This window comes from Gopherus flavomarginatus, chromosome 2, assembly GCF_025201925.1.
Source record: "Gopherus flavomarginatus isolate rGopFla2 chromosome 2, rGopFla2.mat.asm, whole genome shotgun sequence".
Classification (NCBI taxonomy): domain Eukaryota; kingdom Metazoa; phylum Chordata; order Testudines; family Testudinidae; genus Gopherus; species Gopherus flavomarginatus.
The window spans coordinates 234046171-234190349 of record NC_066618.1 but is presented as its reverse complement, the minus strand read 5'-3'; the positions used below and the strand labels follow the sequence as shown (position 1 = coordinate 234190349).

Below are 144179 nucleotides of genomic sequence, written 5' to 3'. Positions count from 1 at the left end.
TCCGTGAATCTAAAACAATGGGATTCTCCCTTCTCCCCTCCCTCCCTGTTAAGTACAGACTCAATTCCCTTGAGCCTCAATAAGGAGAAAAAAATCAGACAGGTCTTAAAAGCAAAACTTTTCATAAAAAGAAAGAAAAAAGTAAAAGGTCTATTTCTGCAATTTAGATAGTAAAAAGTTACAGGGTCTGTCAGCTTATGGAAACTAAAAAGAAGCCTCTTCCCAGCAAATACAATTTAAAATACTTCCAGCAAACTACACAATTGCAAATAAAGGAAAAGAAATAAAAAGACTATACCGCCTTTCTACCTTTATACTTACAAAATGGGAATAGAAGATTAGAGAGCCTGTAGGTACGTGTGGTCACGCTCAGAGTCCAAAGAGAACAAAGCAAAACCCAAAAACACACACAAAGGCTTCCCTCCACCGAGATTTAAAAGTATCTTGTCTCCTGATTGGTCCTCTGGTCAGGTGTTGCAGGTCACTGTTTGTTAACCCTTTACAGGTGAAAGAGACATTAACCCTTAGCTATCTGTTTATGACAACAGTCAAAAAGGGGATTTCCCCCAAATGATTTTTAACTGCACACCACTTTATAGGCTGTTACAGTTAGAACATAGCCTCAGCACAGAAACACATAACATATACAACCTCCTCACCATAATCCTTAATAAATGACATGATTTGGGATAATCTATGTCTGGACATTGGCTAAATACACATGATAGTGAGGAGAGGATGCAAGGATCCTTCCTCGCTTCCCCTGATGCAGGGAACAGGCAAACTTCAACACATGGGCTCTTATGAGTGCAAGGACTGCTGCCAGTCTAGGAATACTCTCTATCTCAAAGGGATGGCAGTGAACCTACTCCTACTCTCTTCTATCGGCCAGACACAGAGTGGAGTGTGTGCAACACCCTCTTAAGGGGTAGGTCAATTTGGGAAAGTCTTTGAAGGTACAACCTGGCCCTCTATTATTTGCACACAAAGCCACTTGTCAGCAAATATGAAATATAGGGCTGCAGTGAGGTTTCATATGATTAAAAATCCATAATTTTTACAAAATTACACTACAGTATTGTTATCATAGACTAGGAAGTTCCATCAAGTAGTTTGACTGACATCTGTTACTTCTTAAAATGAAGAGAGTATATTTTGTGATACACTTGGAGAAACAGAGATCAAACTTACAAGTAGATTAAGGAGCCCAGTCTGACAGCCAGAAGATAACAGATGGAGAGCATATAGAAGCCCAATTTTTAAGAAATGCCCTGTTGACTATAAATCAGCCATGAGAAGAATCCTTGATTCATTGATGTGTTCGCTAAATTTCTGGACTAGATACTAGTACAGCTTCCTAAAGAGAATATGTTTACAGCACTGTCCTCTGCCAACCAGTTCTTAATGAAATAAATTACACCAGCCTTCACATATATCAAGCCAAATCTCAACAAGTGTGTGTGTGTGTGTGTGTGTGTGTGTGTGTGTGTGTGTGTGTGTGTGTTGCGCGCTCGTCAACTGCACACAGTATTTTACCCATGTAGACAGTAAAGTATAAGGTCATCTGAATATGAACATGCCAGTATATTGTGCTCATGAAACTTTCTGTAACTGGAGCAATTGATTAGAACACTGACACACCTAAATAAGGAACTGACGTTAACCCCATGCTAGACCTAAACCATTCCAGGCAGTCTGTTTTGAATTTTCTAATGTGAACTACTGTTCTAATGAGTTAATTCATTTAATATCAATTTCCTTCTGTCAGCTGTTTTTGAAAAATAAAATGGTATATTGTTGTCTAAGCCTTGTCCATTCCTTCCAAATCTTGATTTAGACATTGCTATGGATGGTTTAGGAAATGCCACTGAAGATTATCTGAAGCATTTCTATAGCAGAGATTGACCTACTGCAGTAGGATGATTAACACTTACATCAAGAAGGAGCACAAAATATGAAAGGATTATTAATTTCATTCTTGGTCTTACACATGGTATTTTAAAACTCTTGTCTTCCCTTCATGAGAAGATTTCAAAATACAAACTATAACCCCAGAAGATTTATTACAAAATCTATTTTAATGCATAAACAGAATTCACTAAACTAAAATTATGCTAACACAAAATAAATTTGACATTTGCCAACAGCACATTTAAATTAGCTTTTTCAGCTGCTATCCTTGTTTGCCTATGAAGCGGAGCTGTTTGAATTATTCATTGGAGAAAATTTATATGAGGATTTTTGGGTATTTTTCCACAAGTAAATTAATCACAAATTGTATTTTTCATTATTGACCTGCTGTTATAAATGATCTAATAGTATGCAGCAAGTAATATTTCTGACTCATTTTTCCATCAATCATCAAATAATGTGATTTTTAAAATTTATTTATTTTATGACCAATTTCATCACTGTTGCTCTCTCAAAACTTTCAGAACCTTCTGTGAGTCTGAAATAGGATTTAATTGTTTCAGTCTGAGACCAGCTCCTAGTGTAATGATAGCCACATTGCACATGCCATCATGACAATTAGCACCCAATTTGGTAGTTTCAGCATTAGGAATGAGAATGGAGTAGTACTTAGATACTGTAATGGTTTATCATGGTAAAGAATCATAAAGAGTTACTTTATTTTAACATTGAACAAGAAACTCTGTTAGAATACAGAAAACAATATTATCTATAAAACTAACCATTCACTCACATTCTCCCTCTCTGCTTCACTGTACAGCATCTGCTTAAAACCTTGTCCATGCCCCTTCTGCCTAGCTTCTGAATACAATTTTAAAGAAACAATACACATTCTTGTACTTGCTGTGGTGATAGGCACTAGGGCCGGCCCACAACATTTTGGCACCTGAGGTGGGGAGCTCAAATGACATCCCCATATCCCTTTGCTTGGGCTAAAACTTTTTGAAAGGTCTCAATTTCTGCCTTCTTCCTGTTCTACTCCTCTCATGGTACTGCTCTGCTACTTACCCCAATAAAGGAGAACTAACAACTTAAAATGCCTTGTTCAACAATTTTAAGCAACACTTACGTTTCAAACGCCTCAACTGCAAATGTAACTTTTTTTGTCTGCATAGTTAACACTGGCATTTTTATCTTTTTGAATAATGAAAGTGGTGCTTTCCATGCCTTCTTGGTTGGAAAGATTTGAACTGCTTCCTGAAGGTCCACAGTCTGGGTCAGCTCATGCTCTGTTGAGATGATTGCAAGGCTGACCAGCCTCTCCTGTGTCATTGTGGAGCATAGATTTTGTTTTTATTAACTTCAGCTTGGAGAAGCTGCGTTCTCCACTGGCAACTATTACAGGAAGTGTTAGAAGTATGCACAGAGCAACAAAAGCATTTGGAAAGAGGGTAGTCATCTCATTTGTATACATATATTCCTGAACAGCCTTTGGAGTTCATCCTGCTGAAATGCATCTTGGAAGAGCTTTCAGTTCATCAGCTAACTCACTCACATCAATATCACTCATGTCATCATGTGTCAACACTGTCTCTAGTGCACTGCATTGCTGGTGTAGGTCTTCTTCAGGTATAGTGAGGAGTTTTGGAATATCATACAACATCCCAAATATACTGCTGTGTTCTTTGAGCTGCATGAAACGTTCTTGAACTAACTGTATTGCAAGGTCTAGCACCTGGTTAAAGAATTCAACTTTGAATTGTTGTTTGGGTTCTCTTATGGAATTATCCCATGCCTCGTTATCAGATTGTCTTCTTCTTTGGTGACTCTTGTATACTTGAATGGATGGGAAAATAGCTTTAGAGTGAAGTTCCTCTGCCAACTTCTGTGCACTCTCCAGAACTTTTTGAAATCCCTCATCTGACTGGTAAGACTGTGGGTATGACTTTGCTTTGTCCAGTTGCTCCATTGCTTCAGATATATCAAGGTCAACACCTTGGAGTCTCTTGCTTACAACATTTATTTCAAATAGTATGCCATGCCACAACACTAAGCCACACAGAAAATTGAAGCTATGTATGTTTCTGGTGATTCCATTTCTCTCTGCCACTGTTCTCCCATGAACGGTTCCTGTCACAGCATTATCCTCCATAATGGCCCTTATGGCATCATCTATCTTCCCAATTTGGTGTTTGATAGGCTTTATTGCCTCCACTCGACTTTTCCATCATGTGGCACTCAGTGGCTTCAGTGTCAGAGAGGATGTTCCCAGATGTTGCTTCAAAATTTGCCATTGATGAGTTGATGCAAAGAAAAATACACAGATGCTTTGAATTACATTAAAAAATTCACCAGTCTCACTAGAAACTGATGCTGCATCACTGAACACCAAGTTCAATGAATGAGAACTGCATGGGACAAAAAAAGCTGGAGGATTTAACTCTCGGATCTGTGTCTGCACTCCTCTCTTCTTTCCTCTCATGTTGGCACCATTGTCGTAGCCCTGACCTCTCTTGTCAGCTATCGCAATTCCTGTATCTTCCAGCTTTTTATGAAGCACATTTGTCATACAAGCTCCTGTAGTATCATCAATGTAATATAGAAAATGCTCTCTGACAGTCACCTTTGCAGGGACATTTTCATTAGGTTCTGTTGTTACAAAACGCACCATTAAAGTCATTTGTTTCATATGGCTGATGTCAGGTGTGCAGTCCAGAATAACAGAGTAATATTTTGCTGACTTCAGATCTGCCACAATTTTCTGTTTGACTTTTGTTGCCAGTAACTGTATGATCTCATTTTGAATTGTTTTTCCAAGGTAGTGGTATGCGTACATTTCTTGGGTGGTGACTCTTCTTAGATACTCTTGGAGTACAGCATCAAACTCAGCCACCAACTCCACAATTTTAAGGAAGTTTCCATTGTTTGGCACATACAACTGATTTGAAGTGCCACACAGTGCTAGCTTCTGGGTAGCAAAAATTCTCACAATGGCAATGAGCCTTTTCAGAACATTTTGCCATTAAAGAGACTCTGATGCAATCTTCTCTTGATGCTGATCATCTATAGTGGCTCTTTCCACCTATGGAATGCTCTCTGGTGATTTGCTGCCTTCTCATGGCATGCCAGATTTCTAGCCAGATTTTTCCAGTCCTTTGTTCCTGTAGAATCCACTGTGGCTGGAACATTAAACTGGAAGAGTTTGCAACAAAAACAGTATGCAGCATTCTGGGCTTTTGAGAACATAAGCCATGGCCTCTCCACTTTGTCAACATTGGGGATTTCATGCCAGTAATGTGTTGGTTGGAAACTTCTATTTTCATTGTCTTTGGGGAACATGAAGTTTTTCACTTGCTGTGGCCCATGCAGTACAAGAAAGTCCCTCAGGCTACTGCTCAAGTGGGTCCAGAGTCCTGGATCATCTAGACTTAAGGAACTAAACTCAGCAGCAGCTGTTTCTTGCACCTCCATCACACTCTTCTCTGATCTACACTTTTCTTCAGGAATGTGCATCCATTTGAGATGGAGATATGTATGCTGCAGTAGCTGCTAAGTCACTTGCACTCTGACTAACTGGAAGATCAGGCATCTCCTCACCACTCACATCCTCACTGGGGCTGGAAGGCTAACCATGAATGTTTGCGTCTATGTATCTCAGGAGAGCTCCTTCCTGCTTAGATAGAAAAGTTTCCTTTGCTTTCTTTTTTTTTCTGAACGCTGCCCCAGAGGGGCGTTTCCTTCTTTCACTCATGACTGTTGTTCTGTGCCAGCTACAGTAGCTCTCAACACTCAATTGAAGGGGACAAATAAGCAGGCTGGTAGCAGGGCCTGAGTGAGGGAAAATATCAGCATCTTAAAGGCCTAACTGGGTCCTACTACTTCAGCTGACTGCCTGTTCTTCTCAAGTGGGTTCAGGGAAGCATCAGGAAACAGGAAGCTCCCTGAGAAGCTGGTGTTAATCAATCCAGGCTCCTGTGGGTGCTAGAGAGGTACATAAGAGGCTCCTCCTCCTCTCTCTCCCTGCAGCTCCTGCTGCTTTCTGTTATTCCCCCTCACCTTTTCTCCTGCCTGCCTGTTATCTCTTGTGCCTCCTTTCTCCACCATCTCTGTGCATATAGAGCAGAAAGAATACATATGCACCAGCAGCAGACACAATGTTCTACACTCTGGATCCTAGTGGCAGCCCCACGGTCTGGCACCTGAGACGGTCACCTCAGTTTGCCTCATGGTAAGGCCAGCCCTGATAGGCCCTATATTTAGTGATTCATTCTTTAGATTTAGAAAACACATTAACAAGAGGCACCTCTGACTCATACTTAAAAATACAATAAATCAACGTGAGAAACAGCAACCCCATCATATATAGAATTCTGAGTAATCAGCGGCACATCCCTTCCCTCTTCCCCCCACCCTCCAAATTCCCTATTTTTCTTTAAACGTCACCCCCAAGACCTTACACAGTGATTGAAATCCTGCTCATTATCATGCCCATAACTAATTCCTGAAGCTGTCTAGACATTTTTGACTCCTGGCCTGCTGGTTGTGTTACTGGTCCTTGTCCTCTGGGCTGGCTTCTCATCACACTGGGCCCAGTGTTGCTCTCACAATCTCCTGTAACTCTTGGACCTTACCTGTATCCATTTAATCCCTCATTTCCAACCACAATTAGATCATCACTAAATATCTCTGCTACTCAAGTTCTCTAGGTCTCACCTGAGGGGCCCTGTGTTAATTTAGCTCTGCTGATCTGCCTGGAGACTTACACTAACTACTCATTTAGTAGAGCCCAAATTCTCACAGGCTGTCCCTGGGCTGCAGACTGCTGGGATCTGTGGGAATAAAGTGCATATAAATAGAAAAAGAAGCCTTAAATATTTAGTCTTTCAGCACTTCATTTTCCTGTGACTTTCAAATACTTGTCAGTTGCACACTGGAGAAGTTAACAAGCACTTTCTCCCATAAGAAATGGATTTAATGTGCAGATTTTATTAGTCTCTCTCTTTGGGAGAAATTCCCCTCTGTGCAAAGGTTCCAAATAAAGCTACTGTGCTACTTAAGTCCCACGTCAGCCTTATTTTAAGGCTTTGGGTGTAATTCTGGTCCCTCCTGTGTCCAAGCTTTGCTCAGCATAGTAGATGGTGGTAGGGTGAGGCCATCAGGGAGACGGTTATGGCTCCCTGATTCTCACTGGCTGGCTGCAGATAGAGCCAGCTCCAGGCACTAGCGAAGGAAGCAGGTGCTTGGAGCAGCCAATACAAAGGGGTGGCACTCCATCCGGTATCAGGGCAGCACGTCCAGGTCTTCGGTGGGAATTTGACGGTGGGTCCCTCATTCCCTCTCTTCCTCTTTGAGCTGCCACCGAAGTGCCGCCGAAGCAGAAGAGAGGGCATGAAGGACCTGCCACCGAACTGCTGCCAAAGAATGGAGCGGCGTGGCTGAGCTGCTGCTAAAGAGCTGCAAATTGACTTTTCTTCTTCTTCTTCTTCTTCTTCTTCCACTTGGGAAGAAATGCTGGAGCCGGCCCTGGCTGCAGCATGATTGTGAGCAACCTAGGGCAGAATGGCATAATGTCCCTAGGCTTCCCCTACCCCTGACACACTATTTCCCTCCACTGGTTTGCCACCTCTGCTGGAAGTAGGGGCACAGCTGGAGCAGGAGCCTGTCCTATGTCAGAAGGCACATCCTCTCTGCCAGAGGAATTCTCTGCTTGCATTTATGGCCAGAATCTTAACATGTGGCACTGCCTGAGTACAATCTTAAGTAGGACTTTTCTCACAGGCGTGAATGTTATGGTTAAGAGAGCTTTCATTTCCATGTCTCCTAAGCATGAGAAGGTGAATGTCAATAACCCTCCTTGAGGTGCTGGTGACTACTGAATGGCCTACATGTTTGTCTTGGGGGTGCTACATCTTCATGATCATTTTTTGGTGTTTGTGGGCAGCTTGTGTTTGTCTTGCTGCTGTTAAGATGCAGCTGTGCATCTGCTAGCTAGTGCAGTGTAAAATGAGATTGTGTTCAGTTTGTAGTAATAATCTTTGTTCATTTAAGATTTGTGAGAAAAATACAATTTGTGTTTTACTTATTTTACACTCTGTTTCTTAGAACTTGAGGCAACTTTGGCTGCAAACTCATGGAGCCAAATTCTTTGCTGGTGCAAATCAAATTGGGGCTTCACTATTGAAATCAGTGGAGCTGCACCGGTTTACAGCAGCAGAGAATTTGGCCCGTAGGTCTACAAAGAGGGAGACGAAAGCTCTGCAATACGATGCTCTCACAACGAACACTCATTTTTTTTCATTTTCTAAAGATAGGGAGTATTTTTCTTTAATAAAAGTTCTGGCTGCATTTTTTACTATGGAGAATGTGGACCACAAATAGAAAAATTAAAAAAATAAATTATAATAATTTTCAATCACTGCACCTGTGTAGCCTTCATTTTCAATGAAACATATAGCCCAAACTCAATATCAGATAATGTTTCATTATCCTCAAACCACTGTTGATATAATAGCTTCTATTTTAGGTTACTAGTATAGAGAAGAACAATGTGGCCCATTTAAAAACTCTCTCAGGGGAGAATATTAGCAAGCCATTTATCATTCCTGTTTAATTTTGTTGATAAGACCTGTCTGATAGAAGCATTTCTTTGTTGCAAAACTAATAGCAGTGTAGGATGTATTTGATGGCTGTACATGCATTCTGCAGTAGTACTGAGAAATAGATTTTTTTGTTTGTTGTCCATTCAATTTGGATGGATAAAGAAAATGAAGAAAATTCACTTTTGAATATATCAGGACATGGAGGCAACGTTAGAAAACAACAGGGGTACATGAGACAAAATATTGCTTATATTCTCTGTAAATAGGTAGCTCCCAAATTACAGTTATGCATTTAATTGTATCTTGCTGCTGGTATTTGTCATTCATTTCTATTAGAAGGAATTCCTGTACAAACCTGCATGAGGACACAATAATTTCAATGGGCCTGATTCTCTGCTCAGGATTCCTTGGTGGGAGGAAAAGAGGAGACAGAGGTGGTCATGAGGGAATGACAAACAGTAGCAAGCAAAAACAAAAATAAAAAAAAACTATAGTGATAGTGGATGTTTTCCTTAATGTATTTTTAATATCTGATACAATAAATTATGGTCTGAAGTAAATATTTCTATGTTTTACAATATTTTTCTAGTATTTATATTCACCTGACTACAATAACTGAAAACAAGAATGAAAGAAAACAGGCTAAGATCAGATGTGGAAAAGGGAAAGGCTCATACAGTAAGAAACATGTATTAAATGTTGTCATTCTCCAGTGCTTCAGTTTTGCTCAGGTCCCTATAGTATGATGAATGAGGTAATATGACAACTGGTCTGGAGATGAAGAACAATATTTTTTTAAGTGTGCTGTTGTGATATTGATAAATATGAAACTTCTTATAAAACCTTATATCTTTGATTTATTAACTATTTTTGAAATTACTTCAATGAAGAAATGAGGTTAATGTAGGCAATTGATTCTGTTAGATCCTAACTTTATGTCTGTTTTTGGAGGACTGTTTCCATCATGTATTTCTGATAACAAGAGTCTTCATCACCCCTTACTCACTCTGAGAAGTCCCATTGAAATCAATTAACAAAGGCTCTGTGGGGAAGGGAAAGCATCCTCAGGGATGGCCTTCTGTTCTGCATGCTTCTTAGCACCCCCTTCTCATGGCAGTGTAAATTCCTAAGGAACCCACTATCCCTGACTTACTCTGCATCCCTGTGACTGTGTAGTATCCCTTTCATCCACCCCAGCTTGCTGTCACCTGAGTAGCAGAGGCCTACATTCTTAGATTTGACATGGAAGGGATTCTGCAGGTACAGGAGACCATGTAACAGAGCTTCTCTATTACCTTTTGTGTTATTTGACTTGTGTCCATGCCAGTTTGCTTCACCCACTTTAAGGAAAGGGAGAATTAGACTTATGATTTTTATCTTTGTAACACAGTGAAAAACATAGATTTCTTCATAACTGCTTCATTGAAAGTATTAGGGAACATGGACACAGAAGCAATCACAGAAGCACTTTCCTTATGTTTAGTGTGGGGCACGGCAATGCATAATCATGCCATTAATATCGGATGTCTCCAATGATGTTAGCACTAATGGTGATAACCTTGTGGGCACTAACCTTGTGCAGTTCCCAAGTTTCACAGTATCTAAGGGTCCTACCACATCCCAGCATCCCATCATTCTGGCCTTGAGTTCTACTTCTGATCCACAGACATACTCATGCTTACTCAGGTACCTATGGATGCTATGGAATCTCCATCATTGGAGCTTTTCAAGAACAGGTTAGACATACACCTGTCAGGAATGGTCTAGTTATAGCTTTGAGTGTAGAGGAATGGATTAGATGACCCATTGATGTCCCTTTGAGTCGTACACTTCTATGATTTAAAATCATGTTCCGCCTCTTGAAGTCTGATGTATTAAGTCATAACAAATCATAAGCAAGTACTTTGTCTATCTCTGAAACAAGCAGTTATTCCCTAGACAGCAGGATTTCACAATTCCTTTCACTCCTCTGTGCTTAGTCCTTTTTGGCCTACACAGTGTGATACGGCTGTGAAAAAAGGCAAATGTTATCCATGTGAGGCATTTCCAGTAGCGATAGAGAAGTATTAATCCCATTGTACAAGGCACTGGAAGACCTAATTTTAAATTCTATGTGTAATTGTGGACACTCATGTTTGAAAAAAGATTAATTCAGACTAGAACAGGTGCAGAGAAGAGCTACTAGGATGCTCAGGGGAATGGAGGGCCTATTTTATGAGAGGAGACTGGAAGAGTTTGGCTTAGCAGAAAGAATCCTCGGAGGGGATATGATTGCTCTCTATTAATCCTAGGGAGGGTGAAATGCTATTTAAGCGAAAGCACTGTGTTGGCACAAGAATAAATGGGTATAAACTGGCCATGAACAAATTTAGACTGGATCTTAGAGGAAGGTTTCTAACCATCAGAGGCTCTGGAACAGCCTCCCAATAGGAGTTGTGGGGGCAAACAATTTAATTACTTTTGTGAGAGAGCTGGACAAATTTATGAGTGTGAATGTAGAGTGGGGTTGCTTGTGATGGTAGGGGGCAGGGCTCAGCAACATCCGAGCTCACTTCTGGTTTATATCTTATGTTCCTAAAAAGTTCATGCCTCAGGGTTTCAGATAGCCTAAAACCTAGGGTTTTCTTCCCCCAATTTATTCTGCATATTTTTAATCTCCTTCCTCTGAAGCATCAAGGATGGCTATAGCTGGAGATAGGATATTGTGGGGTCATGGGCCAGGGCTGTGAGGTGGCATTGAATATTCTCTTTCTCTCTTTCAGATGCGTGGCTGGCTAGTTCTTGATCACATGCTCAGGGTCTAACTGGTTGGCGTATGTGGCATCCCTGCCACTGCTGTGCTTCAGGTACTGAAGCACCTTGGTTCTTCCTATTTGCTACCCATAGCACATAATAGTCTAGTTTCCTGTGGGCTGTAATTCTTTGATCTAATTTTGGTTGTTGGGTTTATTGTGTGGGTGCTGGGTGATGTTGGTGGCCTGTGATACACAGGAGGTCAGACTGGATGATATGGTGATCACTTCAGGCCTTAAACTCTATGACACAGCCCAGGGCTCTACCCCCTTGATGCAGGATTGTTCACTTGCCTCATCCAGGAGGCACAACCAAAGGTATAAGGGTGCTCTCCTCTCCTTAGGTCTCTGGCCATCCTCAGGCTGAATTCTTTGTGAGCTCCACAGGCCTTCTATTCTCCCTAAGCCCAATACAGTCCTTTCCAGGTTACTACACCTGAACAGCCTCTCATCACTACCTGCTCCTTACTTCCTTCACTGTGCCCATGTAAGCCAATGGAAAGCTCCCTCTCATTTAAATGGTGCAGGATCAGGGCCTGTGTGAGCTTTCAGACTCTCTTGGTGCTATCTGTGGGCTGCCAACATGTGACCCTTAGTCTCCTCACTGAACTGCAGGTCAGATCCGAAACCTTATCCCCTAATGGGCCCAGCTTACCCTGTGACACACAGGATAGGCAGAATGTGTATCTGTAGCTGAGTTCAGAAGAGGTAATGTCAGTGAAGAAAAGGAAGCCTAGATGTGAAGCAGGGATAGGATTAACATGTTATAAGGAATTTGATACTTGTGATGTGGGTTTCATATTTTTCTGTGCAAGATTCTGGCTAAGCTATCACTTTCAATCATCAGCTGAGACCAGTGGCATAAGGAAACTGGAGGAGACGGAGACAATAGGCAATAATAATTTTCAAATGTCTGATATCTGGAGCATCTGAAATTTCATTTGGACACCTCAGGGTACACTTAGGGAGAATGATTTGAGGTGTGACATGAACTTCTGTAACCTCCTAATGTAATGTAATATATCAAGTGAGAAGTCAACTATAGCTTTCAAAAGGAAACTAGTTGATAACATTTTGACAGAAAACAAATGTGAAAAGAAAAGATTTCAGTTAGTTTCTTGGCTGGTTATTTGAGAGGAAGGTTACTTGCAAAAAGCATTTACCACAGGGTAGATTAGTTTCCAGCAGTGTAGTGCTGTCATCTCTCTAACTTCATTAATGCTTCACTGAACTGCTCTAGAGCCATTAGACTGGCCCATGTCACATGTGTTCTGGCTATGAATGCTTTCTTTGTCTCCACTGTTAGAGTGAAAAATGAAAGAGGCTGGAGTGGAACTGATTTTGCAGGCTGAGAATCTGTGTGAGTGTGAATAGAAAGACCCTCCCTCAATCTAGCATCTATTGATTTTTTTTTCCTGTTTAGAAACAGCTGAAAATATAAGGAATAATCAGGTGTGTGGGGTGTGTGTTTAAACTGCTTTGAGAACCAATAGGAAGCAAAGCTAGTAGAGAGGCCCTGGGGAATACTCCAACAAGTGTTGCATATTTTTAAGAGTAAAAAATGAAGATATTTATGATATCTACACACTGATTTCTGAGAATTATTTATAAGAGAGACATTTTGATGGAAGATAAAATAACTTGATGAATAATAAGAAAGAACATTTATAAAATACATGCATATTTTTCCATATATCTCTATACTATATACAAAAAAGCTACACTGATAGAATGTTATTAAGGTTGCAAAATCAACACTCAGTGGTTAGAAAATACCAGAGTTAAAGTTTCCTGTGCCATGCAGTGTTGTCACAGTATGCAGATAGCTTCAAACAATAGCTCTAAAAGGCACTAATCTCCATTCATTTCAATGGAATGTTAACTCTGGAAGCTAATAATGACATCAACAGTGTCCACAAGTTAACTATTTCATTGCTGATTAATTTAGTAGCAATATCCAGCTACTCTGAGAGAGTGGTGGGCATGGGCTAGTGCTACCATCAACCCTCGGAAAAGGCATTTCAGTTGTGAGGAGTGGTTTGGGAAAAGGCACTGACATCAAAGCCATCAAATTCAACTTTTTTTATTTTTGAACAGTGAAAAAATCCTGAAACCTGTTTTAACATCATTTACAGCCAGACTGTGCCCTGCTCTTATGAGTCTATGCAAGGGAGAAAGTAAAGCCCTTCCTCTACTCCATATGTGGCTGTGTGGGAGCTACCAGATCTCAGGTCTGACCCCATGAGAAACAGCAGGTCTGCTTGCCAAGCAGCAAGTTGATGGGAAGGGGCACATAGTAGGCAAAGTGTTGGCTCCCGCTACTTCTCCCTACATATGAGTGGGGCAGAGCATGCTATCCCTGGTAAAGAGCAGACACATAATCTCATCAGTAGAAAAGTGCTTTTTTAGTTGGAATTTGCCATTTCATGCAGTGCATCATTTAAAAAGTGATGCTACAGTGATTTTGTGGGCTTTTAAATAAGGTGCATTTTTTAATGTTTGCAGTGTCTTGGGTTTAATACATTGGGCGTTATCTGACAGATTTCATTTCCCCCATTATGTTGAAAAAAAAGTAACAATATAGTTACACAACAAGCTGCTTCAGATACTCTGTCAGCAACAATCTACATATAAAAGAATGTGCATTTTTATATAGATATATATATACACACATAGACACATTTATTTAGTAATCTGTAACTTAGTGAAGTTGCACGTCAGCTCTCATTGCCACAGGCTAACAGTCTCTAACAAAGCTCAGCATCAAAACCAACCACTAATAAACAAAGGGAAACTCAGAGAAGAGAAAGCTGGTCTTAGCTACTGAGACGTGTTACTCTCAGAGGCTTTGCAGATTCTTATGGTTCACTAACCATGCCCAAATTAGAGATTAGTACGCAATTTTATTGTGAAATTTACTCTACTTACTGCAATGTATTGCAGCACATTACATCAACCTAAGGCCTAAAGGATGGTTGCACACCTGAAAATATATAGATGCATTTTCCCCTCCCTCTGAACCTTCGAAGATCTGATCCTAAAAGGTACCTATCACCCTCATTGAAATCAAAGGGAAGAGAGAAACTCAGCAACAATCTTCCCTTTTTGGTGATTTGAAACTGCTGTTTCCTGGTGGGTCATAAGATACTGATGCTGAAATGTGTCCTTGGCTGACTGCACTTCACTTAGGTCCAGTGGGGTTTGGGTGAAAAATTCTGCATTTGGTGTGTGGGTGGAATCTTTTATTTAATTTATTTATTTATATATAAATGGCAGCTGTTTGCAGCTGCTCTGAGTTTTGAAATGCTAGGAGTAGTCTCTTTGCAATTCCGAAAGCACACAAGTATATATGGGTGGAAGATCTGAGTTTTTAAAGCTTTGATATCACAGGACAAAACTCTTTAGTGATTCTTTTTACGGCAGATTTGATTTTAAGATAGAGATTAACATCTTCTTGTTGCATGGTATTGTGTTCCTGTTTGGTAAAAAAGCTGTCACAGTTGTCATAAGTTTTCTCATGCTTTAAAAACAGTTATGATTAGTCATGAGTTATAGTATAAAGGGAGGCATTGTAGTCCATTGAAAAGGGCACTGGACCAGAACTTGATAGACTTGCATTCTATCCCTCTCTACTTTGTCACATGTCACTTGTCTCAGTTTCCCCATCTGCAAAATGAAACATCTGTAAATTCATGCTGACTCAACATTACCATTCTCAGTTCTCTCTTGCCACCTGTCAGTGAAAACCTCCTTAAGGGAATTCAGCAGCCAGTGGCTGGCAGTGCAGCCCCTTCTAGCCAGGTTTTGCATAGAAGAGTAGGTTTATTTATTAATTTATTTCTCTTAATGTATTTACATTACAACAAAAATGTTGAAGAAAAGTGCTAAGTGCTTTTTATATAGGCAAAAGCCCTGATCATACAGATCAGAATGAAACCAGCAGCTTCTCAAAATATGACCAACTACAAATAAAAACTAAGCCCTGTCAGGAGCCAATGTGCAGCTGAGCCAGTCTCTGGGCAGCCTGATTGAATGCAGCTGATCCTGAAAGAAGCTGTCTGATTGACTGCACCACCAGATTGGTTGCAGGAGTCACCAGGCTGATACCTAAGCTCAGTAGCAGCAGCCACAACAGTCCAGTGGCCTACAAAGATGAGTTGTGTGAAACATGCAAAGCTAAAGAAACAGCTGGGCATCAGCTATGGCAATGCAGGGTTAATTAGAAAGGAAGAAAGATTCTTTATGTAGAATGGAGATGCCTCAAGGTGAAAGAATATAGTCTGCCAGGATTGGTAAAAGTATTGGGGAAAACGTGGGTAGCATGAAAAAAAGCACTCCTGAGGTTTTCTTAAGAGTACTGAACAGAGTAAGAAGATGTTGATTTTTGAATATGTTAAAGCTGCGGTAAGGTGGTAGTCATAGCCTCACATGCTGAGGCTGCTGCACCATAAAACATCAGGAAAAGAAAGAACAAGAAAGTCAAGCGATTGCTCAATGAAGTCCTAGCTCGCAGCTGTGCTTTGTTCTGTGTCTAGCCCTGCTCCATTCCCAGCCTGTAACCAACTTCTTTCTGACTCCTGGCTCATACCCTTGGCTCTGCCTTCTGACTATGACTCCAGTTAACCCTTGCGCTTAGGCTTTGGCTTCTGGCTCCTGGCTCTGACCCGTGGCTTTACTCCTGCCCTCCAGTCTGGATCCAGCAGTAACTGGTAGGCCAGGTTTTTGCTCCAAGCATTAGGCAAGACTGCCCATGACCTAGTTGCTGGTAGTTTGAACAGCCCAAGAAATTAAATGTAAATGGGTAGGGGGCCGGACTGCCCTTCAGATGATTCCATAAGAGTGGCTATGCTCCTGCCAGACATTGTGGGAATCCTGCAGAGTCTACAGGCCCTGATTATGGCCGTGTGGACACAAACTACAGTCCTGCAGCCCTATCTTCCAGACTGTATCTGCCCCTCCAGCTTCTAGGGAACCGGAGATTCCAGTGTTAGGTAAGTTTGACAGGAACCATAACAAGTTCTGCAGTTTCATGAACCAGTGCCAGCTACTGTTCATGAAATATCCCCATCCATTCTCCAGATGTTAACTGGAGAGGCCCTGGCCAAAGGAGGCCAGAGAACTGGGCCAAAAGAAATCTGATGAGGTTCAGCAACGACAAATGCAGAGTCCTGCACTCAGGATGGAAGAATCCCATGCACTGCTACAGACTAGGGACCGAATGGCTTGGCAGCAGTTCTGCAGAAAAGGACCTAGGGGTTACAGTGGACAAGAAGCTGGATATGAGTCAACAGTGTGCCCTTGTTGCCAAGAAGGCTAACGGCATTTTGGGCTGTATAAATAGGGGCATTGCCAGCAGATCAAGGGACGTGATCATTCCCCTCTATTCAACATTAGTTAGGCCTCATCTGGAGTATTGTGTCCAATTTTGGGCCCCACACTATAAGAAGGATGTGGAAAAATTGGAAAGAGTCCAGCGGAGGGCAACAAAAATGATTAGGAGGCTGGAGCACATGACTTATGAGGAGAGGCTGAGGGAACTGGGATTGTTTAGTCTGCAGAAGAGAAGAATGAGGGGGCTGCTTTCAGGTAGCTGCTTTCAACTACCTGAAAGGGGGTTCCAAAGAGGATGAATCTAGACTGTTCTCAGTGGTACCAGATGACAGAACAAGGAGTAATGGACTCAAGTTGCAGTGGGGGAGGTTTAGGTTGGATATTAGGAAAAAACTTTTTCATTAGAAGGGTGGTGAAGCACTGGAATGGGTTACCTAGGGAGGTGGTGGAATCTCCTTCCTTAGAAGGTTATAAGGTCAGGCTTGACAAAGCCCTGGCTGGGATGATTTAGTTGGGTATTGTCCTACTTTGAGCAGGGGATTGGCCTCCTGAGGTCCCTTCCAACCCTGATATTCTATGATTCTTCCCTTCCAGGAGACTTCTAGTCCCCACCTCCTGCTGGAGAAGTTCAAAGTGTTTGTTCAAGCCATGGTGATTGTATTTCATTACATTGGTCTACAATTTTTGAGAAGTCGTCTGCTTCAGAGATAAAATGTGATATTTATTATGTATTTTGATGTGCTGAATTCAAATATGACAATTAAAACAACAGATTGGCTACTATTTCTAAGATATTTAAGTTTTTACATTTTATGTATGTCTATGTATATTGTGTAGATAGTTGAGTTTTAATCATAATTGTAAACCGAGGTCTTTTCATGTGTTTATGGTTGCTTTACATGATAATATTTCACCTGTCCTGTTTATGTAACACTTTAAAAATCAGCAAAAGGGTTATATAAATAAAATTTATTATGAAACAAAAGGCAAAAAACTATTATGTACATAGTTTAGTCCTATTCAGTGTCTACTTGGCGCTTCTTGACTTGTCTCTTGTATTCATTAAATGGAGCATCTCTTGTCACTGTCCAGCAATAGTCTGCAAGCATTGATGGGCTCCATTTGCCCTGATAGCGTGCCAGGCGATTCCACTGCTGTAGTCTGGAGCCCAACAGCTCTGCCTTACTCTTGAGTAGTTCCAAATCCCTGACAAGGTAATTCAGTTCACCTTGTGTTATGAGGTGTGGTTCAGAGGAGGAGGATGGGAGAAAATGTGGGTCCTGTGACATTGATGGTTCAGGACCAGAAGTTTCATCCTCTTCCTCTTCCTCATCTGACTCAAGTGAGAATGATTCTCTTGCATCAGGAACCAGTAGTCCATCTCTGTGGGGTACTGGGCGTGTAGCTGATGGAATGTTTGGATAATGCACAGTCCACTTTTTCTTCTTTGACACAGCTTTCCCAACTGGAGGCACCATGCAGAAGTAACAATTGCTGGTATGATCTGTTGGCTCTCTCCAAATCATTGGCACTGCCAAAGGCATAGATTTCCTTTTCCTGTTCAACCACTGGCGAAGATTTGTTGCACAAGTGTTGCAGCATATGTGTGGGGCCCACCTCTTGTCCTGATCTCCAATTTTGCAGCCAAAATCAAGGTGATAGGCTTTCTTAACCATAGCGGTTATACTGCGCTTTTGTGATGCAAAAGTCACTTCACCACAAACATAGCAGAAGTTATCTGCACTGTTCACACAAGTACGAGGCATCTCTGCTCACTTTGGCTAAACAGAAATGTGTCCCTTTGCAAAATCAAACACTGACATATAAGAGAGCAGACACTGTATGATTTCTAGAGCTGATATAGGGCAATTTGTTCAGCAGAGTGATGTAAGCTTCATTATGATTGCATCATCCATTACTTCTAGGAATAACATGATGCAATTCATATCATGTATGATGCAATAGCAGCTTCAGATTGCATCATTCACTGTTTTGCCTAAAAAGCAAGTACTGTCCAAATCCAGTCACAGATTTATTCATAGATCCAGTCAAAGATGTATTTTAGTCATTTCTGGTTTAAATTGAGATCCCTTCCCTTTATAACTCACTTATCCTCCTCCATTCCCAAGTCAAGGGTCGTATATACTGGCCCAATCGCATATCTTGAAAACTAGAGCCAATCAACAACTTTAAGCATCATTTTCGTTCTCAGTGACCCAGAATTAGTAAAGTTGGACTACATTTATTTCAGAATCATTTTGGCTGTAGAGCAGTGTTATCTGAATTGCACATGGTCCATTGTGAATGAGCTTTGTGAGGTATGTCAGGGAACAGCTCAGCCATCTAGTTTGCTGTGCTGTTCCAATGCCTGGCAGCAGATACCCAATGGAATGAAGCAGCCCGGAACTACCACTTCTGACATGCCCTAAATGAGGAAATTGAGGATGAGGTGACAGGGGTGAAACCGCTGCCCAACCTGGGCACCTTGATCAAGCTTTGTATCCATACTGACTAAGCGCTGCCTGGAGAGAGAGTTAAATTCCCAATCCCCTTCTATGCTCTCCTCCCAGGGGTTGGGGTAGATCAGCTGGCTTTGACCTCACCTTCTGACATGGAGAAGGGCTGGAATCATGTTTCAGGTTCATGCCTGTATTGTGGGGAATCTGGACACTATGCCATGGATTGCCCCATTAAGAACTGGGGCTTGTTTCAACCAGAAAGACTGCAGGTCTCAGCCCTGATGCAGGGGTTCATCTTCATTCCAGGGCCCTGAACCCTGCTTTATCTACCAGTATTCCACACATGATGCAGACATTTTCAATGTTTTGTTATGCCTTTTGGGTTGTATAACACTCCAACCATGTTCCAGAATTTTGTCAGTGTTATCTTCTGGAACATATTGGACCAGTTTGTAATTATTTATTTGGATGTTATTCTTGTTTTTTCTGGAAACCAGACTCTGCATGACCAACATGTATGCCACGTTCTCAGCAGACTCTGGCAAAACCATCTTTATGCCCAACTGGAGAAATGTGAGTTTGACATAAGACTGACCATACTGAGTCAGACCAATGGTCCATCTAGCCCGGTATCCGGTCTCTCACTGTGGCCAGTGCCAGATGCTTCTGGTAGTTGGAGGGTTAGAGACACCTGGAGCATGGCATTGCGTGTCTTATCATCTTGGCTACTAGCCATTGATGGACCTGTTCTTTATGAACTTATCTAATTCTTTTCTGAACCCACCTATACTTTTGGCTTTCAGAACATCCCATGGAAATGAGTTCCACAGGCTGACTGTGCATCATGTGAAAAAGTACTTCCTTTTGTTTGTTTTATACCTGCTGCTTGTTACTTTTATCGGGTGACCTCTGTTTCTTGTGTTATGTGAAGACGTAAATAACACTTTCCTATTCACTTTTTTCCATTCCATTCATGATTTTATAGGTCTTTATCACATCCCTCCTTAGTCATCTTTTCTAAGATGAACAGTCTTTTTAATCTCTCCTCATATGGAAGCTGTTCCATATCCCTAATAATTTTCATTGCTCTTATCTGCACATTTTCCAATTCTAATGTATCTTTTTTGAGATGGGATGGCCAGCACTGCATGCAGTATTTAAGGTATTGGGGATACCATGGATTTATATAGTGGCATTATGACATTATCTGGGTAGTTCCTAATGGTTCCTAACATTCTGTTAGTTTTTTTGTCTGCTGCTGCACACTGAGAGCCCTGATAAATGTGTTTCTCTGAAAGAGATTTCACTTCATCTGGTCTCCAGGGGCACAGTTAACATTTGATCAGCTAAAGAAATCTTTTACCTTTTTGCGCACCCAGGTCCTGCCACTCTCTTCACATTAGGGGCTTTGAACTTTGCCATCTGAGCCATTCTGTCACACATACTGGCCCTCATAATAGCCCATTCCAGCCTTGTGCCTTCTATTTGCGAACACTAACTCCCACTGAGAAGAATTATGATATCTGGAACAAATAATTCTTTTCAAGAAAAGTAGCATTTGAAGAATGGAGATACTTTCTGCAAAGAGCTTGGTCCCCAGTCCAGGTTCTTACCAACCACAATAATCTGAAATATCTCTGAACTGCTTGTAAAATTAATCAGCAACAGATCCGCTGGTTGCATTTCTTTGCCAGATTCAACTTCCTCATCACCTACTGCACTGGATCACAGAATGGGAAGGCAGATGCCGTATCCCACAAGGATGAATACTCTGAGTCAGATGCGGCTCTCTTGACTACCATTTTATGCCATCAAATTTTATTCAAGGGACAACAAAGAAAGATCTGATATCTCTTCTCCAGTCCCTGCTTCCCCAAGATGTGCAAATTACTGAGATATGTCAAACCCTAAAATCTCCTCCTGTTCTGCCGAGTTGGGGGCTTCATTTGAAGGATGGTCTACTTCATTATGGAAGGCAACTTTATATCCCAGAAGGCCAGCTCAGACTTGAGGTGTTAAAGTTGTGTCATAATACACTGGCTGCCAGTTACTTCAGACACTCTAAGACCCAAGACCTAATATTATGGAATTTCTGGTGGCCAGTGTTGAGTACTGATGTTTATTTCCTGCTATCTGTGCTGTCAGAGCAAGTGCCCATATGCCAAACCACTCAGTCTTCTCCAGCCTTTGCCTGTCCCATCATGCTCCCGGTCCTTGCTGTCCTTGGATTTCATTGTCAAGCTAGTTCGCTTGCAGGGTTGCACTGTCGTCCTCATCGCCATCACTATATTTATTTGCATTCGCTCCTTCCCAACCATGAAGGCAATGGCCCACCTTTTTCTAGATTATGTTTTTTCGCCCCATGTGCTGTCAAAAGGAATAGTCTCAGCTTGAGGTCAGTAAGTTAGTTTCCGAAATGGAACTGCTTATCTCCTTGACCTATCACCCACAGACGAGGCAGAAAGAATGGGATAACCAGGTCCTCGAACAATACCACTGTTGCTTTGTCAGTTATCGTCAAGATGACTGGGACATCCTTCTGACATAAACAGAGACTTTAGGCTACAATTGCCAGAATCGTTGGAGGTCCACCCGGTCTTCCATATGTCCCTTCTGAAACCTTATGCAGAGAATCCTTTTCCTAGCCACTCCACTTCACCACCACTTCCCACGGATGTCCAGGGCCAAGAGGAGTACAAGGTCTGGGAAATCCTGCACTTCAAGGAAGTTTAAAGCAAACTCTGTTACCTGTGGAACTGGAAGGGTTATGGACTGCAAGAACAATCGTGGGATCATGTAGAAAATGTCCATGCTCCATGTATCTCATATGTGTCTTCAATCAAAACCACTCCTGGAAACCAGGTCCCATGGCCCCTACGAGGTGTCCTTGAAGAGGGGGTACTGTCAGGGGCCAGCTGCAGCACAGCTAGTCTCAGGGCAACCTGATGAGCACAGTCGGTCCTGATAGAAGCTGTCTGCCTGCACCACCTCATTGCTTTCAGGACTCAGCAGGCTGACCCTTCAGTTCAGTAGCAGCAGCTGTCCAGCAGCCACTCAAAGCCTTTCTACCCACAGTTACACTTGGTCCTGTCCCTGCCTCTGCAGTCTGTAGCCTCACTACAGCTACAGCTTGTACTTGCTCCAGCCCCCACTTCTTCTGGACTTCTGACTCTTGGCTCAGACCCTTGGCCACGTCTTGTGACTGTGATTCCAGTTACCTCTTGGGCTTAGGCTTTGGCTTCTGACTCTTGGCTCTGACTCTTGGCTTTGCTCCTAGCCCTTTCCCTCTGGATTCAGCTCTAACTGATAGTTCAGATGCTTGCTACAACCATTAGGACAAACCCCCCACGACGATTACTGACATTGTCACTGACAATCCTAAATTGCTCACCATTCTGGCTTCAATAGAACTATGCTGATTTATACCAGCTGGAAGTCTGGCCTATTGATCTTTGCAGCAGCATCACATGGTGACCTCGTAGTCTTTGCTATCCTTTTACCACCTGGACGCTATATGAATGCTTTCTCCCTCTAATTATTAGCTACAATTGCTCCCTGGATATTTATAGATATTGGTCTGAAAATAAAAAAAAAACCTTATTACTGCATCTTACTTATTGCTATGTTTTTTCTTGTTTATAGTTGGTGCTTCAAAAGAGCTCATTTCCCAGTGTTTAGAAAAATTATGAACACAATTGATTGGGAGGAAAAAATGTAGACAGGAAAATATGTATGAAACTTGGGAGTTTTTAAAAAAGAATGTATTATATGGTTAACAAGTTGCTATTTGACAGTGAAGAAGGAGAATGAGTTGACTAAAGCCCATCCTGATTCATAGGTGAAGTGCAGACAGCAATTAGAAATAAAAAAACAATAAATAATAACAGAAAAAGAGGGGAATAGATAGCAATCAATATAAATCAGAAGGCATGAAGTGCAGAAAATTGATAAGGGTCGTTAAAGACATCAGGGAAAATCTGTGTCTGGTGGGATTAAGACCAACAAGGAGGAATTTTTTTAAGTATGTTAGGAATGACAGAAATCCTGTCAATGATATAGACCCATTACTATATGAAATGGTAAAACAGTTAGCGATTAGGTTTGGAAGGATTAGATTTTTTTATTGGTAAATATTGGTAAACATCAATTTCACCATACACACACAAACTGACAAAAATATTGACATCAATAATAACTGAAATTTACAGATAGGCAAAGTAAGAAAAATACTGTTTGAGAACTTATTAGAGTTTGATTTAAGGATATTTACTTTGTATATTTTGGTATGTGATGTTGACAATTTGTGTTGTAATGGTTATAAAGCTTTAATTTTTAAAATCTCAACATCTATTGTCATTAAACAATTATTGTCTAACCCCCCCCCTCCGATTTGCTGACACCAGCCCAATGTCCTAGAACTATGAAAATTTAAATAGATGAAAATTGAAAAAAATGTTTAAAAATAAACATCAATATCCATCAAAATTATAAAAATAAAATTAAAAAAGGCAAATTCTGCCAACCCCAAAATGATACAGAAAAGGCAGAATTGTTCAATAAATCTGTATTTCTGCCAGCACCGCTTTCTGCAGCCCCCATTGGCCTGGAGTGGCAAACTGTGGCCAGTGGGAGCTGCGATCAGCTGAACCTGCAGATGCAGCAGGTAAACAAACCGTCCCGACCCGCCAGGGGCTTTCCCTGAACAAACAGTGGCCCTAGTTTGAGAACTACTGGATTAGATGATCTAATAGTCCCTTCTAGCCTTAAATTCTATGAATACATGGTTTTATTGAAAAATATAAATATAAATAGGTCACATGGACACTTTAGTTATCCTCACATATTTACACACTGAGAAGTAAAATGAATGAAATGAAGAACTGAGCATCTCTTTGCTATCATTCTACATAATAGAAAATGTGGGTCCTGTGCCCCTAACCCCACTTGCTTTTTGTGTACTGCTTTCCTCTCTACATGTGCTCCACAAGTGGATTCCCTTAATACACCAATACAGTTCACCTTCCTCACACGAAAAATCCCACTGTTTTCAGCGGGATTGATCACCTCAGTAAAATCAGGTAGGGTATCAGCCATTGAGTGTTCAAGAATTTTACCAAGGGTAGAGGTCAGGTTAATTACTCAGATCATTCTTCTTTTGCTTGTTAAACACTAGACCTATATTAATTCCTCCCCCCCCCACCCGCTGTCCTTGGACGTTTCACCTGTTTTCTATGATCTGTCAAATGTAATCACTAGTGCTTTCTCTATTTCCTTTGCTGGTGCCTGGTCCCAAGCCCATTGGCTTCGGTGGAAAGACTCTGTTTGACATCAAAAGGTATTGGATGAGGCTTCCATAGTCCTTCAGGAATCTCGCTTGGTCTTCAAGATTTGTATTGGTGAACGTCACGTGAATACTTTTTACGGCCTTCTTATTGCATTTTCTTTTCTGCATGGTCTATTTTATTCCTTTTAATTTGGCTTCCTGTGTATCTCTAGTCCTTGTCCTTCCTATTTAAAATGAAGACATATTTATGTAGGAGTTGTCATAAACGGATAGTTAAGAGTTAATGGAACAGAAGTACTTCATATCTCTTTTGCCTGGAAAGGGTTAATAAGAACAGTGAGCCTGGCTGTCACCTGACCAGAGGACCAATCAGAGGACAGGATACTTTCAAATCTTGAAGGAGGGAAGTTTTGTTTGTGCTGTTAGTTTTTTGGTGGTTGTTCACTCTGGGGGCTCAGAGGGATCAGACGTGCAACCAGATTTCTCTCCAATCTCTCCGATACAGGCCCTTATAAGTTCATAATAGTGAGTACTAGGTAGATAAAGCGAGTTAGGCTTATGGTTGTTTTCTTTATTTGCAAATGTGTATTTGGTTGGAAGGAGTTCAAATGTGTATTTGGTTGGAAGGAGTTCAAATTGGTATTTTGCTGAAAGGATTTTAATTTGTACTGGTATACTTAGGCTGGGAGGGTATTCCCAGTGTCTATAGCTGAAAGACCCTGTACGTATTCTATTTTAAATTTACAAAGATAATTTTTACTGTTTTTCTCTCTTAATTAAAAGCTTTTCTTGTTTAAGAACCTGATTGTTTTTTTTTTTATTCTGGTGAGACCCCAGGGGACTGGGCTGGATCCACCAGGGAATTGGTGGGGAGAAAGGAGGGAAGGGGGGAAAGAAAGGCTAATCTCTCTCTGTGTTAGGATTACTTTCTCTCTCAGGGAGAATCTGGGAGGGGGAGAGAGAAGGAGGGGGGAAGGTAAATTTTCCTCTCTGTTTTAAGATTCAAGGAGTTTGAATCACAGTGATCTTCCAGGGTAACCCAGGGAGGGGAAGTCTGGGAGAGGCAACGGTGAGGGAAAGGGTTTACTTTCCTTGTGTTAGGATCCAGAGGGTCTGGGTCTTGGGGGTCCCCAGGCCAGGTTTTGGGGGGACCAGAGTGTACCAGGCACTGGAATTCCTGGTTGGTGGCAGTGCTACAGGTTCTAAGCTGGTAATTAAGCTTAGAGGAATTCATGCTGGTACCCCATCTTTTGGACGCTAAGGTTCAGAGTGGGGATTATACCATTACAGGAGTTCTGCCATGTTAGAGCCCTTGGATATTGTTTTCTCTTCTGTGTTCCACAGAGATCCTATTTCATCTTCTGTCTGTCTTTTCCTCTGAATATATTAGGAAAACTCTTATCTCGCCATCACATCTACAATCAGCAGGATTTTGCCGTATTTTTTTATAGCTTCTCTTATTTTTCATACCCTTCTTGATGGGTGTTATGCATTCTGCATTTGGCATCACTCACATAGAAATTCTACAAATATAGGGCCTGATCCACTATCAACTGATGTTAGTGGAAAGGCTCAAGTTAGTTTCAAAGGGCACCATTGGATTATTCCCTTAATTTCTTTTCTATACCTCCTTTTAACCACATCAAGTATTTTGTTACTATTTACGGTTTTCCTTTTGATTAGGATTGTTCCTTTTTAGGCTTCTGGTTTAACATTAGGTTCCCCATACCGTTATTTTTCTTTTAAAGAAGTATGAACAATCCTTGGATTTATTGTTTCCTAGATGAATGTGTGGATTCCAGTTGGCAGTATGGTGCTTCTGTTATACTCATTTGAATCATAAGGAGAATATGTGCCTATTGTGTCCATTAGTTCAATATTTCTCTTCTGCTGCCTGGACAGAGATGATTTTACATAAGATCACTTTATGCTCAGAACCTGCAAACACTTATGCACAAGCTTTCATGCCTGTGAGCAAACCTATCAATTTAAAATTGGACTACAAATGTATGTAAAGTAAAACCTGTGTAAGGGTTTTCAGGATCGAGGTCTTTGGTTCAATTGCTTGGTAAAAATAGGAAGCCAATTTCTCTACCTACAGGATCCAAACAACACCTATTGATTTCCACAGGAGATACTCAGGTTCTACATAGGAGAATCAGGCCTTAGAAACCAGTATTATTTCAAATATATCATACATTGTAACCATTTTAAAGGGTTCTTTGTGTAGAACGTCATAAAATTTCATAGGAATGTTTCTCAATGGAACTTAAACTAACAGGTTTCATACAAAACCATGAAACATAGGTGGGTGATGAGTTAGCTAAAATGGTTGGTTTATTAAACAAACAAACTATCCCCCCCAGAAAACCAAAAACCCCCAAACAGATGGCCCAATTTTGAAAATTCTCTGTATCTGGAACTCTTATACTGAAGGAAATGAAAATTCTTTGGGTAGTGGTCTTGCAGAGCTCTGGTCAACATATTAGGGCAGCATTTGCCAGCACAAGCGTGAAATATAAACACATATGGAACCTGTCACTGAGAAGCATTTCTCTTTACCTACCCATAATCAGACTGTCTCCCTTTCTCCACCATGGGCCAGGTTTTTATACCACTTGACCACTGCTTGTTTCTCCCATAATTCATTGCTCCAATCACAGAGAAAATTCTAAGCAACTATCGCCATCCCAGAAGTGGTACTGTTCTGTCGAACCTTCCCTAGAAATCAGTCATTTTTATTGAAGTCTTGCCCTTTAAAATGTGCAGCTAAATTTTCTACCTTATCATAATTAACCTCACAGTCTAACAGACAAATCTAGCAACATTTCGAATTATTCTCTTCAATCTGAATAAAACAAAACAAAACGACCCTTAATCCCCCCACAAAGCTTAGCTGAGGAAGCAACTTGGCAAGAAATCAAGAGAGAAACAGGCAGCCAGTGTGAGAGAGAGGGATGGTGGCTAGCCAGCCTCAGACTGAGATAGTCAAAGCAAAAATTAAAAAAGCTATTCATTCAGAAAGCCAGGTGCTCCTCACTTTCTTAGACTCTAAATTAGCTCTTTCTTTAGGCTGACATTTCAGCACAGCTGGCCAACATTACGTCTCTTACTACTCCTTGGGGCACTTCTCTTCTCCCCCAAGGCAGATATAAATCCCTAGTGTCCCCCTTCTATCCTTCACTAGCGGCCCCATTTCCAGGCATACCTTAAAAAAAGAAAAAGTAAAGCATGAAGGAATCCCATTCCTATCACAAACCAATCCTATTTTTTCCTGAGAGTCAGAGAAATAGCTGTGACTTCTGCAGCCACCACCAAGCATTAGCATGCTGGTTTCTGGGGAGTGGGGAAGCACAGGAAGTAAATTTTTGGGAAGAGGAGCTATACTTGACATGCAAAGCATCCTCTTCCTCCTCTCCTCTTTCAGTGGCCTACAAAGGATGGGGTGGGGCTGAAGCAACAGAGAGGGCAGGGAGAGTTACAATTGTTTTCTTCTAATGCAGCATAAGGATAAGGAAAACATTTTTATCACTAAAGCTACTCTATCTGTTTCACTGTCCCAGCCCCATCCTGTCCAGCTTTCTGAGTCAACTGAAAGAAACAGTACACTTAATGTCATGTTTTCACCCCCTTTTTCTGCATCAGCAAAATTGTTAACAAAAAATACTGATCCAAACTGGGGCCCCTGTTTTAATCACGGAATGTGTACCAACACTGTAAGAAGAAAGTTTGAGGCCTCTTAAGGATTTGTTATCTCTCAGCTTCACAACCTTTAAGGTCTGCAGAGTTGTTTTGATCTGGTCAACCCAGAGGCATCCTAGTTGGGCTTACTCCAGTGACTAACATGAGAATTACCCTACAGCCCAGCAGAACTAATATGGGGTCTTTTTGCTGTAGAGGATATTTTTTTTAAGCACTCTTTACTGTTCTCTTCACCAGCTCATCCTCCTGTGGGTTGTGAGGGCTGGTACCGAAATGCTTTAAAAAGCTTGGCATTCAGATCTAGAAAACTTGGGATCATTGTCAGTGGAAATGTATGGATCCAAACTTACATACAGGTGTTTGGATCTAGAGGTTTGGTTCAGACTTGTCTAGCAGTATTTAAATTGTAAGATCTTTGAAGCTGTGATAGCGTCTTCAGAAAGTCCCTGTCTGTAAAGTTCGAAGCCTAGCACACTATTGATGCTATACAAATAAGAATCTGTAAATAAAATAATAAACAAGCAATAATAATTACAACCTAGATAATGGGTAACACAAGAGTGGCTGATTGCAATCTAATGACAATTGAAAATGTTCTAAAATACAACTCCTCAGCTTGCAACAGCAGATGTGAGACCACTGGCATCCAGGAGACTCAGCTGTCTTTGGGATAAATTGTCCTCTCATTTCCAAAAGACTGGATTATGTAACAGAAAAATGAACTAGTGTTAGGTCATGAAGTTCCTCATAGACCTTTTATTGCTGTTTTCCACAAATGGTTCTTTAAGGACTCTAACCTGAGGGAAAGTATCAGCATTAGGTACCAGAGACACAGCATAGTCTAAAGGGTAGAACATTGACCTGAAATTCAGGAGAGACCTGTTGGCCTGAAATTCAGTTCTGCCAATGACCTGCTGCGTGGCTTTGTACAAGCCACTGTTCCTATTCTTCCTCTCTGTCGTTCTTCTATATATAGACAATATATGCCTCATGAGAGCAGGGACTATCTCTTACTATGTTTTAGCATACTATTAGCTAGTTAATACCATAGAAAAGGTACATTTTTAGAATGTGTAGGCTGAGTATTATAGGGATGTGTAGCAATAAGCAGAATATACACACATTCAGTATATCACACCTATGTCACAGAACAGAAATGGGGCTTTAGAACAGTGGTTCCCAAACTTGTTCCACCATTTGTGCAGGGAAAGCCTCTAGTGGGCCGGGCTGGTCTGTTTACCTGCCACGTCCACAGGTTCGGCTGATCGCAGCTCCCAGTGACTGAGGTTTGCTGATCCAGGCCAATGGGGGCTGCTGGAAGCGGCATGGGCCAAGGGACATACTGGCTGCTGCTTCCGGCAGCTCCCATTTGCCTGGAACACACGGCCACTGGAAGCTGCAATCGAGTGAACCTGTGGACGTGGCAGGTAAACAGACCAGCCCGGCCCACCAGGGGCTTTCCCTGCACAAGCGGCTGAACAAGTTTGGGAACCACTGGGCTAGAGGGTAAAATTTTCAGATGTGCCTAAGTGACTTAGAAGCTCAAGCCCCATTTTCAAAAGTGCCTAAGTCACTTCAGAGAGAGCTGTGTAAATAATAATGTTTTGGGTTTGCTGACAATTCCAGAAAAGAGGGAAAATTGTTTTGGGTCAGCTTGCAAATAATTTTAAACACCAAAACAGACATGGCAAATTGAAAAGTAAAAGAAAAAAATTATTTTGGGTAGAAGAAAACTTTTTGTTTGACTGGAATCAAAATGTTTCATGAGCCTTTTTCATGAGTCTTGATGTTGCTGAATCTGCATATTTCACAGACAAAAAGTTTTGGCTGAACATTTTCACCTAGTTCTAATTTAGGACCCTAAAGCCCTTTGACTTTCAAGAAGACTTAGCTTCTTCAGTCACATAGGGGTTTTTGAAAATTTTACCCAGCACTTACATCTGAGTCACAAGAAAGTCAGCAGTAAAAGGACTGCAGAAGTGCTGGTATATTAACAGAAATCTGAAACCTGATGACTGAGTGACTGGCCACAACCAAGGAAGTAATAAGATATTTGGATGCATGGAGAAATTAAACATATGCTAGGGGAAAATGCAATGCCAAATATTCAATAGGATTTTGCCTACTGTGCCTAGTATTGCAGAAAGATAGTGAAAAGATGGAAAGGTAAAAATGAAGGGGAACAAATATAAGTAGCATCTTAAACAGTGAACGGACGCTAGAAAAACTAGTCTTGGGTATTTATTACAAATCAGGAAATTGCAGGTCCAATCATGCAGTCGTCCATGTATAAAATTCAAGCATGGACCCTCCCCTTCTCCCCGAAAGGAAAACTACTACAGGGGCTGACTTAGTATAGGACATGAATGAAACACTGTATCTAAAAGGTATAATAGGAAGACTATAGATGCCGCAGAATGTTTCGAGATGTCTGAGATTCTGGAAGTGAAAGGGAAATGAATTTGCAGTCTGGTAGGCCAGGATCAAAGGAGCTTTAGGAGAGACTTGTTTTTTCACTGGGCTGAGTAGTGTGTAGAATCAGTTGGTTTAAACATCAATGGCAGCAACTTATGTATATATAAGAAATGCTGAGAGGGAAAAATATCTTACAATATACAGTTGGAAAAAACCAGACGTGGCTGGACAACATGATCTCCTTAGTGCCAAAAGTTCCTGTTATATAATGTATGTGTTTCATTTGTACAAATGTCAAGGATTCATTAAATGATGAATTATGGAATTTAGGTTTGCAGTGCTACCCTCATGGTCAAGCAAAGCTGCAATTGTGCAAGGCAAGCGACCCTGAAATAAACTTAGGAAGGAAAATAACATCTTGGTTTAGAAAGGATCCAACAAGCTGCTGCCCTTGAACATAGCTTATTATGCAGTTTCATTTCCTTGATGAGCTCAAAAGAATAAATAATAAAAGTCTCGCAGAAAGAAACCTGTATTTGTATTCCTGACCAAGAACGGGAAGCAGACCTGAGTATGCTCTTCCTAATTTGCCCCATCTCTTTCTACCTTGTGTATTTGCATATATTTCACAAATCAGATCCTCGTTAGCTCTTGATTTATCGTTGTATTTCGGGACCCCTTTTCCAACCCGTTCCTTCCTCTCCTGCAATAGCAATCCAAGACAGGCATTAACTTTTACTCTTGTTACTGTCCTGCCCAGTAATCATAGGCATTACAGGAGAACTAGGGAAGGCCCAGGTTCACTAAGAGGCACAAATGCCTTCAGGAGGAATATGATGACATCAGTGACATTACCACGTGGTCAGGAGCCGCTGCCTCCTTTAAGTGGCTGAAGACGGAATGTGTGTATGGGGAGCGGGGGCTTCCAGCTGCCAGAGCTACTTGTCTGCAGGTGGCTGAGGGAACTTCCTAACTGCTTCTGCCCTCTCTGGGTGGAGATGGGAGCACTGACTGCCACTGTTGGGCTCCCTCCTACCCAGTTGCCACTGGTGCAGCTTGTGCAATGACCTGGATCACTTTTCATCTTTATACTCTCTGAAGCAGGGAGCCTTGTGATGAGACTGGTTCACTTCCCCCCACCAGAGCTGAGGGCTGTCACCTCCACAGGTGCTCTTGGTGCTGGGCCCTGTGAGGAGGCTGCCTGCCACACCTGGATTGGGGGGGGTCCTGTTTGTGTGTGTGGGGACCTCCCTCAGACTGCATGCTGCCCAATAGTGAGCACTCTGCTGGAGTGGGAAGGGCTGAGGCCTCCTTGTTCCTGGGTGCACCCAGCCTACCCAAGTATGGGGAACACTGGACTAGGGAACAAGGAGGCCCCAGCCTCCCTGAAAAGCAGCAATAGCTAGGGTTTATGAACAGGCAGTGGGCCCCATCAGCCTATTTGAAGACCCCTTTTATCACCAACACAAGTATTATGATTATTTATTGTTTTTATTATCATAGGAGCCAGGAGCAGGACCCTATTGTTCTAGGTGCTGGAAAAACACAGAACAAAAATACCTTGTCCCAAGGAGTTTAGAGTCTAAACAGGGCCAGAATCATGTGGGATGGAGGGAGGCCACCTCAGTGGATGTGTCTAGGATCCTCAGCTGCCTTAATCCAGCTCTAGTTAGGGACAGTTGAGATTGTGAGGATATTTACAGGTATGAGGGGGAAGAAAGAGTAAGAAGGAAACAGAGATGGCGAGGTGGGACAGAGGTGGGGGCTACAGGGAGATGATCAGACCTGTGATCAGAGTCAGATAAGACTCAGAAAAGTGTAGGATTGGGAAGGGCCTCAAGTAGTCATCTAGTCCAGTCCCCTGCACGCAAGGCAGGACTACATAGTAACTAGACCATTCCTGACAGGTGTTCTAATGTGTTCTTAAAAACCTCCAGTGACAGAGAGTCACAGCTTCCCTAGGCAATTAATTCCAGCTCTTAACTGCCCTGACAGTTAGGAAGTTTTCCTAATGTCCAACCTAAATGGCCCTTGCTGGGATTTAAGCCCATTGCTTCTTGCAAGAGTTCACATCTGATCTCATATCTGCCTATGAGCTGCTGCCAATGGGAAGGCTTCAGTACAGCCCCAACACACAGTCATTGGAGTTTCTGTATTAACTAAATCTACCTGCAGTATAATCCTGCTTGCAGCATCGCCAGACAGATGGACACAGGGCAGATCAACTGTATCATCCCACTCCGTTTACAGCAGTGCCTGTATGTCTGTGTAGTATCTACCTGTCGGTCTACTCAGGCTACAGTCTCTCTCTCTCTCTCTCCCCCCCCCCTTGATTTTCTCTCAACTATTGTCCTCACAGCTCCGTCTCAGGACATCTCCGCATAGAGTAAACAGAATTCTAATCTGTCTAATCACCTCTGAGAGTTACACACAGTGTTACAGTCCCACCCCCCCCCCTCCCCCGGCTGCTCTGCAAACCAAACCACAGCCACTGCTGGACACGCGCAGCACACACGCACACACACACGCCCAGAGAGCTGCAAACTAACCCCCCTCTCCCGTCCGAAGTGAACAGGCTTCTGCAAGGCAGCCCCGCTCAGAGAGGGAGACCCCGGGACGCTCCGAGGGACACAGCAGGTGCGGAGACGCTGCCCATGGCTGACAAGAGCTTCATTGAGAAACCCGAGTCCTTCCCGCAGAAGGAGGAGGCTTTGGAGTGGGGCTACGAGGAAGGTAAGGAGAGAGGGGAAGGCAGCTGGCTCCCCGAGCTGCTGGCTGGGGCTGAAGGAGGGAGAAGTTTCATTGTGCGGAGGAGAAAGGGACGTTTACTTTCACCTGTGGAAAGGCAAAGTACAGTGACATGCAGACCATCATCACACCGTCATAACGCTGGCTCTTTAGCAGCTACACTTTCAGGGTAATATCGAAGCTGAGATCATGGTGTCAAGGGGCACTGCCAACTTTCATTTGTCCCCAAATCCATATGTAGTACAAACACCCCTTTATGCAACCTAAGACCGACAGAAATATTTTCCCCATTAGACAAACAAACAAACAAAAACCTAACAGGAGAAATCAGGTATTTTAAAAATAAATAAATATTCCTCTGCTGCCTTTAAAATCCGGACACTGCAGCACTAAGAACCTGATAGTGAAACCGACTATAAAACAAAGTAGAACTAATTTAGCTGATTTCATTGTCCAAGTTCAGAGAAATGCAAAAAAAAAGAAAACATAATAAATTATGAGTAGCCAATGGGATTTTAAAAATACATTCATGTTGAACTATCTAACAGGATATTAGTAACAGCATTTTTTTGACAGTGTCCCTTTAAGTGAAGGGGTCTATTCAAGTATATATGTGTGCAGGTATGTAAAGGTTAAAGCTGCATGTCCTTCATGAAAAACAGTAATTTTATTTCCACATGCTAGCTTTTCATTTTATTTTTAGGAGTCGAATGGGGGTTGATCTTTCCTGATGCTAATGGAGAATACCAGTCTCCTATTAACTTGAATTCAAGAGAAGCCAGATATGACCCCTCACTACTAGAAGTGCGTTTATCACCAAACTATGTTGTTTGCCGTGACTGCGAAGTAATTAATGATGGGCATTCCATTCAAATTGTCCTTAAGTCAAAATCAGGTATGCTTAATCATTGTTTAAATTTTTTTCCAACACAATAAAATAGATGATAAAGTTTAGATTGTCTTAAGGAATATTCTCTGCACAGTAACTGAACTGAGAAAGAACATTCACCTCTATAAATGAGCTATGATCCAGATCCTGCATCATTTTAGTCGATAGTAGTTTTGCCACTGACTTTAATGGAAGCAGGAGTGAGCTTTGTGGGTAGCTGGATTGTTGTGGTCCAAAACTGGACATTCATTTTTGTGACACTGTTAGAAATTTAACAATTAATCCTTATGTCAAGAAAGTTTGCTTCTGTTAGAAATCTAATAATTAATCATTATGTCAAGAAAGTTTGCTGATGCCAGCCTGGTTCACAACATGCAGCATTGTTCAAAATTTCAACTTATGATGATCTGACCTTAATTCACTTGAGCCAACAGTGTTTGAAGTTTAGAAATTGTCCAGAATATAACTAAGCTGTTGTGGAACCGAAATTGTATTTTATACTTTTGACTGGCAGAAACTGTGGACCTGATCCAAAGTCTATGGAAATCAACAGGAGTTTTCCATTGACTTCCATGGATTTTGATGATGCATTATATGGATAATTGTGGACCTGATGGTTCATTTAGGATAAGATGCTTGAATTATACTTAGGATGTTGATAGGCCTTCAATTATAAAGGGTATTGGATCAGTATTTGCGCCCCCCCCCAAAAAAAAAACCAAAACAAAACTAGAAAGCAATAAAAACACCATTTCCAGCTTAACTGAAAGTTGAAATCCTGGGTGAGGAATTCTGTGATCAGAACTTTGCATCTGGATTAGCTATGCTAAGTGAAGGACTTAAATCAAGAGGGAAGGTGGAGAGAGGCAATTCTTAGTGACCTTCCAGTCCTGTGGACAGGGGCCAGTTCATACCCTGCATAAAGTTAGAGGAGTCTCAGAACTGTGTTGTCTGGTAACAGCCTTGTAGAGGCTGTTATGAAGCACAAGATTGCTACAGCCCAAGGCTTTCCAGCCACGCCTGGCAAGCCACATACTCAAAGCAGTCTGGGAAGGATGGTGCAGAGCCAGCTTTTTGTCAGCTGGTTATTCACCTGTTCTGGGGGAATCCCCCTCTGCTCTGTTAGTGCAAAGAGGTCAGAGCAAGGGCCCAGGAACTGGCCCGTGATGTTTATTTTCATCAAACCAATAATATAGGTGGTGGATTTGTATAGCGGAAGGAGAAACAGGCATGCAATGTACATCTTTGAGATGAGCTTTAGTCTGTCAAGATAGCACTAGGAATTAATGTTAATAATTCAGAAAGTATGGTGTTTACCGTATTTTAACAGGATGAAAACTTGCATGATGTGACCAGTCAATTCACCACAGAAAGTGTTCTGAGGGACACCAGTGATACATGGGCCATAGTTTGGGAACTTCTGTTGGAGGGGATTTTTACAGAGAGTTAAAAGTTATACATGTCTGGACATGAGGTCCTTGAAAAGCAGTACAGTGACCTCTAGGTCACCAATGTGAATTCAGAGTGATAGTGCCCAACTGTTACTGTCTTTGGTGACATGTGGGAAATAAGCTGGCAGTCTCAGTTAAGTCCCATCTTCTGTTCCTAGGTCTGTTCCTGTCACTTAATCTCTTTGTGCCCCTGATCTCCATCTGTAAAATCAGGATATATCTTCCATTAGGTGTATGTCTTCTGCCACCAGGAGGGGGAGGAAGGAGTCAATAAGCTCACTTAAGCTTAAAGACTAACAACAATAGAACTCCTCTGTGTCCAGTTCCCTAAATCTTGCTGCGGCTCCCACAGCTTGCCACCTCATGGGGTACTGTGAAGACAAATCCATTTAGCTAGATTTTCTAAATGGGAGCTCGTGAGCACTGAGCACTTTTGAAAATATGTCCAATTAATGTATGAGAGGTTCCCATATACATGGCGTAGTGACTATAGAAAAGCCTACAAATATATAAAGTGGAATGATTAAAATATATATTAAAATCAATGGTTATTCCATTTCAGACTATACATTTTTCAGCTGCATCATTGCACAGTGCACATATTGTTGTCATCTATAGAGCTATCATTAATGATGGTTCTTTTGATCCTTAATTCAGAACATACATTCAGACTCTTCATTTGACTTTGTAAACATTTTACAGGCTGCATCCAGTTTGGGCACTGTGCATGTATGATATATAAGATGGAGAAAGCATGACTGACTTTACAATGGAGGAGAATAGATATGACTGAGAGCCTTCTTGAATATTTCAGAAATATTTTAGAGGGTATTCTACTAGCAGAAACACTTCTTTGACCACAATGCAGGTCAAGTATACTCTGCAAGGACTGACAGTTTCAGGTTCAGAATGATTTTCCAACAGGGACTCACATGTTGCAGAGAGGCAAAGTGCACACGAATATGTTCTATGCACTGATAATAAATACTCTTAACATGAGATGAGTGTTATGAATTAAGCCTCAGAGATAGGTTTGGTGATGGTCCTGTAGATCCAAAACAATATTACAGTAGAGAGCACTTCCAGTCACACACATAATGGGAATAATATTTCCTTTCACCAAAAAAAGTTATTAAAGATATAATATTAATATAACACATTATCAGATTTTGCTGTATTCTGGACATGTTGGTTTCCTCAATGATTATCATATTGAAGACAGTGAGAGACTAGAGTTTGATAGGCTTTGGAGCAGACCTGTAAGCACTCTAAGGCCCAAATCTGCCCTATTATATGAGGACATTACTCCTACTGATTTCAGTGAAGAGTTTTAAGCATATATCTGAAGGCAATATTTGGTCCTAAGCAGCTTCAGGACTCACTGGACCAAACTGTGGTATGGATGGAAGTGAGGGCCAAAGTTTGGCTTCAGATGTGTGTACCTATGTGTATATACCATTGCAAATAGATAGATTGATTCAAATGTTCAAGTTATAATTTATGCTTCTTTTCATTTTTTATGACTGGGGGATGGATCTTTTTGTTGTTTAATTTTAAAGCATTATCCCACATTCACAACTGTGGGTTTTAGAAACAGCAGTAAGAATATTCTGGCGGTCTACAGTACTGTGAAGCATCTTCCTAGTGGTTTACTTTAAGTAAATATAGTATAGTGTTGATATTGGAGTTTAAGATTATTTATTATGAGCTCATGGAACATAAGGGCAACCTGTATCTCACAAGCCTGGCAGGTGTTGTCTATCAAAATATCATTATCTAACAAAATATTGGCAGCCAAGAATGCAGAGTTTCATGACCAATTTATGCACAACAAACATAGGTGATGCCAGCGAGGCATTTGTACAGCTACGAGGCAATTAAGCAGTTTGACACCAGAAGGAAACCACATCACCTGGTTAGAACACAGAGCTTCTGTTTGGTTATCGATCTATAAACCTATTCACTCTTTGGAGTGATAAGTATACAATGCTTTTATCTTGCAATATGACTAGCTGTTCCACCTTATAAAACTCAGAATGCAGGATAATACCATTTTAATAGCATTATATAACTGAGAACGAATTGGGATTCTGCAGATGAGTAATAACACAGGAGAAAAGACAGCAGGTATGGTAGCTTTGCTCCCATTCTCTCTTAGATAGATGGTAATAAAGAAGTTTGCAACAATCTCCCAATTGTTTGTGGACAATATACTCAGCAGCTTGTTTGCTTGGAAAACTAAGTATGTCTTCATTTGTGTTCTTTTTCAGTGTTAGTTGGTGGGCCATTACCTCGGGGACATGAATTTGAACTACATGATGTTCAGTTTCATTGGGGGAGAGAAAACCAGCGTGGCTCTGAACACACTGTTAATTTTAAAGCTTTTCCCATGGAGGTAAGAATGACATCACGTTACAAAAAACCTGTGCTATGCACAAGATGTTAAACATTGCTTGATAACCTGGTAGTTCAAAACAGCTTTTATTTTAGCTCAGCATTTTTCAAACGAAAAACCGTCTGCTGAAGTGTGCTTTAGTGCCAGTAAATTGAGATTTGAGTCTTTAGTAATGTGCCTCTAGCATTCATCGTATTGCATGATTAATTGGCCATAAAGTCAACTTGCAGAACTATTAACTTCTGTCTTAATAATAACAGCATTCTAACAAGATCTGCTATTTCAACACTTCCTATGTCACCTTGACTAATAGCTATAGTTGTGGGGAAATAGCTGCTGGAAGCCTTTCCATGGTAAATAATAATTAAATAATAAACTTGTTTTAAAAAAGCATAAATAAATTGTTCATGAAAAGCCTTAGACATCTGAAAACTGGAGGATATATGAAATTCTTCTATATAATCATAGCATGGAATGAAGCTAAGCTTTGGAAAGAAGGATACAAATGTTCTGCAATCTTCAAATGTGACCACAGATACTCAACTTTATGTTCCACGATTGCAATTGTGCTGCAGAAGATCATTCCAGTATTTTCATTTACCATGCACTTCATCTTTTGTATTATAAGGAACTTTCATGCCTTTTTTCAGAGGTTTTAAAATTATTTTTGCCTTGCTGTTTATCATAATCCCTTAGAAGCTCGAATTGGAATTTCCTATCCATTTATGCTCTCCTCTTCAAGTGCTTGGGCATTTGTTACTGACTGGTTACACATGGAGCCCACTCTGCTGGAGCAGAATTTTTTAAAAGAAAAAGGATAAAAATCAGCATTTATTTAAAAAATAAATATAAAAATCCACATGAACTTGTGGACTAGATACAAGTTTAATGTGTAGCTTAAATAACTAGGTTAGGAACATTGGTCAGATCTTGGCCTCTGCTGTGACTGTTTTGCATCAGTCCACTGCAGAATTGGCTTCAGGAAAGTTACCCCTACATGGGGGACTCACCAGGTAATGTAGGGCCAGAGTAACAGCTTCTACACCACCTTTTACTGGACCCTGTATAGATGCATCCCCATGCCAAAGCACTTCTAGTGGCCCCTTGTGACAGTGGGCAACTGATACAATATAAAGCAAACCTGCCCCCAGTAAGTTAATGTCTATTTAAAAAATATATCAGTATGTAAAAAAGGGTCCGCATAGAGGCAAGTCATGAAAAAGGTCCAGGGATTAGCTAACAGATCTGATCAGTCTCAGTGGGAACCCATGCTGCACCTCCTTTAAGGGCAGCATGACAGCTGTGCTGAAACTTCCTGACAAAGTGAGGGATGTCAAACCCAAGATTTCATTACAGTTTGCACAGAAGTATGTATATAGATCTATAGAAGAGCAAATTAGCTTCCACCTCATCCCTTGCATCAAAGCCATTTTTGGCTAAGTTCTGATCCTAGGATCTTGCTTACTGGTGGCAGTAGGATAGGTCTAATGGCTAGAAGATAAGATTTATTGATTTATTTTAAATACATTGTAAAAGCAGCATAAACGTGCAGCCTTACACACAGGTCCCCAAGTAGATTACTCTTCTCTTGTGGGAAGTTACCACTCTTCGGTTAGAAGTCATATACAGACAGATATACATGCCGTAACCCCATGTCCCTTATTCCCACACTATCCTGCTTTGACAGCCTGTAGAGTGACTTCTTTGCATGTCTTTTGGGGAGATTGAAATGGTGGAGGAACCACATTCTCTGTAGAAAACTTCTGCTCCATATTCCCCTTTTACCTGTGAGTTTTCTAGTCTTAGGCATACAGGGCAGCTAAATTTTGGTCCAAATATCATACTGTAAAAAATTGAGGAGGGTGAAAGCAGGTGCTCATGACAAATATATATGTCCATTCAATAGTATGATCTATGTCATCGCTTACAGAACAAGGGATTCTAATCACTGTCTTCATTCTGGGGATTTCCACACATTACTTTTATCACAAACAGTCACATTGATCAGTAAAGCTATTTTCTTGCCTGTTATATGGGCATCTTTTTGTTCAGGAGCTGGTGGTTATAGTATGTAGTTTAGGGCCTCATTTTCAGCAGGTTGGTAGGTAACGGTAATTTAATGTGTACACTAATAGATAGTGATAGGTGTCTGTCCAGTTGCATACCCATCTGTGGAGTATGTGTTCTCATCTTGTGTATATGTGTAAATGTGTATACACAAAAGCAAGCCTGAGAATCAGGCCCTTGATAGCTGTGCCTGGCTTTTCCACTAGAAGAGAATGTCTGCCCTAGCTGCTGATTTTTGCCTTGGAAGCCTGAAATTCATTTCTGTCACTGATAATAAAAAAAAATTGGATGATAAGACTTTCAGGAGGACACAAACCAAGCATATGAACAAATGATAAAAAAAACTGCATAGTTTTTACTAAATCTATTAGCAACACACCAAACTGGGACCTTTATTATTCCATTAAAATCCCTAGTAATTCTATTGAAGTCAATGTAGTAACTCTGGATTTCAACTGATATATCTGATATGGCTCTCTGTATTTATTGATCAGAGCAGCAGTTTGATTTTGAATTCTGACTCTAAGATATAGGAACCATCCTACACACCCTTATATTAATAAACTGGGCCAGCTATTACAGAACAGCTACAGAATATCAGTGTAAGAACTTTTGTAAAGTCTGACTTTAGACAGGAATGTTACTTCTCAATGTTTGGAAGAAGATTACTGCTTAGTTCCTTCCTCTGGTTCTTTACCCTTGATATAACTATTAGATAGGAATTAAGCAATATCCTGTACTCTAAGTGTAACAATCTATTATTTTCTAACTAGACATCTTGGAATCTTGCACAGGGTTAGGACTTTCAGGTTCATGGCTAAATAGATTAGCAAATTAGGTTTGTACTGTGACCTCTGGGACAAACACTTGAGATCATTTACCCTGTCATTTTAACAAAACTGCTGTTCATGTGACTGAGAGGCTAAATTTGTTCTTATTTTTATTATTATCAGAAATTCGGTAAAGTCTTGTTTTTTCAGCTTCCCTAATGGAAGAAATCAAAATGTTGACTTTAATATATATGTTATCATTTTAATTGAAACTCTTGTAGTTGCAGTAACCAAGAATAAGCCAGACAAAGCAGCAAACTGCAGTCTAATGTAAACATTGTTACACCTTTTTTAACATGTACTGCACATGTTGTTAACGATCCTCCTCTCGTTGTTCCTGGAAAGAAATACAATGCCCAATCTTGCCTTGCAGCCAAAAACTGGGAGGAGGTATTTCCTACAGCCTTCCTCAGAAATCATATGCAGAATTCTACTGAGCATACTCAGGGATACTTTACTCTCTCAGGCTGCTGCTGCTGCTATATGTTTGATAAAGAGCTCAACAATAGAAGATTAGTATCTAGTTCAATTTCCTTCAAAGATACAAAGGCTAGACTGTGACATGGAGCACACACCTATACAGAGGAGAAAAGGGAGTAAAAGCTACTCTTCTACCTTTGCATGAACTACCCAAGCCTTGAGTGTGAAGATGAATGAGCAAGTGGGTGCTGCAATCTACTCTTCACCCCCTTCAGAAGGTGGGTGGGGAATAGGAAGGAAGGAGTGGCAAATGTGTGGAACCTTGATTCTCCCCCTCCTACTTGTTGCCTGGTGCAGGGGTGGAGGTTAGCAATTTACTGTTGATATAGGCCAACAGCAAATTATCACCCTACTGGAGCAAGGAGAAGCATAGAGGGAATTGTGCCTCAGAGATGTGTCTCTGAATGTCCTAGTGTGTCCCTGAACTTGTCCTGAACCGGTGTAGCTTACACACTGGTACTTGCTCAGGACTGGGCCAAACAGCACAATTTATCCCTAAAAGAACAATTTATTTTTAGAGTCAATCACAGGAAGCTGCTATAAAATAAGACTGACACTGGTCAAAAATGGTTCCTGTCAATGCAAGCAACTTGACTGGGAGAGAGTGGAGAATTCTGTAGAATCCAACCCTTTAAAATATTGGCTGATGTTAGCTTGTTTTGTACACACGTTACTAGCCAGCTGCAGTATGTTTTTTCCAAACCTTGTGCAAACTGTCAGTGGGAGGGAATAAGCTGCAAATTATTTCCAAGCCTTTCCAAGATGTACAGGAAGAGAAACACCTTCCCTTTTGCTGTCATAAATTTTCAATTAAAAAAACAAAAAACCTCACAGCTGCCTGCAGAGTCCAAATGAGTTTTGAACAGCAAAGCCAAACAAAAGTAAAAAATAAAATAAAATAGTCTTTTGCGTAATGTAATATAAAACAAACTCATTTGTTCTGTAGTATTTTTCATTACAACAATAACTATCACGAAAAATGCTGTAATAAATACATAAAACTCACCCAGTCTAAATGAAACAATTAGATTTTCTTTTGCTCATCTGAAATGATGCCATCTTAAGTATTAAAATAGTACTTTGTCTCAATTAAAGGTTTTAGAGTAAAATTATGATATTAAATTTCTCTCCCTCAAGCATCTTCACCATCTGTTTAGCAACATATAGTGTTTGGTTCTTTGGATTATTTTAATGAGCACAGCTTTCAAATCAGATATATAGACTGTACCAATCTGCCCCTTTTCATTTCTGTGAGAAAAAATCCCATGTTTCTAATGCACAAGTTTATACTGAACTTTACCTTGATCTTGAAATGTCTGAATTAGGTTTTGTTAAAGCATTTTGGACCAAATTCTGCTCACCTTTGGCATTTCTACACTGCAGTAAAACACCTGTGGATGGCTCATATCAGTCGGCTTGGGCTTGGGCTGCAGGGCTATAAAATTGCAAAGGGGTGGTTGGGCTCATGCTGGAGCCTGGGTTCTGGGACCCTGAGTGGGGAAAGTCCCAGAACCCAATTTCCAGCCTGAGCCCAAATGTCTATACTGCAGTTTTCTAGCTCCACATCTGAAGCCCATGAGCCCAAGTCAACTGACATGGGCCATCTGTGGATGTTTTATTGCAATGTAGATATGCCCCTGTGTGAAATTCACCCCTTATTTTGCATATATGTATAGGGTGACCAACCATATTTAAGCCTTCCTGCAGGTGTCCCAATTTTTTCTTTAAAAAAAGGCAAATTATCCCGTATTTTCTGCCCCCCACAACTCATCAGTACTGGCAGTTCCTGCTACTGGCTGGATCCCTGATCACTAGCCGCCTGCCCACCAGTGATTAGCTGGGGAGGGGGTCCAGCGGCCGACAATGGGGGTGGGTGTGCAAGGCTGGTGGTGGGGCTGGCTGCTCCCCATGCTGGTCTGTCAGCACAGCCCCTGCTGCGTGCTGGCTCAGCAGGCCCTGCCCCTCTACCCCGTTTCTAGCTGGCACTGGATGCACGCTGTGATAGCTGGTGACTGTGTGCAGGTGCCAGGCGGCGGCCTCTGCCTTTTGCCCTTTCACATCCACCCAGACCCTCTGCTCCTCCATATCCCCCCTCGGCAGGGTGCGGCTTGTTCCCAGGGCTGTGCAGAGAACCAGCCCTTGGCTGGAGTGCTCAGTGCACCAGCAGCCTGGCCGGCAGGCTCATTCTGTCCCCCACTGCCTCTGGCTGGGCCAGGGCCCTGGAAAAACCCAAGATCCTCCGGCCTGGGGCACTGGCTGGGAGGAGCTGAGCCTGCATGTGCCAACCCCCCTGCACAGCTCTGGCTTGGGGAAGTCTCTCCAACCCTCAGCTAAGTTCTGGAGTGTGTGTGGGGAAGGCAATTTCCAGCCTGTTCATGCCTCAAACCTGCGAGCTCCACAGCAGCCCCCTGGGCAGGAGCTTAGCACCCTCTTCACCTGCCCTCCCTCTGCCCTAAAGCTTTAAAGATAAGAAGATAAATAAAAATAATCCAACTATGCAGTATTTCTTTTTGACAGAGGCTCAGACATCTTGATGTTAATTTGAATGTTTGTACGTCATAGTTCTGATTGCCATTGAATTCCCTTGAATATGAGCAATTTTACCAGGTGTCCCATATTCAGTATAGGGAAATATGGTCACCCTATATTTGTAGTTCAGAGGTCTCTGTGCTGTTTATTTTATTCAAAGATTTATTGCTTCCTTTGTAAATTTGCTTGCTAAAACAAAACAAACACAAACAAAATACAAGTAATTGTAACACCAGGTCGGCAATCTCTACTCCCCTCCATGCACACACAAATCCTACTCCCTTTACCTCACACAAGTACTCCCTTTGACCTCAGTGAGCCTGGTGAGAGGAGTAAGACAAGCAGGCCCATTTTAACAACACTTGTTTCCAAGATTAGGCACCAATCTTGCACCACGGAAATGAGTGGGAGTTTTGCCATTAACTTTAATGTGACTATGAACTGGGCCAGGGGTAGGCAACCTATGGCACATGTGCCAAAGGCGGCATCTCTGCATTTTAATTTCATTTTAAAAGAAGCTTCTTAAACATTTTAAAAACCTTATTTACTTTAATACAACAATAGTTTAGTTATATATTATAGACTTATAGAAAGAGACCTTCTAAAAACGTTAAAATGTATTACTGGCACACGAAACCTTAAATTAGAGTGAATAAATGAAGACTCGGCACACCACTTCTGAAAGGTTGCTGACCGCTGATCTGGGCCATAAACTCAAATGGGAATGTTTTCAACACAGGCCTACATCTCATTCACCTCAATGATCTCACTGATTTCCTGCTTGTAAAGGATGGAATTCATTCCTTTGCAAAGGGGCAGCACAAAGCCTATGAATTGCTTAAGATCCACTGATGATTTCAAAATAAGGGAATTAATTTCACTCTTTACAAGCAGGAACTGGCTCAGAGTGCTTTAACAAAACTTAATTCTGCTATTTTAAATTTAAATTTTAGGTTTTTCTGCTCATAATTTTTTAAGAAGTATTTTTAATAAAGAAAATTCCATAATAGAATATTAACTTAATATTCAAATAACTAAATGACTGTTCAGTCTAGTATCATTGTTGACTAGTAATGTAGTGTTTAAAGTACTGTGGTGTTTTTAATGACTAACACTATTCTTGTATTCGCAACTGGATCCAGATTCAAACCATCACTGATGAAAAAGAAATACATAATTTTACCACTTATATAGAATGAAGGTATAATCATAATATATGCCCCTTACATAGTACTTTATGTATCAGACTGATTTCTGGTACAACTCCAGAATCATCACTGGAGTTACACTGGGGGTTGAATCCAGCTGATGCTCTGCAAAAAAAGTATTTTCCAGAAGTTTTTCACTTAATACGACCTTCCGATTTCCCCCTTATTTATTGGCTTGTGTTTTGTTTTTTTGGCTGCTGTGCAGAACTGGAAACCCTCTCTCCCTCTCTCAGTAGACCAAAGAGAAACTGACAAAATGAAATACATTCATTATCATCATTTTAAAAGTAATGTGAGCAGCATATGATTCCTGAAATAGCTTTGTTACCAGTTGCTAAGTTCTTTCAGTATTAGATTTGTTATTTGTTGCTGACAGATAATTTGATCCAAATGATCACTCACAGTCCCTAAATTGTGCTTTGATTCTAGGTAATTCACCAGTATGAACAGTGAGTGCTTATGGCTTTGTTCAGTCACACATAGTTTATACTTTGCAAAGAATACATTTAAGAACTTTGTATTGCAGTGTTGATTCATAAGGCGCACCGGATGCACTAATGGTCGATATGCTAGCAGGTGGGCATGGCTTTGATATAGCTGGATGTAGGGAGAAATGCTTCTTCCAGCTCTTTGAAAGAAGGGTATTCATGTGCTTATGTGAAATGTGTTTGGGGCCTTCTTTGTGAGCAAAAACTGCAATTTAATCCAGGGGTGATGCTGGGAAGACATACACGTTACTACTCAGCCACCACCATTTAAGGGAAAAGTCACCAGCAGGTGAGTCCCAAACTGCTCATTGCCCATCTACTCCCTTTTCCAGGGATTTTCCTGTTTTTGCCCAATTGTGCAGCAGATGCTTTTGAGTCTCATGAGCACCTCAGAATCTTTTCTACTGGCTGCTTCAATAGTTCCTCTGAAGCACCACTATAACCAGTACAAAGGATTATGCATTTAAGAAATGGAAGGTCCCCACTACAGATAAATCAGCCAGAAAGCAAGATACCTCTTTGGGTAAGAAATGACACATAGGGAATCTTTGGTAGAAGGAAATGAGTAGCAAGCCATGGGAGAGGTCTGTGGTTGAGGGCTAATCTTTGCCTAGAAGGCCAACACACTAGGACCAAATCTTATTGTATTCACTTAGGGCTATGCTGTTACACTTAGGCCTGGTCTACACTAGGGGGTAGGGGGAAATAGCGTAGCTGAAGCTGACGTATCTTAGTTCGACTTACCTCCCGTCCTCACGGTGCGGGATTGATGGCTGCAGCTCCCCCGTTGACTCTGCTTCCACCTCTTGCCCTGCTGGAGTTCTGGAGTTGATGGGGAGCATGTTCGGGGATCGATTTATCGTGTCTAGACAAGTCTAGCCACAGTGTGTAGTAAAGGCTGACCTGGAACTGCACCATCATAGGGGAAGCACTGAAGGTGAAATGTCTCAAAGTTCCCTGGCTGTGTTGAAGGGAATGCAATCTCTGAGACCTCTTTAAAGGATTCAGCATTATCTCCTCCACCCCTTGAGTAGATGAGGAAAGTGCTGATTTGATTACATTGAAATGTTTTGTGGGAATGTGTTGATTTCATTGACATTTTTGACCAATAATTATCTAAATATTTTGTTTGGGTAAAGTCAAAATCTTTAGTTTTCATATGGCCAGAGCACTTCATTTCAACATTATTGTTTCAACTTTTATGCTATATGAAGTTCAGTATAACATACTGTAATATAATCAAAATAATAAAGTCAAAATGAAACATTTTCATAAAATCATTTAGATATTTCTGAAATGAAAATTTCCCCAATTTTGTGGAAAATGACTTTTCATTATGATTTAGGATGAACGGAAATTTTGAAATGTCCAAATTCCTCATGGATTTAAAATTCTGAGTTTCAACCAGCTCTAATAAGTATCTATATAGACAGACCATTCTTCTGAGTCCCAATCCAGTACCTCAGTCACAGACCGTCTCAGAGAAAAGCCATTACACAATACTAATGCAGCATGTAAAACTGTAATTCAACAGCAGGCTATTAAAGATACACAATGAAGATTATTATTGTTGGAAACTTGGGCAGTATTGAGCTGAAAATTGTTCTGAGCTTCCTTGAAGCGTGTACTATTTAAGTATAACCGCTCATTGGAAAGAAGTCAAGATTATATTTGGAAAATAACCTACTCTTGCTGTTATGGCCATCCATTTAGGAAGAACCTCAGGTCATCTTACAGCAAATATCAAATCAAATTATCTGTAAATATGAAATAAATCAGATGGGAGGGATCACTGTGTTATTCTGCCTTCATTAGATAAATGTATGTATAAAAATAAAATCAATGAGATTAAGAGCCCTCGTCCTGCAGCGCTTGTTTAAATAACTAGTCCTTCCTCTGGTGAATAGTCTGATTTTAAATCCCTGGAAATTAATGGCAGTTACCTTAGGCCCACTGATTTCAGTTGAGAAGCTGATCATGTGAATACATTTTCCAGAGTTACTCTCTTGAATCACACCTCTGGATGTTTTCTTCACAGCTTAGAAAACTAGTGACTCTGATAGCACACAATATAGTTGACTTTTCCACAAGATGCAGTAAACTTGTATGCATTAATAATCACTTATTTTAATCCAGTCTTCTTGCCAGGTTTTGGTCTCTCAAAGCTTAAAAATAATATAACCGCCCACCCACTCACCTCCACACACCCCCACACACACCAGCAAAGACATCTACATAGCAAAAACAGACTGGAGAGACTTTTACAGAAATCCTCATCTTTCCCACACACCCCTTCCCAGTCATCCTAATTTAGAGGTAGTAAAAGGCAAGGCTAGAGTGCACTGTGCTCCAGCTATCTCCAGTTGAAGTACAGAACCTTGAGTACTATTATCAGCTGGCACAAATTAGAGCAGCTCCAAGGGTGCTGTATCTTACACCTGGGCGGAAACTTGGCACAGCAAAGAATCTGGCTTATAAATCTGACTGCAGGACTTACACAGCATTTCACTTTCCTGGTGAAGGGTTTGGTGCTAAAAGCCAACAATCGGGAGCCAAGTAATGACATATTTGCTTTTTTCTTCTTTTGTTATTATATAGAATATTTATTAATGGTGGAAACAGTTTTCATTTTGAGATGATTCCTGTTTTCATTGTATCTCCTGCACACTCAAGGTGAAAAGTTGAAAACCTGGAAATAGAGGAGTTTGTCCTTGTAAACAGGAATAAAATGGGATTTGCGCAAATTTGGTGCATAGGTCATCTTAGGAACCCTCAGTTTCCCTGCCCCTCCACCCCAGTAGCTAAGTTTAAAAATATATTTAGATCCTTCTAAGGTAGAAGCTGCTGTACCATTGAAAATACATATAATTATTTGATGACAAATGCCAAAATTTAATATTAGTCACAAAATATAATTCAACCAGCTATAGGCTGGTTGAATAAATGAAATATTTATTCACAAATAGCACATGAGTTTGGTAAAATCATGATCTGTTCACAAACAAGAACATTCAAATGAAATGAATTGAATGAATTATCATAGTCCAAGCTCTTCACTAAAGGAAAATTGTAGAACACACCCAATAATTTACTTATAATGCACCCCCTAATTATACAATTGTTGGGTGAAATTTATTCCTCCCATAGCTAGTGAACAGCATGTGACCTGACACATGAGACCCTTGTATTGTTACCTTTGGTGGCCTAACTGCACAACCTTCTCTTAGTTCCTCTACCAATCATACTGAGCTGTTTGGCCCCACAGTGCTCTGTGGCAGTGAACCCTGCCTATTAATCATATTGATGATCTTTGTGATATTTGGTCTCCTGTTTAAAACCGGAGTAAAAAGGTTTTGTGTGTGGGGAGCTTAAATGATTTTGTGGGGGATCAGGTCCTTCTCCCTGCAAACCAAGGCATAGAGAGGAGAACCTTGCAGCTTGCCACAGGAGATACTAAGGCCTGTGGACTGCAGTGGCAGCTGTGGCTTACTGCATTATGTGCAGGTAGCTCAAGGCCACATCTTGCCACTCCCATCGGTGTTGAGAGGGCTGCTCAGCATTCATCTCTGTGTTCATCAGAGACTCCCTGTGTGGCCTCCCCATTTCCTGACCTCATGCACAATGGAAATGAAGTAGGGCTGTCAATTAATCGCAGTTAACTCATGCGATTAACTCAAAAAAATGAATCGCGATTAATCACAGTTTTAATTGCACGTTAAATAATAGAATACCAATTGAAATGTATTAAATATTTTGGATGTTTTTTCTATATTTTCATATATATTGTATTCTATGTCGTAATTGAAATCAAAGTGTATATTATTTTTCATTATAAATATTTGCACTGTAAAAATGATAAACAAAAGAAATAGTATTTTTCAATTCACCTTATCGAAGTACTGTAGTGCAATCTTTTTGTTGTTAAAGTGCAGCTTACAAATGTTGATTTTTTTGTTATATAACTGCACTAAAAAACAAAACAATGTAAAACTTCAGAGCCTACAAGTCCACTCAGTCCTACTTCTTGTTCAGCCAACCGCTAAAATCAACAAGTTATTTTACATTTACAGGAGGTAATGATGCCCTCTTCTTATTTACAATGTCACCATGAAGTGAGAACAGGCATTGCATGACACTTTTGTAACTGGCATTGAAAGGTGTTTAGGTGCCAAATATGCTAAACATTCATATGGCCTTTATGCTTCGGCCACCATTTCAGAGAACATGCTTCTATGCAGATGACGCTCGTTAAAAAAATAATGTGTCAGTTAAATGTGTGACTGAACTCTTTGGGGGAGAATTGTATGTCCCTGCTCTGTTTTATCCACCTTCTGCCATATATTTTATGTTATAGCAGTTTTGGATGATGACCGAGCACATGTTCATTTTAAGAACACTTTCACAGCAGATTTGACAAAATGCAAAGAAGGTACCAATGTGAGATTTGTAAAGATAGCTACAGCACTCGACCCAAGGTTTAGAAGCTGAAGTACCTTCCAAAATCGGAGAGGGACGAGGTGTGAAACATGCTTTCAGAAGCCTTAGCAGAGCAACACTCCGATGTGGCAACTACAAAACCTGAACCACCAAAAAAGAAAATCAACCTTCTGTTGGTGGCATCTGACTAAGATAACGAAAATGAACATGTGTTGGTCTGCACTGCTTTGGATTATTATCGAGCAGAACCCATCATCAGCATGGGGGCATGTCCCCTGGAATGGTGGTTGAAGCATGAAGGGGCATATGAATCTTTCATCTAGCATGAAAATATCTTGCAATGCTAGCTACAACAGTGCCATGAAAACACTTTTTCTTGGTTACAATGTCACCTGAAAGTGAGGAGTGGGCAGCATTATCTCCTGCAAATGTAACCAAACTTGTTTGTCTGAGCGATTGGCTGAACAAGAAATAGGACTGAGTGGACTTGCAGGCTCTAAAATTTTACATTGTTTTACTTTTGAATGCAGTTTTTTTTACATAATTCTACATTTGTAACTTCAAATTTCATGATAAAGAGATTGTACTATAGTACTTGTATTAGGTGAATTGAAAAATACTATTTCTTGTTTTTTACAGTGCAAATATTTGTTATAAAAATAAATATAAAGTGAGTACTGCACACTTTGTATTCTGTGTTGTAATTGAAATCAATATATTTGAAAATGTAGAAAACATCCAAAAATATTGAAATAAATGGTATTCTATTATTGTTCAACAGTGCGATTAATCACACAATTAATTTTTTTAATTGTGTGATTAATCGTGATTAAATTTTTTAATCGCTTGACAGCCCTAAAATGAAGCATTTCTGCTAAGACTAATCTGTTCTTGTATTCTAAAATGGGGTGAAGAGAAGAATTGGCTGGCCTTTTCTGTATTCCTCATCCTTCTCTGTATCTCTTTTTACTCTTCTTTCCAGCCTGCCAAAAATAGTTCTAGTCTTTAGAGTCTTTCCCCCTATGGAAGCCCTTCCTGCTGTTAATTCTGTTTTTCAAAGGACTATCAATATTTCTGTCAAGTATGAGAGGGGTAGCCGTGTTAGTCTGGATCTGTAAAAGCACTTTGCTGCTGTCAAAATTTCTGGTATGTCTTATTTGAGATGAGATTGACATTTGTGAATTTACTGTTCAGCACGAGGACATACCACTGATGTATATGTAATGTCTCAATTCTCTATCCTTTCTTTAACAAAAGCCTAATAGCTTAGTTACTCTGGGCTGGTCCACACTACGGGGGGGGGAAATCGATCTTAGATACGCAACTTCAGCTACGTGAATAACGTAGCTGAAGTCGAATATCTAAGATCGGATTACTCACCCGTCCACACCGCACGGGATCAATGTTCGCGGCTCTCCCTGTCGATTCCGGAACTCCGTTGGGGTTGATGGAGTTCCGGAATTGATATAAGCGCGCTCAGGGATCGATATATCGCGTCTAGATGAGATGCGATATATCGATCCCCGAGCAATCGATTTTAACCTGCCGATACGGCGGGTAGTCTGGACGTAGCCTCTGACTGCTTAAGCACACTGGATTGTCCACAATGACACTTAGAGCTTTTTCTGAAATAGTACAACTAATTCAGAACCCATCACCGTGCATATGGCTTGTTCCAGCTGTTCCTTACGCTTTCACTTGTATGAATTGAATTTCAACTGTAGGCGTGCCACGCAGTTATCAAGTTTTATTCAGGCCCTTTGGTGTGTGCCTTGCAATCCTTCCCTTTATTGACTCATTACCTCATTTTGTGTTGCCAGCAGATTTTCAGCCCTTCTTCGAGGTTGCTAGTAAATAAATTAAACAACACTAGTCAGTGCTGGTTTTGGGCTACACCACTACCAGCCTCTTGCTATAGAACAGGCCATTTATTCCTAATGTATGCTTTCAATCTTGTAGTTACTTTTTATTCTATGATTTAGAATTACATCTCACTCTGTGGGTACAAAATTTGCTGAACAGCATCTCACTGTTACCTTGTGCTCTCCTCACATCTGTTCATTGTACCCACCTGTTGTCTCTTTTGGTCATCTTTCTGTTGTGTATGTTTACAGAACCTGGGGGAAAAACAGCACATCTTCTGCTAGGGTAAATGGTATCTCTCTAACCTGTTATAATTCACTGAATGAGAAAGAAGAACCATTAGATATAATTGATGTGGATGCTCAGCTCAAGATCCTTGAACCCTATTCCTCAGAGCCACACTGGACTCAGAGCCACATTGGTTTCACTATTATTTATTTGTCGTGGTAGCACCTAATACCCCAGTCCTGGCCCATGGCCCATGGCGCTAGGTGCTATGCAAACATGGAACAAAAAGATAGTTCCCATCAAGCCTTCTGCACCCATGGAAGCGACTAGGGATGGAAGGCAAGTTCTGGCCAAAGTTGATGTTCTGTTCAGTTATCACTTAGCTTCACTCTGAATTTGAATGGTTAAATGATATATTTTAGCCTGACTGAACACCTGCACCTTGCCATTTAACCACACAGGCTTTGCTCATTCACTTTTTTGCTTCCTTTTTGTGTTGTGGGATACACAGGCCTTCTGCCTCACCACTAAGATATTCTCCAACAGCCTCTATACTGCTTCTATGAATTTTAATTTCCTAACTTTCCCCTTCAGGCTGTTAATAACTAACTTCCTATTTTTTAAAAAAATCACCATTTTGAAATTGAGTGCCATAGTAGTATTCCTTGGTATGATCCCCCCATGAAGATGTGGAACTTAATTACTGAATATTATGGTCAGTCGTAGTGACTCAGACACACTTGCTTCCTAAAATAATTCAGCAGTAAGTCAGGTTTCTCCCTTTTAAATGCTCACACAAACTATTGGTTATGGTAGTAAGAAATTGTTTTTCGAAGTCATGCCCTCCTGTGACATTGTTTACTCAGTGCTTGGGTAGCTGAAATTACACATTACCATTCTACTAGCTTCTATTGCCTTTCTGATCTCACATAAATTTCGGGGCCATATCCTAAGCCAATGGTTCTCAAACTTTGTACTGGTGACCCCTTTCACATAGCAAGCCTCTGAGTGTGACCCCTACCCCTCTTAGATATATTTAAAAGTGTTTTTAATTTATAACACCATTATAAATACCAGAGGCAAAGTGGGATTTGTGGTGGAGGCTGACAGTTTGCAATCCCCCCATATAAGAACCTTGTGACCCCCTGAGGCATTCTGACCCCCAATTGAGAACACCTGTCCTAAGCTTTCACTAGGGTCTCTTTGCACTGTAGAAGCTATAAAAGGAACATCATACCAGTTCCAAATGGGCAGGTAAAAATTCCCTTTACTTCATACACTCTCCTCTACTTTTGTATCATGTTGTGGATGGAACCACAACATGATGCCCTCTGGAAAACCTGAACCTATGGAACGTCCTTTAGGGCAGTGTTCCTCCATCTTTTTGATACCAGGGAACGGCTTGCTGCCTTCCTAAACTGTGCCAGGGAGATCTCAGGGACCAGTGCCGGTCCATGGATTGGTTGTTGAGAAACACTGCTCTAGAGCAGTGGTTCCCAAACTTGTTCCGCCGCTTGTGCAGGGAAAGCCCCATGTGGGCCGGGCCTGTTTGTTTACCTGCCATATCGACAGGTTTGGCCGATCTCGGCTCCCAGTGGCCATGGTTCACTGCACCAGGCCAATGGGAGCTGCTGGAAATGACGGCCAGCACATCCCTCGGCCCGCACCACTTCCAGCGTCTCCCGTGGCCACTGGGAGCCATGATGGGCCGAACCTGCGGACACGGCAGGTAAGCAAACAGGCCTGGCCCTCCATGGGCTTTCCCTTCACAAGTGGCAGAACAAGTTTGGGAACCACTGCTCTAGAGGACTCTACTGGCTAATATAAGTTAGAGCAGTCCTTAGGATGCTCTAATTTATGTCAAGGGCAGGTTCAACCCCAAGGCCAAGGGCAAGGGTGATGATGGCTCACCACAGCTTTTGCTTTCCCCCACGGTTGTGCCCTTTGACTTCATCTTTGTTCTGACTGAAAGCCCCATGTGCATCCTAATTTTTATAAACTCAGATTTTTATTCATGCTGAATCTACCTCATAAGTATTATTCTCTACACCAGGGATCAGCAACCTTTGGCATGCAGCTCGCCAGGGTAAGCACCCTGGTGGGCCGGCCCAGTTTGTTTACCTGCCTTATCCACAGGTTTGGCCAATCACAGATCCCACAGGCCGCGGTTTGCCGCTCCAAGCTAATGGGGGCTGCAGGAAGCGGCATGGGCTGAGGGATGTGCTGGCTGCTGCTTCCCTCTGCCTCCATTGTCCTGGAGCAGTGAACCACAGCCTGTGGGAGCTGCAATTAGCCAAACCTGCAGAGGCGGCAGGTACACAAACTGGCCTGGCCCACCATGGTGCTTACCCTGGCGAGCCACGTGCCAAAGGTTGTCGATCCCTTCTCTACACAGAAAACCTATTCTTCCTAAGAAGCTCTCTCTATAGCCCATAGATTCTTTAATACATGATAATACTTCTTTTCCTCTTGTACCAAAACCATCTTTCTAGAATAAATTGCAGCAGAAATCATGGTATAATGCAGTTCATTCTCATCTAACTAGTACACAATAGCCAATTATTATGAGATCTTCTCCAGATCTCAGGCTTTCCAACTCATCTATTTGTGTTTTCGAGCTTCCTGCATTGGTATATAGGCATGTGTAATCTTTATGTGAAATGATGCACTCATTTATATGTAACCCTTTGCACTAGGATGCCTCTACTCGATTTCTTTGCCTTTCTTCTGGTGCAATGTAAATTAGATATGAAATGTGAAGGAAAGCAAGGAAAAATACAACAAGGTGGAAAAGCTCAGGAGTTGAATCTGTGACTCACCCTCCATTTTGGGACTGTAAGCGTGTAGACTCACCCCTGTGGCACCTCCTGCTGGTGGTCTCAGGGAATTAGCTCTCCAGCCATTGGAGCGCCCTCTGCAGGCTGGTGTCCTGCTACCACTTGGCCCCTATGTCCCTCCCAGACCCAGTGCCCTGTTATGTGGGGCACTGCCCCCTGGCAGTAACCTCTCAGTCTTAGTGTCTCCCCAGGGAACCCCCACCCACTATCCCCACCTCACCTCAGTATAGGGCTACTGCCAGTCATTGTCTAGGCCCTACGCATCACTGGCAAGGTTAGGTTTGGACCTGCTGCCTTGGCCTACCCCTGGGCTGCCCTCTGCAACCCCCAGTACTTATTAGCCCAATGCTAGGCCACAGCCTGGGGCTTTCCAGGCTGGAGTTCCCCAGCTCCTCTGCCTTTCCTCAGCCCTGCTTCACTCAGGTACCCTGTCTCTAGCTCCCTGCAGCCAGGCCCTTCTCCCTCTACAGCCAGAGGGAGACTGTTTGCTTGACCTCCTGGCTCAAGCCTTTATAGGGCCAGGTGGGCCCTAATTGGGGCATGGCCCCAGCTGAGCCTGCTTCCCACTCAGCCTGGGCTGTTCTCCCAACCCTCCAGCCCTCTCCCAGGGTTGGTTTTAACCCTACAGGGACCCAGAAGAGGCTCCTCTGCAGCCATGCCATATGATGGAGGAGCTCAGCAATTTGGAAGAGGGAAATTCAAAGGGGTGCTGGGCAGTAGTCATTGTTGATGGGCATGCTTCCCTCTGAACTGGGTTGCTATTCATGAAGATATCTGTCTGGAAGTTAATGCTGATCCTAGCAGCTGTAACTTCTACTCCAGGCTTGTATTGCACTTTGTCTTTGTCCGAGAGGGCCATTCCACAGTATTCATACAATATTTAAAACCAGAGGGAAATCAGGTTTGGACAGGATATATTTGAATACCCCTTTCGATAAGCTTTGTGATGCTTAGCTCACCCAAACAGAACCTTGGAATCTCTTGAGCTTGAGATACACACAGAACTCATAGGGATACTCTTTGTCTTAAGCCTTTAGAAACATGCTTAGCTGACAACAATACTGGCCTAAAGAAACTGTTCCAGAGATTACAGTACCTAGTTGTACAGCTAATGGGAAATTTCTGTGTAACCTGGTTCTGACGGAGAAACAAACAGGCTCCCAAGGATTAATTTACATTTGACATTGCTTGCATAAAAGAAAGGAGTCTTTGTAATAATTAGCCCCTCAGTGAGAGTAAGAATTCAGGCAATAGAAGAAAATGAACAGCTGATTACAAAAATAGCACATGCTCAGTAATCATAGTGTAGTTATAGTAGCAACAAGATGTTTTTCTAACTTTGATACAGTTTAAGCTGTGGATCTGAAAAATGATTCTTCATAAATGGCACCATATTACTGTACATATCTGCTCACTATGATCCTCATACTGGCCCCGCATTGCCAGACCCACAAAATCCACCAATGAGCATGCCACATTTCTGCCTTCCCATGGGGGACAAGTAGTGGAGCAGATATATAGAGAGAATTCACAGTATACTGTTGTGACGTTCCCCTGGTGTTATCTGGACTAGTGATCTGGTAGCCCACTCCAATCCTTGACTCTGGGAGCCAGCCTTACCCTGCTCTGCTGTGACAACCCCCACTCCTGGGCTGTTTGTGTACAGCCTCTGGCATGTAAGCTGCTTTGATTGTGTAACCAAATGACATAAAGGCAAAATGCATTCTTAGCTGATCGTAACACTTTCAGTGCCCTTACAAACTTAGATGCGTCTCACCACAGGATGGCTGGTTGCCATTCAGCCAGGCTCTCCCCTTTGATCAGAGCTTTAGTTGCTTGGAGGTGATGTCTGTAGATGTAGGTGGAAGAGAGAGGAAGAGCATGACAAATGTCTCTCCCTTTTATCATGTTCTTTCTTCCCTCTTGGCTTTGTCCCCGCCATTTCAGAGTCAGATGAGCATTACCTCATTGCAGTCCCTGATTGACCAAGGGAAGTGGGGTGACTCACTCAAGAGTCCAATAGATCCTTTGTTGCTGCCTAGGCCAGTGTCCTTTGTTCCTGTGAGGCTGGGCTGGGTTTGTCCCATACACGCCCTGATGAAGTGTGAACTGCCCCTCTTTTTCTGGAGAGTTTTACCTGGGCTTGTTTTAAGCCACGAGGACATACTTTCAGCCTCATAACTATATACATGAAATTACAACCTATAACATTACCATAACAACAATGCTCAGTGCATCATGAGCCTTCCAAAGACACCCAACATGACAAACTTTGCATTGGATACCACACAATCATTTTATAAGGATGAACATAGAGGTGCAGGGGGTTTCCCCAAGGCACAGAGTGTCACAACTGTGAAGTTTAAATCCTCAGCCATACTATTCACAGAAGTGTGGAGAAGAACTCAGTGTGGGAAGAGCACAACTGGTAGGCTCATTAGCAGAACTAATCCTCAGGACCACATCACCATGTTAAAGGGGTGCCATGGGCCATGGCTGCTAGCTGGGGGAAGTGGCTACAGCCAGGTTGTGCAGATGCTTCATGCTGCATTCAGTTCTCTCAACCAAAATGCTGTTGTCTTGTGCAGAATTTTTCTGCCAGGGCCCAGTCCTGCTGCCACTGAGGTCAATAGAAGTTTGCCTTTGAGGGAGCATGACCTGGCCTGTAATTGCTTTTCCAGTCCCAGCTGCTTAGTTTACTATTAAAACTGTCCTTTCACTAGTGCAGGATGAATAGTTTTTTATGTTTGTCCAAATACCAAATGAGGGTTTCATAATTCCTCTCATAATAGTTAAAGGAAGTAAAAAATATTTTTAATGTAGTAAAACTGGGCAAATTATTCCGTATTGTGTAAATGTATAACATACTTATAGTCAGGGCTGGATTAAAGCTAAATGGGGTTTAGATCCATCAAATCTTTGTGCGCCTATCCCCCTAGACAGATGGCTTGCTCCGTCTCCCTTTTCCAGACAGACTCTTCCTCCCAAGAGTGAGCCCATTCCCTTGCTCAGAAGTGAAACAGGCCAACTCACCCTTGTAGGTAACTGGCTCCCATTTGCCCACCACAACCACTGGGCCCAGATCTCAAAGATCCTATGCCAATCTGTACTGTTAATCAGATGTGTTATCCTAAACAATGGGCTGCGATTTATTTCATAGGAAGCTTTTCCATACAGCATCTCAGGAGGAGTCTGTCACTCAGATGGCAGCTGGATATGGGAATGTGGCAGTACAGGGCAGGGCTAAAAATAAGTCAAGTCAGGCATAGCTTAGAAGACTAGGTAACGTTGCAATCCAGAGTTTGCACTGCTGGATGTCTGCAGCCAGGTACCTGATATAGCAATTCCTGACTAGTTGTCAATGTGTAAGAGTAAGATTGGCTGACATCAGAGCTTAATTGCTCACTTTTGTTCTCTGTGAACTCATGACCCCTTTGAGCTGCATAGAACAGCCATTGCCATAGTCAGGAGTAAACTTTTACAAGATTCTCCGACTCTGTTTGTTATTGAGAGAAGCTGGCTGCCAGAACTAATAAACCTATCAGCGGTACAGAGAATGCCTCTGATTCCATGCCAGGCTCCAGCATCCCAGGGCCCCATCTTTTCATTCAGCCATAAAAGATCTTGCTGTGGTGGCCTGGAAGCAGAAAGGCATGGTTTCCTAAATCAGGGCTAGTCAATCATTCTAAAGTCTCAGGTACATCGTTAACATAGGGCCTGAAACTCAGGTCCTTACTGAGTTCGTATTCAGTCGTTACTGATGCAAACCTCAAGTTAATGTCAGTGGGGATATTGTCTGAGTAAAGCCATAAGAACTGAGATCAGTGCATGTTTGGATTAAGGAAGGACGGAGTAAAAACTAAGTAAGGTCCTCAGGATATGGCCCTTAAAGAAATAAATATTTTTCCTAGGCTCAATTCTGAGTTTCTTAGTGATACATAAGAAGAAACTTCTCTCTACCTGATGGCAGAACAAGACAACTTCATCAGCGCTGTGTTATTTATTTACCATTTTTAAGGCTTCAGTTCACCTTGAAAGGAACTCGATACTAACTTGCCACTCATCCAGCTACAATAAAATCCTCTGAATTATTATTTTCTCCTCCAAGGAAAATAAGTTATTTTCTGACAGCTAAGGACCTTTTCCTAGTTTTATAAACAGTTTGTGAAAATACTTCCCATTGTGCACCTGACTGGCAGAGTAGCAGAGTAGCTGACTCTTTTGGGCTCAATAAAAACATCATAACCACTGAAAATCAAAACTTTAGCTTAGTAAATTGTACAGAACCTTTCTGGCTGTACTGACATGCTCAGCTTGTTTCTACTCTGAATGAAGGATACTTTAAAACCACATAATGGGAAACTGCCAGTACAATCTAGTGGTTTCAATCTATTATTCTACCAGATCTGTGGTTATATTCATATCAGTCTGGTATCACCAATGCATGCTCTTTGTATGACTGCCTCAATGTAAAATGAAGGTTAGCAGAATATTGTGCATTGGTCTGATAAGGATCAAAAAGTTAGCATCACTCTCAGAACAGTGAATATAAATTGTTGCATGTTGGGAAGTGAAGCTATGAAATGTATAGTTTACAAATGCATCATACATTTGTATTATAAAAATCTGCAAAACTGTTGGGATCAGTTCTCCCAAGGTGGACCTTCAACTCCCATTAATATTAACAGGAGTTGTTTGTTCTGTCAGCTGCGGAATGTAGGCCTTAGAGTTCAAATTGTATAATCTTTGTTGGTAGATGGGTTTTCTTTTCTTCTTTTGCCACCAGTAGTTGTTTTTATTCTTGTATCTCATGGTGTCACCTGACTTCTGTACGCCTAATCATATTACAAATAAAACAACTAAGAAACAAAAGAACACGCAAACAAAAAAAGTAAAAAATAAATGCTAGTTTCCAAAGAGCAGAGTTGTTTTTCCACTTGTTTTCTGATGTCTTCCTTTCTTGGTTCCCCCTTGGTGGACCTATCTATTTACTTATATGGCCTCCATCAATTTAGCCTCTGAATGATTCCCAAGTATATAAGACTAGAAGGAAGAGGTACAGTTTTGAACTTTCTTTCTTCCTCCCCAGTCTGGAGGAGAATTAGCTTGATTGTTTTTTTAAGGAAGCTGTAAATCTATTTATCTGTTTAAATGTGCACATATAAAATCATCAGTGCTAGAGTGAATGCAGTGAGGCGTGTGGTCACTCTAATAGTATGCAAAAGCAGCGAAGAGTCCTGTGGCACTTTATAGACTAACATGTTTTGGAGCATGAGCTTTCGTGGGTGAATACCCACTTCGTCAGATGCATGTAGTGGAAATTTCCAGGGGCAGGTATATATATGCAGGCAAGCTAGAGATAATGAGGTAGTTCAATCAGGGAGGATGGCATTGCGTTCTGCACGACTTAGGTTATGAGGCAAGCGATGTTGTTTTTCCACAATTTCTCCACATGGACTCTTCCTGAGGGTCGAAATGACAGTCTGGACCTCTACATTGAATGCTTCCGCCGACGTGCACAGGCAGAACTTGTGGAAAAACAACATCGCTTGCCTCATAACCTAAGTCGTGCAGAACGCAATGCCATCCACAGCCTCAGAAACCACCCAGACATTATCATCAAAGAGGCTGATAAAGGAGGTGCTGTTGTCATCATGAACAGGTCTGACTACCAAAAGGAGGCTGCCAGACAACTCCAACACCAAATTCTACAGGCCACTTCCCTCAGATCCCACTGAGGAATACACTAAGAAACTGCAACATCTACTCAGGACACTCCCTACACTAACACCGGAACAAATCAACATACCCTTAGAGCCCTGACCAGGGTTATTCTATCTACAACCCAAGATCCACAAACCCGGAAATCCTGGACACCCCATCATCTCGGGCATTGGCACTCTCACTGAAGGACTGTCTGGATATATGGACTCTCTACTCAGACCCTATGCCACCAGCACTCCCAGCTATCTCCGTGACACCACTGATTTCCTGAGGAAACTACAATGCATTGGTGACCTTCCAGAAAACACCATCCTAGCCACCATGGATGTAGAGGCTCTCTGCATGAACATCCCACACATAGATGGAATACAAGCTGTCAGGAACAGTATCCCTGATGATGCTACAGCACAACTGGCTGCTGAGCTCTGTGCCTTTATCCTCACACACAACTATTTCAAATTTGATGACAATATATATCTCCAGATCAGTGGCACAGCTATGGGCACCCGCATGGCCCCACAATATGCCAATATCTTTATGGCCGACCTGGAACAACTCTTCCTCAGCTCTCGTCCACTCACGCCCGTTCTCTACCTACGCTACATTGATGACATCTTCATCATCTGGACCCATGGGAAGGAGTCTCTGGAAAAATTCCACCACTATTTCAACAGCTTCCACCCCACCATCAACCTCAGCCTGGACCAATCTACATGGGAGGTCCACTTCCTAGACACCATGGTGCAAATAAGTGATGGTCACATTACCACCACCCTATACCGAAAACCTACCGACCGCTTTGCCTACCTTCATGCCTCCAGCTTCCATCCCGGGCACATCACACGATCCATTGTCTACAGCCAAGCACAGAGGTACAACCGCATCTGCTCTAACCCCACAGACAGAGACCAACATCTACAAAATCTCCACCAAGCATTCTCAAAACTACAATACCCGCATGAGGAAATAAGGAAACAGATCAACAGAGCCAGACGTGTACCCAGAAGCCTCCTACTGCAAGACAAACCCAAGAGAGAAACCAACAGGACTCCACTGGCCATCACATACAGTCCCCAGCTAAAACCTCTCCAACGCATCATCAGGGACCTACAGCCCATCCTGGACAATGACCCCACACTTTCACAGGTCTTGAGTGGCAGGCCAGTCCTTGCCCACAGGCAACCTGCCAACCTGAAACATATTCTCACCAGTAACTGCACACCGCACCATAGTAACTCTAGCTCAGGAACCAATCCATGCAACAAACCTCGATGCCAACTCTGCCCACATATCTACACCAGCGACACCATCACAGGACCTAACCAGATCAGCCACACTATCACCGGTTCATTCACCTGCACGTCCATCAATGTAATATACGTCATCATATGCCAGCAATGCCCCTCAGCTATGTACATCGGCCAAACTGGACAGTCGCTACGGAAAAGGATAAACGGACACAAATCAGATATCAGGAATGGCAATATACAAAAACCTGTAGGAGAACACTTCAACCTCCCTGGCCACACTATAGCAGACCTTAAGGTGGCCATCCTGCAGCAAAAAAACTTCAGGACCAGACTTCAAAGAAAAACTGCTGAGCTTCAGTTCATCTGCAAATTTGGCACCATCAGCTCAGGATTAAACAAAGACTGTGAATGGCTTGCCAATTACAGAACCAGTTTCTCCTCTCTTGGTTTTCACACCTCAACTGGTAGAACAGGGCCTCATCCTCCCTGATTGAACTACCTCATAATCTCTAGCTTGCCTGCATATATATACCTGCCCCTGGAAATTTCCACTACATGCATCTGAGGAAGTGGGTATTCACCCACGAAAGCTCATGCTCCAAAACGTCTGTTTAGTCTATAAAGTGCCACAGGACTCTTTGCTGTTTTTGCAGATCCAGACTAACACGGCTACCCCTCTGATATCTAATAGTATGATTTGTGGTCATTTCTCATTCTGTTGCCTGTCTACAAGGCTTTTGTCTCCTTACTTGTCTGTGAAGTGCCATGCACAATGTCTCCTGGAGCTCTTCCAGCAGGCACTGGGAGTGTTCTCACTGTAACCCCATGAGGAGCATACACTGTGTGTTTACCTGAAGGGATGGTGCTGTCCCCCCATATTTTCTTGCCACTCTGAGCTATGTAGTGGTCACTAGCAGAGAGTAGTGCCTGTGCTCAGGAGAATACCGGGCCTTCCACTGTAGCTGGCCCCTGTCTGAGGGTATGTCTACACTACCCACCGGATCGCTGGGTAGCGATCGATCTATCGTGGATCGATTTATCGAGTGTAGTGTAGATGCGATAAAATCGATCCCTGATCACTCTCCCATCGACTGCTGAACTCCAGCAGTGCGAGAGGCGGAAGCAAAGTCGACGGGGGAGCCGCAGCCGTTGATCCAGCGCCGTGAGGACGTGAATTAAGTAATTTTAATTCGATCTAAGATACGTCGACTTCAGCTATGCTATTCTCGTAGCTAAAGTTGCGTATCTTAGATCAACCCCCTCCCCCCCCCCCGCAGTGTAGACCAGGCCTCAGGAGCGTGAGGGAGGGAAGGCTCCTTGCACATGCAAAAACCAGGCTCAATCTGTCCCTAACTAATGCTCGTATGCTCCCATCTGTAATTACAATTAAATTCAGTCTTTTAATTCATCCCATCCTATCCTGCCACTCTCTTATTCCCCTCTGCATCCATTTTTATCTCCTAATAGTAACTGTCATCTCAGTGCTTCGGTTCTGCAACCACAAGATGGCTCAAGCAACCTCTGAAGCCAAGGAACAGAACCAGGTACACATAGCCCTGCACAGATACAAAATTTGTATCCTCATCTGATCCATGAGCCACAAAAATGGTCCGTGGATGTGGATATCCACTACAGGGCTCTACAGCTACAAGAAGAAAACAGCAGTTGTCCTCTTTTGATGTCGACCATAATCATCCTGAGCTCCACCAGCCTATTACTATTATTAATTATTTCTATTACAGCAGGGCTGTAGTCATGAGCCAGGGCCTATTGTGCTAATTGCTGTGCAAACACAGAACAAAAAACAATGGTCCCTGCCCCCACAGAGCTTACAATCTAAACCTAGGGCATCCATGACCAGAGTCGTAAAGTCTTAGAAAGTTTTGGGTTGGCAAGTCCTACAAATGTCCCCCTACTGCCTGTCCAGGACTTGTGGCAGGATTGATTTAATAATTACTTAACCTGTTCCTAATTGGTTGGTGTCTACACTAATCCTGAATATCTTCAGTGTGGACATTTCCACACCTCCCTTTGGCAGTTTGTTCTCTTGTCTAACTTCTCTTCATGTTTTAGGACTAAATACTGACGTCTACTACACTGATGCATAACTAGTGAAGGGAAGGGAGGGAAAGAGGCAAGGAAAAGGCATATGGAGCCTCTTCCCTCCTGGAAAAGTTTAGGGCAGAATATTTTGATAGTACTAAGGAGAGCTCTAGAGATAGCATGCTAGCATTTCAACTCACAGCACTTCCTCTCCAAGTGTTAGTAGTCTGTGGGGACGTGATTGCTCTCCAGCCAGCCGATACATCCTGTGGTTAACTGTATGTGCTAGCTAGAAACAGGTAGTCATGAGCTTTGCTCCAGGTCAGAGCAGCAGCAAGGTGCACTTCATAGCACAAATCCCCACTAGCGTTTCTGGAGCACAGGACACACCTCACAGGATTTCTGCTTCTCCTTGTAGACTGGCCACAGCAAAATTTGATCACTAACATTTTTCTTAATAATGGAGCTACAATTATCAGTTGTGTTACACAGAGATTGGAGTCCCATTGTACTGGACAACATACAAACTCATAGCAGTGGACAGTCTCTGCCCTGAAGAGCTTACAATCTAAACAGATAGGCAAGACACAGCCGGGAAGGCACAGAGAAGTGAAGTAATTTGCTCCCCAGTACATAGCAGGTCAGCTTCAGAAATAGAACCCAGGTCTCCTATACCCTGCTCTAGGGCCAGTCTGCCTCTCAACAAGTAAAGGGTGCTGTTGTTGTGCTATATGGGGCTCGTACATTCTCCCTCCTCATCGAGGAAAATCTCAAGTCATGCATTTTCCTTTTAGAACTTCAGAAAACGACTTGTTGCAACATTGCTGACAGAATGCAGAAAAATGTCAGATTACAAATGTTGCCTCTTTGAATGTAACAACACATTGAATGTCATGGTGGCTTTAGCTCAGATCTGCCTGTTGATTTAGTCAAAGTAATGGACTTTCTAAACGTTCAAGACCATTGTTACTGTCACAGAAGGAAAGGTTTATGCTGACATTTAAAATAAAATTAATAGCAGTGATATGGGGTATTGTTTTCTGCAGTACCGAGGACATTGCCATCACAATTGCAGTCACTGGAATGTTATTCTTTTTTGGGTGTCTGTACCGACCTGTTTGTAGGAAGTAGATTTTTCCTTGTTAATTTCAGGGCTTTTTATGTTCATGGGACTGCATGAGCCCCTCTAGTGGCTAATGTAATAACTGCAAATTCCGGCCTAATCAAATAATGTAGCATTTTGGACAAATAGTCTGACTTAAGGTATAGCATTGCCTTCTAAACTAATTGGATTGTATTAGTTCATCTTTTTCCTAGAAATGGCATTAGTACTAAATTGTCTTTATTTGATTTTTTGTTTCTCTTTTTAAAGAATCATTTAATATTAAAAAGAGAAAATGGAAATAAAGGTCATTTTGTGAAAGTTTCAAATGTATGAAAAGAACAACGTTACAAAAGGACTCATTTAAATAGTAAACTTAAACAAGATGTCAAATAGACTGATTTGCTCCTTCATATTTATTTGCTTCCAAGTAAGGTTTTATGAATGCAGGACGTACAGGGACACAACTTAGTTCTGTGTCTTGTTTTACTTGGTAATTTATTTGCCTATAACTTCTGTAGCTATGGGTCAGTGTTTTTTATATTAGCACTGTTCAATGCAAGTGGACTTTCTAATGAAACTTAGCTTGGAGTTTTCTTTATCATGTCAAATATTTGTGTTCAGAATGAATAAAATGATCTATTATGCTAATTTAATTTGCAACAGTACATTTAAAAATCCTTCATTCATAATCAGAATGATAATCAGATTCGTATGATTGGTTTCTATCTGAGCTGAAATAAGGGATGAGCAGCAGTCTGAGGGCTTGATCATCGGAGATGCTGAGCAATCTAAAAGAACTCTCTGGGGGTGGAGAGCAGTCATCACTGCTTGGGGGTGCCAGGCAGAAATAGTAAGACGGAGAAAAACTCTATTTTAAAAACTATTTTTTGTGAAACTGGGAAAAATGCAGGTGACATTTTAACCCCTCAAACATCTAACAGTGCAAAACATCGATCACTTGATTTTACAACAGGGAATTAAATTTAGTTTTTTTGTAGCTGTTTTACCTGCATGGAATGTGCCATGGCTGCTCCTAGATAAACTTAAATGCACACATGCTTGAGTGGGGGAAACCTCTCTAGTGCTATGGGGCATAGCCAAGGAGATAACATGTTATCATTAATGCTGGAAACAGTCAGCTGTTTGAAATGCATATTGCCATTGACTATATAAAGCTGTCAGTCTTCCCCTTTCTTTCTTTTCATTAACAAATTGCTTCTATGACAGGGGTTCCCAATTCTTGCTGGGCAGCTGTACCAGTTTGCCAGAATAAGACCTCCCTTTTATCAGCCAGTGACTACTGCTTCCTGTTTACATGTGCAGCTACTAATTCAAGCCTTGATTCAGGGAAGCTGATTAAAAGTAGCTGGATGTCCACAGGCTTTTATTGGCACTTATTATCCACCAATAATGGATTATTATCCACCAATACCTTCATCTCTTGCACCTGCAAGCTGCCTGTCTCCACTTCTCCCCAGTCATGCTGCCTGTGTTTACCTTTTCCCCATTTCTCCTTTTCCCAACCCATTACATTCAATGAGTGGGAGTCGGGGGGTAGGGGAAGGAGAGGGATTGTTGTTCATTGCTGAGTTCCCAGTGGTTCACCATTGCAGTGGTAGTTCATGAGACATGTACTATCAAAAAGGCACGGCCAGCCAATTAAATGAATGTTAGGAAAATCCACGTCCACAGCCATACTCTAATGTGGCGAATATGAATTTGAGGCTTGGAAGAGAGCTAGCTGGTAGTGATGGAGGCCATGCCAAAGGGTTGAGTTTGCAGAGTTTATTTGAGTGCCTCAGAATGAGGAGGTACACCATTTGTAATGCACTGTTACCACATTGATCCATGCCTTTGTCATGGATACTTGGCAGCTGAATGCAAAGCATCCTTTCTGTGGTTAAAGTAGGAGGGGAAGTTATCAACAGTACCTTCTTTCTTACTGGACTTATAATGGTCATCATGGGATTCCACCTTTTATAATATGTGCTGGCTTTGTTAGCTAAAATCACCTTCCTGTTTCTCAAGTACACAGAAACTTTTACCTACTGGTGACATTGTCTGCATCATTTTGTTTTAGCTTCATCTAATCCACTGGAACTCTACACTATACAGCAGTATTGATGAGGCAGTGGGGAAGAAGCACGGGATAGCTATCATTGCTCTGTTTGTGCAGGTAAATATTTTACTGTGGTGATCACATGTTATCATTTGGCCCCTATAAAAGAGTCCCCTTCTACTTTCTACTGTTAGTGATTTCAGAAAACAAAAGAAATCGACAGGTGCTTGTATTCTAATACAACAAGGATTTGTCTACACGTATCTTCAGTGTAAATGGTAACTAAAATGATATTTGATTAAAAGCAACATATTTAAAATAATGTAACTAAAGAATGGAAAACATGCCATCTAACTGACTTGTCATGCAGCCTTGTCATGTCATATAAGCTAAAGAGTAGTGGGCTGGGTGGGTACTTGGATGCCATACCTTTAAAGCAGCAAAGAATCCTGTGGCACCTTATAGACTAACAGACGTTTTGGAGCATGAGCTTTCGTGGGTGAATACCCACTTCCTCAGATGCATGTAGTGGAAATTTCCAGGGGCAGGTATATATATGCTAGCAAACAAGCTAGAGATAACGAGGTCAGTTCAATCAGGGAGGATAAGGCCCTGTTCTAGCAGTTGAGGTGTGAAAACCAAGAGAGGAGAAACTGGTTCTGTAGTTGGCAAGCCATTCACAATCTTTGTTCAATCCTGAGCTGATGGTGTCAAATTTGCAGATGAGCTGAAGCTCAGCAGTTTCTCTTTGAAGTCTGGTCCTTAAGTTTTTTTGCTGCAGGATGGCCACCTTAAGGTCTGCTATAGTGTGGGCAGGGAGGTTGAAGTGCTCTCCTCCAGGTTTTTGTATATTGCCATTCCTAATGTCTGATTTGTGTCCATTTATCCTTTTCTATAGAGACTGTCCAGTTTGGCCGATGTACATAGCAGAGGGGCATTGCTGGCATATGATGGCATATATTACATTGGTGGATGTGCAGGTGAATGAACCAGTGATGGTGTGGCTGATCTTGTTAGGTCCTGTGATGGTGTCGCTGGTGTAGATATGTGGGCAGAGTTGGCATCGAGGTTTGTTGCATGGATTGGTTCCTGAGCTAGAGTTATTATGGTGCGGTGTGCAGTTACTGGTGAGAATATGTTTCAGGTTGGCAGGTTGTCTGTGGGCAAGGACTGGCCTGCCACCCAAGGCCTGTGAAAGTGTGGGATCATTGTCCAGGATGGGTTGTAGATCTTTGGTGATGCGTTGGAGAGGTTTTAGCTGGGGGCTGTATGTGATGGCCAGTGGAGTCCTGTTGGTTTCTTTCTTGGGTTTGTCTTGCAGTAGGAGGCTTCTGGGTACACGTCTGGCTCTGTTGATCTGTTTCCTTATTTCCTCGTGCGGGTATTGTAGTTTTGAGACATACCCCTAGAGCCTGGACCAGGGTTATTCTATCTACTACCCAAGATCCATAAACCCGGAAATCCTGGACGCCCCATCATCTCGGGCATTGGCACTCTCACTGAAGGACTGTCTGGATATATGGACTCTCTACTCAGACCCTATGCCACCAGCACTCCCAGCTATCTCCCTGACACCACTGATTTCCTGAGGAAACTACAATGCATTGGTCACCTCCCAGAAAACACCATCCTAGCCACCATGGATGTAGAGGCTCTCTACACAAACATCCCACACACAGATGGAATACAAGCTGTCAGGAACACTATCCCTGATGATGCCACAGCACAACTGGCTGCTGAGCTCTGTGCCTTTATACTTACACACAACTATTTCAAATTTATGACAATATATATCTCCAGATCAGTGGCACTGCTATGGGCTCCCGCATGGCCCCACAATATGCCAATATCTTTATGGCCGACCTGGAACAACGCTTCCTCAGCTCTCGTCCACTCATGCCCCTTCTCTGCCTACGCTACATTGATGACATCTTCATCATCTGGACCCATGAGAAGAAGACTCTGCAAAAATTCCACCACGATTTCAACAGCTTCCACCCCACCATCAACCTCAGCCTGGACCAATCTACATGGGAGGTCCACTTTCTTGACACCACGGTGCAAATAAGTGATGGTAACATAAACACCACCCTATATCGAAAACCTACAGACCGCTATGCCTACCTTCATGCCTCCAGCTTCCATCCCGGACACATCACACGATCCATTGTCTATAGCCAAGCACAGAGGTACAACCGCATCTGCTCCAGCCCCTCAGACAGAGACCAACACCTACAAAATCTCCACCAAGCATTCTCAAAACTACAATACCCGCACGAGGAAATAAGGAAACAGATCAACAGAGCCAGATGTGTACCCAGAAGCCTTCTACTGCAAGACAAACCCAAGAAAGAAACCAACAGGACTCCACTGGCCATCACATACAGCCCCCAGCTAAAACCCCTCCAACGCATCATCAAAGATCTACAACCCATCCTGGACAATGATCCCACACTTTTACAGGCCTTGGGTGGCAGGCCAGTCCTTGCCCACAGACAACCTGCCAACCTGAAACATATTCTCACCAGTAACTGCACACAGCACCATAATAACTCTAGCTCAGGAACCAATCCATGCAACAAACCTCGATGCCAACTCTGCCCACATATCTACACCAGCGACACCATCACAGGACCTAACCAGATCAGCCACACCATCAGTGGTTCATTCACCTGCACATCCACCAATGTAATATACGCCATCATATGCCAGCAATGCCCCTCTGCTATGTACATCGGCCAAACTGGACAGTCTCTACGGAAAAGGATAAATGGACACAAATCAGATATTAGGAATGGCAATATACAAAAACCTGGAGGAGAGCACTTCAACCTCCCTGCCCACACTATAGCAGACCTTAAGGTGGCCATCCTGCAGCAAAAAAACTTAAGGACCAGACTTCAAAGAGAAACTGCTGAGCTTCAGTTCATCTGCAAATTTGACACCATCATCTCAGGATTGAACAAAGACTGTGAATGGCTTGCCAACTACAGAACCAGTTTTTCCTCTCTTGGTTTTCACACCTCAACTGCTAGAACAGGGCCTCATCCTCCCTGACTGAACTGACCTCATTATCTCTAGCTTGTTTGCTAGCATATATATACCTGCCCCTGGAAATTTCCACTACATGCATCTGAGGAAGTGGGTATTCACCCACGAAAGCTCATGCTCCAAAACGTCTGTTAGTCTATAAGGTGCCACAGGATTCTTTGCTGCTTTTACGGATCCAGACTAACACGGCTACCCCTCTGATACTTGATACCTTTAAAGAACACTTAGGTGGCAGCAGGAAGTGGTGTAGGAAATTCAAAAGGTGCCATGCTGCCTTCTTACTCAGTCAGTGCTAGGTGGTTCTGTGCTGCTGCAGGTGCTGTATAAAAACTGAAGTGCTGGCCACTTCTTTGTTCGTTAAAAGTCCCACAGCACTCTTAATAAGAAATAGGCTGTTAGCTCTGATGTTCTGGCCAAACTTCCACTGAGGTAATTACATCCTGTCCACATCAGTTCACCCTGAAGTTTCAGCTGGAAAAGGAAATCCTTAATTTCTTGTCCTAAACTGTTGTGGACAGCGGCATGGTGCTACCTGTAAATGGTGGCAGTAAAACACAGGCCTGTGCTGGGGAAGGTGTGGAATCACACCCCTCCAGTGGGAACAGAAGGAAGTAGTGTGCCTCTGGGATACAACACCTCCTAGAGCTCTCAGGGACTATGTCCACTTAAAGTTTGCTCCCTTCCATTCTCGGCCAATCCTGTTATGCAGGCCATGGGAGATATGGGGATGGGAGGGGTGTTGTGTGGATTAGTCTCCCCTTACTTTGTGGCCCCAGTGCTGCCAATGGGGGTAACCCTGTAGAGAGTTTGTGTTAGACCCGAGGACACCAGCATAGTGTGGCCTCTGCACGGAGTATAAGGTGGGGAGAGACTTTCGCTCTTCAGAAACATTGGAAGGGGAGATGCTGGGTCATGGTGCTCACAGGGCAGCCCATCCTGAAAAGTCAAAAAGAAAGGACCTGTGTGGCTTGTTGGTGACTCTGGGAGTTAATTGGGTGTTCAGGTGATCCCCTGACTCTAAGTGACAGTAAGTGTCTTCGAGAGCTGGGAACCCTATGAACAAAGCCAACCAGTTTTGATTCCCAGCACCCCCGTGAACCCAAAGCATCAATTTCCCCTAACCCTAGTCATGAGAAGTGGTGAACGATTCCATTTAAGGAGGTCTGAGGAAGAGAGTTATGATTCATATTTAGATCAAATGGATTTTTTTCCACAGTTGTACTGTTAATTGGTCATATTCCATAATGAGCTTCTGAGCACCTCTGAGGTTTACCTCTATTTGAATGTAAAAGTACGTTGGTTACAGTCTCAGCGCTGAGATAGAATTGTTAAACAGTAATGCTAGAAATTCTCAGTTCTCTTAGCTTCATATCCTACAGGCTTATGTCATAATTGCTTATATAAGTCACCCTCTAATTCCAGCAGAGGTAACTTTGGAGTCACTTACAAAGTTACATACAATTCTTAAATAAATCTTTGAAACATAACCAATATCTTTTTTTTTCTACTTCTATCTCTCGCAGTAAGCATTCCATGGTGTTTTCTTATTAGCCAAGAAAGGCTCCACCTAATTAAAAATTGTCTAAAAAAAAATCATAGTTTGCTTTATGCTACTTATTAATGGTCCAGTGAGAAAACAAATTGTCACATTTCTTTTCACTTCTGTTAAAGACAGAAAGAGTGATTTTTTTTTTAAGCCACTGCTGTTTATAATTGCTTCTTGGAGGTTCAAACTCCTACTGAAACTTTTTGCCTCCTAAAAACCTATATGCACAAACACATGCCCTAACACCTCCAACACCACTAGTCAGTTGAAGTGTTGGGTGATTTTTTAAAAAAAAAACTATTCCTGCCTTGGTGCCAGTTCCCTCTGCACTCCAATTCCACCCATGCACAGGCATTTACAAAAATTTGGCAGATTAGAAAAAAAGTCAAATTTTAGGTCTTTCAATCTCGTCAGCATTCTTATGAATGTAAAAACACTGTGGTGGGGGAGGGCTTGTTCTGCTCTCACACTGCATGGTGTGAGTTAGGAAGAATTCTGCTGAAATCAGGAGGCATGGTTACATCAAAATCAAGCCCAGGAAGTTTTATGTGTTCCTGATTTTTAGGGAGGGATTTTCAAAATCACCTACTTAAGAGCACGAGTCTCACTGGAAGTCAATGGGTCCTGTGCTCCTAGATCACTTACGTGCTTTTAAAAATGCTCCCTATATTTTATTCTATTGCCCTTGTTATACAGGAGGTCTGACTAGATGATCAGAATGGTCCTTTTTAGTCCTAGGAAACTGTGAATCTGTGATTCTATTCTGTATGGACTTTCACACCTCCTTCACCATCTTAGTATCTGAGCACCCAGCAATAAGGCATTAAGCAATGTGAATAACATTGGTCATATTGGTTCGTTCTTTCTCTCATCCTCTCCAGAGGGGGAAAATTGTGTGTTTTGGATTCCGTAGGTTTTTTTTTTTTTTTTATTATACCCAGGCTGTTCTATTGGTGCTTATGTACCGAGCTCAGAAACATAGTGCATTTAAACAATGACATTTTGTAAACTATCTGAGTGCATTTGTGCCCATGTACATGTGCATACAGCTCTTAATGAAGTCAGTGGCAGGCGTGCATGTATGTGTGAGCATATGTATATATCTCAGGTTAGAATCAGATCCTGGTTCTACAATGCAACTTGGCTACTTTAAAACTACATTAAATAATCAGGATCTCTCATTTAAAAAATTTGTTTCTACATGTGTCTTTTGTCCGCTTCTCAAAGATATTCAAAAAAGGTATGGGGTGAAATCCTGGCCCCATTCAAGTCAATGGGAATGTTTTGCCATTGACTTGAATGGGGCCAGGATTTCACTCTTGGAGTATAAAAGGGGTGTGGGTGTGGGTGTGTATGGGGGAGTGGGGAAGAAAGAGGTGAACTATGATTCTGCACTTCTCATCCAAGCAAACTTTCCTTAGCTTCAATGAGAGGTTATCCTTAATAAAGAGTGGAGCACACAGCCTCAGCTGTGCAATACTATGGGAACAAACTCAAAGGTTTCTGTCATGCTTGTGTACTAAGTTCTTTTCTATGTACTTTTCTAACAAAAATGTGTAAGGACAAATTGTGGCCTTGGCATTTATATCTCACAATGCTGCATGGCTTTGACCCTTACATGAAGCATGTGCTGCACTATTGAGGCAAAACAAGGTGAGTTCAGGCTTATCAGCCTTGACTTTGACTTTTTAAAAAAATTCTGTCAGTTTCTGTTACTGTTTTAAAGTTACTTAAACCTAGTTTCATTCTGGCCAATGACTTTATTGTATGGAAATCAGGGGCGGCTCTAGGCCCCGGCACGCCAAGCATGTGCTTGGGGCGGCATGCCGCGGGGGGCGCTCCGCCGGTCGCTGGGAGGGTGGCAGGCGGCTCCGGTGGACCTCCCGCAGATGTGCCTGTGGAGGGTCCACTGGTCCTGCGGCTTCGGTGGAGCTGCGGGACCAGTGGACCCTCCCGCAGGCACACCTGCGGGAGGTCCACCGGAGCCACGGGACTGGCGACTGGCACAGTGCCCCCCACGGCATGCCGCTGTGCTTGGGGTGGCGAAATGTCTAGAGCCGCCCCTGATGGGAATAGTACCTCTTGTTTGTAACAGAATAGTTGGTTAATCCAAGGTTGTGTACAAATAAGCACTGAACTGGCCAGACTTGTTGACCTCTCTCTTAGTTTTCAGAAACAACACAGCAGTGAAGTTCATTTTTGGGTTTGCTTTTTTGTTTGTTATGTTTCAGATAGGAAAGGAACATTTAGGCCTAAAGGCCGTAACTGAAATTCTCCAGGACATCCAGTACAAGGTGAGGAATTGTCTGAGGGAAACAGAAATACTTGACAGAGACGGACTGAATGGGGGAATGACAAAGAAAATAAACTGAAGCAGATAGTACAGTGTCAGAAATGTTTGCGCTAAGATATCATGTGGGAGCCATAATACAGTGGTCACCATTAAAAGTCAACATTTAAAAATTAATCCCACACAATTAGTACAGTTATTTCCTATTCTGACTGCAGGGAAAGTTTTAATCTCATATACCGGTAACAGTTCACAAGTATTGATTTTTTTAATGATACCAATACTTTGTCAATGTGAAATCAACTACCAAGAAAGATCTGTGCTGAATGTTCAGAGAACCCCAGTGTCACTATTCCCCAACCTGCCAGGTTTCAAGTTATACAAGAGCAGAATATGCAGACCGAACACCCAGGAAAAATCACAGCTGCAATATGGCTATAGCATAGTGGAACCCTGTTAAGAGAGTCAATGAATTAGATATGGCATTGGAATGGGATTCAGGGGATCTGGATTTTCTTCCCAGCTCTGACACTGATTTATTCTGTGACCACTTAATCAAGACACTTGAGCTCCCTGCCTCACTGTCCCCATCTGTAAAATGGGGATAATGATTATAAAAGGCTTTGAGATCGATGAATGAAAAGCACTGTATAGGTCTGAAAAGACAGAAGTATAGGAATTTTAGGAACTATGTATTATTATTAATTAATCTGAATGTTAAATGTTGTTTTAGTTGAACAATATCTCATGTACTCCAGGTGTAGCATTCATTTCTACAAACTATTATTGTGTGTTTGTGTACATGTGTGGCTGAGAGAGAGAGCAAGAGATTGTATAGAACTCTTTATACTACATTGGTAGGACAGATAAAAATAGGAGGATCATGAATGCTCACTCATGAATTCAGAGGGCCAGCATGATACGTGCTTTGTGCATACATACATTTTATTTGCACTAAGCACATCAACATAATCTTATATTATAAAGTGTCACACCCAAAAGTCACATCTTCAATTTCAACCCAACCATAATCAAAAGAGGTTAATGAGAAGTTTATGATAATATATTTGCTAATACTTAGAATTGGTGTGTTACATGTCTTTCTAATAAGCTTTCCAAATCACAGAGTGAAGCACAACACTTCCTGCTCAGTGGGGCTGATCTAAACCCACTGAAATCAGTGGAAGTCAATGGGCTTTGGATTGGATTTGTGTTAGGCATTTTGATGTGAGAAATATAAATCCAGAAACTCAGGATTTGGCATGTAAATGTAGGAGGGAATTGATTTTCAAATGCTTTGTTTTAAAACGCATTTTTAGTTAATTAGTTTTACTGTACCTGTTCATAATCTCTAGGTGCTTCCAATTTAAAATAAAAATTAAATCAAATGTAAACAAAGAACAATTAAAAGGATCTTCCTTAAAATGCTTCTCCTTCCCTTGAGCAAGACAGCCACTGCAGAGATCCCTCCATCTGTTACTAAATACAAACCCACATGCAACGTATAACAAAATATTCCTCTAGGGGATAACACCCTTTCCCCCCCCAGCCCCCACTCACTGGTAATTTTTACATTTATAAAGCGTTAATGTTGGTGTAAAATACCTTTTTGCAACCCCCCCCCAAAGCTTTGAAATTCACTTTTGAAAATCAGACATTTTCAATTGTGCAGTTAACTCTGTCCTTTGGTGTACATGTTGTCATCCAGGATCTCAAAGGCCACCTGCTATTAGAAATCTATGGGCAGAATTTGGCCCTTAGAAATAATGGAGTAAACAGGCTGCTTGGGACGAAGCTCACTTAGGGGCCAGTCCTTCAGTTCACTGCGTGTAGGCACGCAGCTTCACCTATGTGGAACCCACTGAAGCTTATGCAGTGAACTGCAGGATCAAGGCCTTGCAGAGGGCTCCATGCCAAAAGGAGAGACTAAGCTAACAAAGATCTACAAAAATGGGCTGGGTAGCCTTGGACAGAAAATATAAAATAAAGAAAGAAAGAAAAGGGTTGTATAGCTGCAAGGACTAATGTAATGATGATTCAGTGGAGACTGTCATCAGTGGTTGACAGGGACAGAAATTCAAGGCTTACTGTGATGCAACATTCAAAGGCTCCTTTTTTCCCCTTCTACATCTTTTTAATGAGAACTGGAGATGAGATGGATTTGTATTGATTTTTCAGGGGAAGTCCAAAACAATACCCTGTTTTAATCCCAACTCTTTATTACCAGGTAGGTGTTGTTTCAAATACAGCAAACCTTTACTTACTAGTGTAGATGTACTGTTACATATGTTGTGTTCTGAACAGTCAAATGCCTTGTGCCACTTTATAAAATCCTGTTGCAACTCATTCTTTCCTGAAAAACAGCTTTAATGTAGCTGAATCAATAGCAAAACTCTCTGTAGATTTGGATGTGGGTGCTCCATTGACCAACAGTGGAGATGAACTGTGTCTGGCTATCAGCAATTTATCCATTGAGTACCCATTATATTTCTTATCGTGTGGAATCATTGTTTTCAAGATTATCGCCTCTGCCATGCAGCTGGCAACTGTGATACTCACAGGAAGTCACAATATACATCAGTGGCTTCTTTGATCCCCTGGAGGCACAGACCCAGCCTGGGACGATGTGGAGGTACATTTTTTCCCCGAGCATTCCAGTGTGCCTGGGGAGTGTGGATGCCAGTATATCCTTTAAGAGTGTGCAGCATCCACTACTCTCTGGCCAGCCAGCTTGATAATCTCCCATCCCTGCTGGCTCTGGGGAGACATTAGACCCAGGTTAGAAGGAAAGTTGTGTGTTTTCTTTGTGCAGTGCCCTCTACTCCTCCGGACTTCAGAGAGTAGATATGAGTAATTCCCTATACAGAGCTGTTTTTCTAAACAACTACTGTCCACGTCTGATAATTAATCCCCACATCTCCATTGGGCTTGATATCAATGGAAAGCATGCCCCAAATGCTAGGATATCTACATCACACATGGGTAACAGAGAAATTAAGTGACTTGCTCAAAGTCACACAGCAAATAAGTCTTAGACCAACAAAGACAAATAAGTGTAACCAACCCCATTGCAGGGTGTCATGAAAATTTGACCTCTTTTCTGACCAGTTCTACCAATTTCCTTCAAAACATAGATTCCATTGTAAGGACTGCCTCCATGCCAAATTCCATGCCATTGTGGCAGTCTCTTTCCACAGTACAGACCCAAAACTACCTTAAAAGAACATTTTTAAGGTTGGAAAGTCAAGTACTCAAAAGACAGGAAATGCCAGAATTAAGGCTGCAAATGCAACCTTAATTCAGCCCCCCATTGCATATGCATTATGATACAGTCCTTAATTACATGCTCACATACTGGTTTTTTCCACAGGACCCTTGCCTACCAGCTCTGCCTAAAATTAAGGACTGGATTGTGGCTTTAAGTCAGTGCTCATGTTAGGTGAGGGTGAAGATGTTTGCAGTGGAACACTGCCTACGGGAGAACTAGGAGAATGCCTACAGTGGCACCTTTACTGTAGGATGCAGAAAGTGTTCTTCCTCATGATGCCAAGGTGCACATGTGGATATGGAGGGAATGTATAACTACAGCCCTCGCCATATCTGCTCCTCCTCATGGGGTTTCTGTTGCAGCTCTTGGCCCTCTCACTGTGGGAGCACAAGAAATTTAAACCCCAATCCAGCAAAGAGCTCTGAGCTCCTTGCAGGATCAGATCATGAAACTGTGTCTGATCTCCTCTGGCCAGGCTACAAGAAAGGAACTAATTCTTTCATCTTCCCTTTTATACAGGCAGGGTTAGGCACAGTCTAGTCCTAAGGGAGGCAGCGCTTACTAATGATTAGAGCAGAGGACCAGGGAATCAAAAAACCTGGAATCGGTTTTCCACTCTGTTATATATTTGCTGTGTGACTGAGGATGTACACTCTTTGAACCTTGTTTTTCACATCTGTAATATAGGGATAATAATAGCCATTTTTGTGGATTTTAGCAGTTTTTGGATTCTTGGACAGACTAAGTATAAATTATTATAATAAAATCTGTGTATATGTGAATAGAAACTCCTTAATTAGTACATTAACATTAAATTATCCTTTTAATTTCAGATCCTCTTCTACGTGATTATTGGGTATATGAGGGCTCCCTTACCATCCCACCTTGCAGTGAAAGTGTTACCTGGATATTATTTCGATATCCATTGACTGTATCCCAACTGCAGGTAATAACTGTGCTTAAAGTGACCTAAGAATATGGTTCTGAGCTAAAGGTTATAGTGTGCAAATATATAGCAGGATGCTATATCTGGTTTTTCTTGAAGATTCCATTAGATCTGTACATAGCTTTTCAAGTAAAATGTTAAACCTTTTGAGTCAGTGAATGCACGAAAAGGTCAAAGATGGAAACAAATGTTGTTATCATTTATCATCTGCATTTAAAATAATTCTTTACTAAAGTGAAAGCAAGAAATCAATGAGCTAAAGAAATTCAATCCTTTGTAATCAAAAGCTTTCAAATATCACTTCTTTTTGATATTAAAGGAACAAAGACACACTAGGAGACAGTGTGTCCTGGAGAATGAAATTGTTAATAGTGCAGGTTAACTCTATTACTTTGGACTATATTTAATTTATCTTACTCTTTGCTTAATCTTACATAATAAAAGTTGGCAAATGAACAGTCAATATAAATTTGGCCCATTTTTAAAAAAAATATGCTTTTATAATACATATAAGCCTTTCTGCACAACATAAATACAAAAATAACAAAGAAAACTGGTGGTGCTGAACACATAAATATTCCCCGGCAGTGTTTGAAACCCAGTCATAGGAACACCTGCAATGAGCAAGGTGAACCTAACGATAACACAGAATATGAATGCACTGATTTTTTATTATCCATGCTGAGAGAAGGCAAAACAATAGAGACAAAAGAGCATAAACAGTGACAAACTGGATTTTTAATTCTTTTCCCCCACTTTTAATAATCTAAGGTGTTACTTGTAACACAAGTAATGTGTTTGTTCACAACTTATTTTAAGTTGACAGTGTTTGTTTTAATATGAGAAGTTAATTCAACAATATAATTCATTGATCATAGAATAAAAGCACTAGCTTCCAGTAAACTTAGTTTTAAATTAAGTGACTGTAACTTAAAAATATCTAATCATGAGTCTGACACATATTTTCTTGCTGAAAGGACGGGTCTCCTGACAGTTTAGCACTGATTGAATGAAAACACATCTGTTGGTATCAGCAGACTCAGAATAACTGTTGTGAAAAATGTACTCTGTATTAATCTATGTCAACTGCTATAACCATTCTAGTATGATAGTGTTAAAAGGTCTTATATGAATGTAAACAAAACAATACTCAAATATCAGAGGGGTAGCCGTGTTAGTCTGAATACACAAAAACAACGAGGAGTCCAGTGGCACCTTAATGACTAACAGATTTATTTGGGCATAAGCTTTCGTGGGTAAAAAAACACTTCTTCAGATGCATCAAATAATACGGTGGCTATGAGATTGAGGCCTTGAATGACATTCTGCTTTACACTACTTAGATATTTTTAGCCTATATTCTGTATTTTCTGATAGTTAATAAAATATTTTAGTATGTAAATACAAAGCCTTGAACACAATGTACACAACTGAAAATGCTAATAGATTTTGTGGGCTATTGTGGAGAGAAGTTGACTAAATCTCTTTTTTCATCAGAGAAATTCCTGGAGATTTTGGTATTTATTAGGAGAAATATTGCTACCAAGATGAGAGAGGATATTCACATGATAAAATAAAAGGACTAAGTTGTCCCTTATTCACCTCGATAGGTGGCCAGCTTTGCGCTAAGTCACTAGCTCAGGCAACCCTGTGTCCTGTTAGGTAGCCATGGAGTAATTCAGTATATGATAGGCAAATTAAGGCAATTAGTGGCACAATTTAAGGCTGGCACAATTTAAGCTATCTACACACCAATGATTCCACATTAGTTAACATATAGAAAAAAAAGGGCTAGAGGTCATGGCTACTACAATGAAGACACACAAATTCACAGCAGTGGTTGAAAAAGCAAACTAGACACTAGGATGTATTGTGAAGGGGATAGAGCTTAATGTGGACCATATTATGCTGCCATTATATTAATCAGTGGTTCAGCCTCATCCTCTAACCTCAATTACCAAGTTCACTTTCAGTCAGGTTTCTTTAAGAAAGAAAGCAGTAATACATGATGTGCAGAGAAAGGAAAGAAAAGTGATTAGTGTTAGTAGGCCAGATCTTTCAGCTGCACTGTTGGTTGGATTAGGCCTTAACTTGGCCTAAACAGCTCAGGGAATATCACCTCAGTTGAAGGGTATAAAGTTTATGTAACATAAGTTTAGATCTCCCATTCCTATACATTCCAACACATTTTCATTTTTGCTTAATATGGGCGCAAAGATGGTAGAGAAGTTCTTGTATAAACTGGTTTGATCTAGACTTAATTGTGATTGGCTGATAAGGATTCCAACCAATTGGCCTGATTCTCCTCTTACTTATGATAGTTTTATACTCCATTGACTGCAGTGGAGTTACTCCTGATTACACCAGTGTAAGAGGAGAATCAGGTCCAATACATATTTGTCATTTTGGTAGCTGAGATTGGAACTTATTAATTACCTGAGTAACAAAAGAACAAACAAGGAACAGAACTATCAGGATGCTAGGGCTTGATCCTACTCCCCTGGCAGTCAACTGGGGCTCGACTGTGCAGTTGTTTTCACAAGCAGTCCTAGTGAAGTCTGGATGGCTTTTGCCAGTAGCTGTTCAGCAGTGGGGACAAGAGGTTCACACTCTAGCCCTTGGAGTTTTTTCATTGATGTCAATAGGAAGAAGATCAGCCTTTACTGGATAACTGCTCCCTCCTAATGTCAACCTTTTCCTTCTTTCTCCCTTCCCTTCTCTTGTCTGTTTATGACCCTCACTTGTCTCCTGTTACCTTTATTTCAAGGGGAAGGACAATGTCTTAATTTGTTTTGGAAGACACCAAGCACATTCCTATGCACTACAGAAATATAACATTGTAATAAGAAGAGTATTCTCCCGCTTATGATGTTCCCAAAGGAAAGGAAAAATAGGAAAAAGCTTGTTCAGATTTTGCTGGACAATTTGTTTTTCTAACTAGACACTTACGAAGAATTTGCTTTGTAGTTCACTGAAGCACAGAACAATTGCATCCTCTGAGCCAGTCAGAATGTGGCTTTCTAACAGTAATACAGGGAGAAGCTGTCAATCCACTATACTCACTGTCAGAGTTAGCTAGTTTTGAATTGAGTGATTAGATCTCTAGCTCCTTTGTCTAGCTCATTTGTACCGAATCATTTTAAAAGAAAATAAATAGTCACTGGCATATATGGTTGTGGCTGAACTGGTGTGGAAATATGTTCAGCAAACTAAAGAACTATGGGTGATTCATAGTATTTTGTTTACTGAAAAAAGTGACTGTTTTCAGAGAATGTGTCACTAACGTACATGAAATTTTCAAGCAAAACTGGAAACAAAAAGAATCTACGTGATAATGGGTCCATTTTCCAAGAAAATCTGATTTTCACAGAGGAAACATTCTTGGGTTTGTGTTGTGCTATGAAGAAAATAGCCTTTTAATAGAAACCATAAATTAAGCAAAATTTAGAGTCTGAAATCAGGAAATCTGACCTAAATGTTAATGCAAAATTCTGAAAAATAGAAGCTAATGGTGTTTTTGTCACCAACTGTGATATAAACCATGTCTACACAGTGTTTATAATACAGCAAAGAGCTTTAATCTGGTTTAGGTTTCTATATAGTTAACATTTTGGGCTTGAACTGGTTCTCAATAGAATTCTAAGGGAGTGTTAGGATGGATTTTAGTGGGACCAGGATTAGGCCTTCTTATTCCATTCAAAAGGTCAGCTCATGCACCCTTGATCTGAACATGGATGGAACCCTCTGTGCCTGGATCTCCCCACTCCCTGGTGGAGTGGGTGTTTGCTGGGAGAGGGAGCCACCTCTACCGAAACATCCTTTTTCCCCGCAGGGCCTTGAAGAGTATGTTTCAAATGATGGTGTCTGTGAGAGGGGGGAGGCATGGGAAGGTTGGCAGAGGGTGGCAAACTACACATTGGGTGGGGCAGGGCCAATGGGTTACACAGTTTTCCTTCTCTTCCCCGTGGAAGTTATCTGGGAAAGGTAATAGAGCCTGGGCCTGTATTATCTTTCCCACAGAGCCACTTCCTCAGTGGTCATGAGGACAGCCATGGCTAGCAGAGCCCATGCAGTGTGTCTTGTCTGGAACCACGCTATCAGGAATTGGGCAGGCAGACAGTGGGGCTTCAAAGCTGGTGTAGAGGCACAGTGCGTCTCAGTACAATGGCTCTGACCCTCTGCAGATCAAAGGTTCGTGATAGGGACCCAGAACTCAGTATGTGGAACTGGGGTGAACCCTGCCCTCCTGACTGAATGGTGTTGGAGCTGCTCTTTGAGGAAAGCCTCCAGGAAGTGAGTGATCCAGCTCGGTGTACACTGCAGCACATTTGAAGTTGCAGCAGTGGATAATTCCAAAATATTGGCTTTACAGAAAGGCATTTTCCTGCTTGATTTGTTTTTATTTGAAGTCTCCAAGCCTCCGAAAATCAAACAAAAGCTGTGCTCTTGTGAAATGCTTCTTCCCAAACTACAGTGGTTTCAGACGATTCCACTAGTGATTCAGTTCAGCTCTGTTGGAAGAGGCCACCTTCAGAAAAGCCGCTCACTGCTTCTACCAGCACTTGACTTCTGCAGGTTTTTTCAGTCTCCAGGCCTGTAATGTGTTTATTTTCAGTTCAAGTTAAATAATCATAAAATAATAGAAAAAAATCTTCAAGAATAGGCATCTGTATTCCAGCTAAATTAATACAACAGCTCTACCTTTAAAAGCATTCTAAAAGAGCCTCACCACTCTTCCCTCCTTTCATCTTTTCAGTCCAAGCTGTCTTCCTTACATCTCAGCTGTGAGAGGCCAAAGAAAATAAAAGAAATGTAATTCTTCTATGAAGGTTAATTATTTTACAGATCACTCTTTCATGTTACTTTCTTTCTACTATTATGTTCTTTTCTGTTTAAAATACGTGTGATTTGCATTAATTTAAAATCCTGTTTTAAAAACAAACTGTCAAGAAGAGTGTGCTATTGCAGCAAGGTGCACACACTGGTTCAGTAGTGCTGCAGGACTACTTTTTGTCTCATGCTTAACAAATGAAGATATGTCACTATGAACTCACCCTCTGGCACCATTTCTGATATCACAGAGGACTTATGCTGCTATTAAAGGAGTTATCCCTGATTTACCATCATCTAAGTGACAGCAGAAAGAGGTCCCCTGTCTGTTGTGTTATTGCCTACATAGGAGGTGATCTAGAATGAAATGCAAGATAGGGAAATATCTGCATGACAGGCCTTAGGTGCTTTGTTGCCCATGTCAGAAAACGTTTTCAGTGGCCCCTCCTGCATCAACCCAAAATGCACAAGCAAAACACAACAACTAGAAAAAACTAACACACTAGGGATTTGGCATCCCTGAATGTGATCATTTGGCACCCCTAAATGCTGGCAGTCAGGGTGGCTCCACCAATTGCCTGCCCCAAAGGCTGGCTCTGAATACGCTCTAAATGTTCTAAAAAAAGTGGTGACAAAATATGCAGAGATTAGCTTTCAAAAGCATATGTGCACACTGTCTTTTTTTGCCCACACAGCTACATGTTCTGCATGTGCAATTATTTTTTGCAGTTACAATGTAGGCACTTATTTAAAAAGAATTGGCTCAAAATACCATATTCATGTTATACCAACAATTTAAAAAATACAGACATTGACTAATTTTCTCCCCCAGTTACGTTCAGTTTTTAATCTATTGGTTTAATTTTTCAGAAGAAGTTTCTAAAATTGCATGGAGAGGTATGAATGTCCAAATATTTGGCGAGCACTTTTTCAAGAGCAAGCTGTAGTTTGAGCTAGAACTATTTGGGAAGTTATGCACACAGTTGAATAGGTTGACATCTATTGTAATTGCTACTCATTTTGCCCAGGCAAATGCAGTTTTTGTGTACAAATTAATTTATCCACCTACAATTATTTGATTATGAGAATTTATGTGCTCAGATATTTAGGCATTGAAAACCACACATTCAACTATAGTTAAGGCTAGACCATTGGCCACACAGTGAACAAAATATCTAAAATATTCTGCATGTCATTTCTTTACTTTTTCAGATAGAAGAGTTTCGAAGACTGAGGACACACGTTAAAGGTGCAGAACTTTTAGAAGGCTGTGATGGGATATTAGGAGATAACTTTAGACCAACTCAGCCACTTAGTGACAGAGTCATCAGGGCTGCATTCCAGTAGCAGAAGAAAAAACAACAATGAAAACAAAGCTTTATTCAGGTAAGTGAAAGTTCAGCAGAAAAACAAAGATGGAAAATAAGTCTATTGAAACAATTTTCATGATAGAGATTGTGTTTTAGGAGACAATGCTTTTAGATAAATGCCCTGGGTAACCCACGTACTTTGAACCTTGCATTATTTTAATTTTTCATCTGATACCACAATATATTTTGCCTTTATCTGCACTCCCGAACACCTTGTAATAATTAGGTTCAATATAGGCTCTGTCCAATACTCAGGAAAGTCAATTGGAGTCTTTTCATCGATTTCAGTGAAGATTGGATTGGGCCCTGTTAGGGCGTTTGGTTTCCTGTGACAAGAAGTGTGCTAAACCTGAGCACAAGTGAGATTTGCCTAGTGATATGGATGCATTGGCTGATTTTTACATTTTGTATTTTTAGGACTTCAGTCACCAATGAGTCGTTTTAGTGTTACAGAGCTCCACTCCATGAGACTGATAAAGATGGAAGAAAATGATCTCATCTCAAAGGAGGATTGTTTCATTTGGATCTCCTCTGTCCTCTGTTAAAATGTTACTTTTTTACACCAAATGCTGCATGTTTAGTTAGGCACAGCCAATGCATGCAGAAGAGGATGCTGAATATTTGGCCTTTTCATGGCTAATGTTAATCTGTTGTTCCATTAATCAGAGTAGTTATGATTGTTTCTTGCCTCAGTAATGTTTTTAGCTTCCACTGGCTTGAAGAACAAGAAGTAAAAGATGACTTTGGGTCCCATGCATAGGTGCAAATACACATTTGAACCTTCACTATCCACACGTCAGTTAATCAAAACTCCCACAATCTATTTCCCCTGACCTTACATTTAAAAATCCCTCAGTATTCCAGCATAATTCACCAACCCCCATTACACTTAGATAATCAGTGTAATACACAGCAGCCTGGTGATGGGATATACTAACACTGAATAAAAGAGAACTTACCATGCAGACAATAGGATCAGCCCCAACTTGGTAACCAATGTTATTATTTAACAGCCCTCCAACATTGTCAAGAAAATGGACCATTCCAGATGCACAGGCTACTCACTTGCTCTCTGTAATGACTGATGATGCAAAATAAGTAGACATATCTCCACAGCTGCAATGATCAACACACTCCCCCCCCACACGTACATTTCAGGATCCATGGGTCTTACACATACCTGTCACAATAATGTGATGTACCTCATCCAGTCGGTGAAATGAGACGATCACAATTTTTCTTGAATGAACTTACACAGAAAAATGATAAAAGACAAAAACACCATATCACCCATGGTCAAACACTTTTCACAAAGTGATCACTTCATCTCTGACCTCTCAGGCCACAAAGGAAACCCGAACAACACTTTCAAAAGGTGAGTCTGGGAGCTTAAATTCATAACTTTTCTAGACACTAAAAATCATGGACTCAGTAAAGACATCAGGTTTATGTCTCATTACAACAATCGGTAACCCACTAACCCTTCTTTGTCCTATGACTGCAGAAGTATTAACTGCCCACTTCACCTTGAATGGTCTCTAGCAACTTGTGTTAACTCCTTATGCTTAACGATTTGTATTTAGCTGTGACACTCTGAGTACCTTTCCCATACCTGAAGCAGAGCTCTGTGTAAACTCAAAAGCTTGTCTCTCTCAACAACAGAAATTAGTTCATTAAAACAGGCCTGCACAACATATGGCCTGCGGGCCGCATGCGGCCCACAGAGGCTCACTGTGCGGCCCGCGGCGGGATTCAAAAGGCTCTGAGCTGCCTGCAGTGGCGGGGAGCTCAGAGCTCTTTAAATCTCAGCCGCGGCCGGGATTCAAAAGGCTCTGAGCTATCCGCAGCGGCTGGGAGCCCAGACCTCTTTAAATCCCAGCTGCAGCCGGAATTCAAAAGGCTCTGCGCTGCTCACAGCGGTGGGGAGCCCAGAGCCATTTAAATCTCAGGTGCGGCCGGGATTCATAGGGCTCTGGGCTGCCCGCAGCGGCAGGGAGCTCAGAGCTCTTTAAATCCCAGCTGCGACCGGAATTCAAAAGGCTCTGCGCTGCTCGCAGCGGTGGGGAGCCCAGAGCCATTTAAATCTCAGCTGCGGCCGGGATTCATAGGGCTCTGGGCTGCCCGCAGCGGCAGGGAGCTCAGAGATCTTTAAATCCCAGCAGCCGGGATTTAAAAGGAACTGGGCTGCCCGCAGCGGTGGGGAGCCCAGAGCCATATAAATCTCAGCAGCGGCCGGGATTCATAGGGCTCTGGGTTGCCTGCAGCAGCGGGGAGCCCAGAGCCATGTAAATCTCAGCCGCGGACGGGATTCATAGGGCTCTGAGCTGCCCGCAGCGGCGGGGAGCTCAGAGCTCTTTAAATCCCAGCCGCGGCCGGGATTCAAAAGGCTCTGGGCTGCCCACAGTGGTAAGGAGCCCAGAGCCATTTAAATCTCTGTGTGTACCGGCAAAAGCCAGTGCGCTGTAGCGGGGTGGCCCAGCTTCCCCAGGGGTCAATTTAAAAGGCCTGTAGCTCCCAGGCCCTTTAAATTGCCACCAGAGCACCACTGCTGGAGCCCTGGGGTAGGGCTGTGGGGCTCTGGGGGATATTTAAAAAGTCCGGGGTTCCCGTTGCTTTTACTGCCCCGGCCCTTTAAATAGCCACCGGAGCCCCACCACTTCCCCAGGGTTCCCATGGCTATTTAAAGGGCTGGGGTGGTAGAAGAAGGGGAGCCCTGGGCCCTTTAAATACCCCCAGAGCCCTGGGGTAGCGGGGGGCTCTGAGGGCTATTTAAAGGGCTGGGGCTCCAGCTGCCTCTGCCGCCCTGGTCCTTAAATAGTCGCTGAAGCCACACCACTGCCCCAGGGCTCCCTCGGCTATTTACAGGGCTGAGGTGGTAGAAGCAGGGGAGCCGCAGGCTCTTTAAATAGCCCCCAGAGCCCTGGGGTAGCGGGGGAGGGGGTGTCTCCAGATGCCTTTGCTGCCCTGGTCCTTTAAATAGCCCCTGGAGCCCCACCACTTCCCCAGGGCTCCTGCAGCTATTTACAGGGCTGGGGCAGTGGAAGCAGGGGAGCCCCAGGCCCTTTAAATAGCTCCTGAGCCACGGGCTGCTACTGCTACCCTGGTGGGGGAGGCAGGAGGAGGGGGCACTCACCATACAGGATGGGCTGTACCCCCTGTACCTGCACCAGTTGCCCACAGCCAACCTCTGCCATACCTCCTGCCCTGCCTGCACCAGTTCCTGTCTGCAGCCAGCCCTGCACCCTCTGCCCACAGCCAGCCCGCCTCCAGCCAGCCCCTCACCCCCTGCCTTGCCTTCAGCCCTGCATCAACCCCTGTCTCCAGCCAGCCCTGCACCCCCTTCCCTGTCTCCAGCCAACCCCTGCCGCACCCCCCTGCCTGAAGCCAGCCAGTCTGCACTCCTTTGTCTCCAGCCCTGCCAACCCATGCCACACTCCCCCTGTGGCCCTGCCTGAAGCCAGCCAGCCTGTCCCACACGCTGTCTCCAGCCTGCCCCACACCCCTTGCCCAGCCTGCAGCCAGACCCTACCTCCAGCCACCTCTCCCCCACCTCCAGCCAGCCCCATGTCCACTGGTGCCCTGTAGTTCCCAGGGAAGTAACCCTGCACACCTGCTTCAATGAGGTGGGCAGGGAGCAGCTGGGACCCATACATGCACCCTAGCACACCCTCAGGGAGTGGCGGAGCTCATTTTTAGTTCAGACTCATCTTTTTAAAAAAGAACTTTAGGTAGAGTTAACATACATCTGTACTTTCCCGGACATGTCAGGCTTTTTGGATCTTAAATCGCCATCCAGGAGGAAAATACGGATGTATGGTAACCCTACTGGTACAAAAAATACATACTGTGGCAGAACTTTTTATAGGGAACCGGTTGCTAAGAAATGAAAGGATTTTTTTTAACATTTTTTTTTCTTTCAGTCATCCCTGCCGGGGCCCCGCCGAAAATGTTCGAATTGGGCCCCGCACTTCCTAAAGCTGGCCCTGCCAGCTGCGGACGGGATTCAAAGGCTCTGTGCTCCCCACAGCCGTGGGGAGCCCAGAGCCCTTTAAATCTCAGCTGTGACCAGGATTCAAAGGGCTCAGGGCTCCCTGCAGCTGTGGGAAGCCCAGAGCCCTTTGAATCCCAGCCGCGGCCGGGATTCAAAGGGCTCTTAGCTGCCTGCAGAGATTCTTGGCCGTGGCTGAGATTTAAAGGGCTCAGGGCTCCCCGCTGCCACGGGCAGCCCATAGCCCTTTGAATCCCGGCGGCGGCTCCAGCGGATGTGCTGGGGCTGGGATTTAAAGGGCTCGGGCTCCCCTCAGCAGCAGGAGCTCTGGGCCCTTTAAATCCCTGCCTCAGCCCCACAAAGCTCCGGGTTCCCACAGCCGCCAGAGTCCCGGGCCCCTTAATTTGAGCCTGAGGGCTCCCAGCCAGCTCTTCAGCTGGGAGCCCCTGTTTGATTTAAAATCAAGTATCACCTCCCCACCCCCAACCTTCCTTTTTGGCCCACAGCTGTTTTGGTGGGGCAGCACTGGGAAAGGAGGGTTTGTTTCTGCAGGGCTGGGTGGTGCTGGGGGCAGAGTGTTTCCGCTGGGCCGGTGGGGGGAGGTGTTTCCTCGGGGCCGGGGGGTTTCGGCCCTCAGCTGTTTTTGGAGTAATGTGGCCTTCGCCGCTTTACGAGTTATGCAGGCCTGCAATAAAAGATATTACCTCGCCCACATTGCCTCTCTAATATCCTGGGACCAACACAGCTACAACAACACTGCAAACAAAGAGAAAAACTAATGACATTCTGCTCAACCACGAAGAAAAGTTTTCACCCTGGGCAAATGGATGAGTAGAACATCTATAATATTTCTCTAGCCCTGGAGTGTCTGAGTGTTGTACCAAAATAAACTTCAACTAAATACTACAAGCGCAATTAGGCCACAGTTATCCAATAAACTGCTCAGCTCTGCAGGAAGAATCCAAATACATAAAAGGAACAATTTCCTTAGCTCCAGGCCCCTTTAGAACCACTGGTTAAAAAGAAAACAAGCACATATTGATCCTCACTTGGAAGAATGCCACCATTTGGTTTGGTATCCATAGAGGGGAGAGTACTTCAGAATCTGCTGGAATGTGAAATCTTAGCCTGATTAATTCAATGGCAAAACTCCCCCTTGACTTCAGTGGGATCAGGATTTCATCTCTCATCTTTATGAGATTATGTTTTGTGGTCCAGTTCCCAATCTTGATTGGCATAACAAGTGGTCAGACAGAAGATGGCCCTTCAGATAGATTGGTAACTTGAAAAGATCAGAAAATGGAGTCATTAAAACCAATGGGTTATAAATGGCCTCTCATAGTGCAGTAATTCTTTATATAGAGATAATATGAATGCCAGAAACTGTTAAATAGGCTAGTGCAGTGGCCTAGCATTCTGGTGGAGGGCTTTAATAAATCCTTAAAAACATTTTCTAGGTAAGTACTTACCATGTATTTCATACCTGTGTCATGTACCGGCTGCACAGATTATAACAGTGAAAATGAAATACTAGTCTGTCAGCATTACTTCCACACTCCTATATTTAATTTTTGGACGCATCCCTACGCCCACTGAAACCTTAATTACATGGGCCTCTGGAGTCACAAAATGTCATAATTTTAATCTTAAAATGGGTGATTCAAATCAACCTGTCTCCTGAAAAAAAATTACTTAGGAAAATCACAGCAATATTTAACTACATTTTTTTTCCTCTGTGAGTGAATAATGCCCTAAAGCCATTGCAAGTAATCCAGGTCTCCGAAACAGTGAAATTACTTTACATGCTGACTTTGAATTTTAAGCATGAAAGAGTTTCTTTTATAACTGTTGGAAGTGAAATGTGAAAACGTCCCCCTTTGCCTTTGTGTTTGAAATTTTATTACATTTGTCAACACCTACAAATAATGGTATTAAATAATCAGATTTGCCTTGGCCTTGCCTCACAAAATAACTTGCAGTTTCAATTTCCAAATGATGGATTTTTATATGTAAAATGCTAGTATTCACTGTCGGGCTATGCTAGTTAAGGACTCTACAGTACTGAGAAAGATCTGTGGCTCTGGGCATTTTATGTCTGCAGAAGACATGGATCTCGGCTCTACACCTGATTGAATTATTTATCAGAAACTCACTTTGCCAAGGGCAGTTTTCTTTTTAGTTTTGGATGCATTAGTGCAGATAGCATCATGCTAATCAAGAGGGAAGAGTATATCCTCACTGTTGAGTTTCTCTCTGAGGAACTCAGAGTATGATTTATAAAGGCTAAAAACTGCCCCTTCACAGTCCAGCCTTGATCACCCTGTCTAGAGAAAAGAGTTTCCTTTCTTCTTCCCCTCTTCTCACTTCTATGTCCACTTTGTAGAGTGTTCCTAGCACTGTCCTCATTGGTGGGAGGAGTTGAGGGACTGTAGCCTCAGGGATCCATGGGGAAGGCACTTATCTTTCTATGTAGAGCAATCACATCAGGATGGCTAATGCTCTGCATTTTCTTCTCCTCAATGACAGTGTAGCGTCAATAAGAACTGTGTTGACACTGGCTGGATCCTCCTGTGAATTTTATTAAAGCCAATCAGAAAATGGATTTAATGTCCCATGAAAAATTTGGAGATTGGGAGAAAAAAGCATCCAAAATTGGGATGAAAAGACAAAAATGTCAACATTTGAATTTTTTTTTCTTTTCAGGTTAATCAAAATGTTTCATTGTGATTTTTACCCTATTTATTTTTATACAAAATAAAGTACATTGCTAAACAAGAAGACATTTGAAATAAAAAAATGAAAATGTTCATTCTGAAAACATCAAAACAGGACGTTTTGACCTTTTCAAAACAGTTTTTCTCCAAAACCATTTTTGTCAAAATCTAAGCAATTTGGCAAAAAAAAATTCAGTTTTCTTACACAGCATTTTCCAATAGAAAAATGTTTTCCCAAAAGCTTTGGACCAGCTCTACTTAATAGCAGCTGTGGCATTCAGAGCTCCCACCGGAAAAGAACAGCGAATGATGCCAGTGATAGCACCAGCTCTTGTATTGCCCATCTCTTTGATTCACCTCTAGCCCCAGAGTAATCTACATAATGGCCAGGGAGGGTGTGCTCCCTCCCTTCGCAGGGAAGGTTACTTTTTGGAGGGTCACTTCCACTCATATATATTTCTGGTTTTATTATGCCTTGCCTTAGCTACTATATCTGTAAAGGCTGGCAGACTCTGTACACACAGGGTTATCAGTATTCCTATGAGTAGGTGAGCTGACCATTTTCTCCTATTATTCAAGTTAGCGTGGTTTGGCAGCAAGCTTGCTGCCACTGAGTATGGAGGCCCCCTCCAGTAACTTCAGAATTCCCCCTGACTTCAACAGTCTATTGGGGAAGGAGGAACCAAATGATTCCGGCGAATGTAGTGTGTAGCGAGGAAGAGAAGAGGATGCTTGAAAGGTTTCATTGTTTCCTAATGAATCAGGATGTGGGCTCTGTGTATGCCACATTCATTCATTTGCAGAACATCTGCTTCTCAACATTGCCTAAAATCTTTACAGAGCTGAGCAAAGCTCTAGGAGATTATCATCAAATGATGTGTTATACATTGATGGCAATATATGGTAGCGGATTTAAGGAGCTACAAAAATTGAAGGAAGAGATGATATAGAGAACATATTTCTGGGTAGAGGGTTTTCATTCAAAGTTTAAACAAATGAGTCATTTCTTTTGCAGTTGCCTTCTAGTCTCAACAATCCACTAGCAGCTCTGTGAAGTTAAAATTACCCAGGTAGTGTTTTCCCTCATTGCTAGGAGTCTGACATCTCAACTGCTGAGTTAACATCAGTACCTGACAGTGTTAATATCTGAGCTCAGGGTTTATTATGTGATGTTGCTGAAGCTGGGTCCTCTCTTCTGAACTACCATTACCCATGTGTAGACGTGCGGACTCACCCCTGCAGCGCCTCCTGCTGGTCTCTCAGGGAATTAGCTCTTTTACCAGCCAGGAGTGCCCTCTGCAGGCCGATAATCCACCTGTCCTCTGGCCCCTGCGTCCCACCCTGGACCTCGGTGCCTCTTTTAGCTGGAGTGCTGCTCCCTAGCAGTAATCCCTTCAGTCTTGGGGTCTCCCCTCCCTGGGGAACCCCCACCCACTATTCCCACCTCATCTCAGTATATGGCTACTGCCAGTCATTGTCTAGCCCCCAAACCCTGGGGCAGACTGTAGTATCAGCCTACTCATCACTGGCAAGGTTAGGTTTGGACCTGCTGCCTTTGCCTACCCCTGGGCTGCCCTCTGCAACCCCCAGTACCCCTTGGCCTTCTGCCAGGCCGCAGCCTGGGGCTTTCCAGGCTGGAGCTCCCCAGCTCCCCTGCCTTTCCCCAGCCCTGCTCCACTCAGGTACCCTGTCTCTAGCTCCCTGCAGCCAAGCCCTTCTCCTTCTACAGCCAGAGGGAGACTGTTTGGGCCTCTGGCTCACAGCCTTTTATAGGGGCCAGCTGGGCCAGATTGGGGTGTGGCCCAGCTGCAGCCACTTCCCAATCAGCCCAGTTTAGCAGCTCCCAGTCACAACCTTCCCTCAGGGCTGTTTTAAGCCCTTCAGGGCAGGAGAGGGGTAACCACCTCGCTACACCATGAGAAAAGATGTTGCCGCAGGGGGTTTCAAATAATTGAGGTGAAGTCATATTGTCAACATGACCATAGTAGAGCCAGATCTCTTACACAATAGTACCTGCCTCTCCTAGAGCTGGTGGTGACAGGTTGCCCCTCTTCTCCATTACACACACATATCCCAGAAGACTTGTTTCCATTTCCAGTCTCTCTTAGACCACACCAACCACCTGCAACACAGCTAGTGCAGGAAAAGCTCATTGCAGTACATTTGTCTTATGACATTCAGGACTTTACAAAAAATCCACAGAATTCAATAAAACTTTTATTTAAAAAATCATTTTGGGGCAAATAGCACACAAGCTGTTTTCAGCTCAATAGCAATTCATTTCAGGAAGTTCTGAACAACTGAAAACAGGAGCAGTGTTGTGAACCTTTATGACTGATATCGCAAATCTTGCAATATATGGTGTTTTTCCAAGAGCCTCCTCTGCTGGAATGCAATTGTTACCCGATAATCTCAGCTGTCTTTAGAAAAAAGTGTATTACCAGCTTCCATAAGTGCTGAGAAAAGCTACAAACTGTGAACCCTAAATGCTGCAACACTAGAAGGCAAATAAAAAAACCCTCATATTTATTATTTTTTAAAACACACGTTTTTATAATGTCATTTGGGGCCTGACTCATGATTTTTGAATGTGTGAGTCTTACACACAAATGATCTAACACAGAAATGGGCTAATATTTATTTAATGTGCAGATAGGTGCTTTTTCAATAGTGTATTTTGGACTGGAGATTGCATTGTGTATAATTTCCTATGGATCTATTATCCTTTATTTTCATAATAATCTTCAATATTTTGTCAGCCACTGACTTGATAGACATGCTTTTTGCTCTGCTTTTGCTCTACAGTATCAATGCGGCCTCCTTGAATACGCAGTACGGGTATGTCTGCACTGCAACTGGGAGCATGCTTCCCAGCCCAGGTTGACAGACATGCTCTAGCTCTATTCAAGCTAATGCACTAAAAATACCAGAGTAACTGGAGGTAGCATGAGCTGCAGCTTGGGCTAGTTACCTGAGTATAAACCCAACCAGACCTCCGGGTACGTATTCGAGCAGCTAGACTGAGTCGCCACCTGTGCCATCACCAGCTACAGTGTAGACCAGGGTGGGCAATCATTTTTGCAGGGGGGGGCCACTCCATGACTTTTGGTAAGTTGTCATGGGGCACACATTTCTACTATATTAACGGAGTGGGTGCGGGGTCTGGGAGGAAGTTTGGGTGCATGAGGGAGCTCTGGGCTGGTGCAAAGTGTTGGGGTGGAGGGAGAGGGTGAAGGGTGTGGGCTCTGGGAGGGAGTTTGGCACAGGAGAGGGCTCTGGACTGGGGCAGAGGATGGGGTGCAGTGTCTGGGAGGGAGTTTGGGTGCAGGAGGGAGCTCTGGGCTGGTGCAGAGTGTTGGGGTGCAGGGAGAGGGTGAGGGGTATGGGCTCTGGGAGGGAGATTGGTGCAGAAGGGGGTTCTGGGCTGGGATACAGGATCGGAGTGCAGGAGGGGGTGCAGGGTCTGGGAGGGAGTTTGGGTGCAGGAAGGGGTTCTGACCTGGGATGGGAGGTTGGGGTGTAGGAGGAGGTGCAAAGTGCAGGCTGTGGACAGGAGGCGCTTACCACAGGCGGTTCCCGGCCGGTGGCACAGCAGGGCTCAGATAAGCTGCCTGCATGCCATGGCTCCACGCCGCTCCCAGAAGCAGCTGGCTGCTTCTGGCACATCTCTGCACACCCCTGGGGTGGGGCTGGGGGCATCAGGTCTCCGTGTGCTGCCCGTACCCACAAGCACTGCCCCCCAGCTCTCATTGGCTAGTTTCCAGCCAATGGGAGCTGTGAGGATGGTGCTGGGGCCAGGAGCAGCATGCAGCGCCACCTTCCCCCACCATGGGCTCTCAGAGACATGCCAGCAGCAACCAGCTGCTTCCAGAAGTGGCGTGGAGCCATGGCAGGGAGACAGCCTACCTAAGCACTCCACTGCACTGCGGAACTTTTAGTGGCCCGGACTCGGTGATCATGAGGGGACAAAGGAGGCTGGACAGAAATGTTAGTCATGGAGGGCTGGACAGAAATGTTAGACAAGCTGAATCCGGCCCACGGGCCATATTTTGCCCATATTTTGCCCCTTTGTTGTGGATCCTGAAGGTGCTGAACATTCTAGACCTGAACTAAAAAAGAGCCACCATGGCTTAACAACCATGTAAAAGCAGCAGTGAGAGATAAAAAGACTTCCTTTAAAAAGTGGAAGTCAAATCCTAGTGAGGCAAATAGAAAGGAGCATAAACACTGCCAAATTAAGTGCAAGAGCGTAATAAGAAAAGCCAAAGAGGAGTTTGAAGAACAGCTAGCCAAAAACTCCAAAAATAATAACAAAATGTTTTTTAAGTACATCAGAAGCAGGAAACCTGCTAAACAACCAGTGGGGCCCCTTGATGATCGAAATACAAAAGGAGCACTTAAAGACGACAAAGTCATTGCAGAGAAACTAAATGGATTCTTTGCTTCAGTCTTCACGGCTGACAATGTTCGGGAGATTCCCAAACCTGAGCTGGCTTTTGTAGGTGACAAATCTAAGGAACTGTCATAGATTAAAGTGTCACTAGAGGAGGTTTTGGAATTATTGATAAACTCAACATTTACAAATGTGAAGTTGCGGAACTATTAACTAAGGTTTGTAACCTGTCCTTTAAATAGGCTTCATTACCCAATGACTGGAAGCTAGCTAATGTAACACCAATATTTAAAAAGGGCTCTAGAGGTGATCCCGGCAATTACAGACCGGTAAGTCTAATGTCAGTACCGGGCAAATTAGTCGAAACAATAGTCAAGAATAAAATTGTCAGACACATAGAAAAACATAAACTATTGAGCAATAGTCAACATGGTTTCTATAACGGGAAATCGTGTCTTACTAATCTATTAGAGTTCTTTGAAGGGGTCAACAAACATGTGGACAAGGGGCATCCAGTGGACATAGTGTACTTAGAGTTCCAGAAAGCCTTTGACAAGGTCCCTCACCAAAGGCTCTTACGTAAATTAAGCTGTAATGGGATAAAAAGAAAGGTTCTTTCATGGATTGAGAACTGGTTAAAAGACAGGGAACAAAGGGTAGGAATTAATGGTAAATTCTCAGAATGGAGAGGGGTAACTAGTGGTGTTCCTCAAGGGTCAGTCCTAGGACCAATCCTATTCAATTTATTCATAAATGATCTGGAGAAAGGGGTAAACAGTGAGGTGGCAAAGTTTGCAGATGATACTAAACTACTCAAGATAGTTAAGACCAAAGCAGATGGTGAAGAACTTCAAAAAGATCTCACAAAACTAAGTGATTCGGCAACAAAATGGCAACTGAAATTTAATGTGGATAAATGTAAAGTAATGCACATTGGGAAAAATAACCCCAACTATACATCCAATATGATAGGGGCTAATTTAGCTACAGTGAGTCAGGAAAAAGATCTTGGAGTCATTGTGGATAATTCTCTGAAGATGTCCACGCAGTGTGCAGAGGCAGTCAAAAAAGCAAACAGGATGATAGGAATCATTAAAAAGGGGATAGAGAATAAGACTGAGAATATATTATTACCCTTATATAAATCCATGGTACGCCCACATCTTGAATACTGTGTACAGATGTGGTATCCTCACGTCAAAAAAGATATTCTAGCATTAGAAAAGGTTCAGAAAAGGGCAACTAAAATGATTAGGGGTTTGGAGAGGGTCCCATATGAGGAGAGATTAAAGAGGCTAGGTCTCTTCAGCTTGGAAAAGAGGAGACTAAGGGGGGATATGATAGAGGTGTATAAAATAATGAGTGATGGTGAGAAAGTGGATAAGGAAAAGTTATTTACTTATTCCCATAATACAAGAACTAGAGGTCACCAAATGAAATTAATAGGCAACAGGTTTAAAACAAATAAAAGGAAGTTCTTCTTCATGCAGCTCACAGTCAATTTGTGGAACTCCTTACCTGAGGAGGTTGTGAAGGCTGGGACTATAACAATGTTTAAAAGAGAACTGAATAAATTCATGGTGGTGAAGTTCATAAATGGCTATTAGCCAGGATGGGTAAAGAATGGTGTCCCTAACCTCTGTTCATCAGAGGATGGAGATGGGTGGCAGGAGAGAGATCACTTGATCATCGCCTGTTAGGTTCACTCCCTCTGGGACACCTGGCATTGGCCACTGTCGGTAGACAGATACTGGGCTAGTTGGACCTTTGGTCTGACCCGGTACAGCCGTTCTTATGTTCTTATATTCTTTAAGGTCTTTAAGCAGGTTTCCCACTTCAAACTTTTGCATTCAGTGGAAAGTTAGACACATTTTTAAGTACCTTGCAGAACTGGGGTCTATGACCCCAATCCTGTGCACACTGTAGTTAATGAGACCTCCCATAAACCTAGATGGTGCAGGATGAGGCCAGGAGTGCCTGATCTAAAGGCCATGTATCTTTCCATTGACTGCAATGGGATCAGGCCCTAAGTTCATGTGCTAAAAAATTGTTATGGGAAAAATATTTGCAGACATAAGTATTTTTGCAGTTAAAAGTATCTTATTTTTATATTGTAGCCCTAAATCAAATAGATTTTTTCAGATATAATGACACCTTTCCCTCCAAGTCACAGTCTATGCTGATTTTTATGGATGATTTAAAAGTTTCTGAAAACATGATTTACGATGGAACTGCTGATGTGCTCAGCCTTAACTAATACTAAATGTGTCAATAACTGAATGTCGAATGTACACCAGCCTTGATTGCAGTAACAGAAAGTAACTCGGATTATAAATAATTTGATCAATAAAATCACTAGTGTTTCAAACTATGGAATGGAAGTAGTAGGAAAAATAAATAGTAGGTGTTAAAATATCATTGAGTGAAATTATGCTTGGCCTTCTGATGGCTGCACAGAAGAGCAGGGAGCGGAGTAACTTGGTGTGGGGAGGAGTAGGAGTTGCATGTCTGGTATTTCCCCCTCTGAGAAGGGGCATAGATAGTGTGAAGCCTTGGTGCCACTCCTAACATATTAGTCAGTAGAGTTGGCAGGATGTTGGAGTGAGGGGAGAAGACACTGTAATAGTCTACACCCAATAATCAGGTGGTGCAAATGATTCCCTTCATGAGCCAGAGAGCTGTCCTGGGGTGCTGCAACTAGGCACCTTCCCGTACACAGTGGAAAGGGTCAGTGTAGCCCACAGGAATGAGCATCATATAAATAGATGTGCATCCATACATTTCATATAATGTTTGTAAAGTATGTCACGCTGCAGAGCACGAATGGAAACCCAGGCAAAGGATGGTATATGCAGCAATGCATTGCCATTATGAGACTGAATTAAGGAAACTATGGTTCTGTTAGTTTGTTGTTGCTGAGTAAACAGCTGAGGCAGATTTCTGCAAACTTGACATTTCACAGATGTTGACATTACCAATCAATAAGTATCTTTTTTCCCAGTTACTAGACACCTTTGTGGTTCTTGAGGCTCACAAAGAAGCTGCCCTGGGGAAAGTCCAACACATTGGGATTTTACTCTTTCCTGTTGTGTTGATGCAGAAGCTGGAACAAGCTTTCATCAGTCATTCATCCCTCAGATGTGATTACCATTCTGCTCTTCTCCCTAGTTTTAAGAACTACTATCAACATGGGTTTGTTCAGAATGTACAGATTGATATCAAAGGCCACGTCCACACTACAGAGTAAAATCGAAATTAATAAAATCGATTTTATAAAACAGATTTTATAAAATCGATTTTACACGTCCACACTAGGGCACATTACTTCGGTGGTGTGCGTCCATGGTCCCAGGCTACCATCCATTTCCGGAGCGGTGCACTCTGGGTAGCTCAGTAAAAGAATGGGACCAATAACTTCGATTTCCATCCACACTAACCCTAAATTGATTTAGTAATATCGATTTTAGGGTTACTCCTTTCGTTTAGCTGGAGTAAAGAAATCGATTTTAAGACCCCTTAAAATTGATTTTAAGTGCCTTGTAGTGTGGACAGGTACAGCGTTAAATCGATTTAACGCTGTTTAAATCGATTTAACGCTGTAGTGTGGACCTGGCCTTAGAAGCAAAGAAATAGGAACATTTGCACATTTAAACCTTCTTCCATTTTTCAGTTAATGACTCCATCACAGCCATTTCAATTCCTCTTACTGTATCCACTATTTAAAAAACAAGTTAGTTTTACTGTTAAGTTTCAGGTTTAAAACAAGGCAGGACTGTGTATTGCCAAAATCTAGTGTTGGGTTTCCTCCTTTTGCAAAGACTGCTGTACGGGGCTTAGCTCTCTGGCCCCAATTCAGCAAAGTACTTGAACATACACTTACTTTCAAGCACAGCACTAGTCCCACTGAAGTCAACAGGACAATCTACATGCTTATGTAACTCACACATCTCCTGGGTGTGGTGCTCTGTCCCCTCTAGTGGCACTGAGACCACTTAGAGATTAATGAGTCTGCTCTATAGCCTTAGCTAAGGGCCATAAGGCTTTTAGGTCATGCAGTAAAGGTTCATGCACTAAGCTCCAGAGGTCCCAGGTTCATCCCACCCACTGACAACCAGGGTCTGTCAGCGTTACACTTACACTGTGCATGCTTAAATATGTATTGGATCCAGGGCCGGCTCCAGGCACCAGCCGACCAAGCACATGCTTGGAGCAGCACTTTGTAAGGAGCTGCCAATCTTCGGGTGGTGGGGCAGTGCTAGGGCGGGGTGGGGGGTGTTGTTTTTTTAGGTTCGGTGGAGCAGCGCTCGAGTTTTTTTGTTGTTGTTGTTTCGGCAGGGTGGCACTTGGGGAGGTTGTTTCGGTGGGGCAGGGCAGTGCTTGAGGGGGTGTTGTTACAGCGGGGCAGTGCTTGGAGGGGTCGTTACAGTGCGGTGGGGCAGCACTCGAGGGGGTGTTTCGACAGGGCAGTGCTAGAGGGGTTGTTACAGCAGGGCAGTGCTTGGAGGGGTCGTTACAGTGCGGCGGGGCAGCACTCTGGGGGGTGTTTCGGAGGGCAGAGCTGGCAGGGTTGTAACAGTGTGGCGGCGCTCAGGGAGGTTGTTACAGTGGGGCGGCATGGCACTCGGGGGGGCTGTTACAGTGGCGCAGCACTTGGGGGGTTGTTTTGGCAGGATGGGGCAGAGCTGGGGGGTTGTTACAGTGTAGTGGCGCTTTCTGTCTTTCTTTCTTTCTTTCTTTCTTTCTTTCTTTCTTTCTTTCTTTCTTTGCTTGAGGTGGAAAAAAAGTTAGAGCTGGCCCTGATTGGATCCAATACTATTCAATATCTTCATTAATGACTTGGATATTGAAGTAGAGTGAATACATAACATTTGTGGATAACACCAAGCTGAGAGGGGTTGTAAGCACTTTGGCGGACAGGATTAGAACACACAATGATCTTGGTACGTTGGAGGATTGGTCTGAAATCAATAAGATGAAACTCAGTAAAGACATGTACAAAGTTCTACACTTAGGAAGGAAAAAATATCAAATGTACAAATACAGAATGGGTAATAACTGGCTAGACAGAAAAACCACAGAAAAGGATCTAGCAGAGATAGTGGATCACATATTGAATGTGAGCCAACTGTGATCCTGTTGGGAAATGGCAAATATCATTTTGGGATGTATTAACAGGAAAGTAAGACATGGGTAGTTTTTGTTCCGCTCTGCTTGGCACTGATAAGGCCTCAGCAGGACTACTTTGTCCGGTTTTGGTTGCCACACATTAAGAAAGATGTGGACAAACTGGAGAGTGTCCAGAGGAGAACAACAAAAATACTAAGAGATTTAAAAAAACTAATCTGTAAGGAAAGGTTAACAGAACTGGGCCTGGTTAGTCCTCAGCAGAGAAGACTGAGCAGGTACATAGTCTTAAAACATGTAAAGGTTGTTAGAAAGAGGACTGTGATCTGTTGTTCTTCAAGTTCACTGAGGGTATGACAAAAAGTACCAGTAACTGACAGTCTGCAGCAAATATTTAGGTTAGATATCAGGAATATTTTTCTAATGGTAAGAGTGGCTGAGCACTGGAGGTTATCTAAGTAGTTGTGGAATGTCTGTCATTGGAGGTTTCTAAGAGTAGGTTAAACGAACATTCATCAGGTATGGTCTAGGTATAATTCAAACAGCCTCAGCACAGGTGGGATGGATTAGATGACCTCTCAAGATCCTTTCAGACTACATTTCTATGATTTTGTGCCACTGGATCTGGATCAGAGAGCTCAGCACTGGGTATGATCAATCCCTACGAGAAGGAGAGAATTGTTTCTGAGCTGGAATTATATTTTCAGAATGATCACAGTGTTGAAATTGTCTTTGTTTAACCTGTAACTGAACTACTTTTATAAATACCTAAATAGAGATAGGTAGAGAGATATATACATAGCACGTCAAAATCTTTTAGACTATTAACAACAACAACAAAATATTTTGCTTTCTTTCTAAAGCTCAGCAAAATCAAGAGATGGCTTAGGGATTTGGTAACCTTTAGGTCACTAGTACATATTTTCACTTAGTTCCATGTAGACATAAAAACCATCATCACAGACAGCAGTAGCTGGCACATCTATTCCCAATTTCAGCAGAGAAGCCAAGAACTAAATGGACATTGATACTGTGCTACAGAGATCCTTCACATTGAGATAAAGTCAGGGCTGGCGCTTCCATTTAGGCGACCTAGGCGGTCGTCTAGGGCACCAGGATTTGGGATGGCGGCATTTTGTCGCCCTTGGCAGCAATTAGGAGGCAGGGAGGTCCTTCCGTGCTCTGGGTTGTCATCGGCAATTCTGCGGTGGGTCCTTCACTAGCTCTGGGACCCGTTGCCGAAGTGCCCCGAAGACTGGGAGCGCGGAAGGACCCCCCTCACGGCAGAATGCCGCCAACAACCAGGAGCGCGGAAGGACCCCTGCCTAGGGCCCCAAAAACCCTGGCACCACTCCTGGATTAGTTCTTGGCAGAATAGGGTTGAAACAGAGTAGCAGGAAGCTTAAATTGATACTGACAAAACTGTACCTGTTCTGTAAAATAGGCAGAAGACTACAGGTTATTAAATAGTTACGATAATAATATATTATATTTATGTAGCACTTCAGCTTTCAAGGATCAAGCATTTTAGAAATGATGGACATACATATACATATGTATGCACACACACACACACACATGGACACTCACTCCCAAGAAATCCTATGAAGTACAGTCACCTCTCAAATGACATGCAGCAACTTTTTAACACCACATGGCAACACCACACAACAGTTTAGAAGAGAAGTGAAGTATACTGTGCTTTAGCCAGCTGAAACCACGGAGGGGGGGGGCGAATTTTAGGTAGGCTGAATGTAATTACCTGCTTGGAATTTGAACAAGACCCTGCATGCTCTTTAATTTCTAATTCAGCACTTTCACGTGAACTAAAATTATTTCATTATAATTTATATCTAGAAAAATAAACCTGCGACAAGCAAAGAGCTATCCATTAAAAAACCCCCAACCAACACAAAAAACCCAAACAGTTGTTTGGCATGTTTAAAATAGATGTATAACTTATTATTCTAACTTTATCTCAGAGTAATAAAATACAATCTATATCAGTGGTGGGCAACCTGTGGCCCATGGGCTGCACGCAACCCATCAGAGTAATCTGCTGGCGGGCCGCAAGACGTTTTGCTGACGTTGACCCTCTGCAGACACGGCTCCCCGCAGTTCCCAGTCACTGCAGTTCGCCATTCCTGGCCAATGGGAGTTGCAGGAAGTGGTGGCCGGCATGTCCCTGTGGCATGCCACTTCCTGCAGCTCTCATTGGCCAGGAATGGGCCTACACAGCAGCCCTGCCAGAGGACAGAGCTGAGATCAGTACAGGGTTCTCCCGGGAACCGTTCTCCCAAGAACCGCAGCAGGGAAATGAGCAGAACATGGGGCCACCGGGCAGCCCCATGCTGGCAGCTCCTTCAGTGTAGCTGCTGTACTGCCCCCAGCCGAGGCCCCTCTCACAGCCCTGTCCTCCAGCAGGGCTGCTGTACAGACCCCAGGCAGGAGGGCTTAGGAGACACAGCTGCATGGGAGGGCTGAGGGAGGCATAGCAACTGTGCTGGAGGATCTGCTGGCATGGGGCCACCCGGCAGCCCCATGATCTCCTGCTCCTTTCACTGGTGAGGTTCCAGAGAGCCCATATCTCCTGGGAACTGCAGCAGAAAAAGAAGCAGAACATGGGGCTGCCAGGTGGCCCCACACCAGCAGCTCCTCTGGCGCAGCTGTAACATCCCTAGCCCAGCCTGCAACCCTTCCACCAAGCTTTGTCTCCTGAATCCTTCTGCCTGGGATCTGTACAGCAGAAGTCTCCAGCGCAGTGGGAGGAGGACAAAATCCCGCTCCCCCCATGCAACATGGAATGGATGTAGATCATGGGGAGGGGATGGGGAGAGCACAGGGATCTCGGGCGAGGGGCAGAGTGGGTTGGAGTCATGTAGTGGGTCACATGGAGAGGTCATATGGCACCCCTTTGTGTCCCTCCCATGAGTGCAGCATGCCGCCAAGAAATAATTTCTACTTCCACCACTGCTAATTTCCTATCTGAAGTCCCAGTCTTATGTTTATGACACACAAACTACCCTCTCGGTGGAGCATTGTGATTTCAAACAGTTTTGATCAAGATGCTTCTGTAATCTCCTAAGTAATAAATTCTTTAATGCAAGAAATGAGCTTTGACATAAGAGATCAGCAGAATTGCCTTGGAAACAATGCTTTTCAGAATATGGAATGAGTTGTTAGTTGATTTTTATGGCTATTTAAATGTGTTAATATTTACTTCTTTTGCAATTATTTTAAACTGCGGTATTCTAATAATAGGCCCCCAAAATTTCCCAGGTAAAATGTTTACAGTTTATGGCTCTGCTCTTGCAAGCTGCTGTCTATGAACTTACCTGCATAATACCTCACTGGAATCAAGGAGACTCAATATGGGTACAGGTTCTACCCATGGAAGCAGCCTCCAGGATCAAGGGCATAAACTGAAAAGACATATTTCACCTGGGGAATTCTTTGATTATTACACATACATGTTTTTCCAAACACGTTTCATACACATAAAAAAAAGCTGTTGTTTTGGCTGATAAAAATCTTGTACAATATTTATCTCTAGTGCAAGATTTATCTAATAGAACATTACTAATTTTAATATAACATGGTAGTAAAATTATCCTTAAACAAGAATAAAGGGTAAACTTGAAACACTATTAATTAACAAAATTAACATTTTGTCACATAATACTTTACTTTACAAATATTTGCATAATAAACACAATACAAAACCCTCACATTTATGGTTAACTAGACTCCTTACAGCAAACCTTTCTTTAATACAATAATTGCCCAAATCCCAGTTCAACTTAATTTCACTGACTTTGATTTCTGGACCAAAAGCATTAAGCTTGAAGTAGTGAAAAATGTATCATGTGTGCATTCAATTAAGGAGTAATTAGATTCTCAATCACCCTTACATCACACGAGGGATTAGCCAAGAAAGAAGAGAGATTCTACTCACTGTAGTGTATAGAACAGTTTTGTTAATTAGTTTAGCACTAATTGAGATTGAGAAAGTGTCAGTGTATCATAACGTAGGTTTGCCTACATAGAGCAGTTTTTGAGAACTGTCATCCAGAACTTGTAAACTAAGGCTACTGATGTTTTTACTTCACTGATTTGTGGATTATGCCCTAACTGCCTAATAACCACCTCAATAACTATGCCGACAATGCCAGGTATTTTTTTTTAAATGTTGTTAGGTTATGACCCCAAGGAAGCCACAGTGAGGAGTGGGGATCCATTGCAGGGGCACCTCTAGATATTTTTCACACAGAACACACAACGGAACCACTCTCACTTTAATTTAACATAGCACCATTCAGGTTTGGCCCAGCGGCCCCTCTGTCGTGATGGAGGGGACACCAGGCCAAATGTTACTGAGTGGCATTGCAGCCTAGTGTGCCAGGTCACAACACCACTCACTGTGGGGACCCTCTCAGATAGGGGGCTTGAGGCAAACTGCTCCTTTTGCCTCCCTCCCTCCTCCTAGGGCAGTGGTATGAACCATGTGTAAGGATGTGGGGGCCACTGTGTTGTGCTGGGCACTGCATAAACACTTGAGTTTACAATCCAAGATACATCCAGTGGTGGGAGCCCAGGGGGAGGAAAACTTGGCAAGGCTGCCATCAGGGTCATCCTTCCATTGGGCCTATCCCTAAGCTCCATGGTCCCCTTGAGAGCTGTGAGGAGATTGGGGAATAACCTGGAAGCATGGGGACAGTTGCCTTTGCGCCTCCTCCACATTAGCCCCTTAGCTCCCTGCAGCTCTCCCTCACTCCTTGACAGGACAGCCACAGCATAGCCATACTGCCAGGGAGTAGCTGCCCTGGGATCTTTTAAAGAACTGGGGCTCTCCAGAGAGGAGGGGGTTCTGCTTAAAAGCCAACACATTCTCATAGGAACATTCACACCTCAGCATTTGGTGCTCCATGTTTATAGATTTAGATGCGGTATTTTTAACAGTAAAGTAAGGTTACTTGTCAAATACAATGAAATAGTTCATTACATTCACACCAGCCATTTCTGGATAGGTAAGGTGAAGAGCATCACAAGTTATTTGATTGGAAGGATATGAATGATATGTGTTTGTACAGCACCTAGCACAATGGGAACCTGATCCATGACTGAGGTCCTAGACATTGCCATGATACAAATAATAAATAATAATATTATATCCCTAGGTATGTCTATAGAATAGACCTAAATGAATCTCCTTATTAATGGAAAATTGGACTTCAGCCTGCAACATGCGGAGCAATTCCTGCAAGGTACATAGTAACCTCAAGAAACATACAATGACTGCAGGGTGCTCAGCACTTCATGCAGTTGGGCCCCTGAATTGATGCTATACAGTTACATTTATTTCTCTAGTTACTGTTTGTATTATGCACATTAATAGCAGTTTTCCACTTGGTCTGGCTGAGCAACTCACTGCTGGTACAGCATTAGGGTTGGTTTGAAGTTATGATGATGGTACTATTTTACCAGTATGCTTAAGATTTTGATATGTTCATGTAGACTTTTTTCCTTCTCTATTTAATGTTTCAGCTTCTCCTGGAAACAGAAGAGAAGGAACTGCTATAAAATTCAAATCAACAAAGGCTTAATTTTTTTCAGTGGGTTTTGTGGAATACTTACACAGAAATATCAGGCATGACTGATCTTGCTCACTTCAGTTTTTCTCCATTGCTTTCAGTGAATTTCATTCTGATTTACACTGGTGTAAGTGAGTATCAGTCCATTCTGTCATTGAAGGATACACTCTGCAACTGTCCCCACCTGCTGTCATTAAACTCCTGCTTCAGTTTCCTCGGTCTCCCTCGCAGGATATAAACAGTCCTTCAGACCTACTGTGGAGGAATTTCAGTAACATAATTGTTCCACTCTCCTTTCAGAGAGGGGAAAGACAATGCTCCCACAGTGCCCTGGGATGAGAAATGGAAACTTTTGAGACTGCTGCTTCAGTTTGACCACAAAGCCTGTATTGTCTGCCTTCATCTAATTCAGCCTTGATAGACAGCTGTGACAGTTGGCCTGTCCACATGGTCCAGTGAAATTCTGGGAATGGGCTGTACATGAAAAAAGGAAAACACATTAAAAACCTCCCAGTCACCGCTGTTATCTTTTTACATTTTAATTACCATTATTGACATACTGCAGTTTCTGTGTTGTAGCACTCTGTAGCTGCCTACAATGCAAATAATACTAGTTTTAAGTTTGAATGTGAATATATACACATACATCAAATGCACATATTTTGGACATTTGATTTTTTTAATTTTATTTAGTAGTATCTCTTCATGTGTAAGTGCTAGCCAACATTTCTCATGTAGAGGAGGGATCAAAGATGCATTCTACAAAGATGTTAATAAAATAATTGTTTGCTCATGGGGAAGTCTATACAACTTCAGAAATAATTGTGGAGATGGAAAGAATTTGGTTGGAATCTCCCTTCATTATCCCCGCAAAAACTGTGCCCTTAAACCTCAATACATAGTTTATTTGAAACGTAGCAGAATGCAATTTGCATTATTAGGATTCTTTTTAAAGTATGGAAAATTAACTGATGTTGAAATAAAAGGAATTGTGTTAATTATTTTCTATGCATTTAATAGTTGAGTTTTGCAGAGAAATATTCTATCCTTATGCAGAAAATTACAGGGCTTTGTCCACGTATGTGCTGTGTCATTCACAAGGAAGGTAGAGGTTATACATGGTGCTGCACGTTGATGAAAGGGGCAAGTGAGATTAAAATTGGTGCAATGCTGTGCTGCCCCTTAGCACTGTGTACTGTAGTGAGGGCAGCACTATCTGGTGTCTGAGCCCAGTCCACACACAACACAGGGAAGAAGGGCGTAGTTTTTGGAAAGGGGAGCAGAGTCAGATTGTTGAAACCTGCAGCCTAGATGATGAAAATGTCTTGTAAAGTAAAGCTGTCAGAGGTGGCTTGGATCTACACAGGTAACAGTGTACCCTGCATCATCAACGCTGGAGCCAGGGATTGAGAGGGCAGGTTCAAGCATGGTTCTGCATGAGTAGAAAAACTCTCAGTCACAGATGGTGAGCCCCATGCAGGAGCATAATGGAGATGCAAACACAAGGCTCACAAAAGGAGGGTTAATACAGAGGAGCAGACTGGTGAATCATCAGTCACGAAGGCATCACCGTGCTATGCTAGGCACAGTGTCACAATGCATGTTTGATCCAGGTTTTCAGTATTGCATAATAAGCAGTTGCTGCATAAACAGTTATGGAGTCTCACAATCATTTATGTGCATATTAGGGCAGCTGGGAACAATAGAGCAGACCCAAACATCAAACCGAGGTGGGGAAGCAGAGTGGTTGCTATACACTACCTTATGTGTCCAGGGCATGCTGTACATAACAGAAGCCATCACTATCACACAGACGGAACACAGACATACATAAAACTGTCTGTCATACTATACAATGCAACAAATGCACCCAGGACATGCAATAAGCAGCAGATGTGACACATGTTCATAATGAAATCGCCCATTTGTTTTCAGCATACAAGAGGCCAATGCCTTATAACTAGAAACTGGGTGAGATTTTCCAAGGGGAGTTGGATGCCTATGAAAAATTCACCCTGAATGTTTAGGGTTAAACTTGCTGCCACTTCCAGCTTTTTACCTGGTTTTAGCACCTTTTCCCTATGGGGCCAACAACCATGTTATCTGGTTGGGACTCAAATTTTCAATACTGGCAATCAGCATGCATATAACTGGAGCATTCGCTACCCCTACCACCCTATTAACAAAGGAGCCACTTGACTGACTGCTGCTGCTGCTTCCTCCTCTCTTGGACAGCAACTGCCACTGTCTGCAGCAGCAGCTAGCAACCACTGATAACAACAAAATAATTGCCTGAGATCCTTCCTCCACCAAGGAGTCTCTATCTGGCAGGGAAGGTGGAGTCTCTGACTCCCCCTCCAGGGATGTAAAGCAGTCTCTACTCTGCAGGGGCTGGACTGGATCGGCTAGACTTTTGCCAGTGAACTGCTACTGTTTCCTAGCTGCCATGGTGTGCTCCAGTAGCTCAGCTTGCATTTAAAAAATAATTAGGGGCCAGAAGTCAATGGACGTAGGCAATTTTTGGCAGCTGGGTACCTGGCCCTGGGTCTCTAACCTTTGAGAAACCTCCAGAATGTAAACTAATTGAGCTCTGAACTCATTGATTTCCTGGGTCCAGCTTTAGCTCATTCAGAAGAAAACTGGTGATAGGTTTTCCTCATTTGCACATAACATGTTAATGGCTGAATATTAGCGGATGGATCTATAATTTTAATATGACAAATATTGAGCTTATGATGAAATCTGAGCTATGTATATATTCTCCAAATAAAATGTATCCCTTATCTTGGGCTGTACTATGTTATCCTGGCTGTGAAATAGGGAATACATTGCCAAGCAAATGATGTAACGTCTCCCTTAAAAAAATCCATTATTTCCCTTTCCTGTACTCCATTCCTGTGTTTACTGTACTTTGTTGCATTGCTTTGTGCATTGATGGTCATAATGGTAAAAGAGCTACAACTGAGGAAGGGAGGGAGCTTAGCAGACCTGGCTCCTCAGCATTATTTTTATTTTTGAAGGTGAGACTTTTGAAGAAAAGAAAAACAAAAAAAGCAATTGCATAAAACTTCTGCATTTGCAGCTAAACCTCATCCTAACAGCAAACATGGTCACATATCATACCTGTCCTAATTATAAAGGGTTGTTGTCAAACCAATTTCTGTGTGTTAAGAAATCTTTCCTTTTGGTAAATAAAGATGGATAAATCTCTCTGGCTTTAATATGAATTCTTCAGGTATGAGGTCTGCAGACCTGGTCCTTTGTCTTATGCTACCATCATTCTACACACACAGCTTCTATTGATAACAGAATGCCTCAGTGAGACATCTACAGGTATGGGTGCCTATTAATATATTTGAAAAATTCTAAGAAACAATAGTACATAATAAATGTGTACTGAGGACAATATATGGTCACAGGCTAATAATTTCCTTTTTGAAATGACATATGTTTCTGATCCAGATTGCCATATAACACTTAAAGAATATTAAGGATATATATAATTTGTATGGTTCTCAATACCATTTCAAAGACTTCTTTGAAACTGAGTTAAGGGTGCTAGGCATAAAATAATTTCACAGACAAAATTTCTGCAGTGTAAGACAAAAGATTCCTTGCATGATCCAAACCAACCTTCTATAGCCTTCAAGAGAAAGTTAGTCTTGCGGCAGAAAACCAAAATAAACCCAGCTCTGGGCAGGGAGATGTGTGGGGAAGAACCTTTTCTTTAATTGGTCTTCCCACAGCCTAGGAGCTGAAATTTCTTTTCCTTGACTCATTCAATAGCCCACAGGAATTCTTACGGCCCTCCAGCTGAAGTAAGCCCAACAGGAGAAGTGGAACAGGCTCCAGGTGTCATACAAGTTGTCTCAGAAAGGACTACCTGGTATGTGTCTGTGTGTCTGCATGTCCGCCTGACCTCCAAAGAGTAACTGAGGGCCCATCATTGTTGTAGATGTGTTGAGCTGAGTGTAAAAATGCTTAAACATGAGGATGCAACTTAGAAAAATAAATTTTATTGAGAGAATTATTAAACTGAACTTAATTGACACTGCCTAAGCAAGTTGGAGAGGGTGAGTTCCAGATCTTTCTTGTCTCACAGAAACTCCACCCACCAAAACTCTAGCACAGCCTATCAAGTTGAGCATTACATCATGAGACCAAACTCTAATTGGTTGATTGTACCTGGCGAACATGCCGCTGTTGCTAGGTTATTGTGGAGGCAGAGGCCTTTTACAAATTAATCCTTCCATGGTTGTCACCTACACTACAGCGGGAGAGAGGAATGACTTCCTGGCTTGTAAAAATGAGGGACTTCCTCATTGTCAGGTGTGGCCAGGGGGAAAGAGGAGAGAGATCACTGTTTGGTTTGGAAGTGTGGAAAGAGGAAAATCTTTGGCTTTTTCCTCCCTGGCTGAGTTCCACAATGGAACTGTCAGCCAGGCATTGGTCTTTGAGATAGATCAGCCCTTTACAGTCTTGCCCTGCTGATTGAATGTCAGGCAGCTGAGGAAGAATTCACACCACACCTCATGATGTTGGAATGGTGGACAATGCACAGACAGTGTGTATGTGTCTATATATAATTTTATATATATTGCATACAAAATGCATTAAAAGAACATTGTTAAAATTGCAAAGTCAAGCAAAGTCAAGAAGTTAGGAAATACTAGAATTAAGATTGCCTGTGCAACCTTAATCCCCACCCCCCCAGTGCATAGGCATTATAATACAGTGTTTAATTACATGATCAGATACTAATTTTTCCCTCAGGAATCCTCTCTCACTTAGTGCACAAGATGGATTGTGCTGATTCAATCTTTTGTTTTTTCCTTGTTCTTCAGTGTATGGCCCCAGACCTTATTTACCACACACTATTCAAACCCTGCTCTGAAGATAGAATTATTAATTTCCTCATGGGCTCTTCTCTTCATCCTATCTGTCTCTTAATCTTGGCCTCTAGGCACCCTTTATTCCCTGTCCCTCTTCCGGTTTCCTGTTTCTCCAGACTCCAAGTACCAGTCTTTCTCTCCAGGCTCTTTGTGTAATCTCATTACTCCCCCTCCATCTCCATCTCCTTATCCTAGTCCTCCCCTCACACTCCAGCCTCTCATCAGATGTGTTTCCCCTGTGCCCTGTGGTTGTTAATCCAGTATCCATGCCCATCCAGTCCCAGTCTCCCCTGACCTAGCTCCTCATCGGAGTTCAATCTCTCTCTTAATTCACTGGCTCCTAGCTCCCCTCTATTCCCCTCTTAGGTTCCCAGTTCCAATATCCTTGCTCAGCCAGTTCAAGTGTCCCAGTTTCACTGGCTCCCAGTCCCAGTTTCCTTGCCCAGCCAGTCCTGATCTCCCTCAAGCTCCCAGTCACCTTCCCCTTACTCCCACTCTCCCCACCAAGTACTGGTCCCCATTTCCCTCTCCATCACAACAGATTCCTGTTCCAGTTTCTTCCTCAGACTCCTTGTCCCAATTTACTCTCCTTGTCCCAGCCATGTTTTTGTCCCCACTGCATTTAAATCAGGCAGCTTTCTCCTTCATACTGCTGGGCCTAGCAGGGAGTCACTGAGAGCACAGGACAGACAGGCTCCCTGCTCTTGGTTCTGGTACAAGAGGCAAGGGTATCCCTGCTCTTGGTTCTGGTGTCCAGTCCTGTCTTGACTCAGAGCAGCCCAGATGTATAATTGCTGAGAAAGTCATGCTCAGACTCAGGCTGGAGCATTCCCAGTGCACAGAGAGCCGTGGAGATTTTAGCTGCTATATTCTAAGAAGTCTCTGAGCATGCGTGAACTGCAGTTTTTCAAATTGGCCAAATTTCACAAAGACACCAAAAACTGCATGCATAACACAAAGGCCACCCCACCCTCCCAAATTTCAAGTCCATGCTCCAAAGCAGGGAGACGCTGATGCTTTTCAAATAAAAGGTCACCAGAATTTTTTAAAGTGGACAAAATAATGAATTTTTCCCTAGCCTTATACTAAAAAACAATTGAACTGTTTTGGCTAGAATTTTCCAACATGTTCAGTCTGAGGCAGATACCTAGTATGGAAAATTTCAAACCCAATGGTTTAAGTTTGGCAATGTTATAACAGGGCCCTATAGTAGGGCAACTTAAATAAAGGTGGTGTTATTCCACCTATAATATATATCAGCTGTTCAAGCCTCTGAATATCACAGTGGGAAAAAGGAATTTGCTTATTAAGCCTCTATCTTTGCAGCAAGTCTGTGGTTGGAAGCTCTACTATTATTAATTAATTATTATTATTATTATTAATACAAGACTTACATCTATGAAGTTCCCGTGTTCATTGCCCATCATTACACTCTGCTTTGTTTCCTCCAGGAAGACAGTAAACAAAGGTTTACTTGAGAAACTGAATTTCATCCCACATGCAATATACACCCTTTGTTACTATGCACTCCAGCATTTATAAAGCAAAGAGTTTTCTAAGGATGGCGCTTCGGAAGCACAAGAGGAATTGCATGTCCTCATTATTTCAGATGATATCTGTGTCTGTGGCAGAGACAAAAACATCTTAATCTCACACAGAGGTAAAGCCCACCATTTCCCATAGGCTTTAATATAAATATACACGACAAATAGAGCTTTCTAAACTGCCTCCCTGTAAACATCTGACAGTGCTGAATATAAAACAGATGAAAGGTATGGTAACAGAGTGAAACACATACAATTGCATATGGTACGTCATGGCAACAATATTTTAAATGATATATTTAAAAGCAACCTTGAAAAATGTGTATGTAACTTGATTTTTATTTTTGATGGATTGAAGAATATCAGTGGAAAGTGAACTTCGTGATTGTGGATCATAATTAGAGAAAAGCTTGATCTCTTTAGCTGAAAAATCTAATATGGGTTGAGCAAAAAGCAAGCCAGAAGTAGGGGAAAGGTTTAGTTGGTACTTAGAAAATTGCAGTAACTCACACAGATAAGGAAATGTTTACTCAAGAGACAAATCAAAAACAAACACAAAAAATCCTGAAAGCAATCTAGTATTGGGAAGGAAGACAGTAACAATTACCTAGTGCGTGAGGTTTAGAGTGATATTAGAGAAAGTGATTTAGAAAATGTGCTTCAGCATTTTGAACCACTTGATTTCATAGCATTGTATGTTTTAGTCAACCTGCCATCACTGAATTTAAAAAAAAATCAGCTCTAGAAATACAAGAGGCAAGGGTATCCCAAAGGATCCACAGCACAGCAAGGACCAAAGTGAAGGGTTTTATTTCACACAGAAACTCAAAAACAGCAGAAGTCTAAGTTGATAGGGTCCTACGCATGATGCCTTCAGACCAAGAGGAGGTTGAGAAAAGTTTGCATGGATCTGATGTTTACTTGCAATGTATTATTCAGCCAGTAGGTGTCTGTGTGCTATATAGCATTTCAGACAGGGTATGGTCCTTGGTAAACAAGGAAGACAAAGATGAAACTCAAGTTGTGTGGATTCTGTATAAAGTTGGTAGCTAGGTTCTCTTACAAGTGCCCCTTGCTTAAGAAAGATTTTGATTCCATAGGTCTGGACAGATCCTGCAAGGAAGTCCTATATATGGAAAAATAGAGTCATGAAAATTAAGAGGAATCTATGGATAGGACCCTTTCTCCTGGTCATATCATGTACCAAAGAAAATTCAGAATGAGATGGCTACAATCAAATAGAAATTACTGCTGCCTAAATTGACATGAATTCCCATTAAGCAGGCTATTTGGCTCTAAAGAAGAGGCGGTAAAAATAACGAAGATTGCTGTGAGGCAGCTGCAGCAAGTGTACATGTGGGTAAGGGTGGATGCAATGTCAATGTTAACAAGCGGGTCCTCAAGAGGAAAGTTAGAGACTCTGCATGGGAAATGGGCAGGGTCACCGCCTCCCTGGCAGAACCGGGTCCTGAGATCTGAGAACTCCAGCCATGACACAGACTCACTGAGACATACCCTAGCAAGTAGCCACAGATACTGTAGCAACTGCAGCTGTGCAATTCTGCTCCCTCTGTGGGTGTTCCACATATTTGCTGCTTCTAGCATCCGTTTCCTTGGTAGCACTTGTACTGCGATGGAGATCTATTTATTGTGGGGGCCTGTAGCTGAACTTCCAGTTATTTTTAGCCCCTGCCATGCTTTCAGAAGTTGTCTTTGTGGCAAATCGCAAGGCATTCTCACTGGATTTTTACGCTGGCTGTTACTTGTGCAATTTAACTGTTATTATTATTTGTTTGTTCACTGCAAATAATGTGTTCAGCACTGTGCAAGAAACAAAGATAGTCAAAAAGTACAGAAGTACTCAAGTGAGGCTTGAGGGTGCCCAGTGCTTCACAGAATAGACCTCATTGAGAAGACAGAACAAACTGGGACATCTAGAGGTCAAAATAACAGTCCTTTGTAATTATTCTTATTTTTAATGTGAGCTAATTTAAAGCAACTAACACACCTTTTTGCCCATAATTCTTTTTCTGTGTGACAAAGCATCCTAGCCAAAGCAAGATACTTAACCAAACAGCAGAAATTGTGTATAAGAAAATATCTGAGATTTCTATTTCAAAGAAATTTTCATACTGAATTATCCAAGAGACAACTGATGGTACATTGCCCAGCGCTTCCTTTCTGGATGCACACTATGTCAGAGCAGAGTGACCAGATGTTTCGATTTTATAGGGTCAGTCCCGATATTTGGGGCTTTTTCTTATATAGGCTCCTATTACCCTCACCCCCATCCTGATTTTTCACACTTACTCTCTGGCAACTCTATGTCAGAGTTACAAGAATTTAATCTAAAAGAGTATATGGATTGGCAAAAATCTTTTTCAATTTTAAAGAGCTCAAATTCTGCTCTAAGGCTGAGACACAAACACAGAGGTCCCTGTCATCTATGCTTCACACACTCAGGATGGAAGTTGCCTCTCTGATAAACACTAGCAGATGTCAAGGAATTCTAGTCTAAGGAGGCTTAGGTCTGCTCTGAAGAAATTGTAAATTCTCAGATCATCTTCAATATCTTGTAATTCTTGGCTTACAACCACTCACATCTCCAATGACTTTCCACCTTTCTTCTCACCCTGCTTTTCTTTCTCCATTGCAAGATGTACCCTCCTACCACTTTTCCCTAATAGAGCCTATTCCTAGTATTATGGATTCCTTTTTCAAATAGATTCAGTCAATGGATGCATAGTTTATAACATGCCTGATTTTCTATATTTTAGCAGTACATGGTAATTTGTCATTTCTGTATGGACTTGGCTGATGAGCCATTCTCAGGCTTTGCCCATTTTCTTACAGCTCTTGATCAATTAAACTACACCAGTTGTTTACAAAACCTAATCTCATCCTAGAGCATTCTTTCTCATTCTAGGATTGATTTCTATAGCTATGCTTACCATACCATCAAGATTTACATTTTTGGGGGTCAGTTAATGGCTAATGAGCATTATAAATGTTCATTTCAGACCCATTTCATTTGTTAAACACAGTGAAAGAAGAGAAAACTGCTTTTCTTTCTGGTCAATAGTTCCAGAGGTTTTCTTTAGTCATTGGCAACAGTGAGCATCAAATTATGACTGTTTCATTTAAATTAAGCTAGGAGATGGATTGAAGAGGGAACAGTTTCTCAATTAGTTTAGCCTTTCCTTTTAAGTGGTATCTTTCTCTAGGAGGGAGAAAGCCACACAGATCTAGTAACAGCCACTTCTTTTTAAACCAGAGCAGTTGCGTGCATTCCTTTTCCGTTTTTGTGAGAGTGATAAACCAGACCAGGTTCATTGCATTCCGTTACTGGGACATCTTTTCTTATTCACAAAAATCCTGAAATTATTGTTGGTGGATGAACTAGTTTACAAGAAGAGTCTACAATGTTTCCTAATCCCAGTGTTGCAACAGTAGGCATAAGTGGGATTAAACGTTACAGGGCAGGGAGGGATGGAAAGCTTCCCCCCACCACACACACCCTTTCTGCCCCTGTGTAAGTCAACATTCAAATGTTAAAAAATATAAAAATTCTGGTATTATAACATTTAGAACCCCTAGTGGTATTAAGGGTCTATTGGGAATCAGCCCTAAATCTCCCATCGTACGTAGGTCATAGAAAGAAACTATCCTCTCCTTCTTTCTATCTGAGGTGGAAATTGGGGGAATTGAAGAACATACAGCTATATGAGCAAATAACAGAAGAGCATCCTACGTGTACACGGGGATTTGGAAATGCAGAAGACATCTCAGAATGCAAGATTTTTTGATCAAACTATGGAAGATGGCCACAGCTGGAGATGAGACATGGGGGGGGAGGGGGGGGTAGGCCAGAAAGTTGAGGTGGCGTGGAGAATTCTCTGTCTCAAGTACTTGGCTGAGTCTTGCTTGCATGCTCAGGAGTCAGCAACCTTTCAGAAGTGGTGTGTGTCATAACATTTCTTCCCAGATCTGGACCTTAGCGTCCAAAATATGGGTGTTAGCATGAAAACCTCCAAGCTTAGGTATCAGCTTGGACCTGGTATTGCTGCCACCAGCTAAGAATTATACAGTGCCTAGCTCACTGTGGTCTCCCCAAAACCTTCCCTGGGGGACCCCAAGACTCAGATTCCTTGAGTCTCACAACAAAGGGGAATAAACCATTTCCCTTCCCCTTCCTCCCCTCCAGGTATTCCCTCCCTGGGTTCCTGGAGAGATATACAGAAGCAAGCTCCGTGAATCTAAACAGAGGGATTCCACCCTCCCTGTTTCAAGTCCTTGAAACACAAGCACCGAGAGAGCTAACCTCTCTCCCCCCTCACCCAGAGGGTATGCAAAGTCAGGCTTAGTAAATCTAACACAAAGAGATTTTCCCCCTGACTTCTTCCTCCCACCAATTCCCTGGTGAGCTGCAGACTCAGTTCCCTGGAGTCCCCACTAAAGAAAAACTCCAACAGGTCTTAAAAAGAAAGCTTTATATAAAAAGAGTGAAAAAGGACATAATATATAGTCTCTGTATCAAGGTGACAATATACAGGGTCAATTGCTTAAAGGAAAAAAATGAATAAACAGCCTTATCCAAAAAAAATACAATTTAAAACATTCCAGCAACTACACACATGTAAATACAAAAGAAAAACAATATAAACCTATTGTCTTACTATCCTTGTACTTACAACTTGTAATTAGAAGATTGGAAAGCCTGGAGATAGAAAAATCACTCTCAGAGCCGAAAGGGTCAAACCCAAGACAAAGAACAAAGAAGTCACACCCAAAACTTCCCTCCACCCAGATTTGAAAAAGTCTTATTTCCTGATTGGTCCTCTGGTCAGGTGTTTGGTTCCCTGTGTTAACCCTTTACAGGTAAAAGAACATTAACCCTTAGCTATCTGTTTATAACAATGTGCCAAGTGTTCATTTATTCACTCTAAATTAAGGTTTCATGTGCCAGTAATATATTTTAATGTTTTTAGAAGGTCTCTTTCTATAAGTCTATAACATATAACTAAACTATTGTTGTATTTAAAGTAAATAAGGTTTTTAAAATGTTTGAAAAGCTTCATTTAAAATTAATTTAAAATGCAGAGCCCCCCCAGACTGGTGGCCAGGACCCGGGCAGTGTGAGTGCCACAGAAAATCAGCTCGCACACCACCTTCGACACACATGCCATAGGTTGCCTACCCCTAGTCTAACCGACTGCCATATGTGGGATCAGGAAGGAATTTTCCCCCACGTCAGATTGGCAGTGACTTTGGGTTTGTTTTGCTCTCCTCTGCAGTGTGGGCGGGTCACTTGCCAGGATTATCTAGAGACATCTCACTTAATCGTTTCCTTGCCACTGTGGGAACCTCTAGCGTTGGTGCACCTCAGTCCCTCCTAATCTCTAATTTTGATTGTTGGGTTTAGCGTCTGCGTGCTGTGTGGTGTTGGTGGTCTGTGCTATACAGGAGGTCAGACTAAATGATCTGGTGGTCCCTTCTGGCCTTAAACCTCTATGACTCTGTTTGATATAAATTTCTCATCTGTTCTTCATATGTTTTTGCCCATTATATGGTTAATCAATTTCTCTCATTAAAGAGACATGATTTTAAAGTTTTTGACATTTTGTTAAAGAAGAGTTTCAATTTTACCTCCAACTGATGTAAAAGTAAATCTCTGACTTTATCAATTTTTATGGAGAGAAAGACCCAAAAATGCAGAGGTGAATTTTTTAAATAACCTAAATTTACACATAGTATTTACTAGAACAGGAAAACAACTGAAATCCCAGCTAGTCATATGTGGTGCTACAAATAGAATCATCCCCCTCCCCTCCCCCCCCTCCCCCGTATTCTAGGTAAATAAACATCTGGACCAAGATTTTTAAAAGTGTGGGCTTAAAATTAGGCTTCAAAATCCATATTTAGGCACCTAAGTATGTGGCCTGATTTGGAAAGTGCAGAACAACCAGTAGCTCCCTCTGCCATCACAAGCTGTGATGGAGCATGCACCCCATCCAAGGCAGAGCAGGTTAACTTAGGTTAATTAACCTGATAGGCTGTATCTGAGGGAGAGCCAGGGCTTGAAAAGCTGATTGATGATGGAACCAAGCCGAGAAGGAATGGGCAGGGCTGGTATAAAACCAGGAAGGTGGCAGCAGAAAATGGTGACAGGAGAAGTCTGTAGTCACTTCCTGGGAGGAGGGAGTTTGGGCTGGTAAACCCAGAGAGGAGGTGAGCCAGAAGATATGGAAAGGAGTCCAGGGAAAAAGCAATGGAGTCTGAAAGCAGACCCCAGTTACTAGACATAGACACTGATATAGTAGTTGGGGATCAGAAAGTAGTGGGATACCCAGCCAGCTTCACTTTTCCTGGCCTTGAGTGCCAGAAATAGGTAGAGGGGTATCCAAAAACAAGGACTTATAGACACCAGCAAATTCCATTACTTGGTGATAATCCTCCCATGTCTAGGTATGCCAGGTTCAGAGATATAACACACCAGCACAAAGTGATCACATGAGGCTCAGAGGACCTGGGCCTAGAAGTAAGAAAGAGGTTAATGAGCCCATCAAACCCAAATCACCCATGTAGAATATTTTTTCTGTAGTGTTATGAAAGTTTTGTATCCCCTTAGTTGTTCTTAAATTCTTTTTTCATAAATTCTAAGGCCAGAAGGGAGCATTATGATCATATAGCTTGATCTCTGGCATAACACAAGCCATAGAATTTGACCAAGTGATTCCTGCATCAGGCCCATAATAGATGTTTGAACTAGAAGTTCCAGTCTTGATTTAAAGACTTCAAATGATGGCGAACCCAACACATACCAAGGTAAATTGTTTCAATGATTACCTATCATGACTGTTGAAAATTTGCACTTTATTTCTGGTTTAATTTGTGTAGCTTGAGCATCCAGCCATTGGCTCTTGTTATGACTTTCTCTGTTAGATTGCAGAGTCCTCTTCTGTCAGCAATCATCTCCCCATGTAGTCACTTACAGTCTGTGATCAAGTCACCTCTTAAACTTCTCTTGGATAAACCAAATAGACTGAGCTCCTTTAGTGACTACTATAAGGCTTTTTTTTTCCAGACCTCAGATCACTCTTGTAGCTTTTTGCTGAACCCCTTCCAGTTTGTTCACATCCTTTTTTAAATGTTGACACCAGAACTTAACACAGCATCATAATAAATCTCACTAATGCCATATAAAGTGGTAATAATGTTTCCATAGTTTGATTTGATAGCCCCTGCTTCTACATCCAAGAACTGTAATTGCAGTCTTAGTCATGTCATCATACGGAGAGCTCATGTTCAGTTGGTTATCCAACCAGACTTGGCTGTATAGGTCAGTCACAAGATGACTATGAGTCACCAGTGTGATTTAGCTGTGAAAAAGGCAAATGTATCAGGAGAGGTATTTCCAGTAGAGATAGAGAAGTATCAATGCCATTGTATAAGGCACAGGTAAGATCTCGTTTGGAATACTGTGTACAGTACTGGTCACTCCTGTTTAAGGAAGGTTAATTCAAACTAGAACAGGTGCAGAGAAGAGCTACTAGGATGATCAAAGGAATGGAAAGCCTCTCTTATGAGTGGAGACTGGAAGAGCCTGGCTTGTTTAGATTAGCAAAAAAAAGGCTGAGAGGGGATAGAATTGCTCTCTTTATAGACATTAATGGGGTAAATACCAGGGAGAGTGAAGAGCTATTTAAGCTGAAGAACAACATTGGCAGGAGAACAAATAGATATAAATATGACCACATTCAAGCTGAAAATTAGAATAATTAGATAGTTTCTAACTATCAGAGGGTGAGATTCTGCAACAACCTGCCAATAGGAGTTGTGGGGGGCAAACAACATAATTGGTTTTAAGAGAGAACTGGGAAAATTTGAGCGCAATTGTATGACAATTTGCTTATGATGGCAGGGCTCAGCTTTTTTGCTTTATTATATATTAAAACTTCTGGTTTATGTCTTATGTTTCTAAAAGCCCATGCTTCAGGGTTTCACTGGCCACTGACGTGGGTCAGGAAGGGATTTCCCCACACTCAGGGTATTTTGGGGTTGCTTTTTTTACCTCGTTCCTCTGAAGCATCAGGGATGGCCACAGCTGGAGATAGGACGTTGGGTGAGATGACCAGGGCTATGAGGTGGCACCAAATATTTTCTGTCTCTGACGCTTAGCTGGATGGTTATTGCTTACAAGTTCAAGTTTAACTGATGGCCATATGTGGGTCTGGGAAGGAATTTTCCCTCATGTCAGATTGGCAGTGACCTTGGGTTTTTTATTCCCTTCCTCTGCAGTGTGTAGCTGCAGGTCACTTGCCAGTACTATCTGTAAGGTGACTATATGTCCCGTTTTGGCCAGAGAGTCCCAGCCATCCTGATTTTTTTTTACAAAGGTGGGCATTTGTCCCATTTGCTTTTGCCAACTGACCAAGTTGGCAAGAGCAAACAAGCCAAATGCCCATTTTTGTCAGAAAAAGTGGGATGCAGAGGAATGTGTGGGGCAGTGAGCAGTGATGCCAGCCTCACACAGGTGGTGGGGGAAGACAGGGCTCAGGCAAGCAGCGACGCCAGCCTCACACGGTGGGTAGACAGCGCTCAGGTGAGCAAAGATGCCAGTCCTGCGGGTGGAGGAGGGGTGAGACAGGTTTGGGCCAGCCCCATGCGAGGAGGGGCGCTTGGGCAAGTGGCTTGGGCCAGCCCCTCAGGGTGTCCCATTTTCCATTTGGGAAATATGGTCACCCTAACTATCTTGGTATATCTCACTTAATCATTTCCCTGCCATTGTGGGGGCCTCCGGCACTGGTGCACCTCCATGCACCCTGCCTGTAGAACACAATTATCTAGTCTCCCAGGGGCTGTTATACTTTGGTTTAATTTCAATTGCTGGATTTAGCATATGGGTACTGGGTGGTGAAGGTGGCCTGTGATACACCGCAGACTGATTGATCTGGTGGTCCTGGCTTCAACTATGTCCCTTTCTAGTTCACTGCTTCCCATTTTATAACTGTGACTTACGTTTTTTGGTCTTTACATTACATTGGACATTACAGTTGGCTGCATTAAAATGCATGACCTTCAAGTGAGACCCACTTACCAGGAGATTCATATCACTTTGTAGAAGTAACCTGTTATTATTTACCTCTCTACCAATGTTAAAATCCAGAAGAGACCATTATGATAATCTAGTCTGACCTTCTCTATAACATCAGCCATAGAATTTTACCCAATAATTCCTACATCAAGCCCAGAAGTTCTGGTGGAGCTTTTGTCCTGTACATAATCCCATGCTCTCAACTCCTTAAATGTAATGTGACCACAAAGACTTATATACATGATCTTGGTTAGCATTCTGGAAATGGTATTCATATTGCTACTCTTCTTATCGAATTTGTTTAATTTTTCCTAGAGCTTTTAGAATTTTTCGCCTTCTCCTGGATCCCTTCTCTCTCATGTGTTTGTTCTTTCAATAATATAGTGCCTATAATTTAACACAATAGATCAAATTCTGATCTCAGTTACACTCATGTAAATCCAGAGTAGCTTTATTGAATAATGGATTCACAGATTTTAAGGCCAGAAGGGATCATCATAATCATTTAACCGGATCTCCTGAATAACACAAATTTTCAGCCAGTAATACCCATATCAAGTCCAACAACTTGCAGTATTATTTCTTTTGTACCCAAATTCTGTGATAAAAATATTTTAAAAGTATAAAATAATACAATGGTACCAAGAGTGATCAATGCAGCTCTGATGCTGTATCATTAATGTTGTATCACCAGTGCTGGAAACTGCAATACATTACCTAAGAAATTACTGTGGAGGGAGGGGGAAGAGAGAGAAACAAAAAATAACCTGCCCCCCAACCCTTATCTAGGAGAAAACCATAACCAAATTTTAGACCAAGCTTAATGAATGCTGAACTCTGAACTTTATTAGGCTACAGGTGTCATGATCTTCTATGAATAAATGCATGTGAGACTGGACGGGCAGCAGCAGGATTGGATGAGAGAGATGCTGCTGGAAGCCCTCGTGTAAAGTTAATGGTTTCTCTTCTCTGTGTGACCAGAGTTCAATCTATATCTGGGAAACAATGTAAGCATTTGCTTTCTGAGAGCAAATCCAAATTTCAGCAGAAGATTCAGCAGAGGTTTAGTCTGCTTTGGACTAAATCAATTCACTGAACACAAGATGGTTCTTTTTCCATTGCTGCACAGCAAATGTACTGGGACTCCCAGTAGTGTGGATGGCAGTTACTAATAAATGGATGGACCCCAAAAAGTTCTGGCCATTTCCTGAATTATTAAAATACTTTTTAAAATCTGTTCCTCAGTGTTTGTGTCTCCTTTAATGTAACCTGACCCTTCCACAATGGTAAACCAAGTGTGCAGACAACCCATTATTAATCAAATACTTCTTATATCCCAGCCTAAAAATAGGGATTGGTGACACCTACCAGATATCCAAAAATTTCTATTCCTAATGATATTATAGAGAAAACAAATCATAGACAGCAGGAGTGAGCTTATAGTCTTTCCCCCCTTTGCACAAGGGTGTCAAGGTCCCTGGTGCAGCAAAGCCAGTGCAGTTTTGCTGTCCAAAGATGTATGTGATGTGGGAGATTAGGACTGGTGAAGCAGGTAGTTGGATTGTGCACTGCCCTCAGTACAGTACAGAGCCTGGCTCTCTTGGGACTCCCTGGATTCTGTCTCATTGTGGGAGAGGGATTTCTTCCTCTCTTCTTCCCTATTTTATTTCGCAGGCCCAACTCGGTTATTGCTCTGGCTGATGCTGGGAATACAGTTTTCACTAAAGTTTAGTACTTCTCTAAGGAAGTGTGTGTGTGTGTATGTAAAAAGGGCACCTTCTAACTCTGCAGTGTGTGTATTCAGAGTGAGATCTGCTCACTTTCATGACAAAAGTTAGTTTTCACTACTACTTATTCCCTTACAGCTATGGACAGGTGAGCTGAAGTCTTGTTTGGCTCACATATTGTTGTGTATTTGGTTGTCATGGTTTTTGTTCCCAAGGCAACTGAGTTAGATTATTAGGGGATAGCCTAGCCTGCTTCAGCCGGTTAGGTGAGCTCTGTGTGTGTAAATAAATGGTAGTTTTGTTAGCTGTCTGCTGTCTGGCCTCAAGTGATTTCTTCCTAAACCGGCTGCCTCTAAGGATATAACAAGTGGCAACGATGGATGGGATTCCGGTGCTGCTCCAGTAACAGAAGGAAGTAGAAGTCAAGGTAAAAAAACCAACCAAACAAACAAAAAAACTGCTTGTTTGCACTGACTGTGAAAGTGAAACTAAAAATCATGGCTACTCTGACCAGGCCACTGGAACCTTCTGATGAGAATATAGTGCAGTGGCATGTGTATACTGAGCATTTTGAGCTTTTTATTATTGCAAATGACATTACAGAAGCGAAGAAGGTGCCAATATTCTTAAGTGTTGTAGGGGCTAAAACCTACTCCCTGCTACGCAGCTTACTAGACCCTGTTAAGCCTGAGACTAAATCTTACAGTGACGTTGTGGAAATCCTGGGGTCCCATTTTTCCCCAAAACCACTGGTAATTGCTGAAAGACATAGGTTCCACAAAAGAGACCAAAAAGAAGATGAAACAGTTGTACAATTTGTAGCAATTTTAAAAAAGCTAGCAGAACACTGTGAATTTAAAGAGATGTTAAATGATGCCCTGCGTGACAGGTTAGTGTGTGGCCTGTACAGTGAACCTATACGGAAGCGCCTACTGACAGAGGCTCAGCTTACATTACAGAAGGCTGTTGATATTGCTGTCTCCATGGAACTGGCTACAAGGGAGGCGCAATACATCGGTGCGTCCCCTAGGGTGCAAAAAGTGTCACAAGAACCTACCCACAAAACTGTGCAGAATCAAGAATGTTACTGCTGTGGTAAGCTGGGTCACCAGGGATCAGAATGCTGGTGTAAGCACCTGGTGTGTCGACACTGTGGCAAAACGGGACACATTGAGTGTGCCTGTAAACAAAAGAAAAAGAGGCCTGTGGTCTGGCCGACAAAAAGAGGAACCCTGCATACTCTAGAGCAGACCCAGGATGATCAAGGTGACACCTCATCGCAAGAAGAAGTGCCACTGCATGTTTTGTCTTTGGCAGTGGGCTCACATGAATACTGGATAACCCTGTTGTTGGATGGCAAACCTATACGCATGGAACTGGACACCGGTGCAGCCATCTTGCTGGTCTCCTAGACTGTGTATAAAGAAAAGCTACAGCATCTTCCGCTTAAGGCAACAAAAACTGTTCTGAAGACGTATACAGGAGAAGCTGTGCCCATGTTGGGCACTATTGATGTTAAGGTGGAGCTCAATGGACAGGCTGCTAAATTGCCACTGTTTGTGGTGAGAGGTAACTACCCAGCCTTAATGGGTAGGTCTTGGCTTGGGAAGATTCAGCTGAACTGGGTAGAAGTGCACCAGATGACTAAAGAAGAAACCAGTCTAACCCCTATACTAAGGAAACATGCTGCTGTTTTTGGAGATGATTTGAGAAGTATGAAGGGAATCACTGTGACATTGAACATTAAACCTGACAGTCCACCAAAATATCTGAAAGCCCGAACTGTGCCATATGCCATCAGGCCAAAAGTTGAAGCAGATCTGGAGCGCCTGGTCACCAATGGAGTCCTAATACCAGTTACCCATAGCTTATGGGCCACTCCTATCGTCTCAATAGTGAAGAAAGATGGCTTTCTCCGGATTTGCGGTGATTTTAAAGTCACTGTCAACCCAGTGTTGTGTGCAGAGCAATACCCGCTTCCCCGCATCGATGACCTCTTCGCAGGCCTGGCTGGGGGACAAAAGTTCAGTAAGATTGATCTGAGTCAAGCATATTTACAGATGCACGTCAATGAAAAGTCCCAAGAGCTGTTGACTATTGTGACTCATAAGGGGCTTTATCGATACTGTCGCCTACCCTTCCGAATAACGTCTGCTCCTGCCCTGTTCCAGAGGGCTATGGACCAGATCTTGTGTGGCTTGTCAGGAGTTCAGTGCTATCTAGATGATATCCTGGTCACTGGAAGGAATGAAGAGGATCACTTAAAGAATTTAGAGGCTACCCTACAAAGACTGGAAGAGTATGGCCTACTGGTTCGCAAAGACAAGTGTGAATTCTTCAAGCCCTCTGTTGAATATTTGGGACATATCATTGATTCTGCGGGTCTTCATAAGGCCCCTGCAAAAGTTAAAGCTATTGTGGAGGCTCCCTCACCTCGAAATGTAAGCCAGCTGCGCTCGTTTCTAGGACTACTGAACTATTATGGAAAGTTCATCTCACAGTTAGCCACACTGCTAAAACCACTTCATGAGCTCCTTGGGCAGAACAAGGCCTGGAAGTGGACTGAAGCCTGTGATGTTGCATTTAACAAAGCTAAGGATGCATTGCTAAATTCTGAAGTTCTAATGCACTTTGATCCATCCTTACCCCTACAATTGGCCTGCGATGCCCCCCTTATGAAGTGGGAGCAGTCCTGTCACACATTATGCCTTCGGGAGAAGAGAGACATATTGCTTTTGCTTCACGCACTCTAAGCAAAGCAGAAACTAACTATGCCCAAATCGAACGTGAGGCATTAGGAATTGTTTTTGGAATTTGGAAGTTTCATCAGTACCTGTTTGGGCTAAAGTTTACTCTTCTCACAGACCATCGACCTCTGACGTCAATTTTTGGACCCTACACAGGCATTCCCCCATTAGCTGCTAGTCGTATGCAACGTTGAGCATCGTTACTTTCAGCACACACATATGAAATCAAATATCGGAAATCCACTCTGCATGGCAATGCAGATGGCCTCTCATGGTTGCCTTTGCCGGTCAAACATCAAGATAGTGCCCAAAATGAAATCTTCTACTTTGAACAGGTAGAGAATACACCCATCACTGCTACTCAGATAAAGAAGGCAACTCGCGTTGACCCAGTATTGTCCCAAGTTATGGACCTGGTGATGCATGGAAAATCTAGACAAACCTCTTCAGTCTCACCTGACCTTGTTACCTACATGTCCAGAGAACGGAGTTATCGGTCCAATCTGGTTGTTTGTTGTGAGGGAGATGTGTCATTATTCCACCACCACTGAGATCACAGATGTTAGAACAGCTACATTCCGGTCACTGTGGAATAGTGCGCATGAAGGAAATTGCATGAAGCTATTTTTGGTGGCTTGGATTGGACAGTGCTATTGAAGAGAAGGCAAAAGCTTGTATGTCATGTCAGGGTGTGAGGAATGCACCCCAGTGGGAGCCCCTACACCCATGGGACTGGCCTGAAAACCCGTGGCAACGTATTCACATTGACTTCGCTGAAGGCCCCCTTGAAGGAAGCATGTTCTTGGTGGCAGTAGATGTCCATTCTAAATGGCCAGAAGTCTCTATAATGCAGTCCACTACTGCAGAGAGTACTATCCAAAAACTAAGGGGACTCTTTAGTCGTTTCGGTCTGCCAGAACAACTTGTGAGTGACAACGGACCACAGTTCGTCTTTCAGGAGTTTCAAAATTTTATGAAGGCAAATGGGATACACCACATCACTTCAGCGCCATATCATCTATCCACCAATGGATTAGCTGAAAGATTTGTGCAGACAATGAAACACGCTTTGAAATCAGCAAGGGGACAACACTCCATTCAAAAGCGTCTAGATACCTTCTTACTTTCCTACAAAAACACATCTCATGCTACGACCCAGGCATCCCCGGCCTTTCTAATGATGGGATGACAGCTGTGCACTTGCTTTGATCTGCTGAAACCTTCTGAACCCCGACAAATTGTGCAACATCAGCAGCAATATCAAGTCATCAGACGGGCACCCAGAGCAAAAAACCGAACCTTTAGCCCAGAACAGCCAGTTTTGGCTTGGAATTATACTTCCAGAGCTAAATGGGTCCCTGCCACGATCATCACTCAGACAGGACCTGTTTCCTACACAGTCCGGACTGCAGAGAAACTTACCTGGCTGCGACATGTAGATCAGCTGTTGCCAGGTCATGCCAGTCCTCAGGACACATCTGCAGTTGAGTGGTCTGACTTCACCTCTTCTGGTGAGACACCGAATCACAAATCACCTGTTTCTGACTGTTCTCCATTACTGCTGGCGGCTGAGATACCCCTTTGCCCAGCACCAACTGATACCACCTCCTCACCTGTTCGTGCTGCAGACCCTGAGCCCATGGTACTTTTGGGTGCAACAACACCAGGAGTTCACCGTAATCCACGTAGAGGCAGAAGGCCTCCTCATCGACTGGATCTTTAGCTAGGGAGAACCCACGGTTATGGGGCAAAATAATCCCCAGGGTTCAGCTGGGAATGGAGGCAGTCAACCCTCCTTCTCTAGTCTAGTGTGTGTTTTATGTAGGGGATGTTCTTATTGGAGGGGAGGAATATGTTGTGTATTTGGTTGTCATGGTTTTTGTTCCCATGGCAACTGAGTTAGATTATTAGGGGATAGCCTAGCCTGCTTCAACCGGTTAGGTGAGCTCTGTGTGCATAAATAAATGGTAGTTTGTTAGCTGTCTGCTGTCTGGCCTCAAGTGATTTCTTCCTAAACCGGCTGCCCCCAAGGATATAACACATATCAATAGAGTTGGTAAATGAATTTTAGAAAGGGTATTTCTCCTTTTGCCCTCCCCCTTTTTCCAGTTATGGAAGGATCAGTATGTGTGGTCCGATAGAATTCAGAAGTATTATAGCAAGTGGGGCAATGCTGCCACCCTGTCCTCCTTCAAATCCAATCTTAAAACCCATCTCTACTTTGATGAATTGTAGATCATCAGTTTCTCTTTGAAGTCTGTTTTTGAAGTTTTTTTGTTGAAGAATGGCTATTTTTAAATCTTTATTGAGTGTCCAGGGAGATTGAAGTGTTCTCCTACTGGCTTTTGTATGTTACCATTCCTGATATCTGATTTGTGTCCATTTATCCTTTTACGTAGAGACTGTCTGGTTTGGCCAATGGAATATGTGCCAGCAATGCCCCTCTGCCATGTACATTGGCCAAACCTAGCCAATATCCAAGAATTTCTGTTCCTAGTGACAGTTCTTGGCAAACTAATGACAAGGACCAGTCAGATGGCCCACTGGCTATTCATTAAAATCTAGTGTTCACTCATCTGATTTATTGAAAATAGCCACCACCAGAACTGTGCTGCTTCCACATTATACACTTGCTAATATTTACAATCTTGTGTTTCTGTTGCTGTCATCACTTCCTGCCCCCTCTCTGCCTCAGTTATTTCCGACAGCCTCAGTTGTCATGTCTCATCTTTGTTTACACAGTAAGCTCTGTGGGGGAAGAGACTGTAGTTTATTTTATGTATGTACAACACCAAGAACAATGAGGCCCTGAGCCTGATTCTGGTCTCTGGGTGGAACAATAATTCAACTAAATAATAACACCATATAATGTTAGTACAATCCATAGGTCACCATGGAGTATAAAAGCAAAAAATATCTTCTTAGAACTGCATTGCTGATCTCAAGACTCTAACAGCCTGTTTTCCTTACCTGTTTGTATCTCGGCTGTATATTCCATTTATGAGGATAAAAAGTCTATCAAGTCAGAATCTACTGTGTAGATCTGAGAAGATAAATTTGTCCTATTTATTTCAGAAGGCATTGTCAATATCTCCTAAGAAGACTTTTGGTTAAATAATCATTAATCATGCCTTTCCATTAGAGTGTAAGGCAATACACCTTTTAAATGTATATACTTTACAATTTCTAAACATAAAATATGTTATATTACCTTACACTCTAATGGAAAGGAGGGATTATTATTAACCAAAAGTTATCTTAGGAGACATTGACAATATATGCGTGTATGTGTATATGTAAACACATACAAACATGAGTGTATATGTATATATACACACATACCACAAATATATACCGTATATACTCGTTCATTATCCTGTTAGTTTATAAGCCAACCCCCCAAGATGGTTAGGTAAAAACAGCAAAAAACTGTATGACCCTTTCATAGGCCTACCCTATATTTCAGGGGTTGGCAAACTTTGGCTCATGGACCATTAGGGTAAGCCTCTAGTGGACCTGGACATTTTGTTTACTTGGAGTGTTCACAGCACAGAGCCCCTCAGCATCCAATGTTCACGGTTCGCCGTTCCCAGCCAATGGAGCTGCAGGAAGTGGCGCGGACACTGGTAGCTGATTGGCTCCATGCCTGCAGATGCTCCAGGTAAACAAAACAACAGTATATTAGATATTCAATTCAATGATTCCATAGAGTTTAAAATCATCAGATTTTGGTGTAAACTCGTTTATAAGCCACCCTGCTCTTTGATGCGTCACTTTTTTACCAAAAATATTCGGCTTATGAACAAGTATATACCGTAGTTAAATAGCTTTGTGAAAAAATACATATATATATTCAAACAGTTTATATATAAATATTTCCCTAAACGAAAAAAAGTCATATTTTGAGGGGAGGGATCCCTTTCCTGATCAAGAAGCATGCTATTTCCAAATGCTGTTTAGACAACCTTTTATTAGCAGATTTAAAATTAATATCACTTCACACTTATTTCATGGTTTTCTCTTTCCACAAACACTTAATTCGTTCATAAATGACACCTTACTTATCTAACTCCAAGTACTGCTACCAATGTTGTTTACTAATTATAACAAACTGTCTGTGCTGGGTTGGCATCTGTCATACTAAGCAATGAAATATACAGTAAAAGGTGAGGAGACATCACAACTTCTAAACAATCAAATTAGACCAGTTGGCCTAGTGGAAAAGTGCTGCAATAATAATTTTGTCCATTTATATTGAAATATATAGAGAAGCAAGCTTGAGATCACATTCTCTTTTAAAAATTAGCTAACTTCCTGGCACCTGATTTTGCCACCCTTATTCGCACTGGGTAGTATTTTTTTTCCTATGGGCAGTGCCACTGAGTTTACTGAGACTATTTGTTTAAGTCTTATCTAGTCTAAGGGTGGTGAAATCAGGACCTACATAGCTTCGTCTCTTCCATTTTAGAGTTACAGCTGCACTCCTAAATTTTAGATTATGGAATAACAGCAACATACAAATTCAGACCTGTGGAGTGACAGTGCCATCAGCTGTTCTGACTCTATATAGCCAACATGCATTCCAGTGGTTAACTTGAGCCACTTTAGTATGTTGAGGGACTGTGGCTTTTCTTGGTGCTTATAAGCTTTCATTGTGAAATAGGCGTTGTTCAGCGTTAGAGCTGTATAAATAGTAAAAGGTAGCTCATATGCAACAAGCCCATGAACTAAAGAATTGGTTCTTTACAGATCAAACTGATGTTTCCAAATGCTGCCACCAGAGGATGTACCAAGCACATTTTTTGTTGGATCAACATATGAACAGATTAAAATAAGCAGACTTTCCACCAGAGGTAGTATAACTTCTCTAAAGACATCAGAGATTTCATTGTAAACAACAGGTCATAAAAAAGACAGAGCATAGTGAGAAGCAAAGAGGGTTGTTATGTATTTGATTTTCTGATGCCTTGTTCTCAATAGTTCTTGATTCATTAGCATGATACTAAATGGCAATAATGATTCATTACTTAAATGATTCATAACTTGAAAACACAGTTAATAGTGGGAATGTCTATTCAAGACCAAAGTCCAGTCTCTATTGCAGCTTCTTGAAAAGACAGCAGCCATTTTAGTGGTTGAATATTTTTTTTCATTGCACTAATTCATGTGGTAGATCTGGGACAGCCAGCTATTTAGGGATGGCAAAGGATGAGGAGTGCTTAAATTAGCAGTCTGCTACAATGTTTACTAGACTGAAAAAGTGACTCCGAGTCATTTGAAAAATGGTTGCTGTAAAAAGGAGTAGTAAGAGCCTCAGCTGTAGATAACAGGATAGTGTTTAAAATTGGGGACTTAGAGCAAGGTCTGTTATCTTCTCAAAGAGAAATGTCAAAGACTACTTAATAGTTACATCCTATGTCAACAAGGAAGTATATACTTTGTAGCTGAAAAAGCACATTTCATCCCTCCAATTTTGCCTGTTAATACATAAACTGTATACTTCTACACTACTACAAGTATACATTAATATATGTACTTTGAGAATGTATCATACAGATAGATTCCAGGTATGCTTATCATGCATTAGTTCTGCTTTTATACCTCATTAAGGGTCTGACCCTGATCCCATACAATTCAATGACTCCAATAGTGCAAGATCAAGCCCCAATTTAGCTATTTTTCAAGACCAGAAAAATTGATTGTGCTAACACATTGTAACCAAGATAATTTTTAACAGGACTCTGCATCTAGTGTAGTCTGGACAAATGATGTTTAAAAACTTTAGCTGGATGTATTGTACTTCGATCATGACTAGCTAACATTTTAAAACATGATTTGCCCTTCTTACACTAAACAAAATCTTGTGTCTTATTTAAAACTGTCTTAGTTAAAACACCTTAGCAAACATTTTAAACACAACCTATTTCCCTAGTCCAGATTTGTCCTTATGGTAGTATATCAAATAAACAGAATACTGAAAGTCTGTGGAAAAAACGTTATTCTGGAGGTATTACAAGTTGCAATTTCATTTATTTTTTATGGCTTTGTTAATATAAAAAATTAGTAGAATAATTTTATCCCAATTATAGTGTTACGAGCAGCTTCAGTTGATGCAGTAAAAATAATGGATTAACATATTAATTTGACACAGAGATTATATTAGGAATAAGGTCATATAGTCAATACAGTGAATTCTGTTAAATAACAGCATATTATTTCCCACTAGGATTCATTTTTTAAACCCATCAGATTTTTTTAAACAATATAACTAGTCACTTATTCCAGCTTTGAACACAGGATATCAGCCAAAAGCACATATATATGTCTGCTGGAACATGTAACACATCAGGTGTCACAATCTCTCCCTCTGAAGGTGGAAGGTAACTCACCATCCAGTGTTTCCGTGAAGCAGGACCAGATAACAGAAGTAATCTGCAGTGCAGCAAATCCTCTGGCAGTTTAGTACCCTACTTTTGTTGTGTGTGAATAAATCATAAGGCTGTTCCTATAGTCCATTATAGGAAATCCCTATTTAGGGTCCACACACAATTAAATGAGCAAAAGTCAACTAGTATCAAAGCATGGATATAGCACATCTCAAAGTATTAGTCGTCTGGCTTGTTGTGGTCCAGAACTTAGGCCCAGACCCTCAGAGATATGCAGGCTCCTAACTTCTATTACATTGTAATCAATACCTGTAAATACTGATGGTGATCTGGGCTGATTAGTCACAAAACAATCCCTAGCCTCCTAAAACCTCATTAATGGGTCCAGTTAGACTCAGTTGTCAGGGGAGGATCAGGGATTGACTCTACCCTATCTGTGTGCTCCTGTCCAAAGAAGTCCACACTAGCAGGTTCTGCTCCAATGGTCTGGTTGGTCCTTGCTGCAAAGTCAGGCCTGCACCACCCCATCTCTCAGGTCTGACTGAAATCAGATCTGCATTGCCACCTCAGGTTCATTCAGATCCTTGTTATAAAGACAGCTCTGTACCACTCCCACCAGCCTGGTCTGGTCTGGTCCAGACCAGTCTAATCCCACAGAATCCTTCCACACAGGTTTCAGAATTTCCAGAGGCAGGCAGAACCTAGAGCAAAACACAACCCTTGGAAAGAGTCTCTGAAATGGATGAAGTGGATATCTAGGGCAAAGCACTCTCCTCTTTCTTGTGGAGCTTGGATCATATTCCCAAAATATAATCCACTGCCTATACTCTTAAAGTGACTCTCTTATGCCAGAGTATATTGGGCACAAGTCATTTGGCCTTTCATGAGTACGATTGAAATAACAATTTATTATCATTTACACAGTCAGAACATCATGATTGTTATAAATAAATCTGTCCAGAACAGGCTTTTCCCCTATAGAAGGAACAGAGAGTTCCATCCCGATAGCCTTCTAGCACATGTGTATTCCCAGAACTGATTTTTTCCAACCACTGTGATGCCAGAAACCCCAAAAGAGTTTTGGTTTGGCTGTATGAGGGAGCTTTCAGTTATTATTCAAGTGGTATTCTGCCCTCTGTAATGGCCCTATCTGGAGCCAATTTCTGGAGTGTAACTTAATCTACAAGATTACTGAAATCACTAGCACTAGTCCTTCAGAAGCTTCTCAGATGGGTTGCTGACAGGGAGCTTCCTGGTTACATGAGTTTTAACATATCTTTCAGTTAACTCAGAGCCCTGAATGCAAAATCTTCTGTAGCGTGGAGGGCCATCATGTGGATTTGTGATACTTGCTTGAGGACTTTGGAGCCATAAACCCACGAATGGACTACAATAAGAGATATGTACAGTATTTTCTTCTGACAAATGCAATTTTGTTCCAATACTTTAATGGCTTTATTTAATTGAAAGCAATAGCCATTTTGCTCAACCCATAAATTTGGAAGTGCAAAAGATAAGCATTTATCAGCATGAATATATTGTGAAAGGTATTTGAAAATAAAAATGCTCGGTCATCACGGTAATGTTAAATCTACTTCCTTATATGTCAGGGTTTAAAGTCTAATCATATTTCTTCTTTGAATTTTGGCCAATCCTGCTTCAGGTGAAGAACAATGGGAGTTTAAAGGTGAGAAAGGTTGGGTCCTACATACTAGCTTCATGGAGGAGCCCAAAACGTCCGTATTCTGGAAACTTAAGTATTTCCGGCTGCACTGAGCTGACTGAATATAACTTGCCACATCTCCAGATAAGCACTGAAAGGAAAGAAGACAAGTATTACTTTCTTCACACTGGTGTCAGTGTCTAAAATTTTAGAACATCCTGAAAAATAATTATAACTAAAATGCTGGCTTTTTGGGAAATAGCTGCCCCCAAAAAACCTTTGCCTTTCTCCAAGGCCTAGGCCTTACTCCATGGGGACAGAATCCCTAAGCCCAGGCACAGACCAATTGTTTCTACAAGGATTATGTGCAGCACAGGGGTACAGCAAAGTAAGGTCTGGTCTACACTAGGGAGCGGTGTGAATGTAAGATACGCAACTTCAGCTACATGAATAGTGTAACTGAAGTCGAAGTATCTTATTTCGACTTACCTCCCATCCTCACGGTGCGGGATTGATGGCCGCGGCTCCCCCTGTTGACTCCGCTACAGCCGCTTTCTCTGGTGGAGTTCCGGAGTCAACGGGAGCGCTTTCGGGCATCGATATATCGCGTCTAGATGAGACGAGATATATCAATCCCCGATAAACCGTTCGCTACCCGCCGATGCCGGTAGACATACCCTAATTTACAGTTTCAGGTAGTTTGAAAAATGTTCACCAAAAAGGCTTTTTGACCAAAAAAGGACTTTTCAAATTATATGAACGTTTCTGTGATATATTTTTATATTTAACTTTTTTTTTAACTAAATGATTCAAAATGAAAAATTTATTTTCAAACTGACTAGAAATTTTAAAAAATCATTTCTATTAAAAGTGAATGGAATAAAAATGAAAACTTTGTGTTGGTAGTTTTTATTCCCTCCCTTTTCATTACTGCTGTTTTCCATGTAAGAAGAGAGGGAAGGAAGAAAAAAGGAAGAGAAAAATAGCAGGAAAACCCAGAAAAATGATTTTTCCCTTTCAATTCCATACTGTGTGACTCAACAGGAGTTACTGGTAGTTTCCACAAAATATTTTGAACAAAATGAAAATCACTCATTTCAGTCAAATAAAAATGTGCTGATTTTTTGACAAACAATTCAGAACAAAAAATGTCCTTTCAGATTGATACAAGATGAATATTTTTTGTTTAGAGTCACACAATATGGAATCTAATTTGAATGTAAAACTGCCCTTAGAAATGTCATGTGAAGTCAGTCCAACTTGTGTTGAAAGTGTATGTGTCTGATTTCCTAAAACTGAGGAAGGTTGTAGGTTCCTGCAAGGCCATAAATCTGACTTTACATTCAGATTAAATGAAATCTAAAACAATAAAAATATCACAACGAGTTAATAGAAAGGATTTTCAGAAATGTATTGATATACTTAATACAATCTTATAATTTTTAAAAGTTTTTCTCTCCATTCTGATTCAACTGAACATTAGAGTTCATTTTCTAAACATTTTAGCATGCTTCACGGTATGGGCTGAGACACTCTCAGTTCTCAGGTGTTCGGGATATTTGACTTCCAGACTAACAGTGCACCAAAGGCAAGAGAGTTCCTAGCAGTGATGTTTAAGATGGGAATTGTGGGGCTCAGTCAGGCAACTACCACGCACCTGTTATTACTATGGCTGTGGAATCCATTAGAAGGGGAAGTTTGCTTATGTGCCCACTGCCCACATCTATAAGGAGACACATGGCATAGTTCCTTGGCCACACTGACAGCTACTCCACAGCATACAAGGAGGAGGCAGCATCAAACTGCTGTTACACTAAATGGGAGTATCTGTCAGTGCCTGCCCACCCAACCTCAACCTGAAGATTGAGGGAGCCTGGAGACTCATTAATTTCAGCTCTACACCTGCTAAGAAAGACCATCTGCAGTTAAAGAACTGCCTACCACCAGAAAAAAGGGGACCCATTTCGCAACTGACCTACTGCCTGCTCCCCACCCCAACAAATCTTTACACCACAAGAGACTGCAGAGTGTCTGCAACTTCACTGCTGCTGTGAGGAACAGCTGCCAGGTCAGGGAGTCAGAGGTGAGGATGGAAGGAGTATAGAATTAATGGATTTTCTGAAGGGAGAATATTTTACCCAGGGAACGTCACACCTATCACTGACTGTCAAGGTTTTTCCCCCACTTTGAACTTTAGGGTTCAAGAAGTGGGGACCTGCATGATGACTTTTAAGCTTAATTACTAGCTTAAATCTGGTATGCTGCCACCAGCCAGAAGTCTGTGTCTGGCACACCTTCTGTTCCCCCGAAACCTTCCCTGGGGAACCCAAGTCCCAAAACCCTTGGGTCTTAAAACAAGGCGAAATTAACCATCCCCCTCTTTTTCCCCCAAGACTCTCCCCTCCCTGGGTTGCCTTGAGAGCCTACACAGATCCAAACTCCTTGGATCTTAAAACAAAGAGGAATTAACCATCCCTCCTTCCTTTTCCTCCCACCAATCCCTGGTGAGTTTAGACTCAATCCCTTGGATTCTAAAACAAGGAAAAATCAATCAGATTCTTAAAAAGAAAGCTTTTAATTAAAGAAAGAAAAGGTAAAAATTATCTCTGTAAAATCAGGATGGTAAACGCTTTACAGGGTAGTTAGATTCATATAGACTAGAGGAACTCCCCCCACCTCAGCCTGAGATTCAAAGTTATAGCAAACAGAGGTAAAAATCCTTCCAGCAAAAAGACACATTTACAAGTTAAGAAAACAAACATAAGACTAATCAGACTTTCCTGGCTATTACTTACTATTTTGAAACATGAGAGACCGATTCAGAAAGATTTGGAGAAGTCTGGGTGTACGTCTTGTCCCTCTCAGTCCCAAGAGTGAACAATGAACCAAACAAAAAGCACAAACAAAGACTTCCCTCCACCAAGATTTGAAAGTATCTTGTCTCCCCATTGGTCCTCTGGTCAGGTGTCTGCCATGTTCACTGAGCTTCTTAACCCTTTACAGGTAAAAGAGACATTAACCCTTAACCATCTGTTTATGACACTGACTCTGGCAAAAATTAAAGGGACCCTTTTGTTAAAATGTTGGCAGTATATCATGGAAGTCTAGAGCTACATAGCGATTCCATCCTTTGCTGTGACTCCACTTTTGCAGTAAATAGGGCCTGATTTTCAGAGTTGCTAAGTATCTACAGCTCCCACCGACTTTGCCTAGACTTTTGGGTGCGCAGCCTGCCAGAAAAGTCAGAATGCTGTATATATGTGATTTTTCTGCAGTATGCTGTATGCTTTTCAAGTACAATGTGAAGCATGTTAAAAGCGTATTACCTTTTCCTATGAATTATATTTGTATCATAATAACTCTCTCACACTTTGGATGAAGGCTGAGGAATTTATTTAATTTATTTGGGAAAGATGAAGTCTGGTGTACAACACAGTGGTTAAATAATTCCCAGGTCACCATAAAGACATTATTCTATTTAATGTGCACAATCTTAAATTCAGTTAACTGGTGCTACAAGCCAAGCAGAACTAATCAAAATATTGAAGGTGGGGGTTTGCTGCCAGTGTTTCCTGAACATTTACCAGTCGTGCTATTTACAAGACCAGAATAAGAGTTACTTTATTGTGAGGGAATTGTTTCGTTTTTTTAAATAATATGTAGCTAAAATTGAGCAAAAATATCTACTAAAGAGAAGCCAGAGAGTTGTAGATTGGTCATGACTTGGATTTTTGTATTCATCTATTCCACCAGGGATAATATTCTCTCTTTTGAGGATACACAACATTTTACAGCTCTTTTAAAGCATACATTCTGCTCTTTACAGAGAAGACTCAGCATTGCTCCCTCAGCTTTTTATCTGGAAAACTGGATATTCTAACTGGAGGCCATAGAACCATAGAAATGTATGGCTGGAAGACAGGAGCAGTGCCAGGGTTTTTGGCGCCCTAGGCGCAGGGCCAGCTGTAGCCATTTCGCCGCCCCAAGCACGGAGGCACGCTACGGGGGGCGCTCTGCCGCTTGCCGGTCCCGCGGCTCTGGTGGACCTGCCGCAGGCGTTCCTGCGGATGCTCCACCAGAGCCGCAGGACCAGCGGACCCTCCACAGAGGGAGGTCCACCGAAGCCGCCTGCCGCCCTCCCGCGCTCCTGGTCGAAGCCGGCCCTGCCTAGGCGGGGGTCCTTCCCGTGCTCCCAGTCGGCGGCAATTCTGCAGCAGGGCGTCCTTCCTTGCTCCCAGTCTTCGGGGCACTTCAGTGGCGGGTCCCGGAGAGAGTGAAGGACCCGCCGCAGAATTGCCGCAGAAGACCCGGAGCATGGAAGGACCCCCCCACTGCCGAATTGCCGCCGAGGGTGGCAAAATGCCACCCTCTCAAATCCTGGTGCCCGAGGTGACCGCCTAGGTCGCCTAAATGGAAGCGCCGGCCCTGCTGGAAGGGACCTCAAGAGGTCATCTAGTCCAGTCACCTGTGTTGAGGCAGGACCAAACATACCTACACCATGGCTAAAATGTATTTGTGTAACCTGTTCTTAAACTCTCTGAAAAGTTAGATATTCCACAACCTCTCTGGGAAATCTTAACTATCCATATAGTTAGAAAAATTTTCCTTAAATGTAACCCTAAATCTCCCTTGCTGCAAATTAAGCCAATTGCTTCTTGTCCTACTTTTAATGCACATGCAGAACAATTGATCACCATCCTCTTTATAACAGCCCTTAACATATTTGGTAACTGTTATCAGATCTCCCCTCAGTCCCTTTTTCTCAAGACTAAACATGTCCAATTTTTTTAAACTTTCCTCAGAAATCAGGTTTTCTCAACCTTTTATGATTTTTGTAGATCTCCCCTGGACTGTCTCCAATTTGTCCACATCTTTCCTAAAGTGTGGTGCCCAGAACTGGACACAGTACTCCAAATGAGGTCTCATCAATATCAAGTAGAGCTGGACAATTACCTCTCATGTCTTACATACAACACTCCTGTTAATACACCCCAGAACAATATTAGCCCTTTTCACAACTGCATCACATTTTTGATTCATATTTTAATTTGTGATCCACTATAATCCTGGGTCCTTTTCAGCAGTACTGCAGCCTAGTCAGTTATTCCCCATTTTGTAGTTGTGCATTTGATTTATACTTCCTAAGTGTAGTACTTTGGACTTGTCTGTACTGAATTTTATCTTGTTGATTTCAGACCAATTTTCCAATTTGTTAAGGTCATTTTGAATTCTAATCCTGGTCTCCAAAGTGCTTGCAACCCCTCTCAGCTTCGTGTAACCTGCAAATTTTATAAGCGTACTCTCCACTCTGTTATTCAAGTCATTAATGAAAATACTAAATAGACCCGGATCCAAGACAGACCCTTGTGGGACCCCACTAGGTACATGCTCCCAGTTTGACAGCGAATCATTGATAATTACACTTTGAGTATGGTTTTTCAACCAGTTGTGTACCCATTTTATATTAATTTAATCTAGATCGCATTTCCCTAGTTTGGTCATGGGAATGTCACGTGAGACAGTGTCAAAAGTCTTACTAAACTCAAGATACATCACATCTCTTGTAAAAGCTCACTTTGACTTTCCCAAACAGTGCATCTTCATCTTTCATTCCCTTAGACATTAATAACTCCGTCTCCTCCTGGGAAAGGTCTGGCAGCCTGGTAGCTAGCATGATTTTCTGACACGTGATGTGTTCTCCTAACATCTCTCTGTTAAAGCAATGCAAAAACCCAAAAACAAACACACAAAAAAAAGTCTTGGAACAAGAAGGAGGGGGAATTTTTCTAGGTTAATGGGGCCCAGACTGAGGGATAAAGAACTGAGTCGTGATCATGGAATTTTAGTGAATATTTTTGTTCTATATCAGACTGGAGCAAGCAGTGAGGGCATGCCTGAGAGACATTGCACAGTTTGCTATTAGTCTTAAATAGACATTTCAGCACCTGAGAACTGACCTCTTCATGGTTTATTTGGTGAGAGGCTGAAGAACTCAATCAATCTGTTCAGCAATATCAATGCATTAACCTCGTAAAATGCTTTGTCCACAGAGAACAAAAGAGAGACCAACCAGAAAATAGCCAGACAAGTTACACATTAACAATTGTGAACAACCAAACAGTAGCAATATAGGAAAAACAATCAAAATGGATAGGATGCCATCGGAAGCAGTTATCGTGTGAGATCACAATCATCACTTGGAAGGATGGAGAGAAACTTGGGCTTCAACATAGATTCATAGATTCCAAGGTCAGAAGGGACCATCACGATGATATAGTCTGACCTCCTGCATATTTCAGGTCACAGAACCTCACTGTCACACTGATGTAATAGACTCCTAACCTCTGGTTGAGTTACTTCTCTAAGCTTTCTGTGAGGCCAGAGGTGACTTCTCTGCCATAAGCTGGAAAGAAAGCCACATGCCCAATTTGTGACTGTTAACTTTATAAGGGTGGTGGTAGGCTTTGTATTAGAACAGTGAGCTCATCTGATGGTAAAATATACCTGATACAAAAAACTGCTTTCTCTTAGGATGTGAAACTCAATTGGAACAAACAACCCAACTATCCAAGAAAGGTCCAGCCACAAACTATTTGCTTTTGAGTAAAGACATTGCTAGAGCAAGTGACACTTAAAAAAAATAACCTAATATTCAAACATCTTTGGAGGCAGATGGAATTTGCATCAGTGAAGCCGGTATTCACAAAATAAAACTACTATCTTGATTTAGTCTGGTATGAGCTGATATAATGTTAGTTGCTCAATTAGACTTCACTGTTGAAGTTGTACAACCAAAAGTAGGCTATATGAAATAGGAGTTCTGGTTATGTTGACATAAACACTTCTGGACTTATGACTTTATACAGGTGAGGAAGACAAGTAGTGTTTGCTATGTGGATGAGACAGTTATCTTAATACTATATGTCAGAAATCTGATACTCTAATTTGTAACAAAAGTTCAAGGCCAGACTCATAACACTTGCTTGCTGGAATTCATCTACACAACTTATTTTTATACTTCTCTTTTATATTCTTAATTTCTCTGTATACTTTAGACTTGCCAATAAATATTTTTTGACTTAAAGTGGCCTGCACTGAGTCTCTGAAGTGGTAACTTGAGCAGTCATTAATTGGTGCCTTGGTAAGAGAAACTGAACACTGATATCAGAGGAAGCGGAGTCATAAGTAAGTATTGACAGGAGTATAATGTGTAATCTGTCCAAGGTCTTGGTTAGATGAGGGAAGAAAAAAAAATGAAAGAAGGATCCCAAACTCTATTGTCATGATAAATCTCGTCTTCTCATACATTTCTGGTTTAACACTTCCTGTTGACAGATTAACAGAGAGGAGTAGCATATGGATTGCTCTGATATGAGTTATTGCATGTGATACTCAAGCCTACAGTGTATCACTCTTTTAGAATGATGTACAATGGAAAATTGTTAATAGATATTTCCTGCTTAGATCAATGCTAGTTTTAGGGACAGGAAAATGAGTTCAAGTATCAGTTAGAACCAAACATTCTTGGAAGCTCATAAATATTTGGCTAATTTTATTTATTTTAATTTTTTTACATCTCTGATATTCCTGGCTTCAGCTTGAACCAAAATCAGAACCAAAACAGACTCCCCTCTATAGCCCAAGAAAAGCTATTCCCATGATGTTTATGGTTGAAACTGCAGGGGAATGTATATTCAATTAGCCATATATGCAGACTGACAATATTGCAATGACCATTCGATTACCATAATATAGTCAATCCCAGAGTGCACGTACACATTTGTGATAAATTTTAAAAGTGACCCTACTGAAAGGTTTCATAACTTTAGATAATATTTACTCATATTGATGAGTCCCTAAGTAGCTTTCACTAGAAATTTAGACGTACTGAATGAAGACCTTCCCTTGCTGAAGTCAATGTGACTTTGGATATAGACTTCAGTGGGTCCACGATTTGACCCATTATGGGTCGTTGTCTTCAGAAAACAATAAAAAGGGAAATTAAAGGCCTATGACATGACCAAGGTGTGCTCCCTATGTCACACAGTGGCTCTCTCCCACTTGAAAATATTTTTTTTGTTTTTTAAATGAAATATAATTCCAGCACATTCCTGGGAGTCCCAGAGCTTTTAGATTCAGAATGTTTTTTGGCAGTAGTGAACCCCTCAGACATAACCCTCTCTCATATTCAGAATTTTTCCTGACCCATGTCCATGAATCATTGCCAAATCTAAGAAACTAATGTTGGAAAAATGAAAAAATGGTCAATTTTGATACAAAATTTAAAGAAGTGCAGAACAGCAGCAACCGAAGAACAGTATATCTTCCTTCCCCAGAAAGATCTTATTGTCAGGTTCTTGGATTTTTATCCTGACTAATACAATCTTTGAGTTTATTTTGAACTCCCTTTATTTTAAACTCCAAGTGACATCTTGTTCACTAGCACCATTAGTTTATTTTATTACAGTTTTATTTTACTTCACTATGCTTACTGTAACCTGAAAAACAATAAAATCTATTGAGTAATAGGTCAAAAGTGAGGTTGCAAGAATTTTCTGAGCATGGAGTATCTTTAAAATGAAGTAGGCATGATTCAGTTGAAGATAATGGATTTCACAGCTTAAAAAAATCCCTTTATGATATCTTGTTAAAATATAGAGAAGAAAGTTGAAGTAAATAAATTTAAATAGCAGAGCAGATCTGAGATTCATATTTTGCTAGACCACGTAATTTTAATCTGTCTCAGTCCAAATTGGACTATTTTAAAAACACTGGATCTATAAAAATATGTGCTTGTAATGCTAATCTTACTACTCAGGGAGTTTGGATGCCTCAGTAAAAGAGTGAAATGTGTGATAACACTAATTGCATGAATACCCAGATAGCTAAAACAGAACAAGAGGTACATACACTGCAATTGATTGAATAAAATTTAGCAGCAAGGTATAGGAAAATAGGCATAGATCAGTAATTGACTAAGTATGTTATTAACTAAGGACCTGGTCCTGCAAAGCCTTATATACATTAGTGATCCCATTGAAGTTACTGCCAAGTGAGTAAGGATTACTTGCATGAGAAAAGGTTTTCATGTTTAAACTCTAAAAGATAATGATTCTGGTCCTTTATTTACACAGCATCTTCTCATAGGCACTTCATTACATGTTTTGTAAAAACAAATTTATACTGAATCTTAAAAACAACAGGGTTCTTTAAAAATTACCTGTATTCTAGCTTTGGAGTTTACATCACCCTTCCTTACACTCCAACTGAAGATTGATGGATGCAGATAATTTTATGCCAGTGTTGTAACACATCTGATTTGTGTTACAAAACTTTAGAATTCACTTCACTCCATAATGGGAACTGTTTCCTTTTCCTCCAAAAAATGAAGAATGCAATGTAAGTAGTTTTCTTTAGTCATTTGTGTATATTTTCCTTAAAGCATGGAATTCTGGTATTTTTTTCAACAGCAATTATATGTGCCATATTTGAAAAGAATTTTCTATGGCTTGCCACAAAGTCTGTTCACAGACCTCATTGTTCATATAGAGATAGACATAATGCCCATATTTGATATCAACAGATGCAGCACTATCATATCATAGAGAAAGTAATGGTGCCTGACATTTAGAGGGTGAAAGCCTCTCTTTGATTTTAGCGCTAATGGAAACAGACTTTTTTTGTCTTCTTGTAAATCCAAAGCCAAGATATAAATGGGTATGTAGTAAGCAGACTTTTTTTATTCCCATGGAAAAGAAGAAAAAAATGTCTCACTGAAGGTCTATATCAGTGTACTGAAAGAAGATTTTTTTTCTCTGTTAGGTTTCATTTCTAAATATCTACTAGACATGTGAATGGACTGCACATGCAAGTACCAACAGTTATAGTTTA

General features: G+C 42.0%; 1 protein-coding gene across 1 annotated transcript; it reads left to right on the top strand.

Moving 5' to 3' along the window:
- Positions 1 to 33029: 33029 nt before the first annotated feature.
- Positions 33030 to 86120, top strand: CA8 (carbonic anhydrase 8). Its single transcript, XM_050938944.1, has 9 exons — positions 33030 to 33226; positions 33945 to 34136; positions 37852 to 37976; positions 67146 to 67241; positions 73953 to 74015; positions 76190 to 76238; positions 78113 to 78225; positions 84268 to 84441; positions 84843 to 86120. The coding sequence occupies exons 1-8, from the start codon at positions 33148 to 33150 to the stop codon at positions 84400 to 84402; spliced, it is 852 nt and encodes a 283-aa protein (XP_050794901.1). The 5' UTR covers positions 33030 to 33147; the 3' UTR covers positions 84403 to 84441; positions 84843 to 86120.
- Positions 86121 to 144179: the final 58059 nt, after the last annotated feature.

Excerpts from the sequence above, each read along its gene's own strand:
- CA8 (XM_050938944.1), top strand. The coding sequence starts at position 33,148 with ATGGCTGACAAGAGCTTCATTGAGAAACCCGAGTCCTTCCCGCAGAAG. Across the intron at positions 33,227-33,944 it reads GGAGTGGGGCTACGAGGAAG|GAGTCGAATGGGGGTTGATC; the intron begins GTAAGGAGAGAG and ends TTTTATTTTTAG. Across the intron at positions 74,016-76,189 it reads TCCAGGACATCCAGTACAAG|GGGAAGTCCAAAACAATACC; the intron begins GTGAGGAATTGT and ends TTGATTTTTCAG.